This window comes from Pseudonaja textilis, chromosome 13 (genome assembly GCF_049901715.1).
Source record: "Pseudonaja textilis isolate UNSWEBS1 chromosome 13, rPseTex1.2, whole genome shotgun sequence".
Taxonomy (NCBI): domain Eukaryota; kingdom Metazoa; phylum Chordata; class Lepidosauria; order Squamata; family Elapidae; genus Pseudonaja; species Pseudonaja textilis.
In genome coordinates, this window is record NC_142002.1 from 3,665,775 (window position 1) to 3,809,953 (window position 144,179).

The following is a 144,179-nucleotide window of genomic DNA, read 5'->3' on the forward strand; positions in this document are numbered from 1 at the left end:
CACTTTGAAGACTGAAATATCCACTGAATGCCACTGTTTTAACTGTTCAAGAGTTAGGACAAGCAACTTTTTGAAAGCAATGTGGATGGAAAAGAATTCAAATAATTAAATAATTCAAAGAGTTATGGAAGTTTTCCACTGAATAAAAGATGCACGCTTATTTTCTCTTCAAGTGCCCGAGTTACAATGACTATATAATTAATATGTGTTGATGTGGGAGAAAAACGAGGGAGAGGTAATGGAGAAAATGAGAAATGGAATAAAATAGAGGATGATGGAAAACATGTAATTAAAGCATTGAAAAAAAAATAGTTCCACTTGAGGCTATCTAGTTGACATTAATTTTAGACATATCACTAGAAGCTAAAATCATAAGATTATATCTGATTTACTTTGGCCATTTATTGGAGAAGGCAGTGATGGTTAGTGTAACAAAGAAGACAAGTTAAGCAAAGAACATGATGGCTTGATAATATCCAATCTGATGCAAAGTTGATCAGCCAACAATTAAGAGAAAAGCTTCAACTTTGCATGCTTGACAGGGTAGCAAGAGTCGGTTGCTAGAGTTGCCGAGAGTCAGATGTGACCAAATGGTTTAAACAACGATGACTAAGTTGACATTATTAAATGATTATATGATTTGGCCTGACAGAAGGGAATAAGAAATTGTAGGCGGGATTTCAGTTTCAGGAAAGATGAAAAACCTGTTAATGAATGAACTCATTTTTGAAAAGGTGGTCAGAGAACTTTTGAATCAACCATAGTGTACTTTATTTTATTGTCATTGAACCTTGTACAACAAAATCAAACACCATCTCCAGTGCACATTGAAAATAAAACACAAACACACATCCTTCACCCTCCATGCATTGAACCAAAAACCCCTGACACCACACCAACACTGCACTATACAGCAGAATTCAAAAGAGCTACTGCCCTGCAATAGGAGCTGTTTTTCCTTGTTTGCTATTTGTCCTTGTTTTTATTATCCTGTACTGTCTGCCAGATGGTAATAGTTAAAAAAAAGGGTTCCTAGGATGAGACGGATCTTTGAGAATGTTTTGAACTTTCTTGAAGCAGCAGGAGCTATAAAGCTCTTTCAAAGAGGAGAGAGGGCAACCCATGATCCTCTGGGCAATGACATTAACTCTCTGGAGTGCTTTCCTATTTGCCCCTGTGCAATTGGCAAATCCTACACAGGTGCAGTAAGTTAAAAGTCTCTCTCTGGTGCAGCAGTAGAAGGTCACCAGCAGTTTTTCATTCAGTTGTTGTTTTCTGTGAAGTCTCAGGTAGTATAATCTCTGCTGGGCCCTTTTGACCAGGGCTGCAATATGAGCACCCCAGGTCAGGTCCTCTGTTATGGTAACATCCAGAAACTTAAAACTGGCCACTTGCTCCACTTCGCTTTCCTAGTCTATGGAAAAAAATAAGCAGATGATCAGAACTTTTAAACAAGCAATGTGTTTGTATTCTGAGAAGTTGAAATGTTTGTGATCATTCTACAACTTCAAATCAATTCAGCCAATATGAGTTAAGAGGTTCATTGCTACTGTCTGCATGGGTATACAGACTTTGCAGTTTGGGGTGAACAAATAAGTTGTTCTGCTACCCTAATCCCACTCCTTTATAGTACCGATGATGTTACCTAGTTTGGTAATGAAATGTCTGCAAAAAACCAACTAGACTCAGAGAGCACCGAGGACCCTACACTTTACATGATTCATCAATTAGGTTTTCCCCAACTTGGGTCTACATTAGTCTGCAGTAAAAACCCATTATGAAATTTTAATTTGCACGGTATTTAGATCGATGATTTATCCTATACACATATGAACTTCAAAGATATTAAAATAGGTTGGATGAATAAAAGATGACAAATGCAATACATATCAGGGCAGATAAAAATCATAGGGTTGTTGCTATGAGGATAATAAGAGGAGGAAGGTGTGTTGGATATGTTTGCTACTATTAAATACAGGATGCAAATAAAATAAATAAAAAGTAAAATTTTAAGCAGTCTTTTGCAATGTAGATGGTGAAGAAGAAAAGGAGGAGAAGGAGGGGGAGGAAAAGAAGAAGAAGAAGAAGAAGAAGAAGAAGAAGAAGAAGAAGAAGAAGAAGAAGAAGAAGAAGAAGAAGAAGAAGAGGAGGAGGAGGAGGAGGAAGAGGAAGAGGAAGAGGAAGAGGAAGAGGAAGAAGAAGAAGAAGAAGAAGAAGAAGAAGAAGAAGAAGAAGAAGAAGAAGAAGAAGAAGAAGAAGAAGAAGAAGAAGAAGAAGAAGAAGAAAATAATTTTGTCTATTTTGTGGAAGCAAACAATAAGATGTTATGTGGAAACCACCTAGTCCAACCCCCTGCGTAGGCGGGAAACTCTATACCACTTCAGACAAACGGTTATCCAACATCTTTTTAAAAACCTCCAGTGTTGGAGTATTCACAACTTCTGGAGGCAAGTTGTTCCACTGATTAATTGTTCTATCAGGAAATTTCTCCTTACTTCTAAATTGTTTTTCTCCTTGATTAGTTTCCACCCATTGCTTCTTGTCCAGCCCTCAGGTGCTTTGGAGAATAGCTTGACTCCCTCTTCTTTGTGGCAACCCTTTAGATATTGGAAGACTGCTATCATGTCACCCCTAGTCCTTTTTTTAAAACTAGACATACCCAATTCCAGCAATTGTTTTTTTTAAAAAAATATGTTTTAGCCTCCAGTTCCCTAATCATCTTTGTGGCTCTTCTCTGCACTCTTTCTAGAATCTCTAGAGCAGAGGATCAAACCCAAGGGATGCTTAGATCTGGCCCATGAGCCTGGCCTGGAAATAACAAAGGACCGGCCTGCGTTGATTCTGCCAGCCAAAATGGGGCACGGCGCATTTCATAATGGTTTTCCAGCATCTCAACATCTCTATTGAAACTGATGAGCCAAACATTCAGTTGCACAGGAGCTATAGTGCCTCAATGAATGGTGTAGCCTTTCTGCAGAGTGATCACAGGCTGGTCACTTTCTTCTGATCTGTAACGGAAGACAAGGTGTAAATGGATCCCTTACCAACAGCTTTTTAATGTTGAACAAGGATCACATGAAATTTATCCAAGGGCCACCTACAAACCCTACAGGGAAGTAACATTTAATCCTTTATATCTGATTAAAAGTTTTTCCTATTTTCACAACATCTTTCATCCAAGTATTACAAGGCGGCCTTGGAACATATTACAATTTTTAAATATCGCTAAGCATCTATTTAGTAGATGCATCCCGAGAAGCCGAAATCATAAGACTACAACTGATTTACTTTGGCTATGCCAGTTCATTGGAGAAGGCAATAACGCCAGGAATGGTTTAGTGGAACAAGAAGAAGAGTTAACAAAGAACATGCTGGCTTGATTATACATCAAACTTGATGCAAAGTTGAACATCCAACAACTGAAAGAAGCTGTGCTTGACAGCACTTGCCTATAAAGTCACCAAGAATCGGACGTACCTAAATGGTTAAAACACCAAAACGAAAAACACCAACTATTCAGGCATGTGCCATATTGTTCACTGATACACTAAAACCGCGTAACTTTCTGTGGTTTTGGCAGAGAGCTGCTAATGATTTACTATGAATGTTCATGCCATGATCAATTTACTCATCGGTAAGATATCTCAGGAACCTTTGTTATTCATGCTGGAAAAGTCTAAGAGGGCTGCCCATCTGGAAGCTATTTTCAACATGGCATCTTGAATTTGCATTTAGACTGCGAGAGGGCCTGGATCTTGCAAATCGAGCGCTGCGACTGCACGCTCTTGCCTGACCGTTTCTGCGTGTGTTTGACAATATGAAATTGCATCAACTGTCTGCTCTCAAAGGCAGTTGGAGCTTCAATCCTATTACGTGTCATGTTTCATATATTTATCAAATTCCAGAAGAATACACACCTTCATCGGTTGCAGTCAAAACCATGTCCCTTCGGATTCTATACCAAAGGATGCATCATCTGCCAACTAAGGATAACATTTCATTTATCAGCTGGACAGAGATCCACCCACCTAAATGTTTGCCCTAATAATTGTTTAGTCTGCAGTGTGGTACCAGACAGATTGCTATGAGCCATGCTGGTGCAACAGTTAGAATGCAGCATTGCAGGCTAATTCTGCTGACTGCCAGCAGTTTGATCCTGACTGGCTCAGAGTTGACTCAGTCTTCCATCCTTCCAAGGTCATTAAAATGAGGACCCAGAATGTTAAAGGAGGGGTCAATATGCTGACATATAAACCACTTAGAGAGGGCTGTAAAGCACTGTGAAGTGGTATATAAGTCTAAGTGCTATTGATAGTGCTGTTGCTATCCCACATTAAACAATTTTCCATGTATGCTATCAAATAGCTCCCTCTAATATCACTCAGAACCTGAAGTCTTTCCTGGACTTAAAGAAGTGGCTCTTGGAGGACAAGCCTGATTAAATGATTTTCCCTTGGGCCACGAAGAATCAATGGCATTGTAGCCTAGTTGGAACCATGATGGAATAAGTAAGAATGATTCCTAGGCTTGGAATGATCTCAAGGAGTTCAGAAGGACAGGTCAAATTTGTGAAGAGGTGAAATGTCTTCCAAAAGAGAAGAATTTCAGGCAGGGGTGGGATTGTACCAGCTCTCACCTATTTGCTAGAACTGGTTATTAACTTTCTAAGCAGTTCAGAGAACCGGTTGTTGGAAGAAATCTCCTTTTGTTTTTTTCCACTTTACAGGACTAATCCTTTAAGGAAGGCAGGAAGGAAACATTCTGGTGTTGTTTCTAGCCTAATCTTTATTGCTCTGCTTACAGAAACTGCCTCTCCATTTCTCTGTTAACCCTTATTACATTCTTGGCAGTACACCTAGACTTCCTGTTGCCTGAGCTTCTCCAGAATTTTTTTTCTTTGCTGGTACTTTGCTTGACTTTCTTAAAAGGGAAGGATTGTTTTAAGCCTTTTACACTGCTGTTGGGAGGAAATACTCCCCTGTTGGAGTTCTTCCAGTCAGGATGCAACTATCAGCATTTTGAAGAAATAATTGAATAACGAAGCAGAGCTGCTGGAAAGAAGCTTTTTAATGACAGGGAATCAAGATAAGTGACATTCAGCGAGCCTTCTTGGCTAGCTAGAAAGATTGACATTCAAACATGAGTTTACATGAGTTTTGGTCTAGAACTGTTTTTTGGTGAAGTTTAATTCTGTGCTTGGTGATGTTTAATCCTGTGTTTATTGATGGGATAATTTTCCCTATTCAGCTTTCTTTGAAGGAAAAAGGTTAATCTCTGTTCCTGAAAAGAAACTGGGTTGAGAAATCTGGCTAGTTCCTGTGTCTATTTGTTCTGGTAATTGGTTTAACAAGCAGCAGCCACTGTTGTGATTTAATTATTTGTATTGTGTTTGAATTTTTTTCTGCCTCATGGTTTCTTTTTCTATCTGGGGATGGGGTCTTCTTTCACTGCTTTAGTGGTTCCTGGTACTGTCCTTTTGGGGTGTACTTCTAAGAGTCAGGATGCAAGCTTTGCACTGATTTTTACTGCCTTTCTGTGTGTGTGTTGGGGGGGGGGAAACATGTGATCTTTCCTTAAATCTGGATGATTTCCTTAGGATATCTTGTAAGATGAGTGAGACCAGCTGGTATCTTTTAAGTGGTGCAAACGGATTTAAGGATTGCTTCTCCTGGGTGTGCTCTTTCTGGAGAGCTTAAATGACCTCTCTGCTAAAGGGTTTCACTTTATGAGCAAGAGTTGGCTGCTGATAGTTATCATTGCATTTTAATTATATTAGTTCCTCAAGGTGCTCTGGAACCCTGCCTGATTTGTAACTCCCACTTGCAGGTCCTTTTAATCTAATGATTGGTATTTAGGACAGCTTTTTGCAAACGAAGAAGCTTTTTGTATTTTTGTACAGGTAATCCTTGACTTACAACAGTTCATTTAGTGATCATTCAAAATTACAATGGCACTGAAAATAATGACTTATGACTGTTTTTCACACTTACGACCATTGCAGCATCCCTATGGTCACAAAAGGCCAGGCGAGGAGAAGCACCCCTTGACACGAGTGATGTTGAGTTGGCCATGCCCACCCAGTCACATGACCACCCAGCCATGCCTACCCAGCTGGTCATTAGGGCAGAGCACTGATTGTTAAATTATTTGAATCCCACCCCTGTATAAGCTCCATGTTCGCAGAATGTTCTTTGCTCCTGGGAAGGGAACAAGGATCATGGAAGCAGTAGCAATTTCTGTTTTGTAGAACAATCTGCCTTTGACATACAACTGGTCATAATCATGCAGCACTTTAGAAAGTCAGTGAAGATCTGGCTCATTTCCCAGGCCTTTTACTCTAGATGTGTGAAGTCTTGACTGTTGAATCGCAGGGTATTTTATGCTGGTTGCCCCCTTTGCAGGGTTTTGGGGAACGGGGAAGAGTTTATTTGTAGTTGACTTTTTGTATGTCACCCAGAGTAACTCTGAACTGGCTGCCACATAAATTCTATGTAAATAAATACAAACACACTGCCAGGCACAAAGAACCAGCACCACACATTAAGTTACTGTTAAAGCAGAAGTAATATCCAGCCCATTCTGACAGGTTCTGGAGAACCGGTAGCGGAAATTTTGAGTAGTTCGGAGAACCGGTAAATCCCACCTCTAACTGGCCCCGCCCCCATCTCTTCTCCACCTCCCATTGAGTCCCAGCTGATTGGCTGGGTCTTCTTTGGTTGCCCTGCACAGGAGAACAGAGCTGGAAAGCAGGTTAGTGGGGTGGGGAGGGAATGCAGACTTTGCAGTATAGCCTTCCCCTGCCACGCCCACCAAGCCACGCCCACCAAGCCACACCACACCCACCAAGCCATGCCCACAGAACCAGTAGTAAAAAAATATTGAATACCACCACTGAGTTAAACTGATTTTTTACTCATGCCTATATATAAGCACCTGCTCATCTAATGGTTAACACTAAACCGGTGCTAGATAAGAGTGGATAGAATTCAAGAGGGAAAGGATTTAGATACCTTTTGGGATGTAACAACTCCAGGTTCATTCCTCTCTTGTGGAATCAAAAGAAAGACAAAATATTTTGGGTAAGGAAATGATTTACATGGATGATTATTATTATTATTTTTTTGGCTGCAAACATTTGTTGCAATTTTATTTCATTCATACATCATTTAACATTCTGTCCCAGATAATGGGGGTAGTTCCTTCATGGGAGATTGTCTGAGAAGTAATGCATTTAGGAGACTGGGTGATACCAAAATTCTCTGTAATATGATAAGGCTATACATTTACTTTGCAAACTTCCAAAGGACCAGAGAAGGCAGCAAAAGATATGAGGGTTTTTTTTTCATTTTGTTGCCATCTTGCAATCCATCCAATTTGTAATCCACCCACATATGGGGAGCCTGAATTCAGGTGAACACCCTCAAGTGATGTTCGTACCCTTAATAACCACAAAGACAGTTATCAAGTTCAAAATTAAATTCCGGAACTTATTTGAAGAAAAGTCTCTAATTGAAGTAGACTCTTACTTACTCTCTGGAAAAAGAATAAAACAGCAATCGAAGACAATATATGCAGCTCAGGGTTCAACTGTGAAGTCCCCAATGCTTTCTGAATTTGGTGGTTTGCTGGCGGATATTTCATTACCCAACTAGATAACATCGTAAGTGCCCCATCAGTGCACCAAGAGGGTCCTGATGATATTAACCTAGTTGGGTTATGAAATATCTGCAAGTAAACAAACAAACTCAGAGAGCATCAAAGACTCTGTTACGGCCTAGGACAGGGGCAGGGCTGGGCTGCTGGGAGTTTGCAGCGGTTCAGGAGAGCCCCTAGCTAAGATTCTATGCAGTTTGGACATCCCCCAAATCCTATACCAGGCTGGCCCCGCTCACCCCACCCCGCCTGTGAATGTGTGCTCCCTTCAAAATCCAAGAAAGAAATACCCAGACTCCATGGATCAGAGCAAAGTTATTCTTTTACTGGAAATTAAAGAGGAAGCTACAGATGGAATTCCGAAACTGAGAATTTGGCGCGCAGATCACATATACAAAGGAATGGAATTGTTCCCACCCCGCAAAGTCCAGAAGTCTCTTCCAATTAAAAGTTCTGAATATGATCATGTGGGCATCTTCAGGTGGTGATGAGGCCTCTGTCCGTTGACCTTGACATATTTTGATAAGACTTCGCAGCTGCGCAAAAAGGGATAGAAGCTAGCAAGGAAATGGAAAGTTGAAAAGAAGAAATCATACACCCCCTCCTTTTGCTTACCCATAGTAAAGGAATGCAAAACACCTCCAGCTCTCTTCCCCCCACAATTACCCCTCCCCCCATTGCTAATGACAGCCGAAAGAATTAAGCCTAGTAGTAGAGAAGATAAAGGAGATAGGATATGGGAGAGATAAATGAGATAGATAGCAGTTAGGGTACCCGAAGAGATCTTGAGGCTGACACCGCCCCTCCCAGGAGTCTCCACGGGGCCCATTTTGGAGGCAGGTAAGTGCAGGGAGCCTGCGGAGGCTTGGGCGGGGGGGGCAAAAAACAGGACGTTCAAGAGAGAGTCTCCAGAGCCCGGGAAGGCCATTTTCACCCTCCTAGAGGCCCGAGGGGAGCCTCCAGAGCCCAGGGAGGATAAAAATGCCCTCAGCCGTGGTGCAGGAGGCCAACTAGGTCACACGCACTATGGCCACGCCCACCCAGCAACCAGGCAGAGAACCTTTGCTAGAATTTTTGAAGCCCACCCTTGGTCAGAGGTCGGCAACTTACAGCTCTGGAGCCGCATGTGGCTCTTTCTTCCCTCTGCTGTGGCTCCCCATCACTGGTCACGGCTACAATTTTGAGAGGAGCTTCTGATTGGTTGGGGGAAGCCAGGTTGGCATGCCAGGAGGAGACTCTATGGCAAGGGGCGGGTTTTCTGGTCGACTCCACAATTGATGGGTCTTTCGGTTAGGACAGGTAGAGGTTCCAGGTCCAGTCCACTTGGCTCAGCAAGTCCATGAGGCAAACTGAAGTCCACAAGGCAAAGGCGCAAGACAAAACGCATCCTCAAAGCCAGGGAAATAGTTTTTGTTTAAAAAAAAAGATTACCCTAACTAGTGCTTCTAAACCAGGAAAACAAGAAACACGAAACAGCAGATCGCATGATCGTGGATGTTGGTTCGACATGAAAAGTGACACGAAAGTCTTAGCTGGATTGATGGGAGATATGTCTGGGCTTTGAAAGTCACCCCAAATTTCCACCCCCTTTTAATCTCTGAAGGGATTATTTCCATCATGCTTTGGATGAAACAATGATCCAGTTTCAAGCCCAGCCAAGTTAGGTGTGGCAATTTCTCCTCTCTCTCTCTCTCTCTGGTACCTTTCAAGTATCTTGCTTATTCTTTCTTGGTGTCCGCAGATAACTAGGGAAAGAGCATTAGGGAAAAAATGTACATTTTTCTCTTTTAAAAAAAGAAGAAGGAAACAACCCACAAAACTGGATTTGAAGAGCGATGTCAGCTCCGTAATAACAAGCAATATATTTGTGTGTATCTCTCTCTTCATTTCCCTCCCTCTTTTTCTTTTTTTTTGAAATGCTACATTGGCCAGGAGTGAAGATGGGGATCCTTTCCCACGTAGTTTGGTTCTCCGCTAGAGAGCGGACTGGCATAATGGACTTCTTTCTTTCTTTCTTTCTTTTTCTTCCTTTTCCCTCCTTCTCCTCCTTCAACAACATGCTCTGAAGAGATTGGCAATTAAATGCTTTGAAGGGGTGTTTCTGGGCCATTTCAGGTGTGAAATGCTTGGTTTCAAGAGCACTAAGCAAAATGTATAGTCCCTTTCAGAGCCTCGCTTGTCCTTCTGAAGAAGAAAAAGGGGGGGGGGAAAGAGGGAGGGAGGACTCTCCAGAGCAATTTGCTGTTCAGCATCTTAATACTGTATGTCTTTTCCTATCTCTGCTTCTCTTTCTCTCTCTCTCTTTCTCTGTGTGTCTCCCTCTCTGTCTCTCTCCAGTTTCCACCACTGCCTTCCTCCCCATCCTACTCCTCCTGTGGGAGGACTGGTTTGGTGCAAACAGCTCTGGGCACAAAGGCAGATCAAGGGAGGTGCAGGGAAAATGAGGCCAGGAGAGAAGGAAAGCCTGAATGCTTGTAAGAGGGTCTCAATTGTTACTTGTGGGTAAATGTGTTGAGAGACTCCAAAGGGCACAGGGGATCCTTTAAAGCTACACCCAAGCAATGAAGCCAGAGAGAAGAGGTGGGGGTGAAACTCTGGGTCAGACCAAGAGCAAATGAGGAGGGCTGAAAGAGAAGGTGTTTGCAGCTCTTTTCAGGGGGCATAATAGCATTTATCTGTCCCACTTGAGAAGTAAATGGAGGACTTCTCATCAGAGCGGGTGGCCTCCAGTCATTCTACCAATGGATTTTTTTTTATTTTCAACTCAGAGATTCCCAACTCCTTTGGCAGTTAGGATAGGCAATCCAGATGCAAGAATGTCAATAGAGGAATCTTGAAAAAGAAGAGCCATTTGTTGTAGGGCCAGCCATGGAAAAGAAAGCGGCTGTCTGTTTGGAAGTTCAAACCAAGGATGAAGGATACATAAAACCAAGCAAACAATGTCCATCATGTTGGACTGTTTCACACCATTTTCCCAGCGTTGACTTTTTCTTCCAGCATATTGATTTTTTTTTCCCCCTCTAGCACACACGAATGCACAGCAATACACCTAGGGTTCCATGCTTGGAAAGGGTAAAAACATGTGTGCTCATGCATGTCCTTCTTTGATATGCCTTACCTTTCACTCATTCTCGAGATGTAGGACTTTCTTCCGGGAGCTGGAAAGCACACTGTGCTGCAGCTACCAAAAAAGCCAATAAGTCCTAGGCTGCATCAACGGAAGGGTAGTATTAAGATCACATGAAGTGCTTAGTATTGCTTTATAAGGCCACACTTGGAATACTGCATCCAGTTTTGGTAATTGCACTATTAAAAAGATGTTGAGACTCTGGAAAGAGTGCAGAGAAGATCAACAAAGTTGATTAGGGGCGTGGAGGCTAAAACATATGAAGAATGGTTGCAGGAATTGGGATTGTCTAATCTAGTGAAAAGAAGGACTAGGGGGTGACATGATAGCAATGTTCCAATATTTGGGGGGCTACAACCAAGAAGAGGGGGTCAACTTATTTTCCAAAACGCCAGAAGGCAAGTCAAGAAGCAATGGATGGAAACTAATCAAGAAGAGAAACAAGTAAGGAGTGGAATTAAGGAGAAACTCCCTAACAGTGAGAACAATTAATCAGTGGAACAGCTTGCCTTTAGAAGTTGTGGGTACTTCACCACTGGAGGTCTTCAAGAAGAGACTGAACTGAAGAGACTTGTCAGGAATAGTATAGAATCTCCCACTTGAGCAGGCAGTTGACCTCCAAGATCCATTCCAACTCCATTATTCTGTTATTAACATGCCTGCAAAATGCCGATTCCTTCCCTCAGAAGAAAAATAATGCTCTTTGATCATGGAAGTTCACAATATATATTGTGCTCTCCTGGAAAAAGGGATGGTGGTTTCTGAGGGACCTTCAATGTGCAGCCATACTGAAGATGATGAATTTCGTCATCGTGAAGTTGCACCGATATTCAAGGAGCCTTGGGTAACCTTTTGGAACGATTGTCTTGATATATATCTTCTGAAGTTGTGGGAAGGTTAGAAAATACTCTCTCATGACATTTGAATGCCAATGAATTTATGAAGTATGAGGGAAATTCCGCCCCCCTCTTCCAACAGATACATTAAACAAACAAAAAGGGTTCCAATTACCTCTGCTTTGCTTGCATAAATTTCAGATGTGGTTTCAAATGTCTTCTGGAGTGATAAAGGGTGACCAAGGGCCACCTATCAATTTGAGCACATTGAATAGGGGGAAAATATGGGTTCCGTCACAGAATCAGTGCAATATCTGTACAATATTGCTCTCTGGAGTCCGTTGAAGAGTCCGTTGGAACATGCCCAGCATAAAGTATACCAACAGGTGATCCCAAAGTTGCTTTTTCAAGAGGCCACTGGACTCCCTTTGTTTTTCCTTAAAGACATTTTGCTTCTCATCCAAGAAGTTTCTTCAATTCTTGGATGAGGAGTGAAATATCTTCAAGGAAGAACAAAGAAAGTCCAATGGCCTCTAGGAAAAGCATCTTTGGGACAACTATGACCTGGATGACTGAGGATCTCTAAAGACATTCTGCCAATAGGTGAGACTTCTGATCACCTGAGTAGCGATGAAGGAAGAAATCAAAAAGAAAAGTTTAAAAAAGATTGTGACTCCTTTGGGCCATAAGTAGCTTTTTAATTAAAAGGTTGGGACCTTTTTAAACGTGCCTACACAAACAACCCCACTTTCTCATCATATAATGCCATATTGGCCAAAAAGCTGAAATTGGTATGTTCCAAAACTATTTGGATAGCTGAAGGAACAATATTAACTTGCCAGAAGAGTTTACCCAGCAGGGAACTTCTATATTTTTTAACCTGAGCTGAACTTTTCATGGACATTTCAGGGAGGCTTTTAAGGACTATTACGAGGTGCTCTCCATGCCTGAAGTGCCATCATGCTGATAAGCCTCTTTCATCAGCAAAACAAAATGTCTATCTTACCCAATGACCCTTCAGAATCTGGATTATATTGAAACAGTTAACATGAGAAGGATGAGGATTGCAATGAGTGTCTCCCTCAGCAACTCAATGTGAGTAGACTGCCTGGCCTTCAAAAACCCTGGGGATTAAACAATTGATAGCTTTCTGAATGTCTGTAATGGCAGGCTGTCAGCTATCTCTCCACCTTTTTATTTCTGATTATTTATAAAGACAGTGTATTTATATAAAACAACTAGTTCGATACCTGTACTTCGCTACGGAACTCTGTGGTTGGGTTTAGTTTTGGGGGAGAAAAATAAGAGGGAAAAAAAATCTGCCTCTGCCTGCCAGCATTCATCAGTATTCATCTGGCTAGCATCCTGTCAGTGTGTGAGAGAGTTGAGGGCTGTTTGGAAACTGAAGCAGCGTTTGCTGTGTGAGCAAGAAGGAGAGAGCAAGGAGCCTGGGCGTGGTTTAGCTCAACGGTTCTGTATTAAAGCTGCTTGGTGATCTGAAACTGAAACTCCCCTCCTCTGCTTGTGTTTTGTATTTGGAACAGATTTCCTTTCAGGTGGGGAGGGGGAGCAGAACTCCTTAGCATCAGGGCGCGTTAATAATAATATAGGAAATATTAATGCTCTGATGGTCACTTCGAAAAATCCTTTCTTAGGGAACACCTAGAAGCCAAGAGGAACATATGTGCCAAATGTCAAGTTTGTCGGTTTTATGGTTCTGCAGATTTTGGGATGATGCATGAGTGGTATTTTGCATATAGTGGTATTTTGCATGAGTGGTATTTTGCATCTGTACAGGAGAATACAGGGATATATAGGGAATATAGGGATATATAGGGATATACAGAAGCCTGATGATGGCAGATGAGATTCTGCTGAAATGTTGCTACAACTTTAAAAGCACAACTACAATGACGTGGGAAAATACCCGAACAAAGCTGAATGCCATACATGTAAGTACCCACGAAAACTTAAGAAAACATATACACATTCCAATCAAGTCCCACCCCCACTAGCAGTTAAAAGGAAGAAGCAGCTGCAATCTCACATCACTCTGAGAAGCACAGAGCCGGAGACAGAAGCCTGAAGATGATGAATGAGACTTCATCGAAACGTTGCCTAGATACTTCGAATCTTACGCGGGAGAAAACCCGAACAACCAAAAATCCACATACAAATACCCGAGAACCTCAGAATATATATATATATATATATATATATATATATATATATATATATATATATATATATATATATATATATATATATATATATATATATATATATATAATTCAGCTTTGTTCAGGTATTTTCCCACGTCATTGTAGTTGTGCTTTTAAAGTTGTAGCAACGTTTCGGCAGAATCTCATCTGCCATCATCAGGCTTCTGTGATATATATATATACACAAATATATATATGCACAAATATATACATATAAATATAATATGTAATTATACAATTATAGATCAAGTGTGGTTAAGGCATCAAGGTAAATAACCAGGAGACTGTGAGTTCTAGTGCTGCCTTAGGCAAGAAAGCCAATGAGGTGAGTGTAGGCCAGTTACTCTCTCTCAACCCAATCCACCTCACAAGGTTGTTTTTGTGAGGAGAATAGAAGGAGGAAAGAGTCTGATGTATGTTTGTTGCCTTGAGTTGTTTATAAAAAGAATAAAGGCAGGATAAAAAAAATCTAATAAATAAATAAATACGATCAAAATTGTTAGTATGTTTTAGTATTTATTTGATTTTTCAGTCGCTTACAAGATACAGCTATAAGAATAAACATAGTTTTGAATACATGAGATAGATACTTAAAAGAAAAATAAAAAGAAACAATAGGACAGGGATGGTAGGCACATTGGTGCGCTTATGCACACCCCCTACAGACCTCTTAGGAAGGGGGTGAGGTCAATAGTAGAAGTCTACGGTTAAAGTTTTTGGGGTTTGGGGAAGAAACCACAGAGTCAGGTAGGGTATTCCAAACATTGACCACTCTGTTGCTGAAGTTGTATTTTCTACCATCAAGTTTGAGGTGGTTAACCTTGAGTTTGTATTGATTGTGTGCTCTTGTATTGTTATGATTGAAGCTGAAGTATTCATTTGCAGGTAGGACATTGCAATGTATGATTTTATATGCTATACTGAGATTGGACCGGAGGCAGAGTAGTTCTAGGTTTTCTAGGTCCAGAGATTCAAGTCTGGTGGCATAAGATAGTCTGCAATGAGTAGAGGAGCGGAGAACTTTTCTTGTGAAATATTTCTGGACTTTTTCAATTGTGTTAATATCAGATACATGATATGGATTATAGACTGATGAGCTGTATTCAAGTATAGGTCTAGCAAATGTTTTGTATGCTCTAGTTAGTAGTGTGATATTACCAGAGAAGAAGCTACGTAGGATTAGGTTAACAACTCTTAATTCCTTTTTGGCTATATAGTTACAGTGGGCTCTAGCACTTAGGTCATTTGAGATGAGTACTCTAAGGACCTTGACAAAGTTTGGATCCTCAACAAGGTCTTGATTATTTAGCTTATATTTTATTTTTTGATTTTTTTTTTTGCCAATATGTAAGATAAAGCATTTATTTGTTGAGATTTGAAGTTTCCATTTTATTGACCATTCTGATACATTCTGATAGTCAAGGTCTTTTTGGAGGGTAGTAGTATTTTCTGTGGTGTTGAATAACTTTATCTCATCAGTGAAAAGAATGCAGTTGCTCTTAATATGATCACAGAGGTCATTTATGTAGAGTATGAAGAGAGTTGGTCCTAGAACACTGCCTTGGGGGACACCACTGTTGACAGGTACAGAATTTGATAGGACGCTCCCAGTTTTGACCATTTGTTGTCTGTTTGACAGGAATGCTTCTATCCAGTACCATAAGATTTTAGTTTTAGGAGTAGTTTGTCGTGTACCACTGAATCAAAGGCTTTATAGAAGTCTATGTAGATTGAGTCTATTACTTTGCCTTGATCGAGTTGTGTAGTCCATATGTTTTTGCAGTGTAAGAGTTGCAAATTGCAGGATAGTTTTTTTCTGAAACCAAATTGTTTATTAGAGAGTAGGTTGTTTGTCTCTAAGTGGTGGTTAATAATTGATTCCATGACTTTACAAGTGACGCAGCATAAAGAGATTGGTCTGTAATTTTCAACTAGGCCGGGGTCTCCCTTTTTGAAGATGGGAAATGAAATTTGGAGTAGAGTAAGGTCAGTCAATTTGATCCCACTTTTTCTGGTTTTTGTCATGATATGAGACCAGGAGAGAGATGATAGCATATTTCAATATTTGAGGGGCTGCCACAGAGAGGGCGGGGTCAAGCTATTTTCAAAAGCACCCAAAGGCCAAACAAGGAATAATGGATGGAACCTGAATAAGGAGAGATTCAACCTGGAAATAAGGAGGAATTTTCTGACAGTGGGAACATTCAACCCATGGAACAGAAGTTGCCTTCAGAAGTTGTGAGAGCTTCATCCCTGGAAACTTTCAAGAAGAGACTGGACGACCATCTGTCAGAAATGGTGTAGGGTCTCCTGCTTGGGGGGCGGGTTGGACTAGAAGACCTACAAGGTCTTTTCTAACTCTGTTGATCTTTGCGATCTTTTATTATTTATTTTTGTTGCTTATTACATTTTAAGAATTGAGCTTAAATGGACTCCAGAAGATGACAGGACAGGAAGGCCTGGAGGGACATTGTCCATGGGGCTGCGATGGGTCGTACACGACTTCGCAGCTAACAACAACAATATTTTAAAACACTTTTGCTTATGAGTTATCCAGAGTCATTGGGAGTCCAGTGGCATATATATCAATCAATCAATCAGTCAGTCAAGAGGGGCAAAACATAGTGTTAGATGGCATGATTACTCAGTGTTTTTTTTTTCTTCCCAAGAGGTGACAGTGAGACAGCGAAATAGGAGCACTGCCTTCTAGAGTTGTACATGACTGCATTTGGAAAACCTTTTTTTACTTTTATCCTCCCTATATTAGTTTTTTATAAGTAATTCCTGGTGGTGAACACATGCAATGTTCCTTCCTCCTCTTCTTTTTATCTATAATAACAACATCAGATCCGAATTGATGCTATACTGAACTGTGTTTTATCCTAAGGCAATATATATATATATTTTAAAATATATATTTATTTATTACAGCCCTGCTTAGAGAGAGTTGTAAATGCACCGTGAAGCTGTATACAATTCTAAATGCTATTGCGATTATTTTGAAGGCTCAAATTTGTGGCTGGGGGGAATGAGTTAAATTAACACGCCATCTTTCAGTAAGGTGGGAGGATAACAATGCACACAGTCTAAATATCCAGGATAACAAATGGCCGGTTGCTTATATTCACATGGTGTGCTAAGCCCAAACAAACGAACATATTGATGGCCTGATGCACAGCACAGCCGGGTTAACCCAAGAAGCTGAACTACAGATTATCTAACTCCATTTTACTTCAGTTGGCAAAGTCAGTGGCGTTCTTGAACATCCAAATTTACAGAGAGAGAGATTTTACCTGAACAGTGAAGATCTATTCTCCTCTTTCCCTCCCCACTACCCATCGTTACTCAAAGGGAACTTCACTGACTGGGGATGAGATACAAACAGGACTTTTCTAAAAAGGAAAAAAAAAAGAAAAGATTAATCTTATTAGGATCATATATCATGAAGGTGTCAGGTGTGGAAGCAAACGAATGGCCTCTGTTTATCTAAACTAAACCGTGATGCTCACCCAAACGCTGCCTCCAAGGAAAGCTGTTTTTTTTTTTTTTTAACCCTTAATAAATTGGCCAAGTCGGTGTGGAGCCTTGATAATGAAATGTGGGAGAGTGAGGTCCAGGTTTTCTTCCTGGTGTGTATATGCTTTCTTCCTCTCTCTCTCTTTTATCACAGCTGAGTCTGAAGCCTCTTTAGAAAGATGAAGTAGGTAAAAATCAAAATAAATGGATTCTATTAAAACTAGCAATGCATCAACCGCTTGATAAAGTGATTAATAAGCAGCTTGGGATGGTGATTGATTAAGCTCTTTAATCAAAGTGCTAAACTGACTTAATATGGATAGTTTCAACATGCTCCAAGCGTACATTTCCACTGACTGAGGTTCTTGTTTGTGGAACTTCTCCAAAGAGAGGCTCCTGAGTATTTGATCTTCAGGTATTGTATGCTGCTGAAAGGAACTTATATATTATGATTTGATTATTTCATCCAATCCATGTCAAGAGTGGTAGAGTTGGAAAGTCTTGTCTAGATGTTGGTTCACAGTACACACTCCGTAGATCAAACAGCGGAACATGCAACAAATTAGCTTCCCAGGGCTTTTGTCGTTAAGCAAGCGGAGGGAGGAAAGAGAAGAGAAGAAGATGACAGTTGATATGGATGGGATGTCAGAGAGATACAGATGATCACTGCACTCAGATCAAGCTGGAGAACATTTGCTCCTGGATTCGCCAGAAACTGGGCCCAACTTAATGGTATTGTTGTGGTTTGCCATCAGCCTGTGCAGATGGCAGTGGAATTGGACAGTGGGAAAGAACGGGGATCAGTCTGGGAGTCTGGAGATGACTTGAATGAGGGTCCTGTGTCTGATGCAGAGATGGTGCCAGGACCATCTGGGAGTGGGGTGCTGACTCCAGAACCTTCGGAGTCTGGCAGCAGTGAGGCAGAGGACCCAGGGGAGCCTGTTCCCAGTGTGCATGTGTGCAGAGCTGCTAGAAGGCGAGAGCATCTGAAATAAAAGGGGTGACCCGGGAGTTGGGCTGGGAGTGATTGCCCCTCCCACAACGTATAAAGGACAGGCAAAGATGATGAAACCTTTGCAGGAAGCAAAGTCGTTTGTTCGGTTCAGATTCATTCTTGAAGCTCTTTGTACTTCGGTTGGTTTTTTTTTTTTCTAGTTCATTTGAAACTTCTGTTATTGGCAGCACTTCACAAGGAAGAAAGGTGGGTGCTTATCTTGAGGGACTGTTTGAGATTCATTACCAGCTGGGAATGAAAATAATTCCCAGCATTGCAATAAAACAAGTCTTGTTTTTAAAATAAGTGTATGCATAATTACGGTTTCAGAAGCCATAGTCAGAACAGGTATATTTTAATGGCAAAAAAGTACAATAGAACAGTAATGAAGAGAATTATCAGGAACTGAGGTTCAACGTTATTGAAACAAACACATGCCCATTATCTGACAAAAATTAAAATAATAAAATGAAATATAAAAATTTAAAGTTGAATGAATGATTGAATGAGATGAAATGAATGAACGAATGAATGTAACAACAACAACAAAAACTCTCAAAGGATACACTTGATGGATCACTAGGTCTTTTTCTGCTGTCAGTTTTCTATGTTTTTTTGTAGAAACAAAGATAAGAATAGAATAGAATAGGAATGAAGAATAGAATAGAATAGAATAGAATAGAATAGAATAGAATAGAATGACCATTGCCATTTTCCTAGGGCCAAGAGACAGGGACTGGGGCCCGGGGGCACTTTGAGACTAGAACTCACTATCTCCTGGTTTTTAGCTTGGTGTCTTAACCAATACAATAAACTGGCTCTCTTGCATACATATAGCCAGCTAATATTCTATGAATTTGGTTAATCGCAAAATACACGGTACACCAGTCAGAGCTCCATTGCCTAGATGGGCAGCTGTCTTGATTTTTGTTATATGTAAAATAAACTATAGGAAAATTCTTTGATATATTTACTTGCTCTCTCCTAGTTATGTTCCCCAGTGTTCTAATAGACCAGGGGTGTCAAACTCAATTTCATTGAGGGCTGCACCAAGGCAGTGGTGGACCTCAGGGGGCAAGGCATGTGTGGCTGATGAGGTGGCCAGCTTGATGCCACTCAATGGGTGTGGTCATTTGGGTGGGCATGGCCCCCCAAACTGCTGGCATGTTTCCTCTTCGCATTGGGTAGATCAGGCCGAAGCGACATGAGTAGACTGGGCAGAAGAACATTTCCAGGACAGTCCCACAGGCTGGATCCAACCACATCACAGGCCACAACTGGCCCACAGGCCTTGAGTTTGACACCCCTGTGATAGATGCTTGCATATTGTGGGGCAGTTTAATAGAGACAGAGAGTAGTCCTGGGGAACACAACCAAAACCTACAAGAGGACCTGATCTAAAGTCCCTTGAGTAGAGATAGTGTTCATTAGAGGGTAACAGAACTCTCTCAGTAGTGGTGTATTAATACTTCTTGCATCAAGGCAAAGAAGAGGTGTTTTTTTTTTTAAACTGATCCCATTCTGGTTCTTTGCCACCTTTGCAATCATATTTATAGCATTGCAAGATTAGATGGTTGCCATGAATGCCAAGCACGATTTTTTTAAAAAATCAGTGTAAAAATTGACCTATTTGATAGGCACAGTTGACCTCTCCTTCACTTTGAAACTTTGAAACAGGATGAGTGGGTTACTGCTTAAATAGGCAAATACAATCACATATCGGACTGGGTTAATGTTTTATCAAGTAGACGTGATGCTAAATAGAAGATGTAAGGTGCTTTTTACTTAATGGATGATGGTTGAGAAACACTAGCTGTGAAATAATAGAAAATACTTGTAGCTCAGGTTTTAGATTTTGGCAATGATTGGTTTTGTGGTTTGCCGGCAGCCTGTGCAGACAGCAGTGGAATCGGACAGTGGGGAAGAATGGCAACCAGTCTGGGAGTCTGGAGTGGGTCCTGCGTCCGATGCAGAGGTGGGGCCAGGACCATCTGGGAGTAGGAGGCTGAGTCCGGAGCCTTTGGAGTCTGGCAGCAGTGAGGCAGAGGAACAAGGGGAGCCTGTTCTCAGTGCGCGTGTGCACAGAGCTGCTAGAAGGCAAGAGCGACTGAGACAAAAGGGGCGACTCGGGAGTTGGGCTAGGAGTGATTGCCCCTCCCATAAGGTATAAAGGACAGGCAAAGGTAGAGCAACCTTTGCAGGAAGCAAAGTCGTTCGCTCTGTTTGGATTAAACTTTGAAGCTCTGTACGGACTTTGTACTTCAGTTGGTTTTTTTATAATTCATTTGGCACTTTAGCTGTTGTCAGCAATTCAAAGGAGAGAAAGGTGGGTGCTTATCTTGAGGGACTGCTTGGGACTCATGACGGGCTGTTTATACCTCTAAACGGAGGTAGCTCAGATTCAACCCATTCTTCTCTTCCCACCTTGGGAAAAAAAAAAGGGAAACGTGATTTGTTCTTTGTTGGATTTTTCAGTAATAAGCAGCTTGCTACAAGACGGCATTGTCTAGGAGAAAAGTAGATCTTTTCTTATCAGCGAATTTTCAGAAAGAAATTGGCTTGGTCTCTCCGGTGTAATTTAAATCTATCATTCAAGAGAGCCACATTATATAATTGTATATTTTAAAGTTGGATTTGATGATCCTTATTTTGATGATCAAATAATCTTTAAGTTGACTCCTCGGTGATGAGTCCTACTGAATGCAGGTAATCACAAAAATAACGTTTTACTGAGCTGGAGGACAAAGTAATCGCATTTAGCTTGGTGCCATTAAGGTGGGGGGGAAACACAGGCCCGCCACAAACCCCTGTGAGAAGGAGAGAGAGAGAGGCAAGAAGGGAACCATTTCTTTTCTGAAAACACTAAACCTCTCAGCTCCACCATTCAAAGAAAAATAAAGGCAAACTCAGTCCTCTTTGATTCTCTTTCAAGAGTGGCTAATTATTCCAGTCCAATCAAACCCTGAATTCTCTTCTATTAATAGATTAGAAGGAGCATATATGGATGTGTGTACATCCACGCCTCCATTAAGAGTCAAAACAATGCTTCCACGTGTATCTGTGTCCAGGGCTGGCAAGCAATGCCATCTGTAAGACCTCTATATATTTTCACACTTTTAACTCAGCCCTCTCCACTCTCCAATCCTTTGCTACTCTCCAGAACAATGGATCTGGTCCAGCGGATTTCACTCGGAGCTGAATGCAAATTGCTCTTACAGGACTTTGGATGTGTGTGAGAAGACACTTACCAGACAACTATCAGACAGGCATTGATACAAAATACACAATAGTTGACAGAATAACAGAGTTGGAAAGGATCCTGGAAGTCTTCTAACCCAAACCCCTGCTCAAGCAGGAGACCCTATAACATTCCAGACACATTACGAAAAAGATGTTGAGACTTTGGGAAAAGTGCAGAGAAGAGCAACTAAGATGATTAAAGCCTGGAGACTAAAGCATGCAAAGAACACAGTTGCGGGATTTGGGTATGACTATTCCAAAGAAAAGAAGGACGTGATCGCAGTATTCCAGTATTTGAGGGGCTGCAACCAAGAAGAGGGAGGTCAACTTATTTTCTAAAATACCAGAAGGCAAGAGAAGAAATAATGGATGGAAACTAATCAAGGAGAGAAACAACCTGGAATTAAGGAGAAACTTCCTAACAGTGAGAACAATTAACCAGCGGAACCGCTTGCCACCAGAAATCATGGGCTCTCCATCACTGGAGGTTTTTAAGAAGAGACTGGACAGCCATTTATCTGAAATAGTATAGGATCTCCTGCTTCAGCAGGGGATTAGAAGACCTCCAAAGTTCCTTCCAGCTTCATTCTGACATTGAAGAGGCTGTCCAGTCCCTTCTTAAAAGCCTCCAGTGATGGAGGCAATGAACTTCTGGAGGAAAACTGTTCCATTGATTAATTGTTCTCACTCTCTCCTTAATTCTGGGTTCGATCTTACTCCTTGGTAAGAACAGAACAGAATGACAGCACTGAAAGGGACCTTGGAGGTCTTCTAGACCAGCTGCTCAGGCAGGAAGCCCTGTACTAACTATGCCACACAAATGACTGTTCAGTCTCTTTGTGAAAACTTCCACTGGTGGAGCACCCATGACTTCTAAAAGCAAGTTGTTCCACTGCTTAATTATTCTATGTCTATTCTATTCTTATGTCAGGAAACTTCTCCTTAGTTCCAGGTTGCTTCTCTCCTTGATTAGTTTCAAACTGTTATTTCCTGTCCTACCTTCAGGTGCTTTGGAGAACAGATTGTTCTTCTCTTCTTTGTGGCATCCCTTCAAATATTGGAACACTGCTGTCATGTCACCCCAATATATCTTTTCAGTAGACTAGACCAGGGGTCTCCAACCTTGGCAACTTTAACCCTGGAGCAAAGCTGGCTGGGGAATTCTGGGAGTTGAAGTCCTCCAGGCTTAAAGTTGCCAAGGTTGGAGACCCCTGGACTAGACCACTCACTTTCTAAACACACAAAAGACAAAGCACCTCTTTGGGGGAAAGAGCCATTCTTTGTATGCTGGGAATGTGCCTGTGCCTCTGTGTGTGGATATATGTGAATGTGTATAATTTTGATCTGAGTGCCTCATGCTGGTAAGCTAATTTTTTTCCCCACCATTGGGCATTGATCTACCTTTTGCTTCCAATCTACAACGTAACCTCCTCTTCGTATTAAGCCAAGTTGTGGGTCTTAAATAAAAGATCTGAACACAGAATATAAACGAAGCTCATTGCTCTACATGTCAGGATGGTAAAATCCAACTACTCTGCGTGATTAAGATAGCATCGCACTGTGCGGACACATGGCAACTTCTTATTGCCGATATGATATAATGTTGTGGAAACTTTGTTCACTCCTCTTGCCGATGAAATGAAACAGCTTAACCTCCATATCTAATTCGTTGTTGGCAAATGACAGATGGAGGCTTCCTCCCCAGAGCCTGCTGATTTGAAAGCAAGAGGCTATTTGGATTATGTTGAGCTAAATAATTTTACCTTTAGCTTCCAGCTGAGACAGATGTGCAGCTAGCCAGGTGTGTATCATAAGGAACAATAACTACTTACAAACATCTCAGCCTTTCTAGGCCCTTGGAACTAAGAGGCAAGCTACTATCTTCAAAAGTAAGTCAGCTTTGCGTCAACCACCCACCCAACATTCAATGCATTGCAACTTGAAGGAGAAAAAAAAAATCCCAGCTGTGTTTAGATTTAGCAACTCCTGCCATTAAAAGCTTTAAAAAGATTTCATTTTATCCATTTGGCTACAACTGGAAATCAGTAGGTAAATATTCACGCGATGGGGCCAAATCTTACTTCCTGCGGTGCTTTTTTTTAAGGCATCATTTCAAACTGTCACAGGATGAATCATGAAGATCCTATTATGCAAATCTTACACTATGAATGCCATTTGTATGATGATGTGCTGACTTCATTGTGACTTGTATCAATTCCCCACTGTCTGTAGGAGAAGAGAAGATCTGGGGTGGTGGTGGAGTTAAGTGTGTCATCAATTTAGAGTTGTTGCGTTCTCTAAGTTCAACCCCTCCTGAATTCCATCTGGCCCCGATTTAGTGTTGAACTTTAGTTGCACAGATTCTTGTGTGCAGGCTTGAATAAACATTTTATGCTGCAACCATACAAATAGTCCTGATTTTTTATGTGTGACACTATCATTGTTAAAGCACCTCCAGGTATTAGCCTTGCACTCTTGAGGAGTAGAAATGTGAACTTCATCGAGATTAGTGACTGAGATGTGACTGATGTTACCTGACAAAGAGCATTGCACATCTGGAGATTTTATGTAGCAAGTCCATCCAGAATGATGCTAAGATGATACAGAGACTAGGAATCAGGGATGCCTCAATTTGATTTTACAACTACTTATCTATTAGATTGGCTCACTCAATTGATGTGGGAAGAGAGGATTTCTTAGTTCATATTAAAATAAAATCCAAGCTTATTTTAAAAAGTCCAACAGGAACTGAGCCATTAGTTGCCTAAAATTATTGCTTTATAAACATTATAAACCAGACTTCTTCTTATTTCCTAACATACTTACTGATGCCCACTGATATTGTAATGGTTTAGCCTTCCATCATTTAAAGATACTAAAATATGCATTGGAAAGAAGACAAACTTACACCATATATGTGTAACCATATTTGGAAGGTATTATTGCATGGATTAATTGTGATAATAAATTGTGTTATGAAAGAAGAGGAGGAAGAGGAGGAGGAGGTGGAGAGAAGAAGAAGAAGAAGAAGAAGAAGAAGAAGAAGAAGAAGAAGAAGAAGAAGAAGAAGAAGAAGAAGAAGAAGAAGAAGAAGAAGAAGAAGAAGAAGAAGAAGAAGAAGAAGAAGAAGAAGAAGAAATGGGAGACCGATTCAATTTCTTCAGTACAGTGTACTAGATGTGTATTGGCATTTCATTGTAGATCTTAAAATTCTCCAGACTAGAGGAGGTGAAGTATTAAAATATCGGGAAATGGGAAAGTTGGATTTATTGAGTCCTGTTTTTCACTCAGCAGCAATAAGATGGGAGGAAGCAAAAACACTATTAGCTATTGAAAGAAAGGTTTGGGGACTAGAAATGCCACAATATCTAGCTGGAAGCAATTTTTCCAGCCAAGTATAGATTCTTGCTATGGAGAAAGAAGGTGAGAATTTTTTATAGAAAGCAATATTTGGTCAGATTAGAGCCATTTTGTGCAGTGGGATGTTCCATATAACAACAACAAGATATTAATAATGTCTCCAGCCAAGCCCTCCCTTTTCTTTCTTGATCATTTTTATTCTCATCAACATCACATGTTTCTATCTCTCTTGTAGAATAGAATCATAGGGCAGGAGGGAAACCTGGGGGTCTTCTAGTCCAACCCCAACCCCACCCACCACCCAAGGCAGGAGGTTTTATACCATCCAGGACAAATGGTTGCCCATTCTTTTTTTGAAAATGGTGTGGGAATTGGAATGGATTTCCAGAGGAAAAAATTGCAAACTACAGGAACCAGGAGCGCTACTCAGGTGACCCTGAGGATACAGATAACCTCAAAGTTCTTCGACCACCCACAAAAAGGATGCAAATGACTAACTGTCTGCAAGGAATATAAATCCTTCCATTCCCCACTATCTTGTCAGAGGCTGAAGAAGCTTCTTGGATGAGAAGCGAAACATCTTCAAGAAAGATGCCTCCTGAAAAAGCACCTTTGGGACAACTATGACCTGGAGGGCCAAGAATCTCTATAGACCATCAGTGACAAAACACTCTTAACCCCAAGAGGCAAGCTGCTCCATTGATGAATTATCCTTGCCCTCAGGAAATTTCAGTTATATTTGTTGTTCTGTCACTATCTTAGTAACTTCGTAAATTTTAGTAACTTTGAAGTTGTCCCCCTTGCAGTCGTATGGCGATGCCTTCTTTTGGCATGACTACCCTGGAGTTCTCCTCTTTGTTTTGAAACAGAGTGAAAACTTAACTCCTTTCTTGGGGAAGAAAAATAATCAAAAGGGATCTTGAATGAAGACAGAGATCAGATGAGACAAACAAAAAAAGAAGAAGCAAGCTTTGGAAACAGGGCACCCCCAAACCCTCTTGACACAGTCAGAAGCATCAGCGCAATGACATGTCAATTTGATTCCCTTTAATGCATGAATCCAGGACTTGTCCTCAGGTCCAAATTTTTCTGTAGTTCAGTTTTTCTTTTGTTCTCTTGACACTTCTCTCAACATTACTTGACAATGAGTGATGCACCCAATCGTTGATCTTTCACACTCTCTGGGTGACCTATAACTTTCCATGAGTAACCTCTGATCTGGGCCCGACAGTTTGATTTATTGTCCAGGGTTATGATTTATGAGTATCTTCTCAGAATAATTAATGGACAACAGGTGTTGGCATAATAATTTTGATTACCCAATGGCTCATGAAACTCAACTACAAAAGTGATGAGAGAGAGAAAGAGAGAGAGAGAGAGAGAGAGAGAGAGAGAGAGAAGGAAAAGGGACAACATTAAAAAAATAAATCATACATACAAAGTGCTCCTTTTATGCCAGTGAAGGCCACAGCTTTTGCTGTTTGTTTGCCCCAGGAACAAAAACAAACCCCATTATTTATTTGTATGATTTCTTATGGAAAATCTGAAGAACGAAACCTTCTTCCAGTAAGGATTATAGCAATTCAATGCAATATTTTTTTAAAAAAAAAGAGAGTAAGCAAAAAATTGTTTAAATTTTTTTTTTAAAGGGACGTGGTAGCTCAGTGGCTAAGTCGCTGATCTTGTTGATCAGAATGATCACTGGTTCGGCAGTTCGAATCCCTAGTGTCATGTGGGCGTGAGTGAGCTCCCGTTGATTGTCCCAGCTTCTGCCAACCTAGCAGTTCGAAAGCATGTAAAAAATGCAAGTAGAAAAATGGGGAGCCCTTTGGTGGGAAGGCAACAGCATTCTATGTGCCTTTTGTGTTTAGTCATGCCGGCCACATGACCACGGAAATGTCTTTGGACAGTGATGGCTCTTTGGCTTTGAAATGGAGATGAGTCGGAAATGGCTAGCATGTATGTGTTATCTTGGTATTATCAAGAAGGAAATGACAGCCATGAATTTCAGCAACCTTGAAACACTCACTAGAAATACATAGTGAAGTCATTCCACCATTTTGCTCATATTTGTGCATACATAATGTATTTTGAATACGCTATGCTTGTCCAGAGAGAACTGATACTTTTCCCCCATGATTCTTGATAGCGTAATGCTACTCTTTAACAAATTACTTTTCTTGGATTTTCAAAAGGTGTTGATTTCAGCACAGGAATATCAGAATTCAGTTATGAGTGCATCAGTGGTGGGATTCAAAATTTGTTTACTACCGGTTCTGTGGGCGTGACTTGGTGGGCGTGGCAGGGGAAGGATGCTGTATAATCTCCAGTCAGAGGTGAGATTTGCCGGTTCTTCGAACTACTCAAAATTTCCACTACCGATTCTCTCGAACTGGTCAGAACTGGTTGAATACCACCTCTGGAGTGGATCCTCTCTTCGATTAGTCACCTCATTGATGATTAACAGAAAAACAGAGTTCAAAGGGACCTTGGAGGTCTTCTAGTCCAGCCCCATGTTGCAGCAGGAGACCCCATACCATTTCAGACAAGTGGTTGTACAATCTTTTCTTAAAAACCTCTAATGGTGGAGTACCCAAAACTTCTGAAGGCAACTCATTTTACCAGTTAATTGTTTTCACTTTTTTTCTTAGTTTTAGTTGAGTGGCATACACATTTAATGCCTAAAATATAACAAATTGACAATTACTTCTCTTGGATTTTCTAAACACGGGGACATCATAATTCAGTTCTGAGTGGATTATCTCTTCTATTCGTCCCCTCATTGGTGAAACGGATAGCATATAAATATTATACAACAAGCAGTTTAAGCTATTAAATAGGCATGAGTGTAAAGCTATTTGAGCAGGGATTTCTGTTTGACAGATGCACGATGCTATTAAATTCCCTATATCTTACACTCCGTCCGCAAGAAAAGAATGTGGCAGTCTTTTGTTGTTGTTGCTACTGGTGCTATTGTTGCTTTGCAGCTTGGGTTAAGGGGTCCCTAGTGCTCATAGACCCCTTGTTTTCTGACAGATGTTTCATTATCCAAACTAGGTAACATTACCAGCACTGATGATGTAACCAATTTGATAATGAAACGTCTGCAAGAAAACAAGCAAGCTCAGAGAGCACCAAGGACCCCTCATTTCAACCCTGAGCTACAAATATTCTCTTTTATTCTCCTTTATTGGAGCCTGGGTTAACACAGGTGTGTTATGTGACGGACGAAGGCCAACCCGTCTTAATTCTAAGGTTGACAAGACACCCAACTGACCTGTTGCACTGTATGGCACTGAATGCTGAGCAGCAACAACAGGGACCGAAAGCTATCTCCAAGCTCTGGAAATAGGAAGGCTCCGTTGGATATTGGGCATCTCCCTTCTTGATCACATCACAAATGACACTATTCGACAACTGTTTGGTGTGGCACAAATTATACAAAAGATGAGAGGAGGCCTGCTCCACTGGTATGGACACATCCTAAGCAGCACTTTCCACCATGGCCAAGACCGCTAGACGTCAATGGCTGGTGACCTAGCAGGCACCCAAAAGAGAGATGGCAAGGTACCATCAACAAGGATATGCAAGCCATGGGCCTGCGCCCAGCGGTGGGCTGGTGGGAGTTTGCAGGGGTTCGGGAGAGTCCCTAGCTAAGATTCTGTGCAATTCGGAGAACTCCCAAATTCCACTTCTGGCTGGCCTCGCCCACCCTGCCCCTCCCTTCCCAGGAGTCTCCATGTGGCCTCTTTTGGATGCAGGTAAGTGCAGGTTGCGCATGGATGCTCAGGGAGGGCAAAAAATGGGCCTCCTGGAAGTTAGGGAAGGCTGGAAATGGGTCCGCTTCTGGCTTCCAGAGAGCCTCTGGAGCCCGGGGAGACCATTTTTGCCCTCCCAGATGCTCAAGGAAAGCCTCCAGAGCCTGGGGAGGACAATCCTCCTGCCGTGGTGCAGGAGACAGACTAGGCCACACTCACCCAGCAACCAGGCAGAGAGCCCACTGCTAATTTTTTTGAAGCCCACCCCTGCCTGTGCTCTGGAGACACCACTAACCATGCAAAGTGGCACCCAATGATCCAAAAAGAAGAGCCTCACTTGTGGGAACCTGCTTGGAAGAAGAAGATTGGAGCCTGGGTTAAATGTCATGCCTAGATTTCTCTGAAGACTGATGGATTCTCTTGAGAATTCAAACCATTTGCATGGGCTTTGGGCATACCTTGATTGATCCAGCTGTGGATTTATAATTCGTTTATTATGTATTACTGAAGAGTATATTGAGAACTAGAGGAGGGCCAACCCAAGGTCTTGTTTGCCCCTAACATTGGATTATGGCTACAATCTTCAAGAAACAGGCTAAGGTGTGTGTGAAGTTCTGATCTTTCTCTCTCTCTCCTCCCACTCTCATAATTATGTGGATTTCAATTTTACCCTTAAAGAGCAGCTTGGCAGATACAACCAGAGGTGGGATTCAATTTTTTTAACAATTAATTCTGTGGGCGTGGCTTAGGTGGTGGGCGTGGCTTGGTAGTCATGTGACTGGGTGGACATGGCTTGGTGATCATGTTATTGGCTGATTATGGCCAGCTCAGTATCACTCACATCGAGGCATGCATCTCCTCGCCTGGCCTCTCATGACTGTGGGGATGCTGCAACAGTCGTAAGTGTGAACAATGGTCATAAGTCACTTTTTTCAGTGCCATTGTAACTTTGAATGGTCACTCCACACAAGCAAAGAACCAGCAAAGGAGGGGAACAAAAACTCCAGAGAAGTTCCTGAGACAGGAAGTCTAGTCCTGCCAAGAATGTAATAAGGGTTAACGGAGAGGCAGTTTCTGTAAGCAACACCAGAATGTTTCCTTCCTGCCTTCCTTACAGGATTAATGCGAGGTAAAAGGAATGAAATTTATGATTAGGTACTTTCTACTCCCCACCTCCGCCAGGAAGAATTCATAAATGTCTCCTGTCAATAAAACACCATGACAATGAAGTCAGTTTCACCCAGAGGTAACCTTATCAGCTCTCTTCTTTTTTTTAAAAAAAGAAATCCTTTCATGTTTGCTGTTTAATATGCAGTAACAAGGTTATACATTGGTGTTCACATACATTTCTTGATAAAGATGAAGCAAGTTTTATACGGTGTTGTTTATCAGATTTAACTTTGCCTCTTTCGGCTTTGCAGATAACTAGACCTAGAAAATCTGTGCTATTTCATCCATACTTTGAACAAGAGTTGAATCACAAATTGAGTTGACGGGAAGCAATTAGTCAATTCAAGCAAAACTGACAGGTCACATGATGCATTTCCTTAGTCGGATTGGCTTGTGCTGGTTAAAAATAAATTCAAACTTGCTGAAATTTGGATTCTGCACAAACCAACTCAGGCTGACATCCCAATGTAGAGACATAAATGGAGTAAAGTATTTTTTTTTAAAAAAAGTATATGGGATATTTATTTCCCCTGACAGATGATGTATTTGCACTCCTGCCTGGTTATAATATATTTTGGTATTTTGTTCTTCTCTTGCTAGATCTGCAGTTTTGAAGTGAAGCGGACATATCTAGCCAAAGTGATAAGCAGAGTTGCAAGATCCAAACTCAGATTTGGATCTTGACTTGATTTCCTTGACAGTGAGAACAATTAACCAGTGGAACTGCTTGCCTCCAGAAGTTGTGAATGCTCCAACACTGGAAGTTTTTAAAAAAGATGTTGGATAATCGTTTGTCTGAAGTGGTTGGTGTAGGGTTTCCTGCCTAGGAAGGGGGTTGGACTAGAAGATCTCCAAGGTCCCTTCCAACTCTTGCTATTCTATTCTATTCTATTCTATTCTATTCTATTCTAGATGTGTTTATGAGACTTGGTGTGGTTCGGATACTGGGCGAGATTGGCAAACTTTCTTTCCTCAACAGTAGGAGGTGGTTGGGTTTCTCTCCAGGTCTTCTACTGAACATGGGATGTAATCGAGCCAAAGAACTCATTAAATGGCATGTAGCAGACACAGAACACCAACTGGACCTAACCAACTCCCCAATCTTTATTGACGGGTATTTTATATCCAGCAGGTACTTGGCTTCTGCTATATGACATTCTTGACTTATCTCGAAGAAACTGAAAGATCAGATGATCTTTATTATAAAAAAAACAGAATAAGAGGATTGGAAGAGACCTTGGAGGTCTTCCAGTCTAACCTCCTGCTCAAGCAAGAAACCATTATACCATTCCAGACAAATGGCTGTCCATTTTGTTCCCAGCCATGACTTACTTATTTATTTACTTTCTTTCCTTCCTTCCTTCCTTCCTTCCTTCCTTCCTTCCTTCCTTCCTTCCTTCCTTCCCTTCCTTCCCTTCTTTTTCATTTTTCTTTCTTTCTTTTTTCCTTCCTTTTTTCCTTCCTTTTTTCCTTCCTTCCTTTTTCCTTTTCCTCAGATGATATATTCATTCCCTATTTACCAATTACCTGTGTTGTGTAAATTTTACATTTTGAGATCATTTACTTTTGCCAGCCTGCCTGCCTGCCTGCCTATCTCTCTCTCTCTCTCCCCCTCCCTCTCTCTTCTATCTATCTGTCTTCTACCTACCTACCTACCTACCTACCTACCTACCTACCTATCTACCTACCTATCATCTATCTATCTATCTATCTATCTATCTATCTATCTATCTATCTATCTATCATCTATCTATCTATCTATCTATCTATCTATCTATCTATCTATCTATCTATCATGTTATATAATGATCAAAAGTTACATCATTCATACATTGATTCAGTGGATGAAATCTTTGTTTAAATTTCTCACTAAAATCAAGGGGTTCACCTTTGATTGGACCTTTTGTTCCGCCACCTTCTTTCTTAAGTGAAAAATTATTCACATTTTGCATCCTGAGCATGAGCCAGTGAAGCCCCCTTTGTGGCAGCCCATGTGCGTGCCAGCCAAGAGAGTGGTCTCCAGTGTTTCGTTTCCCATCAATTTTTAAATGAATTATCTGGGAGCAAGCAATGGTTAATTTTGGGCCATGGGCTTTTTGATTAGAAGCCATGACCCCTTTTTGCCTGTTTGGCATGCTCTATACAACACCAGTGACACACAGTGTGACCCTTGACATTGGATTCAACACAAAGTAACTCCTCAGCAGATCTTGTAGACTCAGCAACCTCTTTGTTACAACACGGGATCCATTAACACAACGTTTCTGTCCTTTTAAATCTGCCAGCATTCCAATTCTCTCTCTCTCTCTCTCTCTCTCTCTCTCTTTTCTCTCTCTCTTTCTCCCTTCCTTCCTCTTTCTTTCTTTCTTTCTTTCTTTCTTTCTTTTCTTCCTTCCTTCTTTTCTCCCTCCATTCTCTCCCTTCTGCTCTCCCTCTCTCCCTGCCTTCTACTTCCTCCCTCCTTCCCTCCCTTATTTCTTCCTTCCTCTCTTCTTTCCTTCTTTCTTTCCTCCCCCTCCCTCACTTCTCTCCTCCCTCTCTTATTTCTTCCTCTTCTTTCCTTTTCTCCTTCCCGCTCTCTTATTCCTCCCTCCCTCCGTTTCTCCCTCCCTCATTTCTTCCTCCTCCCTCCTTCTTTCCTTTCTCTCTCCTCCCTATTCCTTCCTCCTTCCTTCCCTCTTCTTTCCTTCCTTCCTCTCTTCTTTCCTTCTTTCTTTCTTTCTCCCCCTCCCTCACTTCTCTCCCTCCCTCTCTTATTTCTTCCTCTTCTTTCCTTCTCTCCTTCCCCGCTCTCTTATTCCTCCCTCCCTCCGTTTCTCCCTCCCTCATTTCTTCCTTCCTCCCTCCCTTCTTTCCTTTCTCTCTCCCTCCCTATTCCTTCCTCCTTCCTTCCCCTCTTCTTTCCTTCCTTCCTCTCTTCTTTCCTTCTTTCTCTCTCTCTCTCCCCTCTTTATATTTTTCCTTTCCAGTCCCTGCTCATCTTTGAAATCCACCCATTTGTGCCTTCCCTTCTGTTTTGACAAAACTTTCCACCATACCAGGTTTCCCATATGCTGGTGCAGCGTGCAAGGAATGTTTCTTTAGAAAGCGCTGATGCTAATTATAAATTTAATTTGCATTTTAATTAGAATGGTAGCAAATTAAAAGCATGGCAGCTGGAGAATTTTGAACGCTTTGCAGAGATTTGGTGTCAGTATCTCCCTGTTTCTGACTTCTCTTCTTTTCATTTCTCCCCCCACCCCCCGCACTATCTTTCATTCACACAAGCATATTGGCAATTCCTCCTTCCCACTTTTCTTTCTTCCCTTCTTTCGTTTTGAGAGAAAGCTGTCTTTTCTATCCCTCCGTTCCTCCTTTTCTTTCCCCTCCTGGATCAAGTTATAAATTATTTCTTTTTGTACTGATAAACAAAGCAGAATACTCTCGTCTTATGCCAGAGACATCATGTACTATACTGATAGCGAATCTTTCAAGGTAAGCTTTTATCTGTTTCCCCTTCAGTTCTGCTTTGATTTGTTTTATCTGCTATAGGTATTACTCTCAGGAAGTGCATGTGTACACACACACACACACACACACACACACACACACACACTGTCATCCTCTCTCTCTCTTTCTCTCTCTCCCTCTCCCCCTCCCTCAAACAAACACACACAGATTCATTTGAGTTTTCCACCTTCGCTATAGAGGTAGCCTTTGGCTTACAACCCCAATTTCTGTTGGTAAGTGAGGCAGATGTTAAGTGAATTTTAGCTCATTTTATGACCTTTCTTGACACAGTTGTTAAGCGAATCACTCCAGTTGTTAAGTTAGTAACATGGTTGTTAACTTTGCTGTTTCAGAAGGTTTCAAAATCACGTGATCGTGTGACCCCAGGATGATGCCGCCAGAGGTGGTATTCCGCAGGTTCTGAATAACCTGCTTTAACATGCAAACATCTTAAATACATGCCAAGTTGCTTGTCGCCTGAATGTTAACATACAACCTCAACTTTTACATAATAATATTTACTAGGCACTGCTATAAGTACAAACCTATCTCATCAGCAAAACCCCAAATTAAAGAGTTTCATTTCAGGGGATAAAGTGGGATCGCTGACTCATTCAAAACTTACATGGAAGATAATAATATAAAATTCCACATTATTCCATACAGTTGATCCCTGAGTTGTGAGCAATCACTTAGCAAATGAACGAAGTCATAATACATCTTCCTGGAAATACTTATGGCCTGGATTTGAAGTTCTAACAGCTGCACCTCCCCTTGGTTACACAACAGCCAGGTGACTTAGAATCATAGAATGAAAGTGCTAGAAGGGACTTTGGTCTTCTAGTCTAACCTCTTGCTCAAGGCAGGAACCTTATGCCATCCCATTGGAAAACCTCCAGTGATGGAGCACCTATCCCAGGAGGAAAGCTATTCCATTGATAAATGGTTCTCACCATCAAAAAAAAATTCTCCTTATTTCTAGGTTGGCTCTGTCCTTGACAAGCATCCAGCCATTGCTTCTTGTCCTTCCCTCTGGTGGCCCTAGAGAATAAGTCAATGCCCTCTTCTTTGTGACAGATACTCAAGTACTGGAAAGCAACCATTGTATCCCCACTAATCCTTCTTTTGGGTCGGGTAGACATTTCTAGGTCTCTGACATTCCTAGCTCCCTTTGTTCTATGACTTAGCAAGGATGGAACGTGGTACTTTTATAGCAGTGTTTCGAAACATGAACGAGGGGTGCTTTTCAATCAGAATAGACCTCGAAGGGACCTTAAAGGTCTTATAGTCCAACTCCCTATTCAAAGCAGGAGATCCTACACCATTTTAGACAACTGGATGTTCAGTCTCTACTTAAAAACCTCCGGTGATGAAGCACTCGCATCTGGAGGCAAGCTATTCCACGTATTAATTGTTTGTTCATTGTCCTTTTGTAGTGGCTGGGCATGGATGGAAGAGAAATAGTCAATAGTCCTGTGTGAAAAATACAGGTCAAGCCTGAGTTCATGAAACTACTGTCAACCCTGAAGCTGACCTGACCGAAGCTATTTTGTCCGTTTCAGTGTTGCCACACCGGAGCTGAGGGTCAAGGAGGCAAATTTGAGATAGAGGGATTTTTTTTTTTGTAGCCAAAATAAAATATTTTGTCCTGGGAACCAAGGACATTCTCACACCTTGTCAGAAGAAGACAGAGTGATGCCACCCAGTTGTCGCACTACATGATGATTGGACCACGGGACCAGCTGTGGGATTCATTTTTTTTTTACTAGTTCTGTGCCCGTGGTTTGGTGGGCCTCGTGTGGCTTGGTGGGTGTGGCAAGAGAAGGATACTGAAAAATCCCCATTCCCACCCCACCCCACTAACCTGCTTTCCAGTTCCGTTCTCCTGATCAGGGCAACCAAAGAAGATCCAGCCAATCAGCAGAGACTCAGGAGGCAGAGAAGAGATGGGGACGGGGCCAGTCAGAGGCGGGATTTGCCGATTCTCCAAACTACTCAAAATTTCCGCTACCGGTTCTCCGGAACTGGTCAGAACCTGCTGAAGACCACCTCTGCATGGGACTGATTGTTTTGAGAAAGTAGAAAAAATTTCACTTTTAATGAGGTGAAAACCTCGGGGGTTTCATAGTCGGTTTTCGCCAGATATGGGCCAACAGGATATTCCCAATAAAAGTAATCTTTGAGGAACTCGGAGTCTTGCTTGTGATGGATTTATTCCTTGGAATCTGGACAACCATGTCACATCCCAACGGCCACTTTCCGTAGGGTGTCGTATCCTGGCCATTTCTGTCCCTTCTATCTCCTTTTGCCTCCCCTGCCACCTCTCTGTCCTTGTTCAATAATTTTCCTTAATTGATTGACAGATCTGATAGACCCCACCAACCTCTCTCTCTCTCGCTTGCGTGTAAGTTTTCAAATAAGGACTTGTAGGCCCGATGACCTTGTGGCCCCATCAGGTGTCATCCAAATGAGCATGCAGATCGAGGAAGGAACCGATTAGCCAAACGAAGAAGCTCTTGCATCCCGTGTAAGGTGTAACAAGCTCTGACAGCTACTTCGGCAACGGCAGTTCAGTTGGAAGCGATGGGGGTGGGAGAGATTCCCCCTAATGGCGAAAGCGCACGGCAAGCAGGATGGTTTTTGGCTGAAGATGTGGCTGGGATGAAGGTGATGCCACGAAGTGATACAGGCAAACTTGAACCTAGGACCACAACTGAGTCCAACATTTCAGTTGCTAAGCAAGATGGTTGTTAAGTGAACTTTGGCCCATTTTGTACTCTCTCTTTTCTTTTTTGGCCACAGTTGTTAAGTGAATCACTGCAGTTGTAAAGTTAGTAACACGATTGTAAAGTGACTTGGTTTGGCAGAAGACTTCAAAAGGGCAGGGAGGGGGAGGAAAAGGAAGGAAGGAAGGAAGGAAGGAAGGAAGGAAGGAAGGAAGGAAGGAAGGAAGGAAGAGAAAGAAAGAAAGAAAGAAAGAAAGAAAGAAAGAAAGAAAGAAAGAAAGAAAGAGGAGGGAGGGAGGAGAAAGAAAGAAAAGGAGGGAGGGAGGAAGGAGAAAGAAAGAAAGAAAGAAAGAAAGAAAGAAAGAAAGAAAAAAGAAAGAAAGAAAGAAAGAAAGAGGGAGGGAGGAGGAGGGAGGGAGGAGGAGACAGAAAGAAAAGAAAGAAAGAAAAAAGAAAGATAGAAAAAGAAAACTGAGAGAGGAAGGAAGGAAGGAAAAAGAAAGAAAGAAAGAAAAAAGAAAAAGAGAGGAAGAAAGAAAGAAAGAAAGAAAGAAAGAAAGAAAGAAAGAAAGAAAGAAAGAAAGAAAGAAAGAAAGAAAGAAAGAAAGAAGGTGGGAGGGAGGAAAGATGGAAGGAAGGAAGGGGGGAAGGAAGTAGGGAAGGAAGGAAGGAAAGAAGGGCATTTGTCTCAAAGTTATTAGGACAGAGATATCCCAAAAGTGCTTTTTCAAAAGGCAACTGGACTTTGTTTTTTCCTTGAAAACATTTCGCCTCTCATTCAAAAAGTTTCTTCAGCACTAAAGCTTCTTGGCGACGTTTCTATTCTACTCTAATCTACTCTATTCTATTCTATTCTATTCCCTTAAATGTATAGATTGCAAGATGAGCAGCCTTTATTTGCCTTATCCTCTATGAATAACCCAATTCCCCTTTGAAACCTTCTAAATTAGGGGGCATCTGATGGCACCAAATTCCAGATGCATTATGAATTTTGAAAAGAAATGCTTTTGTTTGTTCATCTTGGGTCTCCCTGTATTGAGTTTCAAAGGATGATTCCTTTCTTGTCTTTTTTAAAATGAAAATGAGAAAATGTTCTTTTGTCAGTCCACTTGTACCAAGAAATTCTATTACCTACATATGTTATTTGCCCCTAGGGAAGGAAAGTATTATATTGAGACATTCTTTAAAAAAAAAAAGGATGATTAAACACACACACACACACACACACACACTACCTCTATCTCTGCCTCTACCTCTATTATCTCTCTCTCTCACTATATATGTATATATATAGGTTTTTGTAGATTTTCATGGGTACAGGTATGTTTTTCCCGTGTAAGATTAAGAGTATCTTGGTGACGTTTTGGCGAGGTCCCACTTGCCATTCTCAGGCTGGTGTTTCAGCTTCGTGCCAGTTTGTGTGTGTGTGTGTGTGTGTGTGTGTGTGTGTATGTGTATGTGTATGTGTATATGTATATGTATATGTATATGTATATGTATATGTATATGTATATGTATATGTATATGTATGGCATTCAGCTTTGTTCGGGTATTTTCCCACGTCATTGTAGTTGTGCTTTTAAAGTTGTAGCAACGTTTCGGTAGAATCTCATCTGCCATCATCAAGCTTCTGTATTGTGTTCATCTGTATAGTGTTCATATAAATACCCACGAAAACTTAAGAAAATAAATATATACATATACATATACACATATATAATCTATCTATCTACACACACACACACACACACACACTGTACACCCACACCCTCACACATATATTGATGGCAGACTTTGTGCAGTATTGACCTAGTTTTCAGAGACAAGCTTTGGAGGAAATTGTAATAATCCTTCATAGTCAGGGTTTTGCTCCAGAGGTGGTATTCAGCCGGTTCCGACCAGTTCTGGAGAACTGATAGCAGAAATTTTGAGCAGTTCAGAGAACTGGCAAATCCCACCTCTGACTGGCCTCATCAACCCCTTCTATTCTCTGCCTCCCACTGAGTCCCAGCTGATCGGCTAGGTCTTCTTTTGTTGCCCTGCACAGGAGAACGGAGCTGGAAAGCAGGTTAGTGGGGTGGGGAAGGAATGGGGAATTTGCAGTCTCCTTCACCTGCCACACTTACCAAGCCATGCCCACCAAGTCACACCACTCTCACTAAGCCACACCCACAGAACCAGTAGTAAAAAAAATTGAATCCCACCACTGTATTGCTCATTCAACTACTAGGATAATACACTTCTGGTACTCACTCATCATGGTCACCTGTCCCAAACAACACTTACTAAAACAGGGGGTAAAGCAGGAGTACCCTTTAACCCCACTACATGCCAGTTCATTGTTCAAGAATCTCTTCGATAGAACTTATCATTCTCCTAAGTTTGCTGATACTCTCTTACTCATCTAATTCTATATGAATGGCACAAGTTCCTAAGCACAAAAAGTTCTTTTCGGGCAGTTGCCATCTCTTACAAAATTGAAATCTGCTGGTTTATTATATATATAGAAAAAACCCTAAGTGATGGGCTGCAAAAACAAATAAAGCAACTAATAAGGGTGGAAATTCGTTCTCTGAGCTTGTGTGTTGGTTTCCAAACATTTCATTACCAGGTTAGTTACTGTCTTCAGTAGAAACAGGGGGAAGATGTTACCTGGCCTGGTAACGAAATGTTTGGAAACCAACGCACAAGTTCAGTGAATGAACCTCCACCCTCATCCAAGCTACAGATATTTACCACTACTGCAAAATCATTATTGCTACCACACACACACAAACTCCACCCCCCACCCCCATCAGTTGTGCAGGACAATGTTGTGGAGGTACAGAAATAAGTGAGGAATTTGAAAATTTTTGAGGATGGAATTCCATTTTTAGCATTTAGGGAATTGCACCAGAGAGATACTTTGGTATGAGAGGCATAACTCAGGTGTCATGTACATCTCTACCAACACACCATTTTCAATATCCTAGAATTCCAAGTCTGAACTCATAGACACTTCCAAAGGATTCCGACAATGTGAAGGAAAATTTGTGACATTTGCATGGGGGCATTATTGTCAGGGACAAAGAATCAGGCCCATACATTAAATTGCAGTTTAGAAGACTTATTGCTGAAACCTATACACAAGAACCTACTCAACTAATGATCAGCGCTACAATTGGCTCTGGATTTTGTCAGGTGCCCCAGAAATCAGGAGATTCAGAGAGCTCAAATTAGCATGCAAGATTAAGCTCTCTACAAGAATCTGGCCAACTACCAATCAAGGGAAACGCGCGGGAGATAAGAGAGTCATTGAAGGTGGGCTGGGCTTAGATCTCTTGCAGGCATGCAGGGACTCATGACTTATGATGCATTTAACCCCTCCCTTGGGCTCAGCCTGATCATCTCCTATAGATAAGTGGCGACAAAATTCAAGGATGGAGTGAGGGCATTGGAGCATTTGTGGACACAAAACGATTCTAGGTTGAGTCCTCTCTTGACTCCACCTCCAGGCTCCACCTCTCCTTCTCCTACAATTATGACTTGCATGACTTCTATCGTTGTGGTGTACAATCAAGCCAGTCAAATTTAACAGAAAAATCCAGGTCACTTGGTCAAATCGTGAATTTGCATAGCTTATGGGCGTGTGTGTTCTGCTGTTCACCAAACCTTGATAGTCTATAAGTTTCCTCAGCTGTACTTTCATTAACCCCTGAATGGATTATTTGGAGAACTAATTAATTGATTCTTCAAATGCCAATTGATGGACGCCTGGGGAAATCCTGATCTAAGCAGCTGTGTTAATCAGGCCACCCCGTGCTTCTAGTTTTTGCCTGGGCATCTGAAATGGGGAGAATTTGGCTATTGCTTTTCCCAGATCTCTTGTGGGTAGCTAATTAATAGGAGTCGGATATGACAGTTGTGCTTGTGTAGTCACTGTGCTGCCTGACAATAACTCTATAAAATTACCTTTTGACTAAAGAATGGAAACAGTGTTAAATATCATTATTTGCCTTCCTTTGATGTCTAGGAGTCATTATAGAGGCAATTACAGTGGTTTCTCTGTCTGGGTGTCTACAGACTATTTATCAGAAATCGTCAGGGTCCTTTGCCAGCTGAAGAATATGTGGCATTTTAAGGAAAAGGGGAAATTTGTCTGAATTACTAGGCCAGTAGGAAAAGACATAGGCAAGCACGCACATTTAAAGTTACAACAACCCTGAAAAAAGTGACTAATGACCATTTTTCACACTTATGACCATTGCAACATCCCCATGGCCATATGATCAAAGTTCAAGTGCTTGGCCACTGACTCATATTTATGACGGTTGCAGTATCCCACGGACATGTAATCCCATGGGTCATGTTTTCAATTTTTGTGACAATAGGGAACCAAATTCCCTCAACAGCCTTCTAACTAACTCAACAACTGAGGGATTCACTTAACAGCTGTGGCAAGAAAGGTCATAAAATGGGGCTGTTATGTCTTTGGGACTGGTTGGAGTCCCCAACCAGGTCCGCTGTTTGAGCGGGAGCACCAGCTATAAAAGGCGGCTGTCAAGCAGTGTCAGCCCCGTTGCCGCCAGCTAACCTGCCTAGTTAGAAGGCAGACGCGGCAACCCTTTATTCTTGGAATAAAGCCTTTAACGTTCACACTGGCTCAGCCTCGTTCCTCCGCCGCTCTACAACAGGGGCATTCCAGCAACAGGAATGTTGGGCTCAGTTGTGGTCATAAACCGAAGACTACCTCTACTGCTGAATCTTCTGGATTTTGTAAGGCAGGTAACCTGGGAAAACCAGTCTCAGACACATACGGCAGTGCTAGGAAACATATCACATCCCACTCCTCCCTTGACCACCTGAGCTCCACCTTTCATCAATCCTGGCCAACATGAATGATGATGAGGGGTGAGAAGAGCTGTGGTCCAAGAACATCTGAAAGTCTACTCCTCTTAATTAGCTATTCCCATTGCATAGATTAAAGATTTTCTGTTAAGGCTGTGCAGAGTGGTTCAGTTCCATTCAAGTGCTCCAATATATCTGCTTCAGTTTCGACATCCAGATCAATTCAAGCTGAGTCTCCGACTTTATCTAGATAGATGTGGACCACTGAAGCATGCACACTTGTGCGGAAAGGGTTCATCCCGGTGAATTCAATGATCCATTTAATCCAATTTGACGTGTACAGGTCTGCTTTCTGTACTTTCAATGTCTGTGCATCTTAATACAACATCAGTTCTCCCAAATGTGGAGGATCTTATGTGAGGGCCGCAGGAGAAATGGCAACTAACAATTCAGAGCACCCAAGAGGACGAAAGTGAGATTTGGGCCTTTTGATTCTAAGGAGGATCAGCGGTAAAATGGGTGCCCTATGCCATTTTAGGACTGCTTAAAGCCTTCCAATGGGAAATATCGAATGATTGTAGAATGTGCTAGGCAGGGGTGAGATTCTACCAGTTTGCACCTATTCGCTAGAACTGGTTGTTAACATTCTAAGCAGTTCGGAGAACCAGTTGTTAGAAGAAATTACTGGCCTAATCCTGTAAGGAAGGCAGGAAGGAAACATTCTGGTGTTGCTTACAGAAACTGCCTCTCCGTTAACCCTTATTACGTTCTTGGCAGGACTAGACTTCCTGTCTCAGGAACTTCTCTGGAGTTTTTTTCCCCTCCTTTGCTGGTACTTTGCTTGTGTGGAGTCATCATTCAAAGTTACAATGACACTGAAAAAAGTGACTTATGACCATTTTTCATACTTACAACTGTTGCAGCATCCCCACAGTCATGAGAGGCCAGGCGAGGAGATGCGTGCCTCGATGTGAGTGATGTTAAGTTGGCCATGCCCAGCCAGTCATATGACCATCAAGCCATGTCCACCCAGTCACATGTCCACCAAGCCACACCCACCAACTAAGCCACGCCCACAGAACTGGTTATTAAAAAAATTTGAATCCCACCCCTGGTGTTAGGGGGTTGGGGAATCTCATGAAAGTTACAACATTTGTGTGTGTGTGTTTGTGTGTTCTTGTATTTATTTACTTAATAGATTTTTATCCTGCCTTTAGGGGCCATGAAGCCTCAGCAATTAAAACTGCTGAAAGTTGACAGCCCAAGTTCAAGACCCAAGTGCTATGCGACAGGGGTGAGCTCCCGTTCCTTACTCCAGCTCCTACCCAGTTAGCAATTTGAAAGCATGCAAATGAGAGCAGATAAAAAATAGGCATCACAGAGCCATGACAGTGGCGCAGTGGCTAGAACACAGTATTGCAGGCTAACTCTGCCCACTGCCAGGAGTTTGATCCTGACCAGCTCAAGGTCGATTCAGCCTTCCATCCTACTGAGGTCAGTAAAATGAGGACCCAGATTGTCGGGGGCAAGAGGCTGACTCTGTAAACTGCTTAGAGAGGGCTGAAAAGCACTGTGAAGCGGTATATAAGTTTAAATACTATTTCTACCACCTTGGTTGGAAGATAACAGCATTCTGTGTGCTTATAGAGTCAAACCAGCCACATGACCATGGAGATGTCTTTAGGCAATGCTGACTCCCTCCGCTAGGAAACAAAGATGGGCGCTGCCTTCTATAGTTGGACTTGGAAAACCTTCATCTTTACTTGTATCCTCCCTATATTAGTTTTTAGAGGGATGTGGTGGCTCAGTGGCTAAGACACCGAGCTTGTCAATCAGAAAGGTCGGCAGTTCGGCAGTTCGAATCCCTAGCGCCACGTAATGGAGTGAGCTCCCGTTACTTGTCCCAGCTTCTGCCAACCTAGCAGTTCGAAAGCATGTAAAAGTGCAAGTAGAAAAATAGGGACCCCTTTGGTGGGAAGGTAACAGCATTCCGTGTGATTGATTAGTCATGCCGGACACATGACCACGGAGATGTCTTCAGACAGCGCTGGCTCTTTGGCTTAGAAACAGAGATGAGCATTGCCCCCTAGAGCCGGAAACGACTAGCAGGTATGTGTGAGGGGAATCTTTACCTTATATTAGTTTTATAAGTAACTCCTGGTGGTGAACACACACAATGTTCCTTCCTCCTCCTCTTTGTAGGAACAACAACAAATCTGAATTGATGCTACACTGAACTGTTTTCTACTCTAAGGCAAAAATATTTTTAAAGGTATTTATTTCTAGTCATGCAAACTGATAATCTCTTCCTTCCTTAAATCCAATTTATTCCTTAATTTAGGGTAGAACAGTTGAGCCTGAACAATTAATACGGGTTAGAACAGCCTCTCTAGTTTTACAAAATTAATACCATGTTTAATTATGCAAGATTAAAATTTCATTGCCCATTGTACTTAATTGGTCTAGATGGAGGAACAAAGGTTAAGACCCCTGCAAGAGTTACTCTTTGTGCCATTCCAATATCTAATAACAGAGCAAGTTTAAATAATAACACCTGACAATATTGAACAAGTTTCTTACATGTTTCTTATTTAGTAATATTTCTTAATGTCAGAGCCCAGCAGAATCTCAGGGTCTTAATCTTAAAGAAATAAGATGGAACAGAAATTACGGGTGGTCCTTTATTTTCAACCATTTGTTTAGTGACCATCTGAAGTTTCAACAGTGCTGAAAAAAAGTGACATATGTCCAGTTTTCACACTTACAACCATTGCAGCATCTCCATGGTCACATGATCAAAATTTGGGCACTTGGCTACTGGTATAAAACATATGATGAATAGTTGCAGGAACTGGGCACGGCTTGTCTGGTGAAGAGAAGGACCGGGAGACATGATGGCTGACTTCTAATACTTGAGGGGCTGCCCCAGAGAGGAGGAAGGGGTCAAGCTATTTTCTAAGGCACCTGAAGGCCAGACAATGGATGGAAACTGATCCAGGAGAGATTCAACCTGGAAATAAGGAGAAATTTTCTGACCGTGAGAACAATCAACCAATGGAAAAGAAGTTGCCTTCAGAAGTTGTGGGAGCTTCATCACTGGAGGCTTTCAAGAAGAGACTGGACTGCCATCTGTCAGAAATGGTGTAGGGCCTCCTGCTTGGGTGGGAGGTTGAACTAGATGACCTACAAGGTCCCTTCCATCAATGTGTAAAGGCAGGTATTTATGACAGCTGCATTGTCCCGGAGTCACCATTTGTAGCCTTCCCTGTTGGACAGACCCAGTTCTAAATCCTCCTGTGAACTGGGTTCTGCTGGGGCCATGACACTGTCTGGCTTAGCAATGAAAATTTTGGGCTCCATTATGGTTATAAGTGAAGGACAACTTGTATTGTGGAAGTCTTACAAGTGTGTTCAGGTACCACTAGCAGGTTTAATTTACTTAGAAGAGTGTCTGGAATGATGGTATTGAATGCTGAACTGAAGTCTACAAAGAGGACCCTTGCGTAGGTGTTTGGAGATTCAAGGTGTTGTAGGATGTAATGCAGAGCCATGTTAACAGCATCATCTGTCGATCTGTTTGCTCGGTATGCAAACTGCATGGGATCTAACAGCGGATCCGTGATGGTTTTCAGGTGGGGCAGCCCAAGCCTTTCAAAGATTTTCATAACTACAGATGTTAGAGCAACTGGTCTGTAGTCGTTCAGTTCCTTGATGGATCAGGCTGTAGACAATAAAAGCAAACAAACAGTATTCTCATTTATTTAGTTACTATGCCTCATATGGGGGAGTGAGGTTATTTTGCAATGAGCAAATTCTATCCACAATCGGGTTTTTTTTTCTCCTCCTATAGTGACTCATTTTTAGACAAAAGCTCCAACTAGATTTCAGAATTGTTCTGCTCCTTTCATTGCAACATTTCCCCCCCTTCAGATTGTGGAGTTGAACACTTTCTTTAGGGGGAAGGAGATGATCTTAAGAAGCAAATTCCAGAGGAGCTGTGAATCAGAACAGGCAATTGACATATGGTAAAACCATTGCAAAAAAAAATAAAAAAATAAAAATTGGAACTTCCTTCAGGAAAAAGAAATGTGTTAACGGTTTTCACAAGAACTTACTTAAGTGCAAAATAGTATTTCTAAATTGAGCAAGTTGTCTTGGAAAGATTCAAGCCTGAGCCATGCTCAATACATTTTTATCTTTGGAAAGTCGTCCCTCTTTCTCTCCATGGCGAAGGATAGGATTTGGTGAGCACTAGGAAGTGCGAAAATAACTCAGGTTAGGGCCTTACTATGATGAGCTGATATTACAAACATTTTTTTATTATTATTTCTATAGGCTTGTATGTGTGCCTTGTGTCAGGGTTGACTACTGGACAAGTCACTGAATGCTTTTTTATTTTTATTTTGCAATATTTCAGAAAAGGTTGGCCACGGTTTCCTTTTGGGGGCTGAAAGAAAATGACTGCCCAACCATCTGATGGGACTAAAACTCCCAGTCTCCCAGTTTTTAGCTTGGAGGATTAACCACGACACCAAATTGGCTCCTGCAGATTTAGCTATGGATTAATATTCTAGCAAGCCACTTTAATGGTAGTGATTGTTTAGCAGGCAAACCTTTTTCATGCAGGGGCCACAATATTTGGGTGCTTTGCTTTGACTAAAACCTATGAAGAACGGTTACAGGAACTGGGCATGGCTGGTCTAGTGTAGAGAAGAACCAGGGGAGACAGGATAACAGTCTTCCAATACTTGAGGAGCTGCCACAGAGAGGAGGAAGGGGCCAAGCTATTTTCCAAAGCACCTGAAGGCCAGACAAGGAATAATGGATAGTCAACAATGGATGGACAACTGATCAAGGAGAGATTCAACCTGGAAATAAGGAGAAATTTACTGACACCGAGAGCAATCCACCCATGGAACAGAAGTTGCCTTCGGAAGTTGTGGGAGTTTCATCAGTGGAATCTTTCAAGAAGAGGCTGGGCTGACACCTGTCAGAAATTGTGTAGGGTCTCCTGCTTGAGCAGGGGGTTGGGCTAGATGACCTATGAGGTCCCTTCCAACTCTGTTAATCTGGAACTAAAAATTCAGTATATTTGGGCATCGAGAGGTCGATGGCATAGAGAAAGAGTGAGCTGAGCTATTTTCCTCTCCCTTCACTTGGTAACGTTGGCACGCCATGGCATGGATGGAAAATAGGAGCAACCAATATTCAATTAGATTTACACATGTGTAGTGGTAGGGAAGAAGAGATAATCTTCAGACATTGTGGGTGTTCTGACACTGGAGGTTTTTAAGAAGAGATTGGACAGTCATTTGTCCAGAATGGTATAGGGGCTTCTGCTTGAGCAGGGGGTTGGACTAGAAGACCTCCAAGGTCCCTTTCAGTTTTAGGATTCTATGAATCTATGATCCATAAGGAGGAATTTCCTGATAGAACAATTAACCTATGGAACGGTTTACCTCCAGAAGTTGTGGGTGCTTCATCGTTGGAGGTTTTTAAGAAGCAATTGGACAACCTTTTGTCCAGAATGGCATAGGTAATCCTTCTTGAGCAAGGGATTGGTCTAGAAGACCTCCATGGTCCTTTCCAACTCTGTTACACTCTTACTATTATTGGGTTGGTATCTGAAATGACAGCTGCAGGTTGAAAATGAGGCGTTTGTCTCTAGGACCTAATCCATCTTTCTGAACAGAAGGTGGATTAACTTGAATATAGGCAACCATGTCTAACCTCCAAGATGGGATTATTTAGGATGCATTATGAGAAAAAAAAAACTGACAATTTATGGCCTATTTTAACATATACATGAGTAAAAGAACACCTTTCCAAGTCTTAAAAAAAATATAATACTTGGTTTGTCTCAAATCACTACTGCTGGAGTCCTAAAAAAATAAGGTAGCGGTTTTTTTTACATTACCGTTTAATTAAAAACAGTATTTAATGTTCTAGTGCATTCAAAAGGTTCCTTTGTGGCATTTCTGCATTTAATTGTAGTTTGCAATCAGTTTAAATTCACAATGAACGTTGTCCTAGTAGGAGGTGGATGTAAAGTCCTTGGAAGGAAAGTGGCATTTACACTTTTTTGGAGGTGGTTTTTGGTTGTTGTTGTTGTCAAAGAGATATGGAAAAAGTAATTTTCATTCTGCCCATGTTGAGCCATCCTTTTTGCATATAAAATGCTTTTGAAAAATAAATTCCCATGGCTTCATGAGCTACATATTTTCTCTGAATGAGCATACATTATGTGTATATTTTTATCTCTCTGAAATTAGGATAAAGGTAAAGACAGAAAGGCAGTTTGGTAAGCTAAGGCATCAGGTTAGAAACTGGGAATCTGTGAATTCTAATCCGACCTAAACTGAATAAACTTAGGCCAGTCTCGCTCTCTTGCCCTGAGATGGAAGCAATGGCAAACCACTTCTGAGATCTTGCCATGAAAACTGCAGGTTCTTGTCTGTAAACACAACCACACAACCACACAACCACACACAGAAAAAATGAGAGAAAGAGAAGGAGGGGGAAGGGGGAGGAAGGGAGGGAGGGAGAGAGAGAGAGAAATGAAGACAATCGCAAGTTAAGTTTGCCTCTTGGTGATTTCACAGATAGATCAATAGAAATAAAACCTATTTCAATCTCATGCTTTTCAAACAGCATTTCCCCCCTTAATACTGTTTTATCGTTTTTGAGAAGTTAAGGACATTATAGGATTCTCTGGAATATTTGGCAATGAATGATTGGCTCTGGTCCTATACGAATTAAATGGGATCGTCAGTGAGATCCATTTATTCAAATCGGAATCCTTTTGGATTGGAATGGCACACAAACCCCAATAATTGTATAAACAAGTTGCCTTGGATTTGACTCAATGTTTGCTATGAAGTTTAGCTTGAGGTTGTTGGCTCAGTTACATTTTCTGAATTACTTCAGAGGCCTCTGCCTCAATTGAACAGTTTGATTTAACTTTTCAATTTGGAAAGATGATTTTTAGAAAAATAAAACCTTTAAGATGGATTTCATTGTTCTATTTTGTAACACTGATGGGTGTAATCTCCTCTGGCTATACAGATTTAATAAATAAACGTGAAAACAATTTGATCTGACTGTTGATTTAGTCTGGAAAGCTGATCTGACTCCAGCAGTCGATCAAATTGGCTTAGAATAACATTGACTTCGAATAGAGTCTCTGAATTGAAGCTTCACACAGTCCTAATTTTTCACTGATGGCTCATCAGCTAATGGAGATTAGCTTGGCCGCCTGGCTTGCCCTCCATTTTCAGAGGCAATCTACCTGATTATTAGAAACTCAAGATGAGTAATAGACTACATTTGCCATGCACTGCTTTGTAGGTAGGCTGAAATTGGAAATAGAGTAGTGGGCTATATGAGGTGGACCCTGCCCTAATGCAGCCCAGCTAGATATTATGCTCTTAAAATGAGATATTCAAGCACACATCTTGGCCACCTTCTCATTAAATAAGTGCAATGACACTGCATTCCACCTGTGAGAAATTCTCTTCTTTGAAAGGAACCGTGGAAGCAAATTCTCTCTGAGAGAGAAAAGAAAAGGAAGCCAAGAAAGACATATATGAAAACTGATAGGAAAGAAAACAGAATAAGTTTTCTATCCAGATTTATCCAACCCTACAAAAAGCCAAAAAAAAAATATGTCCCTTATCCGTATATGAGATATAGCCTTACCTTCTCTGTCACTTTTATTCCACTCAGGAATATCAACTTGATCTTAACCTGTTACTATTCTAGTGCATAGTTATCAACTCACCAAGGTAAACCCAGACAGGAAACAAGCTAATTCTACTTTATTGCAAAATGGCTTAAAGGATGCCAGAGAAGGATTTGGTGGTTTGAGTTCTACCACCATGTGACGGAGCGAGTTCCCATCACTTGCCTTAGCTCCTATCAACCTAGCAGGTTAAAAGCACAATACATGCAAATAGATAAACAGGTACTACTTCAGTGAGAAGGTAACAACATTCCATGTTTCACCGCATGCTCTGCTCTGTGGCATGATGGCCACATGGAAAAGATTCCAACTGGTTCGAAGACCTCGAAACGGAGTTGAGAATTGCCCCCTAATAGCAATAGCACTTAGACTTATATACTGCTTCACAATGCTTTATAGCCCTCTCTAAACAGCTTACGGACTCCGCATATTTCCCTCAACAATCTGGGTCCTTATTTTACTGACCTCAGAAGAATGGAAGGCTGAGTTAACCTTGAGCCAGCGAGAATTGAACTGCCGAACTGCTGGCAGACAGTAATCAACAGAACTAGCTTGTAGTATTGCATTCTAACCACTGTGCCAACACAGTTCTTATCTAATGTTGGTTACAACTAGCAGAGTAAAACCTATAGGGATTCCTTTACTTTTTTTAAAAAAAACAAACAACCCTTTATTGTAAGGCTATATTAACAAAATTTTGCAAGACACAAACTTCTCACCTCTACTTTTAACTCTTTGATCTAATAGAACCAGTTTTTCTCAAGTTTCTTTCTCTGTTGGTTAAACTATTGGGGGTTCCTGTCTCTTTTGTTTAATTGTTTCCAAAGCAGCATCTCTTACCCTCATTCCCCAAGGTCATCCATGCATTCTGAACTCAGAAGGAGGTCGCTGTCTTGAACCGGTACCCTAAATAGTGTCCTTGGATAGGAAGTAACAGATTCAAAGAAGATTGTGAGTGTTTCAACACTGGAGGTTTTCAGGAAGAGATGGGACAGCCTTTTGTCTGGAATGGTATTGTAGGAGATGACCAGGCTGAGGCCAAATGAGGGGTCAAACACACCATCAGTCATGAGTCCATTCGTGCCCACAGGAGAACTAAGTCCAGCCTACCATGAATTATTTATTTATCATGAAATTGCTTTTACCATTAGTAGTTCAGTTCTTGTAGAGAGCTCAAACTTTAAAATAAATCTCTATACCCATTTGAATTGCCTAGAACTCCTGATTTCCCTGGCGTTTGAGATGTATAGGGTCTCCTGCTCAAGCAGGGGGTTGGACCAGAAGACCTCAAGGATCCCTTCCAAATTTATTATTGTATATTCTGCAAGATTAAATGGTTTTCCTAGTTGCAATGTGTGGCTGTGAAAGTTGGACCGTAAGGAAGGCTGAGCACCAAAGAATGGAGGCCTTTGAACTATGATGCTGGAGAAGACTCCTGCGAGTCCCTTGGACTACAAAGCCATCCAACTGGTCAATCCTAGAGGAGATCAATCCCGACTGCTCTTTAGAAGGCCAGATCCTGAAGATGGAGCTCAAATGAGAAGGAAGGACTCGCTGGAGAAGAGCCTAATGCTGGGAAAGATTGAGGGAAGGAGGAGAAGAAGAAAGAAGGAGGAGGAGGAGAAGGAGAAGGAAAAAAGAAGGAGGAGGAGGAGGAGGAGGAGGAGGAGGAGGAGGAGGAGGAGAAGAAGAAGAAGAAGAAGAAGAAGAAGAAGAAGAAGAAGAAGAAGAAGAAGAAGAAGAAGAAGAAGAAGAAGAAGAAGAAGAAGAAGAAGAAGAAGAAGAAGAAGAAGAAGAAGAAGAAGAAGAAGAAGAAGAAGACAGAAAAAAAAGATGGCTGCATGGAGTCACTGAAGCAGTTGGCATGAGCTTAAATGGACTCTGGAGGATGATAGACGACAGGAAGGCCTGGAGGAATGTTGTCCATGGGATTGCAATGGGTTGGACATAACTTTGTGACTAACAACAAGATTAAATAGAGATGGAAAGAGTATAGTGAAATTCTGTTCTGTAGGGATGAAAATGTCCAAGAGATGTCAGAAAAAATTCCCCCTTTACAAGAATCTGTACTACTAGAATATGAAGTTAGATCAACCCTTTGGTCATTACTAAAGATCATTACCAAGTCAGAAGAGGCTACAGGAACTGATGGAATATCTACTACAATGTAGCAAGCAACATAAGACTAATCAACAAAGTTTATACCCAAACTTTGTCAGCAAATCTGGAAACTGACAATCTGAAGAACAGATTGGAAGAGGTCAGTTCTACAAACCAGTACCCCAAAAGGAGACTTAACACAGTGTGCAAACTATCACAAAATATTATTAATTTCACATACATAAAAATAACTATTCGGTGCAGATTTGAGCCTTCAAGAGAATGGAAATGCCAGATGTTCAATCCAGTTTTTTAAGAAGGTCAAGGAACACGAGGCCCTGTTGCTGATGCATGCTAGATATATAAAAAAGCCAAGAATACCAAAATAAAGACAGCATGTGCTTCACTGACTATAGAAAGAGCCCTGAATTTGCCAGACATGCCAAATAGTGGCATATCTTAAGAAAATGGGAATCTCTGAACATTTAGTTGTTCCCATGAGCAATGTATATATATACGTGTCAAGAAGCCACAGTATTTCACATGTTTCACGTGGTGAAATAGACTGGCTCTAGGCTTGCAAAGCAGTAAAATGAATTTATTTAGTCTTTTCTTATTCACCGAAACAGTATGATGAATTTATATTGAGAGGCTCCATCGGAAGAAGGTGAACAAGGTTTAAAATTGGAGTCAAAATTATTCATGACCTGTGTTATGTTGATAGCAATAGCAATAGCACTTAGACTTACATACCGCTTCATAGCACTTTACAGCCCTCTCCAAGCAGTTTACAGAGACAGCCTATTGCCCCTAAAAATCTGGGTCCTCATTTTATCAACATTGGAAGGATGGAAGGCTGAGTCAACTTTGAGCTGGTCAGGATTGAACTCCTGGCAGTGGGCGGAGTTAGCCAGCAATGCTGCATTCTTACCCCTGTGCCACCATGGCTTCTGTAACATTAGTATGATTGCTGAAAATGCAAATTATCTGGAAACTCAAAGAATGAAAGTCAAGGAATGCCATGAGAAAAAAAAGGTAATGATTGACTGTAAAGAAGGCCAACCTCTTAAGAACAGGTAAGCAACTAGCTTTAGAACTGACAGTGAAAGACATTGATGGGGTAGAGAGCTTGTGCCTTGTAGGATTGAGTAAGTGAAGTAAAGGAATCAACACTCAAGAAATATGTAGGAAACCAGCACACGATAATATAGCAATAAAGCCCTTATTTCATTACCTTACATTATTTTACAGTAGTTCTTTCAGATGATCACGGTTTGGATCCTCGGAAAGAACTTGTTTTTGTTGTGGTAGTTGTTCCACTGGTTGTTTGCACAGTCAACTAGATGTTTAGACCGGATTTGCCATTTTTATCCAATCTATTGAGTCTTTTCTAAGGATCTGGCAGAGGCAGATGTTGTTCTTCAATGGTGTTGAAGGTATTGTAAGCTGTTCCAAGTAAATTACCTTTTGCAATTGACTGACGGTGATATTGTCAATGCCAACGGTGTTAAAATGGTTTCCATGTTTTGGGGATTGTGCCCAAAGTGCCTATCACTGCTGGCCACTATCTTTGCTTTCTATTGCCACCGTCATTTTACTTCTCTTTGCAGGTCTTTGAATTTTGTGATTATTATTATTATTTTTTTGCATTTCTTTCCTTTTCTCTTCTTATTTTTGTTCTTATTATTCCAAGTTCAAGGTTTGGAAAATTCTTGTTATTATTATCGTTCTTGTTATTATTCCTAGTTAAGCTATATTAACTTATGCCATCCACTTTCAGGACATAGGTCAATAGTATACAAATATCTTACCATCCTAAAGAAACAAGGCTGCACAATATGCACAATAACTATCAGTTGAAACTTTCTGGAGAAAAACTATTTCATAGACCCCCCCAAATTAGGACAATTCTGTCAGGAGTGATGACTGTTTATACTCTTTCTGTTATCCTTATTCTGCAATGCTCTGTATGCTGGGCTCTTGCAGTAGACAAAACTCTGTCTACCTCTTTCAAGGTTAATTGAGTATTGTTCTTTGAAATATACATGGGAAAACTTTATCGACTAGTCTGCTGTTTGACCTCACCTGTCAAATAAGAGGAGGAAGATAATAACAGTGAGAAGGACTCCCACAAAAAAACAACTTGACAAGAAGCGAAATATATTGTATTCTGCAGAATACAATATATATATATATATATATATATATATATATATATATATATATATATATATATATATATATATATATTTGCCAGTATCATTTACCTGCTCATTCACTGATGTACCATATATCTTATTTCAAAGTGCTTTTTCAAAGGACAACCAGACTGTTTTGTTTTTTTTTTTCCTTCAAGAAGATATTTTGCTTCTCATCCAAGAAGCTTCATTGGTTCTGGCAGGATGGGGGAAGGGCCCTCGATGGAGGGATAAGTTATCACAGGATGGGGGAGGAGTTGGAAGGGTCACTTGAAGCCACTTGGGGGTTTATCTGTGCCCTCATGGCCCCCTGAATCAGAGTGCCTCACTCCAGATCAGGTTATATTGGGCCCAATGAAGAGCAGGTTCCAGATTATCTGGATTTGCATCTGATGGCACTGGAGTTTCACCTAAGCATTTGAGAAGTAGGGATGTTGATTGTTAGTGACCACATCGATTTTCTTCATGATCTTCCTGTAACCTCTCTGTGGAGATTCTCAGTCGTCCACATTATAGTTATCTCAAAGGTGCTTTTTCAAAAGGCAACAGGACTGATTTTTTTTTCCCTTGAGGAAGAAGTAGAAGACATTTTGCTTCTTATCCAAGAAGCTTCATGGGTTCTGGCAGGATAGTTAGGGTTGGAAGGATCACCAATACCTGAATACAGCTTGGCTACCTGGAATACGCACTGTATATCAGACATTAATACAATTGAGCATGTCCAGAAATATTTCACAGGTGCAGATGTCTGAGGAGAGTGAGGATTCAGATGAAGGGTCAGGACCATTAGGGAGCGGACTGCTGCCTTCAGAGATTGTGGGGGCTGGCAACAGTGATGAGGAGGTTCCCGGGGAGCCTGTGCCAAGTGCATGTGCGCACAGGATTGCTCATAGGAAAGAGCAGCTGCAACAGCACGGGCAGCTTGGGAGCAAGGCTGCAAGGTAATGGCCCCTCCTTTAAGAAGATAAAAGCCAGCTGTGAATCGGACGTTCTTTGCAGGAAGCAAAGACATTTTGAAACTCAGTCTCGTGGACATTACAGTTAGTATTTGAAGACTCTTGTGTTGTAAACTATTTCTTATCTGTTGTTCTTGGCAGCCTTGTAAAAACTTGGCAAAGCTCTTTCTTATCAGAGCTAATTAGTTGGAAGCAGCCTTTTATCTGTAAAGAAGCAGAATTCATAGATGAAACATTAAAAGGTTGTGCTGCTGCCTTTGTCTTGTGTTTGCTCTCTTGGAAACAGGTTGGGTCAGAACAACTACACCCCTCTGTTCACAACAGAATACCCTACATCACCAGGATTTTGAATTTGGACAACCTTGAACTACGCTGCCTATGGTTTGACTTAAGCAAAGTTTATAAAATAATCTGCTTTAATGTACTACCAATCAATGAATTTTTCACCTTCTGCAACAATACAAGACCACACAACGGATACAAACTCAATGTAAACCACTCCAAACTTGATGGCAGAAAGTACGACTTCTGCAACAGAGTGGTCAATGCCTGGAATGTACTACCTGACTCTGTTATTACATCCCCAAACCCATACTCCTTTACCCACAAAATATCCACTATTGACCTCACTCCATTCCTAAGAGGTCTGTAAGGGGCATATATAAGCGCACAATTGTGCCTATCGTCCCTGTCCTATTGTCCCCAATTATTTGTGCCCATTTCCTGTACTTATACATGTTTATTATCTTGTAAGCTATTGACAAATAAATAAATAAAAATAAATATTCTTTGGCAGTCATCTACCAAGGGATTAGTTCTGACAGGATGAGGGGAGGGGTTGGAAGGATTGTATTTTGTCATCTGGTCATTAGCACTCTCCCTGAGAGCTCTTGAGGCCACTTGGGGGTTTATCTGTATCCTCATGTCCCCCTGAATCTGGGTGCAAATGAGGACAGAATTTTCTAGAACGACTGAAATGATTGTGCTGTAGACAGGAGAGACAGTGTCTCATCCCTCCCACTCTGTGGAAAGAGGACTGCTCAGTGTTAACATAACATTTTACCCTTCTTTCAAACCTATGATCCTTCCAACCGCCTCCCCTCTATCCTATCAGAACTAATCCCTCTATAGCCCCCACCATCCTGTTAGAACTGATGAAGCTTCTTGGATGAGAAGCATTTTGAAAAAGCACCTTTGAGAAACCCGGTATGTTCTTTCACATGTGGTGGATTTGCCCCAAAGCGAAATAATTCTGGAATAAGATACAGATCTGACTACAGGAAATAACAAGTCTAAAATAGTACCCAAACCTGAAATGTTTTTATTAGGGATAACCAAAGGAGAATATACACAAGAGAATAAATGTCTAATGATACATATCTTAGCAGCGTCTAGGATACTGTATGCTCAAACTTGGAAATTAGATAGTACACCCACATATGGCATGATTATAAAAAAAAAGTAATGGATTGTGCAGAAATGAACAGATTCACAATGGAACTGCAGGAAAGAGAAGATAAAGAATTCTATATGGCCTGGGAAAAGTGTACAATCTCATTTCCAAGTCTGAGCATATAGTATCCTAGACACTGTTAAGGTATGTATCATTAGACATTTATTCTCTTGCGTATATTCTCCTTTGGTTATCCCTAATAAAAAACATTTCAGGTTTGGGTACTATTTTAGATATGGTATGCCTGGTTAGAAAATAGAAAGAAAATATAATGCAAAAGTAGAAGTTTTAAAGTGTTATTGTAAATATGTGTGTGTTTATGAGTGGGTGGGTGTGGCTGTAGCTGTGGGTGTATGTATGTATGTATGTATGTATGTATGCATGCATGCATGCATGCATGTATGTATGTATAGGAGAATGGTATAACTGATGTCACAAATAACTGCAAAAATGTATACAGAATTTGATTTTTTTAAGGTGAAAATTTAATGAACTTTATTTAAAAAAAAGAAAAGAAAAAGCACCTTTGAGATAACTATGACCAGGATGACTGAGAATCTTCATAGATATTTACCATATATCTACCCATTTTTTTTCTAGGACAAAGGCCTGGGCCTAGAATATACAAACTATTTTAGGGTACAAGAAAGCCCTTGACATCCCTTGATGTATAGTGTCACAGTGGTCCATATAATGCTAACATCCATATTGCAGATTTGCTACCAAGTCAACCAAAATATACGTCGGTCTGCCAGGAAATCCATAAACCCCCAGTTTCTATGCTGTAAGGATGGGACCGAGCGTGGAAGTATTGCCAAATGCCAGAATATTAAAGTTAAATAGACATTGATGAAAGACTTCATTACAACAAGAAGAAAAAACAACGCTGAACATAAGGTAGAGGGTGGGGGAAAAATAAAGAAAATACTGACATGGTAAATATATCAGAATCATGTGTAACAGACTAATTTTATGAGTGTATTACAAACTGCCTGCTGGTTTCTCACATTAGGCTTAGTGTGCAGCTGCAGAGAATGTGGCTACATTGTGCATAAGGCTTAATTGGAGGGCACAGTTCTTTTTTCCCCCTCATTTGTATGTAACTATGGCACAAGCATACCTCCGCAAACCCTTTTTCCCATCTGCATCCTGACAGTCCGTTCATCTGATCCCCATAATGCTACTTGAGGCGACCTTAAACAACGGTTGGAAACTAATCAAAGAGAGAAGCAACCTGGAATTAAGGAGAACTTCCTAATAGGTAGGACAATTAACCAGTGGAACAGCTTTGCCTCCAGAAATTGTGGGTACTTCATCACTGGAGCTTTTTGAGAAGAGACTAGGCAGTCATACATTTATATCGCTGCCCAAGACCCGTACAGTGACTCAAGACAGAATTCAACGTTAAAAATCCACAGTTTAAAAGTCACAACTTAAAGCCCACTCCGTCTCATGGTGGTGACCAAGAATCAAGCAAGCCACCTGATCAGCTCCGAAATAGATCCCTGAGCCCTGTGACAAAACCATCTCTTCAAAGCCTTGCAGAAAAGCAAGATAAGGGCCAGTCTTATCTCTGGGGACATGATATTCCAAGAGGAGGGAGCCACCATAGAGAAGGACTTTTTCCTAGGTACCACCAGGTGTACTTCCTGGATAATTGGGACCTGCAACATGTCTTGCCTTCCTGCTCTGGTGGGTTGGATAGAGGGATTGAGGCAGTCTGTCAACTTGATCCCAAGACATATAGAGCTTTAAACAGTGGTGGGATTCAAATTTTTTTACTACCGGTTCTTTGGGCGTGGTATGGTGGGTGTGGCAGTTTATGTAATTTATGTAAAACAAATTAAAACAAATAACAGCTAAAAAAACTGTACAACCAGGATATATATATGTTAAGACCACCAGACTCATAACTCTGCATTTAACCTGATCACAGCACTTGGGTAAAAGCTACGTTTAAATCTACTTGTCCTGGCTTTCAGCACTCTACATCGTCTTCCTGATGGTAGGATCTCAAACAACGAGTGGCCTGGATGGATACTATCACATACTCCAGTCAGAGGAGGTATTTGCCAGTTCTCTGAACTACTCGAAATTTCTGCTACCGGTTCTCCAGAACTGGTCAGAACCTGCTGAATACCACCTCTGGCTTTAAAAGTGATATCCAGCACCTTGAATTGCCCCCAGAAGCAAATTAGTGACCATTGCAGCTCCAATGAAAGAGATGGCACTTGTGTAAATTTAAACTTGCACAAATCCACATGAACAGCTATGTTTTGAGCCAACCAAAGCTTCTGGATGATCTTCAAGGATATCCCCACTTAGGTGTGAGCCAGCAGTCTGCTGCAGCTGCCAAAAAAGCCAGGGCAGTCCTAGACTCCATCAACAGAGAGATAGCAAGAAGAAGCATCAAGTGATAGCACTGCTTGGAATACTGAATCCAGTTCTGGTTACCATGATGGAAAAAAGATGTCGAGACAGTAGAAAGTGTGCAGAGAAGAGCAACAGAAATGATGAAGAGTGTGGAGACAAAAACTATATGATGAATTGCTAAGGGAACTAGATATCTCAAGCCTTAGAAAGAGAAGGAGTGGGATGACAGGATTGCTGTCTTCCAGTACTTGAGGGGCTGTCCCAGAGAAGATGGGATTTACTTATTTTCCAAAGCACTGTATCCTCCTGTACTTATCTGCACTCCAGAGGTGGTATTCAGCCAGTTCTGACAGGTTCTGGAGAACCAGTAGCAGAAATTTTGAGTAGTTCAGTCAACTGGTAAATGTCACCTCTGACTGGCCCCATCCCCATCTATTTGCTGCCTCCCCCATCTATCTGTTGCTATCCCAGCTGATCGGCTGGGTCTTCTTTGGTTGCCCTGCACAGGAGAACAGAGCTGGAAAGCAGGTTAGTGGGGTGGGGAGGGAATGGGGATTTTGCAGTAACCTTCCCCTGCCACGCCCATCAAGCCATGCCCACCAAGCCACGCCCACAGAACCAGTAATAACAAAAATTGAATACCCCCACTGCTGCGCTCATGACCAAACCTAGTGGGACAGAAAAGTTGGCAGCAAATGGAACAGGAAGTTTAGGAAAGGACCAGAGAGAAAGATCACCGGACTGAGAAGGAACATGAAGGGCCTAATCTGGATCAGTTGCCAGGACCAGAGGTTTTGCCTCCCGAGTTTTCGGATTTCTGCTGGAGCCCATCTTCAGGGAGCTTCTCCCTCGCATTGTGTGTGCTATTCTCTGTGTGTGGCATTTATACAGTGTCTGTTGTACATGGCTTTTTCGCCTTCATTTGTAAGGACCACGATCCAAGAGAATTGTTAAGCTGCAGGGACACATTTTGCTTTCAAACGTCTGACAGTTCTCTCCTTCCGATGAATTTTACGCATTGCTCCAGCACACCTGCAATCTCAACACTCTTATTTTTCCTTTCTCTTATTTTTTTTTCTTTTCTTTTTTTTTTTTTAAAAAAAGGCAAATACGAGTTCCCATCAAACTCAGCCTGGAAGTTCTACAGCGATTGGAATGCCAATAATTTCCCTGCTTGGTTTTGATCTTCAGTTATTTCACTCCGTAATTTTGACAAGCATCATCCTTGACTGAGCAAGCCTCAGCTTTGCTTGACCCCGAACACTGGGACAGACTTCGATGTGGGTTTTATTTCCCTTCCTTGTTCAAAGTGTGCTGCGGGGTTTTTTTTTTTTCTTTCCTTTTCTTCCCTCCCCCTTCTTTCCTGCAGCTTTTAAAGTAGATAATAAGTTTCCCAAATTCACCAGCCTTGCTCTGAAAGAAGCTTGTCACGGTGGTTGGTAGCTAATGAAGATCCCTTTAGTTTATCTTCATCAATTGTCAAATATTTGAGTCCATGAAGTGGTGTGATGAGGTACAAAGACAGATATTTGAAGGGATTTTAACTCATTTGAGCAATTACATGCTTAACTGCCCTGTGATAATCTGTCAGCCTGAGCTATTTTCTTCTTCTTCCACAACTGCAGAAGTGGGGCGTATTAGAATGGCTGGATTTGGAGCATAAAAGCCAAGTCTGAATGGAAGAAAGACTCCAGAGAAATTAATTGCCAGTAACAAACAGCAGGACTGCTTACAAGTTACATATCACAGTTACCTACCGTCAGCAGAGAGAAAGACGCTGCTAAATAGAGAGCCCCATTGCTGGACAAGAGGCACAGCTAGGAACACCGTGAAAAATGCAACTGGTGTCAGCTAATTAAATGTAGGAGAAGCCCACCGAACTATATGTATTTGAGGTTGCAGCATCGTTTGCTAACTTGGTTTAGTTTTTGTCATTTGTGAAACACGTATGAATGGATATTGGATTTGTCCTCTCTGGTATAAGATTGTCGTGTCCACTGCTGATCAATCCCTTGATAGCAATTAATTGGGACAATAAATTTAAATAGAGTCATTTCTTTCCGAAACTTTAATCTGCGAGCCTTTTAAAGACGTTGTGGAAGGTAAATCAGCAACGTTAATCAATGGAAGTATATTTATGTAAGGATTGGTGGCCATTAAAAAAACAATTTTGCACTAGGAGCATACAACCCATTTCCTGGTCCAATAGCTGAAAATCAAAATCTATTGTCACTAGATCAAGTTATCCCAACCTGTTGCCTTTAGATTATACAACTCAACTAGCCAACCTGGAAAGATTCAATCTAGAACTAAGGAGAAATTTCCTGACAGTGAGAACAACTAGCCAATGGAATAACTTAGGCTCATAGAATAACAGAGTTGGAAGGGACTTCCAACCACCTGCTTAAGCAGGAGAGACTATACCATTTCAGACAAATGGTTGTCCAGTCTCTTCTTGAAAGCCTCCAGTGATGGAGCACCCACACTTTCTGAAGGCAAGCTGTTCCACTGGTTAATTGTTCTCACCATTAGGAAATTTCTCTTTAGTTCTTCTAAGTTGCTTCTCTCCTTGTGGGTGCTCTACCAATGGATATTTTCAAAAAAAGATTTGACACCCATTTGATGGGTGATCATAGGACTGCTGCCGTGGGCAAGAATTTGGACTAGAAGACCTCCAATCCATAAACCCTTTTATGGTTTATGTTGGAAAGGCTACTGAATGCTAAACTCCATGTTTTAGAAGGATTCAAACTATTGTCAAGCAAAATGTTGATAAAGGAGAATATTGTAGCTTGGGTTGAAATGAGTGGTGCGTGATACGCTCTGAACTTGGCTGTTTTCTTGCAGACATTTCATTACCCAAACTAGCTAATAACACTGATGATGTTACCTAGTTTGGCAAATTAAACATTTGCAAGAAAACAACCAAGCTCAGAGAGCACCAAAGGCCCCTCAAGCAAAATGTCTTCTCCAGCATTTTTTTCCTTGCCTGTTCCCATGCAATCTCTCTTTTGAAAAAGAAGATAGTTTTATGAAATTCTCTTGGTGTGGGGTGATCTTGGTGTATCAACAAAATAGCCAAAAGTGTATGGGGACATCCAGTTTTTTCCCCACTCTCTGCTGTGATCTACAGCTTCCATGTTCTATTTAATCGAAGAAAAAAAAATCTAGATTGACCCATTTGGGGCTTCAGAAACGCCCAAGACCACAGTATGCAGAAATATATATATATTGAAATGTATATTGAATATAAATGCAGAAATTTATATTGAAAGTATCTGTGGGCCAGATCTGCTGGTAGAAGCAAAATAGGTCTCTTTAAAGTTGTTCATTGATGTAGAAATTTGAACTACCTCATTCATAAGGTGGGACTTAGAAGTAGGGGACACCCATAACAACTGAAGGTTTGTTTAATTAAACCCTGTAAAGGTTTAATTCAAGGTTGTTGGGGGTTTTTTTTAGCTACCTTAAACGTTAATTAAAAGTCAGCTGAAATAGGGGGGAAAAGTTTTTACCTGGCATTTAAATGAGAGTAATGAAGTTTGACATTTGCAAAAGAGGCACTTCACAAAACAGAATCTTTGAGTGATTTTTTTTAAAAAAAAAACAGAAATTTGCTCCAGGACCTCCCTTCAATTAAATCTGAAACTGAAACCATTCCTAGTGTAGTAGAAAATCGGCACAGGGATTACAGCTCTGAATGGTGAAGAATGGAGGACTGATCCCTTAATCTTAGCCTCCACTCTGAGTGGGTTTGCTCCCGTCCTTCATGTGCTTCTGATGGCGCAGGCCTCTCTCCTTTCTGAAGTAGACCAAGAGAAAGAGAAGGAAACATCATCTATGAAGGTTGTCTTCCCTAAGCCTCCGGTGTGTGTGTGTGTGTGATGTGTAGAGGTAGGTGGGTATACAAAGTCAGACGTTGACTTGGGTGAAGCTGAGAGTTGGTTAGGATTTCAGTTCAGACAACAGAACCACCCAAGTGTCTGTGGAGATTTTCAGTCATCCAGGTCATGGTTGTCCCAAAGGTGTTTTTTCAAGAGGCAACTGAACTTTATTATGATTATTACTTTCTTATTATTCTTTGAAGAGGTTTCACTTTTCATCAAGAAGCTTCTTCAGCTCTCAACTCTCTTCTTCTCATTGAAGAAGCTTCTTGGATGAGAAGTGAAACGTTTTTAAAGAGTAACAAAGAAGTCCAGTTGCCTCTTGAAAAAGCACCTTTGGAAAGAAAAGCTATATTTAATTATTCACGTATTGACTGCAGAATTGTATATTTGCACAAAACTGGAAAAGTGAAAAGATTCTGAGAGATGAGAGAATGTGATCAGGAAAATATTAGAATGTGCAGAAACGAACAGGTTAACACTTGCAATTAAAGAAAAGGAACAAACTGAATATTATAAGGTATCACTGGCTGAAGAATAAAAATGGAAATTAGAAAACCTAAGAAGATCAGTGAAAAACAGTAAACATGTGAATAAGAATTAAATATGTTAAGAATTGTTATTATAATTAGATACATTATGTGTAGCAGTATGAAGTAAGAATAGAGTAATGATATAATAGCAATGAATATGTACTAATTGTAATGGTTCTTGCACAAGATATTTGTATCCAGATGATACAGTTTAAACAAAAGATGGAATGTTTGTATAAAATAAAGTAAAATTGAAATTAAAAAAAAAAAAAGAAAAAGCACCTTTGGGACAATCACCTGAGTGCCTCACCTTTGCTCCAAAGTTGGTTTTTCCAAAAGGGAACTGGACCTTCTTGGGGTTTTTTTCCCTTGAAAATGTTTCACTTCTCATCCAAAATGCCTTTTCGGTTCACGTGAACCGAAGAAACTTTCTGGATGACAAGCAAAACATTTTCAAGGGAGAAAAACCGAATCCTATATAGCAGGTGTTAAAATTAGAACTGCTGACGAAAAGCTGGACCCCTTCAGAAAATTAGGTCTTCAAACATGACACTACAATCTCAAAATCATTTTACCATGCCTCCAGGGTTAGCATGCGCTGTTGTTTTGAGGTCACTTCTGTGATGTTATTTTTCTTCTTCTTTTCTTCTCCCTCTGCAAGCCCATAATATGACTAGGGGACATTTTTGCTAGCAGAGCTGGTGTCAAATACACAAAGACTAGGCAATGAAGCAGAACAACACAATAACAGAATTGGAAGGGACCTTGGAGATCTTCTAGTCCAACTCCCTTGCTCTAGCAGGAGACCCTATGCCATTCTGGACTGTCCAACCTCTTCTTAAAAGCCTCCAGTGAGAATGCACCCACAACTTCTAGAGGCAAGCTCTTCCACTGATTCATTGTTTTAAATTGTCGGGCAATGTTGTGGTTATCCAGCAGCAGGTGCAGATGGCTGAGGAGAGTGAGGACTCAGGTGAGGGGCCAGGACCATTAGGGAGAGGAGTGCTGCCTTCAGAGATTGTGTGGGCTGGCAGCAGTAATGAGGAGGTTCCCGAGGAGCCCGTGCCAAGTGCACGAGCACACAGGGCTGCTTGCAGGAAAGAGCAGCTGCAACAGCATGGGCGACTCAGGAGTAAAGCTGCAAGGTAATGGCCCCTCCTTCAAGAAGATGTGAAACAAACCTTCTTTGCAGAAGGCAAAGACATTTTGAAACTCAGCCTTGTGGACATTACAGTTGGTATTTGAAGACTCTTGTGTTGTAAACTATTTCTTATCTGTGGTTTTTGGCAGCCTTGTAAAAACTTGGCAAGGCTCTTTCTTGTCAGAGCTAATTAGTTGGAAGCAGCCCTTTATCTGTGAAGAAACAGAATTCATAGTTGAAGCATTAAAAGGTTGTGCTGCTGCCTTTGTCTTGTGTTTGCTCTCTTGGAAACAGGTTTGGGTCAGAACAGGCAATTGCTCCTAAGTTCCAGTTTGGATCTCTCTTTGATTCCATCCATTTTTTTTTCCTTGCCTTCAAGTGCTTTGGAGAATAGGCTGACCCCCCTCTTCATTGTGGCAGCCCCTCAAATATGGGAACATTTGCTCTGATGTCATGCCTAGTCCTTCTTTTCACTAGACCATGGGTCTCCAACCGTGGCAACTTTAAACTTGTGGATTTCAACTCCCAGAATTCCTCAGCCAGCGCATGCTGGGAACTGAAGCCAACAAGTCATAAAGTTGCCAAGGTTGGAGTCCTTGCACTAGACCAACCATACCTAATCAGTTGTTCTTCTGTGCACTCTTTCTATAGTCTTAACATCTTTTTTATACTGTGGCAACCACAAGATAGTCAATGGGTGGAGTTCAGAGTGGTTCATCTAAAGCTGCAGCTGACTTTCCTTTTCTTATGAATAAGAAAAGACATTGAACGCCAACTTCATAAATCATATTAACAAGACAGGGAAAATCTGTACTCTGGTGTTTGAGCCATCTGATACTCTGTCTTGTGTGGCACTTCTCTACCTTCAGACAACACAACGGGTTTTTTTTCACAGGCTTCGTATTGACAAAGGAGATGAAATTTAAACAAAAATAAGAAAGGGAAGCAGGCAAATCTGTTATGGTCTGTAGAGAAGAGGGAATTCAACTCTCGTCAGTACAGGGGTAGGAAAGCAGTTAAAACTATTCTTAATCTGGGTCTCTGCATAAATGATCGTTTTATTGTTTTTTTGTTCCATAACTTTTGTTGGAAGTTTTAAAAGGTATATCACAGCTATTTCGTCCACGGTTATAAGATCTATTTATATGATGGCATAGGAATTCAATAAATAAATCTTAGACTTTGGCCACCCATCCTATCAATGCCCTTATCTGCTAGCTCTTTGGCCTTTTTCAATAGCTTCTTCTCAAGGGATGTCCTGACCTTTAGACATGGTTGGATATGTTGTCTTTCATACTGTCCCGTCAATTTCTCAGTTGCAACTTGAGTGGAGGATTTGGAAGGCCTGTATGTGGTATTAGAAGGGCCGTTGAAAGCTTCAAAGCTGGCCTTCACTTGGAACAAAAGTGCCTTTCAGAGATGCTTTGCAAAGCCACATGCTCGTCCTTGCATGCATGACCGAACGGTGTTATGTGGTTGTGCATTCCTCTCCCTGGTTCTTCTAGCAAATCCAAATGGCTTGAGAAACCACTTTCAAGCTTCTAAACAATGCCAAAAGGAACAGGGAGCAAAGCACCTTGACAAGACAACTAAGTGATGTGTAAAACACCCCAGTCAGATAAATTAGGGCTAAAGGTGTATATGTGTGTCACCACAAACATGTATCCCCAACCAATGCACCTATATAGGGACATATGAAGTATTTTATAATAACAGTTTTCTTTCTTGTTGTCTTGCATAGTTTTGCTCTCCAATATTTACAGACCGCTCACATCCTGGACATAAACTGTTTCAACTCCTACCTTCAAAATGATGCTATAGAGCAATGCACACCAGAAAAACTAGAACAACTAAACACAAGAGCAGTTTCTTTCCTGAACGCCATCACTCTGCTAAACAAATAATTCCCTCAACACTGTCCAACTATTTACTAAGTTGGCATTACTATCACTATTACTATTAATTTTCCCATCCTTCCTTTCACCCATCTCCTCCCACTTATGACTGCATGACTGTAACCTTGTTGCTTGTATCCTTACTATTTTTATTGACTGTTTCCTAGTATGATTTGATTGCTTATTGTACCCTATGACTATATTCTATATACTATATACCCTATAACTATATAACCCTATGATTATTATTAAGTGTTGTACCTTATGATTCTTAATGAATGTTTTTCTTTTATGTACACTGAGAGAATTTGCACCAAGACAAATTCCTTGTGTATCCAATCACACTTAGCCAATAAAGAATTCTATTCTATTCTATTCTATTCTATTCTATTCTATTCTATTCTATTCTATTCCATTCCATTCCATTCCATTCTATTCCATTCCATTCCATTCTATTCCATTCCATTCCTCATTCCAATATTCTATTCCATTCCATTCCATTCTTCTATTCCATTCCTCATTCTAATATTCTATTCTATTCTATTCTATTCTATTCTATTCTATTCTATTCTATTCTATTCTATTCTATTCTATTCTATTCCATTCTATTCTATTCCATTCCTCATTCCAATATTCCATTCCATTCCATTCCAATATTCCATTCCATTCCATTCCATTCCATTCCATTCCATTCCATTCTTCTATTCCATTCCTCATTCCAATATTCTATTCTATTCTATTCTATTCTATTCTATTCTATTCTATTCTATTCTATTCTATTCTATTCTATTCTATTCTATTCCATCCCTCATCCCTCATTCCAATATGCCAATATGCCAATATTCCTATTCTATTCCATTCCATTCCATTCTATTTGATATTTGAACGTGTTGGCTTCAAATATGGCCTATCTCTGCCTCTCACCTTGGTGGAGAAGACTTTTCTTCAAAACAGCTTTGCCCACCAGATAAATCACTGAGTGCTGCTTGAAGACCCCCAAAATAGACTGCAGGGACAGCTCAAATGGGTCAAGGTACCAACGCAGCATTTTTGCTTTCAAGTAGACTCCAGATGAACTTGCTTTGGTCAGCCCAAACAAAGAACTGAGTTTTGTTTTGGTGTGGGATTTTTTCGGGGGGCCTGGAGCCTGAGAAAGTGTCGGCGTCACCCTTAATTTAGTTCTTCTCCACTCAAACCCTGTCGACATGCTCCCACGAATCTCTTCAGGGAAGTTGTTTTTGAATGAAGCACAAAGACGCAACCCCATTCACCCCTGGGACCCACCATCGCTCTGACCTAGAGGTCGTGGAGGAATCTCAGTCCCATCCTTTACCAAGCTGGATTTGCCACTCCAGTGCTCCACATGGGGCTGTTAGGCTTTGCTTCGGGGAGACCCGACAACGTACCACCAGCAAGGAGAAGTAATTATCTTCACTCCTAGCACTGCAGCAGCCCAGCCACTGAGCCCTGGCAGCTTATTTTAAGCAGGCTAATAAAGAAAAGAATTGTTTCAGGGCCTTCTGAGCCACACAGCGGGCCTGGATTTTATTAATGAGGGTTTTATTTTAGGTTCACTGTACCGCGTTCACATAAAAGGCAGAAAGCGGATGGGGCAGGGGAGAGAAAGTTGCCTTTGACAAGGCTATTAGCTGCTGAGGTTTTACCCATGCGCTTCGGGAAGGAAGGAATGCCAAGGCATTGCGCTCACTTGTAAGCAGAGAGGACTAGCTGTGCAAAACCCATTTCTTTGTATTTACTCAGTGGTTATCTCCTCTTTCTATTCTAGTAGCTACTTTGGTTCCACTGCTGTCTTGTTAATTTACCCACATCTAATTGGCTACCAGACAGATCTCCCAAATCAGATTAAACATCTGCTGGGGACAGTTGGTTATAGATCAGATACAGATAATTAGAGTTGGAAGGGACCTTGTAGGTCATCTAGTCCAACCCCCCCACCCAAACGGGAGACCCTACACCATTTCTGACAAATGGCAGTCCAATTTCTTCTTGAAAGTCTCAACTGATGGAGCTCCCACAACTTCCGAGAGCAAAGCTGTTCCATGGGTTGATTGTTCTCACTGTCAGAAAGTTTCTCCTTCTTTCCAGGTTAAATCTCTCCTTGTTCATTTTCCATCCATTATTCCTTGTCTGGCCTACAGGAGCTTTAGAAAATAGCTTGGAAGACCTCTATCATGTCTCCCCCGGTCCTTCTCTTTACTAGACTAGCCAAGCCCAGTTCCTGCAACCGTTCTTCATATGTTTGAGTCTCCAGTCCCCTAATCATCCTGGTTGCTCTTCTCTGTACTTTTTCTAGAGCCTTAACATCTTTTTTATAATGTGGTGACCAAAACTGGATGCAGTACTCTAGGTATGGTCTTACTAAGGCTTAATAGACTGGTATTAGTACCTCCCTTGATCTTGATTGTATCCTTTCATTAATACAATTTAGGATTACATTAGCATTTTTGGTGGCGGCTGCACACTGCTGACTCATATTTAGCTGGTTGTCCACTAAGACTCCAAGATCCATCTCACAGTTACTGCCATTGAGCCTGGTTTCACCCAGTCTATATGTGTACTTTTGGTTTTGCTTGCCTAAGTGTAGGACTTTACTTTTCTCTATACTGAATTTCATTTTGTTAGTTATGGCCCAGTGTTCTAGTCTGTCAAGATCCATCTGGATCTTGAGCCTATCTTCTTGGGTGTTAGCTATTCCTGCCAGCTTAGTATCATCTGCAAATTTGGTAAGTTTCCCTTCTATTCTCTCATCTAAGTCGTTAATGAAGATATTGAAGAGTACTGGGCCTAAGACGGAACCTTGCGGCACCCCACTGCTTACTTCCCTCCAGGTAGACTTAGACCCATTAAGGACTACTCATTTAGTACAGTGTGTCAGCCAGTTGCAAGTCCATCTAGTGGTGGTGCTATCTATTCCACTTTTTTCTAGCTTACTAAGAAGTAGGTTGTGGTCTACTGTATCGAATGCCTTGATGAAATCTAAATATATTATGTCCTCAGTATTTTGCTGGTCTACTAATTTAGTCACTGTGTTGAAGAATGAAATAAGATTGGATTGGCATGATTCTTAACAAACCTGTGCTGACTGCTAGTTATTACTTTACTTGTTTCTAGATGTTGGCAGATTTGCTTTTTTATTATCTTTTCCAGTATCTTCCCGGGTATTGATGTTAGGCTGATTGGTCTATAGTTTCCTGGGTCTGGTTTTCTTTTTTTCCTTTTTTGAAGATGGGAACCACATCAGCTCTTTTCCAGTCCTCTGGTAGTTTCCCCGGTGCTCCAGGATTTTTGAAAGATATGGTGCAGTGGTTCTGAGATCACCTCTGCCAGCTCCTTTAAAACTCTGGGATGTAATCCATCAGGCCCCGGTGATTTGTTTTCATCAAGATCAGACAGGTGTTTTCTTACTTTTTTTTTTTTTGCTTATTTTAACTTTTATTTCTGGTCTGTCTTTTACAGACCAACAAGGCTGGAGAGCAACAGCTTTCTCCAGCTGGGCTGGGGATCACCCTTAATATCTAATATTAAGGGACAGATTATCTGCTCCCGTAACACATTCATAGGTTTCAAGTGAAGTTGTCACTCAACATGGTGTCATTTATGTCAATGATTCCACATTATCTCAGCCCAATGAAACCTTTTTTCTCTAGTTTTCCCTTTTGCCACAAGCTAGGAATTCCACATTTTGTGCAAGAAATCCATTATTATTATAAGAGTCCATTCGAGAATATCTCCCTCTTTCTCTTCCTCTGTCTCTCGTTAACCATATCCTTTGTGAATAAAGCATCAGTGGCCTTTGGTGTTTGCACTGATATATTTTTGCTACTGTTTTAGTAAGTGTGTGTGTGTGTGTGTGTGTGTGTGTATACACACACACACACATATTCATATTAATCTCAGCTAGCTGTCCTAAGTCCCTTTTGTAATTAAAAATGGTATGTCAAAACCACCATGTTTAACTCATAGTGATCTAGAGCAGGGATGTTAAACTCACATCACAGCAGCACCACATGACATATCAGGACTTTTTCCCCCTTTGCTAAACTGGGCTTGGACATGGCCAGCGCATGATGCGTTCGGCTGGGAGTTTGACAGCCCTGGTCTAGAGTCACTCCTTCAAGAGCAGAATGGTTATGTGTTTGGCCAAACCTCTCTTTTAATGACAGAGAGGAATTCTAGAGCTTGGTAGCTGAGTTCCATTCATACCTTGACATCCATCCAATTAATAGGAAGGCTCAGGGACCTATTTTGGCTCACATTTAAGAGTGGGTTTATGCACGAGTGGGACATCCATGCACAGATGAAGCAAAGGCTCAAATGGGTCCAGTTTAGACCCTTAGGTTTTGGTATAGCACAACAGTGCCACCTAAAGCATCTGATAAATTAACCCATGATAAGAAGTTTGAATACATTTTTCTAATAAATCTAATCTATAATTCAATTTATACACTGGCATTATTGATATAAGTGAGAACCTGATTGGTGTAGGAGTTAAAGCATCAGGCAAGAAATTGTGAGACTGTGACCTTTAGGCATAAAGCAGGGTGACTTTGGGCCAGTCAGTTTCTCCCAGGTCTAGGAAGAAGGTAGGGGCAAATCATTTTTAAGCAATTATGCCAAGAAAATATCAGGAACACGACCAGCCATTTGCCAGAAGTTAAAAACTGATTCAAAATCACACATCCACACAAAAAAGGGTGAATCCTTATAATTCCATCAAGGATTGTTAGCAAACTGGGTTAATGTCAACCATCCCACTCAGTCATCTAGCAAAAAAATCCTCCATAGTCATGAGATAATTTTTGATGTGCTGGCCAGAGCTACAGAGTAGATGGAATTCTTTAATTGAGCTGAACAACAGAAAGACTCTCAAGAGAAAAAGGGGAAGAAGGAGGAAGAAGAATAAAGATGGCCTGCCTACCAACACCCAAACAGAAGACCCAGAAAATTATTTACAAACTCTGCCTGACCATTCTCTCATAATATCTTGAACATGTGCTACAATTCAGGAGCCTATGTGAAGGGATATAAGAGAAAGTAGGCTAGCTAGAATGATGGTAAAAATATTATTTCCTATTGTTGTTGTCTTTGCTTGGTTGTTCTTGCTTGGTTTCCTATATAGAACATAGAATAATAGAGTTGGAAGGGACCTTGGAGGTCTTCTAGTCCAACCTCCTGCTCAATAAGAAGACCCTATACAATTCTGGACAAATGACTGTCCAGTCTCTTCTTAAAAGCCTCCTGTGTTGGAGTACCCACAACTTCTGAAGGCAAGCCTTTTCTCTAATTGTTCTAACTATCAAGAAATTTCTCCTTAGTTCTAGGTTGCTTCTGACCTTGATTAGTTTCCAACCATTGTTTGTTGTCCTGTTTTTTGGTGCTTTGGAAAATACCCTATTTCCCCCCAAATATGACCTACCTTGAAAGTAAGTCCTAGCTTGATTTTTACACATGCACCCCAATATAAGCCCTACCCCCCAAAATAAGCCCTAATTAAGATCCCACCCACTCCAGAGTGCACGGGCAAAAATTAAGCTAGGGTGGGGATGGGGGAGTGGAGCTGCCCTGCTGCTTACCTTTGGACAGGTGTAGCCAGGCCTCTCAAACCCCGACACCTGCCTTGCTGGCCCATCTCTTCTGTAGCAAGGCTGGCAAGGCTTTTCTGAAGGTCTCTGTAGCCGATAACAAAGCTCCAGACCGATCTGGAACTCTGTTAACCACCTGCAGGCTCCTTTAGGAAAGCCTTGCCAACTGCAGAAGAAGTTCCTGAAGGCCTCTGACAGTGAAAAGGAGACCAAAGCTGACATATGCAAGTGAGGTTTAGTCAGTGGATGACATACCGCCAAAATAAGACCTGGTGCCTTTTTGGGTGGCAAAAAATATATATAAAGAAGGGGTCTTATTTTCGGGGAAACACAGGTAGCTTCAAGTAAATTCCTTTCTATATCTAGAGAATTCATTCTTTTCATTAAAAGGGGATTCTGAATTTGAAACAAAAGTTCTTAAAAGTCTACAACCCTGGATGTTAGGCAGAAAAATTCAGAGGATTGCCATTTTTATTTTTCGTGGCTAGATGGAAGACTGAAGGCCTTTTAGAAGGCCTAACCGCCCCTACCCCTCAAAATATCTGATCCGATTAGAGGGGTTATTAGAAGGGTCAGCCTAATTAATGACTACTTTTCAGTACTGATTATTAGAGAATCATTGGGAAGTTTTTAAATAATTCTTTTTCTTGCTGGTTTGTACCAAAACACCACAGCCTTTCCATACATTTATTTTATTATATTTGTAGCCCAAGCACAAGGAGCTGTCTACAGATTCAGGGAGTGTACACGCCATAAATAGTTAGACAATTTTTTATATTACATTGGAACTAGGTGACTTCTAAGAGCTTTGGATTAGACCAAAGTGATCAGTCCAAAACCACTGAATAGAATAGAATAGAATAGAATAGAATAGAATAGAATAGAATAGAATAGAATAGAATAGAATTCTTTATTGGTCAAGTGTGATTGGATACACATAAGCTCTCAGTGTACATAAAGGAAAAGATACATTTGTCAAGAATCATAAAGTACAACACTTAATAATAATCATAGGGTACAAATAGCCAATCAAATGAAATCATACTAGGAAACAGTCAATATAAATCATAAGGATACAAGCGACAAAATTACAGTCATACAGTCACAAGAGGGAGAGGATGAGTGATAAGGAGTGATGATACTAAGTGGAATTTCTCCCTTAATCCCAGTTCAACCTTTTCAGTTGCTTTCTTCTGTGATGTTCCCACCCCTCTTTTCCCCCTTTTATTGTAATGTTATAAATTTGGTCGCACTGTATTATTTTAATGTGAATTTCACCGCAGTAATATTTATGTCAGCTGATTAAAAATCGGGAACATTCTATTATTTAGAAAGCTTGAAGTATTGAAGATAAAAAGGGAAAAGTAAAGCTTCAATCAGTATTAATTGCAGTTTAAGATATCAATATTACAAGCGGAAGATTATTTGATTTTTCATCCAAAATTAATCATAACGTAAAAAAAAAACCTCTGCTGCAATTCACATCAAAGTATTTGTTACATGATAATAGTTTCAATCTTATTAAATTTTAATATTAAACTAATTGTTTAATATTAAGATCTCCATTATGTTTACTTAGTATATGTATTTTTAATTTTAATTATTCTACCTCATTTTACAATGATGTAATATTTTTATACAGCTTTTATTTATTTTTTAATTTTTTTAACTGGCCATTGCCCAAAGTTGCTCTGTGAATGAGATGGGCACTCTTGATATTTGATAAAAATAAATCAACAAATAGAAAATACATATATGTGTATTTACCAGTCCAACATTCTAATTAATAAGCTGGTTAGGAATATCACGTGCCTAGATTTAGTAATGTGTAGATCATTATAGATCAGGTATTTTGATTGACTTAGTAGTAAACAATACAATAGTAAGAAAATATGAATGTAGTATCAATATCTTCTCTGCTAGTTTAACATATAAGGAAACCAAAAAAAAAGCTGTATTCGTATCAATTCACAACTTTTGTTTAACCTATAAACCTGCTTGCATCTCCTCCTAAATATGTATCTGTTAACATAAATTTCCTAAGCATCTATTTCTAGTGCAAATTTCTTTGATGCCATTCTTTATCCTGTCAGTTTCCCTGACGCAGGCTTTCTTTATCAATGTAAAGTTTCAATATAAACTATTTCTTCAATGTAACTAATCCTTTTTGTATACATGTCTCAGAAGAAAAAATGCATTCTTTTCAGGCAGTTCTTTCAAACTAATAGCACTTATGCAACACTGCAGAGTATTTTTTATTAGCAGAATGGATAGAATTTGCAATCCAAAATATACAAAAAGTAGTAGATTTGCTAAAAAAAATATAATAGATAATCAGAGTTGGAAGGGACTTTATAGGTCATCTAGTCCAACCTCCCACCCAAGCAGGAACCCTTACACCATTTCTGACAAGTGACAGTCAAATCTCTTCTTGAAAGTCTCAAGTGATGAAGCTCCCACAACTTCTGAAGGAAACTTCTGTTCCATTCTCACTGTCAGAAAGTTTCTCCTTATTTCCAGGTTGAATCTTTCCTTGTTCAGTTTCCATCCATTATTCCTTGTCTGGCCTTCGGGTGCTTTGGAAAATAGCTTGACCCCTTCCTCCACTCTGTGGCAGCCCCTCAAGTATTGGAAGACTGCTATCATGTCTCCCCTGGTCCTTCTCTTTACTAGACTAGCCAAGCCCAGTTCCTGTAACCTTTCTTCATATGCTTTAGTCTCCAGTCCCCTAATCATCCTGGTTGCTCTTGTATGTAGATAAGGATCCAGTGCGGCTAAACCACACTTAGAATACTGCATCCAGTTTTGGTCACCATATTATTAAAAATATTTTAAGGGTCTGAAAAGAGTGCAGAGAAGAGCAAGAAAGATGATTAAGGGGCTGGAGGCTAAAACATATGAAGAATAATTGCAGGAATTGGAGATATCTAGTTTAATGAAAAGAAGGACTAGGAGTGACTTGATAGCAGTGTTCCAATATTTGATGAGCTCTTATAAAAAAGAGTGGCTCAACCTATTTTCCAAAGCACCAGAAGCCAAGACGAGAAACTACGGATGAAAACTAATTTTTCTGGAATGTTCTAAGGGGGTTGGACTAGAAGACCTCCAAACTCCCTTCCAGCTCTGTCATTCTGTTACATCTAGGGCATGGCATATAAACTTTGCTTTGAATTCTGCAGGGAAGCTTTCTATAAATATTTTTTTTTATGTTGAAAAATATCAATTCAGTGACAGTTTAAAAGTATTCTAAAAATCAAAAGGTTGCAAATTAATATTGTATATGGTAACTAAGGAAAGATGACTGTGCAAAAAAGCTGGAAAAGCAATGAAATGCTTACAATGGAAACCAGATCATAAAATTATCCGAAGTGGCAGAAATAACAAAACTGACCAGTTTGGTCAAAGAAAAAGCTACACGCACACATATTTTTGAAAGACTAGAAACCTTATATGGACATTTTGCCAAAAGAACGGGGAGAGAAATGAATTGATGATTTAGGGACTGGGGAACAGAAATGAGAAAAGGAGATTGGGGAGAAATTAAGATGATAATTACTTGATCGAAAGAAGGGGAAAAGGCACGACTGTATTTTCTTCTTTTACTTTTTTTCCCCTCCTTTTTTAATATATTATTTCCTATCTTTGTTCTTGCTTGCTTTGCATACTTTATTACATGGAAAACATCTAGTATATAACTCTATCTGAAAGCATTCTTTTTAAAAAAAAAATAAAGGAAAAAAGAATGACCTCGGGGAGCTCTTGCCTTCAAAAGTTACTTCTAATCAGTTTGCAGAAACGTACGGAGGGTTCTTTAAAAGCCACCCGTGCTAACGAACAAACCCCCCGACGTGGTATCTATCAAAGTCTCCTGGCACCTTCAGTTCTGACAAAAGGCACTCTGAAGATCTGGCACATTTCACCTCATTTGCATTTGTGCATCTCATTATGCACATAATTGCATGCCAATGGAGACGTCCTTTTCTCGCTATCTCCCAAAGCCTTATCAGGACACGTCAGAACTAAATGCTGAAATGTCAACATTTGATGAACAAGGTAGCTTGAACTTTGCCGGTCTCATCCTTTTGAACGTTGCCCCAAGATGTCTCACTCCTTAACTTACTGTTACTGCTTGATAATGCCCGAGAAAGCCTGGTTATTTTGAAAATTGGTGAGGGGTCCTTTATTGGAAACAAAAGAAAAGTCAGACAGGCACCCCATTTTTGTGCTGGCATTCAGTTGGGATTGAGGGGGAGAGAGGAAAAAAAAGTAACAGCATTTCTTAATGTCACCAGAACATTAAAATCAGTGGACATTAATGCTAAGCCTCAACGGGATTTCCATGGAATTATATATATATATTACATTCATATTGGAAAGCCAATGAGTTTATCCATGATTAATGTTATGACACCGAACAAAACAACCTTTCCTCCATAGATGGGGCAACCATTTTACACATTGTAACGAGCATATTCTCAGCATTTGACAAGTACAAATAGCTAATCTTTTTTTTAAAAGGAAAACGAATGAAAGAAAACCATTTACACCCATCATGTGTGTAGGCTGGGATATTGACTGTTTGGTTGCAGGACTAATCTCGTATTTTGTTGTGTTCCTCCTCCCCCACCCACTGCCCATCACAATGTTATATATTCTTGTTTTACCTGGGCACAGGAAGAAAGAAGGAAGGAGAGAAAAGAAGGAGAGGGGAGAGGAAGAAAGGGGAGGGGAGGAGAGGAAGGTAATTGAAGGGAAGGAGAAGAGGAGACATGAAAGGAAAGAAAGAAAGAGAAGGAGGAAAGGACATGAAAGGAAAAAGGAAAGGAAAGGAAAGGAAAGGAAGCAAAGGGAAGGGAAGGGAAAGGAAAAGAGGGAAGAGAAAAGAGGAAGGAGAAAAGGAGGGAGGAGGAGAGAGAGAGAAGAAGAAGAGGAGGAAGAAGGAGAAGAAGAGGAGGAGGAGGAGAAGAGGAGGAGGAGGAGAAGAAGGAACAACCTGTTAGCAAATCACAATTAAACTGATGGACCACTTTATGTTCACTTTCCATGTACACCCATAAGGCCCTACTCTTTCCTGAACTGTATTTGCCATTCAATCACCCAGAGTGGCTGAGCAGAGAATGCTACATTTAAGATCATCAACAGAGGACAATACGCCTTGTGCTAGAAGAAGGGTCCATTAAGGGACATCCATAAGGGAGAATCCAAAAAATCAGATGGCAACTACAACGACATGATTGAAACCCAACCCCTTTTAATGGGTCTCCTATTGTAAAAAAAAAAAAGAGAGAGAGAGAGAGAGAGAGACTTCAATGTCATGGGTACGGTGGTCTTCTTGATTTTTTGACCCCTCCTCAAACATCCTTATGCTCAATTTCCACTCATGCCCTATGAGAAAGAAGAAATTGCATTCTTATTCTAATCAAAGTTCACAGAAATACAATCAAGAAGTAACACGTTGGGAGGGATCACAAAGAAGAGAAGGTCAACTTATTCTCCAATGTCCAGCCCTCCTTGAATCCTATTGACTCTTATCTGCTTACCAATTTGCCTTGAACATTAGTAGTTCACATTCTTGTTAGAGAGCTAACATGGAATAAATTTGTACTCATTTGAACAACCCCAGTTCCTGATTTCTTGTGCCTAACATTAGGGGAAGTATCTTCTGAGACTCTTGCCTCACCCGTTATCCAGCTGAGGGCTATGCTGTCTCTTATCTGACCATTCCCATAGGAGATGACCAGGATGAGCCTGAAGGATTAATTATGCCACCAGACTTGAAATTCTAGACCTAGAAAACCTAGAACTACACCGCCTTCGGTCCGATCTAAGTATAGTATATAAAATCATACATTGCAATGTCCTACCTGTCAATGAGTACTTCAGCTTGAACCATAACAACACAAGAGCAAGCAATAGGTACAAACTCAAGGTAAACCACACCAAACTTGATTGCAGGAAATACGACTTCAGCAACTGAGTGGTCAATGTCTGGAATACTCCACCTGACTCTGTGATTTCTTCCCCAAACCCCAAAAACTTTAACCTTAGACTGTCTACTATTGACCTCACCCCTTTCCTAAGAGCTCTGTAAGGGGCATGCATAAGTGCACCCGATGTGCCTACCGTCCCTGTCCTATTATTTCTTTTATTTTTCTTATATGTATTCATTTCCTGTATTTATAACTATGTTTATCCTTATATCTATTTTCTTGTGAGCGATTGACAAATCAAATTAAATAAGTAAATAAAAAGGGTCAAACGTGTCATCGGTCATGAATCTCTTTGTGCCCACAACAGTGGTGGGATTCAAATTTTTTACCACTGGTTCTATGAGTGTGGCTTGGTGGGTGCGCTTTGCGCGCGCACAGAGGGTTTGCTCCAGGGGTGGGATGCTACCGGTTCCACCCAGGCTCTTACCTGTCCTTTATTTCCTGCTTTTTCACCCCTGGTTTGCTCCTGCAATCCTGCACTCTCCCTGTGTGTTCAACAGCTGACGTGCAACAATCCGCTGTGCCACACAAAGCAGCTGGGCTTCAGAACTAGGAAATAAAGATCAGAATAGAGATGGGACAGGCGGGTGGGCCCAGCAGCTGATTGTCAGTGCAAACCGGTTTGCTCACAGATGTCCCTCGGAGATACTGGTTCAGCCGAACCGGACTGATCCAGTAGAATACCACCACTGACCCACAAGAGATCTCAATTCAATCCTCCTTGAATTCCACCGACTCTAATCTACCACCAATTAGTAGTTCACATTCTTGTAGAGAGGTAACATGTAGAGAGCTAACCTGTTGTATGGTGCTTGGATCTCAAACCCGGGCTGCCAGCTGCCTTGTACACTTACACTTACACGCACATACAGGTGTGTGTGTGCGTGTGTGTACGCGCATTTGTGTCCAAATGGATATACATATTGAGGAGTTGCCTGTCTTTTGTAGATTTGTTTAGTTTCTGTGCATACAGCAATGGAAAATAACTTTGCTCCTACTCCTAGGTATATGCTTAAAGCACATTTGTCACAACCGTTTGCCAAAAGATAAATCTATCATTGGAAGCCGTAGAGTGCTTTTATTGGTCAATTAAGCCCCCGGAGGTCCAGCTTGGTGGTCCTCCTACCTACAGAAAAGGACATGAGCAGATACCAAAGTCCTTGAAAGTACCAAATGATATTTCCTTGCTCCCGGGAGAGATATGATGCGTTGCACATCCAAGCTGAAAGAAGGCATCTCTTTCGGTGTCTTAATCTTCCCTGAAGATGACGTTAACAATTTGGGCTGCCCATTTCTACCCTGGCTGGGGATTTAAAGGAAAAACAACTTATGGGTCTTAACAGTGATAGATGGACTCTCCTTTTGTTGATATAGAATATGGGGGTTTGTTGTTGGTCTCTTTTTTTTTTTCCTTTTTGGCTTTTAGATTAAAGGCTTATGTATTTATCTGCATAAACTAACCCCTGGAGTCGAGTCGAGCTGACATTTTCTCAAGAAAAATGAATATCCTAACTTATTCCAAAGAGGGGACTTGGTGTTTGTATGCCCAGTGTGACCTTTGCCTGCGCCCTTTCAGATTAGATGCACTACATGGAAAATTGTGCTCTTACAGTAGTCCATAAATCATACCTACCAATTTTCTTTAAAGGGGTATGTAAATATCAGCGGACCAGGTGGGTAAACAACACTAACCTCGTACAAATGGCTGGAAAATTGAAGAAAAACACCTTATTTTGCTGCCGAAATTGCTTTTGAAGCCCAGGCATTGGGGCTCAGGTTAGGGAATGCATGAAATGTTTCATAGAAAGGGGAATAGGAGGGAAAAAAAAATAGGTTGACGATAAGTGCACTCGACACAGTTCCTGGGCTTCTCCGTCCTTGCAGTGATCAAAGATATCATTCCTGTATATTCCATTTTCTTGGCACGGCCAAAATGCCTGTGAATTTCAAGTGACAGGTGCATTATCTGTTGGCTTCCCAAAGAGACAGCCAGATGTTTTTTTTTTTTCCCTTCCCTCTTTGAGTTGCTTAGCATTTCAGAATCAGAATCAGAATAGAGCTGGAAGGGACCCTAGAGGCCTTCTAGTCCAGCCCCCTGCTCAAGCAGGAGATCCTATACCTTTTCAGACAAGTGACTGCCCAGTCTCTTCTTAAAAACCTCCAGGGATGAAGCATCTACGGCAACTTCTTGTGGCAAGTTGTTCCACTGGTTATTTGTCCTCACAGTAAGGAAGTTTCCCCTCAATTCCAGGTTGCTTCTCTCCTTGCTTAGTTTCCATCCATAGTTCCTTCTCCTGCTTTCAGGTGCTTTGGAGAATAAATTGACCCCCCACCTCTTTGTGGCAGCTTCATTCCCCACCCCCACCCCCATCCCGAGCAAATTTCTGCTTGTTCTCTGCATTTCCTGCCTTCCCTAAACAGCCCCCCCTTACCAGGAGATAGCAATAGCAATAGTACTTAGACTTATATACAGTTTTACAGTGCTTTACAGCCCTCTTTAAGCAGTTTGCAGAGTCAACCTCTTGCCCCCAACAATCGGCGTCCTCATTTTACTGACCTCGGAAGGATGAGTCCACCTTGAGTCTGGCAAGATTCGAAACTGCCAAATTGCAGGCAGATGACAGGCAGCAGAAGAAACCTGCAATATTACACTCTAACCACTGCGCCACTGAGGCTCATGGCAACTTAATTGAAATTGCTCCCACCCATCTTTTTGCAGTGGCTTCTATTTTCCATCTATAATCACCTAGAACATTGCTAAGGTAAAGGTGAAGGTTCCCCTGACACACACGTGCTAGTCATTTCCGGCTCTAGGGGGCAGTACTCATCTCCGTTTCTAAGCCAAAGAGCCAGCGCTGTCCGAAGACGTCTCCGTGGTCATGTGGCCGGCATGACTAAACACCCAAAGGCACATGGAACACTGTGACCTTCCCACCAAAGGGGTCCCTGTTTTTCTACTTCCATTTTTACATGCTTTCAAACTGCTAGGTTGGCAGAAGCTGGGATGAGTAATCGGAGCGCACTCCGTTATGCGGTGCTAGGGATTCAAACCACCGAACTGCCGACCTTTCTGATCGACATGGTGGCTCAGTGGCTAAGACACTGAGCTTGTCGATCAGAACATTGCTCCATCCGTGATAATTCTGCAACGTTTGAAACATAAGCTTAGGGATGTGGAACAAAGCAGAAATGTTTGTTTATGGGGGTGGGGGGTGTATTAAAAACATAAAACACACAAAATAAATTCTTTCCTCTGTGTGATGACATAATGACACCATTAATCAGATGACGCATAATCACTGGCTTCACAAGGGCGAGCCAAACCCGTCCACCCCTTTCTTAACGTACATGCTGTGCCTTGCCTAGATGTTGCCTAGAAGCTTGGCAGAGCCTTGGTCTCACCGTCCTGGAGCCATTCTGACACACAGAAGGCCCCTGTGTGTACGGTGTCACCCAGGATCCCCTACAGTGACCCATGAATGAAGGCTAGATTGTGAAGGCAGCCCTGGCAATTCCTGCCAACTGAAATGATGGCAAAATCAACGTTCACAAGAAACATGGAGGCTGGGCTGGAGTGGATAGGAATTTTGCTCTGCTGTCCTCACCGATAATTATCCTTTCCTTGGTGAAATTGGGTGCTGAGGACCCCCCACTTTTCTCAGCCCATGAATGGAAGGGAGAAATTTGAACAGCTATTTCTATCCTGCTGATGATGATCTGATTAAGCCTATTCTCTTTTTCTCGTTCCCAAGAGAGTTTCTCTGTCTCTCTCTCTCTCTCTTTTTTCTTTTAAACATGAGCATGACATCGGTGTGGTGACAATGATGCTATTAGCCCATCGAGGGAATCCTCCTGCAGATGGAGACGTTAATTGAGAAGCCAAGTTTGAGAGGCAAAGTTCATGACTGTGCAGATGGTGGGAAAAAGCTGGGTGGCAAAGTAAGGTCAGTGTCAGGCTCAGGCTGGACCTTAATGGCTCACTTTCCTACTCATTCAACATCAAGCGGTCCCTCTGGGCAGGAGACGAAGGATAACAAAGTCTGCCTGCTGTTATTTTGTATTTTGCTTCTTCTTCTTCTTCTTCTTCTTCTTCTTCTTCTTCTTCTTCTTCTTCTTCTTCTTCTTCTTCTTCTTCTTCTTCTTCTTCTTCTTCTTCCTCTTCCTCTTCCTCTTCCTCTTCCTCTTCCTCTTCCTCTTCCTCTTCTTCTTCTATGGTACAATTCTTCTTGACTGGAATCACCCCGTCATCTTTTTCACATCCATCACATCCATTGCACAGATGTAAAGAGAAGACGGTATTTTTATTGTATGTATGAGTACTTTTATTCTACACATTTAAATAGAGTTTCTATATATTTTTTAAAAAGTAAGTTCACTGAGTTGAACTGGGTGGTAAATAAATTCCAGAAAAAAAGGGAAGGGAAGGGAAAGGAAGGGAAAGAGGGAGGGAGGGAGAGAGAGAGAAAGGGTGGGAGAAAAAGTGAGGAAGTGAAATGAAGGGAAGGGAAGGAGACGGGATAGAAGAAGGAAGGAATATTTTTAAATATTTATTTATTTATTTGTATCCATGCCTTTATTATTTTTACAAATAACTCAAGGCTGCAAACATATCCCACACACCTTCTTCCTCCTATTTCCCCCACAACAACAATTTTGTGAGGTGAGTTGGGCTGATAGAGAAGATTGGCCCAAAGTTACCATTGTTACATTTTCCTGATCATTTTTCATGCAATTTTACTCTATTCATACCCTGTTAAAGCAACACAGCTGACCCTTAAGATATTTAATTATTTTAGTTGGTAACATTTGCTAAGAAATTGTGTCACTATTATTTGGCAGTTTATCCATCACTCCTCACCACTCAATGGGCATTTTGGAAGAATTGAGAGAGGTTTGGCCACCCCAGAGGAAAAATGTAATTCAAACATAACAAATAAACAAAATAACATAAAATCACCATCATGTTGATAGAATCTGTTTACATATCTACATGTTTCTGAAATAAATTGCCGACAATCCAATCCAATCAAATATCTCTATTGGGTCTTTGACCAGCCTTTTCAATTTAACGGCAATAAAAATATGATATGACACCTCTCTCTCCCCACACAAAAAACATAATAGCCTTAGTTTCATAAGTCATATATAATTATTTAGAAGCTCTAATTAAAATGCAAGATTTGGCTTTTCTGTACATGCATCAGTGAGAAGCTGTTTTAATGAAAAGAGCAAGCAGGAGCTCTACATTTCCTTATGGCAGAGATAACTTATGTAATCACTCATAACCTTTTTCAAGAATATTATCTCTCTGTTTATAAAACAATGCCTCTTTCTCGTTCAAACCGCCTATTTGCATATGAAAAAAGAGCTTTATTTATTGATGCTTTTGATGAATTTGTCTTTCCTCCATATCCAGAAAATGGGAAAACCTGCCCTTTTCCAAGTCTTTCAGGTACAGGGGGGAAAAAAAATCATTGAAAATTAGTATAAAGGAAAGCTTTTGCCCCGTTCCACTTTGAGAAATTCTACATGTGGAAAATGATTTTCACCTCTCATTTTACATTTAGATTTTGTAATTTTCTTCCAAATTCCTTCCAGATGACCTTTTAGAAGTGAAGGAAGAAATTTATATGGATGGATTAAAAGGTGCTCTCCTGGATCAACAAGGGGGTACATTCCTGCTTTGGATGATCCTAGAAAGAAATAAAAGTAGTGAAATGAAGGTGTCTTGTCTCAACTGTGTGACACGAGTTTTATTCTCTTCTTTATAAAACCTGCGTAAATGTCATGCCTGCCCCTCCAATAACAGAGAAGAAATGATGGATGGAGACTTATGAAGGAGAGAAGCAAGCTGAAATTAAGGAGAAGCTTCCTAAACGGTTTGCCTTCAGAAGTTGTGCATGTTCCAACATTGGAGGCTTTCAAGAAGAGACTGGACAGCCATTTGTCTGAAATGGTATAGTTTGAACAAGGGGTTAGACTACATGACCTCCAGGTTCCTTCCAAATCTGTTATTCTATGTTCTGTGAATAGGAATGTCATCTCAAAAATTACTCTTTAGTTAGGTTAGTTCCAAAGTAAGCCGGAGGATTAGGTTATTTGATCAACATTGCACTGCATTTTTTTTAAAAGGAAAGAGCAAGAAAACATGGAGGTTTTTTTTTTAATTCTTATTATTATTTCATTTGAGGTAATGCACCAAATTGTGTCTTTCTTTGTCTGCATTTGACTCTGTTAGATCTATAAAAACACAATTAGGTTTGGCTAGAAAGCCCGAATTATATTATAGGCCAGAAAACTGGAAAATATTGACCAAACAGACATTTAATAATTAAATCTAATGGCTGCTGAAAAGGAGCCAACTTCCCTGTGTACTAAAAGCGTAGAGATTTCATTCTCACGTGGCTGTAGCTTGAGTAATAAAGAGACAAATTAGTTGACTCCTGTTTTGATGGGGCAATCTTCAGTTCTTTATTGACCTGACCTACATGAGTAATAGAATGGGGTGACTGAGTTTTGCAATTTCAGAATGGATTGTACCACTTCAGGTTTGGAGGGGCTTGATCATTTTTCAAAGGGCTCCAACACATATAACATCTGATCTTGAAAACGCAGTGGAACTTTTCTGCTTGCAAGAAATTTGTGAAACTAAAGTGTGCCATAAATGAATTGGATATATAGAAGGAGTAGGGGTGACATGATAGCAATGTTCCAATATTTGAGAGGCTGCCCCGAAGAAGAGGGAGTCAAGCTATTCTCAAAGCACCTGAAGGCAGGGCAAGAAACAATGGATGGAAACTAATCAAGGAGAGAAGTCAGGAGAAATTTCCTGACAGTGAGATCAATTACAGCTTGCCTCCAGAAATTGTGGAACATGAGTATCTAAGTTGGAGTTTAAGGTGGATTTCAACAGCTTTATCTAGGACAAGCTTTGCTAGATTGTTACTCATTAGATGCTTCAGAGTATAGTTTCCAGATTATGTGGAAGTTGCCAATGGAAGATAATATTTTTGGTCAGGGTTGAATTGTAGGGTCCTTGATGCTGCTCGGTGGTTTCCTTGTAGACATTTCATTACCAATGTTCATTACCAACCTAGGTAACATTATCAGTGGGGTTTGCTCTCTGTTTATACATAAGTGGCTTGCCCTCTCAATGTTGGTGAAAATGTTCTTGGTAATTCCTAGATGTCCTATTGTTTACTGTCTGATTGTTTGAGTTGGTAGTTCCTTGTTTGGGGTATTGTTACTACTTGATTGTTGGTATTAATCCTGCTCTCTGCTTATCTGGGTATTGATTACTGGTAAGGAAATGTTTTTTTTTCTCTTTTCTTTATAGCCTTATGGTTGTTTCTTTTGAATGGTATGTAGATGTTGTTTATCTCTATGAGCCTGTTGATGGCTGATGTCTCTGAGAGCCAGGCTTCCCGAAATTCTCTAGCGTTTTTGAAATTTGGCTCGGTCTAAGATGCTCACAGTTTCCCAGTTGAAACTATGGCTAAATCGGTCTATGTATTATGCAATTAAGGAGTTTCTATCATGTCTTCTGCTAGTTGGTCTTCATGAACTTCCTCTGCAAGTTGCTCGATCTTGGCAGAGACAAAATAATCATAGATGTTATCTTAATCATTCTTGGATTGTGGGTTAGGACTTGAATTATTAAGTTTCCACCAGTCTTAGCAAATCTAACTACACATTAGCCACACAGAATATATTCAACCATTTCTCTCTCCCTCTCCCCCTCCCCGCTCTCATCTTTATCATACATTTCTTTGTGCTTGGGAACAGCTAAGCTCATGGCATTTGACCTGAGCAAGTATACGAGACCCATGCTGCATTGTTTATAAACAGAATAGAAATAACGTTCGTTTTAATTTTATTATGAAATGCATGTGCAGGAAAGCAGCTCTGGCAGCTTCCTCCCCGTCCCTATTTTCTGTTATACTTTATTCCCACCAGCACAATTTTGCTAAAGGTCAAAAGAAAGAAAGCTTCTGAAATGCCCGTGGTACATAGGATTTTGTAGCCAGCCTGCTTATTTATTGTAAACTTACCCTCTTATATTCTCCCTTCAAAGACAGCCCCCTTACCATGATTACAGCTAATTCACATAAAATTATGGTAGCTCCTCATGTCTAGCATCCCTTGGTCAGAGCCCTAAGCAGGTGTTTGCTTAATAATTTGGTCAAAGATCAGTGAGTTAAAGGTTAGGCCATGGAGAAGGAGAATGGAAGGGTCACCAACACACAGCACTTTCAGGAGGGGTTTGAGACTTGATCTTTCTGAGGCTGGAATGGTCGAGCCTCAAGGTCAGCCATTAGTGATCCTGCTCTAACAGCCTGAGATATGTCGGTCATAAATTCACCGTGGCAGCACCTTTAACCCTATTAATACTTGGAACATTGGAGGTAAAAGCAGGGACCTAGAAAGATCCCTTTGGCCCAGAGAGAATTACTCACACATTGTATTAAATACATAGCAAGATGCTTGCAGCTGGGTTGTGTGTGTTGGCTGCGTAAGGGGGAGGGTTGCGCTGTAATGTCTTGCAAAGAAGGTCCTTTCCTTCATCCATTTGCTTGTCATTGGATAAGATGCTCTTGCATGTCTGGACCAAGAATGTTTCTGACAATTGTAGAGTCTTGAGTATAAAACAAAGGCGAGATTAGTCGCATAATTCCTAGGGTTCAGTTGTTGTTCATTTATTAATATATATCTCAACGCAGGCAAGGATTTTTTTCCATAAGATCAATACCTGGAAGATTTTCTTCAAATGTCTCACCTTTCAGGGGGAAAATTAGAGCTCTTTTCTTTTTTTGTTACATGAAATACACAGATGATGATCTTTTATATAATTCTTCTTTTCACCCATAGTCTGCTGCACTGGAGGGCTTCTTGTGGACAGAATGGGACAATTCACTCTGGCCAACTTGCTGTGGCCATCGCACCACAGCCATCTTGTCAAAACCAACTTGCCACAGCCATCTCATTGCAGCCAACTTGCCATAGGACAATTCCCCTCATGGCCAACTCACCACAGGGCAACTCGCCATAGAAAATTTCACGTAGGATAATAGCACAATGAGTGTTATCCACCATTGTTTCTTAAACATTATTTCCATTTTTTGTTGATGGAAATAATATCAAAGAAACAGTAGTGGATAACATGCATTGCATTGAGTTATCCCACATGGAATTAACTGTGGCAAATTGTCCTAGACTCTTCTGGATGATTTTCTTTGTGAGGTCATCATGGGATTAAGAGAAGCCAAGGAGGCTGCAGAGAATATTGAACAATAAAACACAAATTATTTACATGCCCTCTAATATACTGGAGGTATATTGAGCTAGGGTGACACAGTTGAAAAAAAAGGAATATTTATTTGTTAAACTTATATGCTGCTCATCTCACTTGGGGGTGATTTCCAGGCTAGATGGGCATCATAAAACACAAATATATAAAACATTAAACATTAAAACAAGAGTCACACTGAAGTTGACAAGGATGAGGAGGAAGAGAGAAAAAGGCATATAAATATCATTTGTATGCCTTAGACTCAGGCTATATGTTGGTATTGACATAGTCTGACTCAACGAAGAACATAGAAGATCATCCTTGAAGTTTTTCTCATCCAACTGCCTATCCAAGGCAGAAGACCTCGTATCATCTCAGAAAAATGGTTGTTGAATCTCTTCTTGAAAACCTCCAGTGTTGGAGCACCCACAACTTCTGAAAGCAAGCCATTTCACTGAGTAATTGTTTTCACTGTCGGGAAATTTATCCTTAGTTCTAGGCTGTTCCTCTCCTCAATTAGTTTCCATCCATTGCTTCTTGTCCTGCCTTCAGGTGCTTTGGAGAATAGATTGATACCCTCTTCTCTGTAACAGCCCCTCAAGTACCGAAAGACAGTTATTATGTCACCTAGTCCTTCATTATAGCATTCCAGACAAATGATTCCAACATCTTTTTAAAAATTTCCAGTGTTGGAGCATTCACAACTTCTGGAGGCAAGTTATTCCACTGATTAATTGTTCTAATTGTCAAGAAATTTCTCCTTAGTTCTAAGTTGCTTCTCTCCTTGATTAGTTTCCACCCATTGCTTCTTGTCCTGCCCTCAGGTGCTTTGAGAACAGCCTGACTCCCTCTTCTTTGTGGTGGGCAGTTGGCAGCCGCAAAGCCAGTTGGGTGACCTTGGGCCACTCACTTTATCTCTGCCCTAGAAAGAAAGCAATGACAAACCCTTTGGAAAAACCTTGCCATGAAAACTGCAGGGATTTGTTCAGGTTGTTTCCAAGAGATGGACATGACTGGGCAGAAGAAACACACACATACACAACAGCTATTCATCCAACCTTAGGAACATCCCCACCCAAGGTTCTTCTTCTACTTTCTTTCTTGAACTATTAATTAAATTGTGTGCTCCTTCCAATTTCTCCAGGATATATTAATCAAATGCAACAGCAAATAATCCCCATTTACATAGGGCAACCCTCTGCCTGAAGGGTGGTCTTGATTGCTACGTTTTTATTTAATTTGTTTGTTTGTCTAACATGTACAAAATAACAAGTATAATTATGAACATAAACAAGAACAAAGGAAGTAAATACAGATAAATGGGGACCGTGAGACAGAGATGATAGACATGCTGTTGCGCTATGCACACCCCCTTTAAGGTCCTCTTAGGAATGGGGTGAGGTCCACGGTAGACAGTTTGAGATGGAAGCTGTGAGGGTTGAGGCTGTAACAATGGAGTTGTGTAGGGCGTTCCAGGTGTTGACGACTCTGTTGCTGAAGTTGTACTTTCTGCAATCAAATTTGGAGCAGTTTACCTTGAGTTTGTATCAGTTGTTTGCTCGTGTATTATGCTGCAGAGCTAAGACCCATAAGTCTCCCGTTCTATGTGAGATTTGGAGCAAGAATACTAACATTCTGCAAGATTTCCCGGGAGATTTCTTTTTTTAAAGATCTGAAGTATAGTTCCTTGCACACAAAAAACAGAAGGACTCTTTGATTCCCACAATGGATGAATGACTATAAAAGTTGGTGGAGATTGCAGAGATAGCCAATAGCAAAGATTAAAGAAAAGGACCCCATTTATTTTCTTTCAACTTAGAAACCACTTTTAGATTTTGTGCTTTAGGTGGGCAGGAAAAACTTTGATTTTGGTTTTGCAGATTAGATAAGTTTGTTGTTACAGAAATGGCTAGTTTATATTATTATATAAACATAAAGGTTTGATCTTATTCTACTGCGCCAAAAGGAGGCAGAATTCAGTGCTTTTTCTTTGGTTTTTCCCTTTTGCCCTTCACTTTCTCTTCCCCCTTTCCTCCCTCATTTTTCCATTATTTTCTTTTGCATTTTGATAATTTATATTGTATTTGGATAAACTAATACTTTTTTTAATTGAAGTATCGTGGCTTGCCCCCTGTAGCCCCAGACTACAAATTGGAAAATGATTCTTTAAAAATCTGTTGTTTAGGTTCAAACAAGACAACGGAAAGCTGATTATTTTAAGCAAAGTCCCATTCTTTTTTTTAAAATTCCTGTGCATCATTAAAAGTGTCTTTAAACAAGTGGGTTTTTTCCCCCCAGCATCCATTACTCCCCATTTAAAATAATAGATTAATCAACTAATGCTTTGGTTGATTTATCTACAGCTTAGACTCTTCACTGAACTGATCAACTGTGATTGCAAAAAGCAGGCACTTACCCTCCCCTCCACAAACACACACAGCCCCTCCTCTTCCCTGCTCCCCGCTGCAACAATGAGAGGCACTGTGTCAAAGGAATTAAGATGAAAAGATGCTGACAGGTGCAAGATTACTCCACTTTGCACGCCTGTAGACAACAGAAGTGACATCGCATCTCTTTGAGTTGACACATTAATGAATTTAGCAACACCTGAACTTTTCTGGAGGAGGAAACCTTTGACACCGGCAAGTTAGTTGGTGTCAGTAATAATAGGATTATGTATCAGGCTCCTTTACTCCATATTGGATGATAGAATTACCTTTGGGGGAAGGGGTGGCACCCTTAACAAGTTGACAGGGGTTCATTTAGCTTCCTCTTTTAATGACATCTTTGCAGGTGAACTGTAGATGGAATAATTGCCTCTGTGTGTGTGTGTGTGTGTGTGTGTGTGTGTGTCACCCTTTCATCTTCCTTTTCCTCTTTCCCTTCCCCCTTCCTTTCCTATCCCTATTTCCTTCCCTTCCCTCTTTCCCCTTTTCTTTCCCTTCCCTCTTTCCCCCTTCCCTTCCCTTCCTTTCCTTCCTTCTTTCCCTTTTCCCCTTTCCTTTTCCCCTTCCATTCCCTATTTCCTTCCCTTCCTTATTTCCTTCCCTATCCCTTCCCGTTCCCAGGAATCCTCCTGAAATGTCATTGCAGCCTTTAGATGTCTCAATTGTGCTTCATGCAAAGGAGAAGCATAGAGGGGAGGCGGGGAAGGAAGGCTGGAACAGGCACAGTTTAAAGGTGAAATGGATCTTGATAATGAAGAAATAGTAATTCTTTCTCTGGACAAGTCTTGTTTGGTGGAGACAGGTGAATGTCAGAGGTGAAGGATCAAGCATAACACAGCAATATGACAAAAGCTTCTCTTTTTTTTTAACCACTTATTGATATAAATATTCCAGTCCAAATAAAGGAATGTTGAGTCTTCCAAATGGATGACTTTTAGAAAACCCCAGGTGTAAAAACATAGTTTTGAAGGTTCAAACAATGAGGGGTGTTGTAGAATCATGCATTAAAATGAAAAACAAACCATTCTGAAAAATTCACACACACACACACTCTATGCCTAACAACAGTGAATCTTACTTTGCCTTACAAATTTCAGATTAGTAATAAACATGCATTACTCAGAACATAACATTCATTTCTAGCAGCCTATTCAGGTTTTCTTTGATCAACTTTAATAAGTTTCAAAAAGAGGTAGAATACAAAATAACAGAAAAAATAAAAATAGGGTTTGGGGGGAGATAAAAAAGGGAGAAAGTTGAAAAGTGGCAAGAAAAACATAAAATAGAACTAAAGAAAAGTCTAATACCAATTTTCTTCACTAGAGATACAAATATATAATAAAGTAACCTCTTACTCCAAGTTAAAATAAGAACACAGAGAAATAAGATATAATATACAAACTGAAGAATCAAAATAACATTAGAATTCTATTTAAAAATAGCCTCTTATTCTAAGTGGAAACATAAACACAAAAGAATATAAAGCATGCATGTCTACTAATAATAACAGTAAAAATACACAATATTGATATATAATCAAAATTGTCAGCTGCAAGAAGTCAGGAATAGCAGTAGAGTTCAAAGCATTCAAAGTTTATTTCATGCTATTTATACACAAGCATCATTTTTAATCAAGCCAAATTGGTGTCAGATAAGAGTCAATGGAATACATGGGGTGGGGTGGACTAGACATGGGTCTCTTGTGGGAATGTAACGATTCCAAACTAATAACATCTTTGACTCCACCTTCAGGCTCCACCTGGTCATTTCCTACAAAAATAGATCTAATCACTGAATTGTTAAATCAAAAGTTAATTTTTACCTTTCTCAGAAAAGTCCAAAGGTGGCCTCCATGTAGAAACAAAGCTAGATAGGATTTTGTCTTTTCATCAAAGCAGTCATTTTGCCATCTCTGAGACTTCTATTAATTTCACAATCTACTCTTCAGTGGTGGGAATTTCCACCTTTCCACCTCTGTGCATATAAAATTTATTATATTCAGATTTTCATTGAATTAAAATAGTTAATCAAATAGCTCCAGAGTAAAATACTTAGGGAAAAATAATCCCCAGAAATTATAGTCCATTCATACACAATTAATTCAGGAGTCCTGAAAAAACATGCTAAAATAAATTTGGGAGAAATTACTGTGTGTTAGAGAAACAATTTTATTTACTTATTAAACTTGTTTGCTATGCACAAGGCAACTCTGAAACAAATGTATTGGCAGAAAAATTATGGAGTTTATGTATTTGCAGATGAATTTGAGCCACAATTAGTCCAATTACTTGGACTTCTAATATGCAAATTGTCACATTTCCTCTATCTGTCTGTCTGTCTGTCTGTCTGTCTATCTATCTATCTATCTATCTATCTATCTATCTATCTATCTATCTATCTATCTTATGATTAAGATGTTGGGTATATATATATGTTTGTGTGTGTGTGTGTGTGTGTGTGTGTGTGTGTTCTCTTAGGTTTTTGTGGATATTTATATGTATGGTATTCAGCTTTGTTCGGGTATTTTCCCACGTCATAGTAGTTGTGCTTTTAAAGTTGTAGCGATGTTTCGGCAGAATCTCATCTGCCATCATCAGGCTTCTGTATAGTGTTCGTCTGTGAGTCAGACTTTCACAGCCATTTCTGTTTTAAATTTGGTGCTAGCCTACTGCTGTGCCAGAATGGTTTTTTCTTCATCCTGATTGGTTGGGAGTCTTGGTCTGTGTTTATTGGTCTTGGAGTTTGCTCTGTTCTGATTGATTGGTGTTTCTAATATCTTCTGTCTTTTTTTTAGCTTTTTTTGTCTTGATTGGCTGCCAACATTGTGTTTCGTGTATTGGGGGCTTTTAGCGCAGCTTGAATGGCCAGCTATCGTTGGCCATTTGGGTGAATGGCCAGCTATCATTTATTAGGAAGCATATATAGATGGGGGTGGGGGGGGGGCAACACCTTAATGTTGGCTCAACATTAAGATATTATATATCAATATTAAAAAGACCATTTGGAAGTAGAAAGTCCACATAGATTTCCACATTTGGGATATTTGTTTATTTTATATAGCATTTTTGATAATTATCAATTAATAATATTATATCAATTATTTTGATAATGATTTTTGATAATTATGGACGGGAAAACTTATAACTATTTGTAGACCCGTCATGTAAGGTGGGGGCAAATCTATCAGGTTGTTTTTTTTACTTATTTTTCAGCATACAACCAGGGTGGATTTTTTATATTTAATGTTAGATTTATTCAACATTTGGTTTCTTGTTTTTTTTCTTTTGCACAAGTTTTCTTTCTTTTTGTTGTTCATGTTGTTGTCTTTTTCTCTTGTTTTGTATTTCATTTTTGTTGATAAAAGAAAATAAGTTTGTTTTTTAAAATAATAACATGGAATTTATACAGCCTTTAAATTTCAAAGTGACAATTTGGGAGGTGGGATAAACAATCTTTGTCTTGTGTTAGAAAAAATAATATTCCTAACTATGCCAATTGAGATAGTTTATGTAGTAGTCAAGGCACTGGGTTGAAGACCAGGAGATCCAATCCGTCCAGATAACCGTCCTGGCATCATTTTTGCCTTACATGCTAAAATATATGATAGATATCATATATACATTGTTACCTTTGTACAATTGGTCTATCTAGTATATACATTTATAAAGACATCATAATCTCATCTATATTGATTTTTAACTTTTGTCTTATCCGATTATATTCTGTTATGATTACATTCATAACTTCAATTCTCCATTCTATAAATCCTGGTTATTTTTTATTCTGGGTCTCTCCTCTCTGCTCCAACTATTGATAAAGTTTATTCCATATCTCATAGTATTCTGTCTCACCTTTATTTTTCAATTCCAATATCAATCTATCCATTTCAGCACAGTTCAGTATTTTCTTAATTACTTCACATTCTAAGGGAATTTCCTTATTTTTCCAGTTTTGGGCAAAAACCATTCTTGCTGCCGTTATAATATAAATTATTAAATAAGTCACCCCCAAAGATGATCAATAGTCTTGATCATCATCATAACCCTTTCCGGTCTCTCAAAGAGAAGAATATGACTTTTGGAATGCGGTTCTGATCCGTTGCATTGAGTCTTAGAAAGTATTTTCAGAAATGCAGACTGAAATAAAGCAAGGTGGAACAAGGCCCCTTTGCAGATGTTTCCTACACGCTGAAATCATTCAGAAACATTATTTTGTTTGTTTATTGATAGCCTCGTTCCTGGCAGGACTCTTTCATTTAGAATAGCTCATTATTTCTCAAAAGCGCTGAATGTTCTGCGTAAACAAAAGCATGAATGGGTCCAGCTTTAAGTAGACTTTCTTAAACACACGCACACACAGAGACAAGTTTGGGAGTGACTCATCCAAAAAGAAAGCGTAAATGTAAATCTTTAACTAAATTAGGGACTACATTTAAAAGAAGCCAACAAAAAGGAATACAGCTATCACTGGCACTCTTTTTCAGGAGTGCTAACCAGAGGTGGTATTCAACCAGTTCGCACCTATTTGGGAGAACCGGTAGTGGTGATTTGGCGTGGGTCAAAGAACTGGTAGTGACCCCTAGCTGGCCATGCCCCTGAACCGGGTCACCTGGTCGCCTGGTCACCCGCTTGTCCCAGTCGCTCTCCTAGTTTTCCCTACCATGTGGTGCCCATGGCACAGCTCAGACGGATGTCCCAGGGCTGTTGCACATGCGCACTGCGTGTGCAGCTGCTACACATGCAGTATGCTTGTGCAACAGTCCCGGGACATCTGCCTGCCTGCCTGCCTGCCCTCCCGGAGCACATTTTCTGCCTTCTCCCAGCTGACGTGCCTCTTCCAGCCCAGCCCGGCCTGGCCAGCCAGCAGGTAGGTGGGTGGATGTCCCGGGGCTTTTTGCCACCTTTGTCCCAATATGCCTGCAACAGCCCCTCGGGCTGGGTGAACTGGGAGACGCCGTTCCCAGGCTTCTACTACTCTCCCGTGCTTGGTCAACGCCTCTTCACCTTGCCTGAAGCGGCTGGTCCTCCTGCCCCTCACCTTCCCCTCCCTCACCTGGCCTGAGAAGGTAAGGGTAGCGGCAGGACATAGCGAAGCAGACGGGTCCCAATCTTCCCCCCTCTCTCTCCCCCACTCTCTCTCTCTCTGTGAGTATCTCTCCCTCAAAGCCACAGGTGGGCTTTCCTTGGTGCTCTTTGCTATTTTCATTTCTTCTTTTTGGAATCAAGACTGGCTGAACAAGGATCGCCAGCTGTGCTGCAAGCCCCCCCCCCCCCCCCCCCCCCCCCCCTTCTCCTTCCTCTCAGGCACCCTCTCTTCCCTCTCTCAAGCGCCCCCCTCCCCTCTCCTCTCTCCCAACTGGCAGCCCCCCATGTGTTGTGCCTCAAGCCACGGGGCCTGGAGATGGCTGCTGACACAAGGAGGGGAAGCAGCAGGGTCACATCCCCTCCACCAAGCCAGCCCAGCCAGAGATGCACCCAGAGGTCACATGACCACCAAGCCACACCCACCAAATAAGCCAAGCCCACAGGACCGATAGTAAAAAAAAAAATTGAATTCCACCGCTGGTGCTAACTATCCTGAAATTTCAGGGGATTGAAAATTGCAGGTGACCGATAGAAAAACATGAACTTTGAACTCCTGTACCTGTTGGCATAATAAGTCTCATGCAATTTTAAACAGCACGATAAGTAAAAAAATAAAAAAATTACCCCAAGTTGAAATGAAGAGAAGGCCTAAGGGTGACATGATAGCAGTCTTTTGATCTTGGAGGTGCTGTCATAGAGAAGAGGGGATCAACTATTCCGCAAAGCACCTGAGGGCAGGACAAGATGTAACCAATGGAAGCTCATCCAAGACAGATCCATTTATCCAGGATAAATTTTCTGACAGTGAGCACAGCTGGAACAACTGGAACAGCTTCCTTCCAGAAGTTGTGGGTGCTAAATTGCTGGAGGTTTTTAAGAAGAGACTAGACAGCCATTTGTCCAGAATGTATAGGGTTTCCTGCCTAGGCAGGGGGGTTGGACTAGAAGACCTCCAAAGTCCCTTCCTACTCTGTTCTTCTGTTCTTCTAATTGGCCATATGCTGAAAATCTAAACAATACCACTCCAGTCGAGTGCAAGATGACTAAAGGAACATCACAGAAACTAGTTCATGATATTGTGGAGAGGTCAGGGATGTTTAGCCATCTTGTGCTTTTCATCTCTCAGTCTCTGATAAATGAAACATTCATTCCGTTATTGTGCTTTGAAATTTGTTGCAAACTATGTTGTATCTTCCAAATGTTCAGCAGTTTTTTCTTCCCCTGTGAAATAAGCATCTGTTTTTCTTCCTTATTCACAGAGCCATCAACATGCATTTTGAAGATCTCTTGGTGGTCCTTTTGAATTGACTGTCCTGCTGGGACAATCATAGTTGCTGCTTTCTTGAAAATCACTTTCCCCATCTTCCTGAAGGTTCCCATGTAGGTCATATTTGCTCCTTGGGAAAAGATCCATGTGAAGAATTTTGTCTTTCCCTTGGGACTGAATGGAAATGTGGATAATCAGAGGGGAAGTAAGGCAATGGATTGAAGGTTGTGAATATTCCTTCAAACAGTCCTTGGCAGCCTGTAGCTTAAAACAAAAATGCATTCCACTCAAGAGATGGTCATTGAAATTCTTCTTTGAATGGAATGAAACAACCCTAGATGATACATTCAGGTGACTCAAGGAATCTCTAAAAGGATGCAAATGACCATCGGTCTGCAAGGAGTATAAATTATTCCATAGTCCACCATCTAATCAGAACTGAAGAAGCTTCTTGGATGAGAAGCTAATTGAAAAACCAGAAAGTCCAATTGTCTCTTGAAAAAGCACCTTTGGGTATGGCAACTAAGGTTGTAAAATGGGGCAAATTCACTTAACAAATGTCATTGTTATTGCTATGAATTGCCAGAAACACACAGCACAATAGCAATTGCAATAGCACTCAGATTTAGATGCTGCTTCATAGTGCTTTACAGTCCTCTCTGAATGGTTTTGTCAGCACATTGCCCCCAACAATCTGGGTTCTCATTTTACTGACCTCAGGAGGATGGAAGGCTGAGTCAACCTTGAACCAGTCAGGATTGAACTCCTGGTGGTGAGCAGAGTTTGCTTGCCATACTGCATTCTAACCAGGGCTCCTATGAAAAAGGAAAAGCAAAATAAAGTAAATAAATAAGTAAAATCTCTAGGATCACTTCTGTGACTCGACATAGTTTTCTTGGCAATAATGATTTTCTCAGTCCATTCGTTTCAGATGTTTTTCATTCACTCAAACTAGTCTACAATCCCAGAATTCCTCATGGTCCTCTATCCAAGGCCAGAGGATGCTTAGGTTTTTAAATCAGCTGATAGGCACTGCCACCTGGTTGGACATCATTATAGAGAAAAGAGACCCCTTAATGCATTTATCCATGACAGGAGAATCTTGAGCATTAAAAATATTTACTTTCAAATACAACTTTGATGAACAGTAATGGAAACTATCTAGTTTCAGCTTACTAAAAAGGACTAGGGGTGATATATGTGTAGTTAAGGTGCTTTTACAGGGAAGAAGGGATTAATTTAGTCTCCAAAGCACCTGAGGGCAGGACAAGATCTTGGGTGGAAGTTCATTAAAGAAAAATACAACTTAGAACTAAGGAAGAATTTCCTGACAGAGAGAACTATCTATCGGTGGAAGAGCTTCCTTCCTTGTGGGTGCTCCATTACTGGAGGTTTTCAACAATAGACTGGACAACCATTTCATCAGGATAGTATGAAGTCACCTGTCTTGAGTAGAGTATTGGACTGTAAGGCCTCTATAAGACCTGTGTAGCCTTATAATTCAATGTAAATTTTCAAATTGCTTGACCTGGGAAGGAAAGGTAAGTGTTTGTAACCAGATAAAATCATATCACTTTATCTAACTGTTCTCCTTGGGAAATCCAGATTGGTTGAATACAACTTTTTCTAAGCCACCAACAACTGCTTGGTTAGGACTTTTTCAAGTGGAGATGCTCTAAGGAAGAGAGAAACATTACATATTAATACAAAACTGCCTGATCTGCTCAGACATAAACACAAGAACACTCTAGTCATCTGAATGTTCCAGGTCACTGCTCCAATTTAAGAATGCATGAAAAATGCACATATTAAGGAAAAGTGTGCCCAAGAATGCATACATGAATGATGGGGAGGAACACAGTGCTATAATAGCAGAGGTGGTATTCAACGGGTTCTGAAGAACTGGTATAGGAAATTTTGAATAGTTCAGAGAACTGGCAGATATCGCCTCTGGCTGGAGATTTTATCCTTCCCCTGCCACACCCACCAAGCCACACCCACAGAACTAGTAGTAAAAAAAAAATTGAATCCCACCACTGTATAATAGGATGATGACATTTTAGGAAAATGCATGCACAAAAATACATTGGAAAGGTTCTGTTTTGGATAGCGGTATGGAGAAATAGATGTAGAGCTGAGACAGAGATGAGAGGGAGAAACAGAAAGAGAGAATATATATATATATATATATATATATATATATATATATATATATATATATATATATTCTGAGAGTCTCTGCGGTATTTGTATGTGGATCTTTGGTTGTTCGGGTTTTCTCCCACGTTCGGGTTTTTCTCTGGCGAGGAGAATATATATATTCTCTCTTTCTGTTTATGGGTCTTTGGTTGTTCAGGTTTTCTCCCTGCGTAAGAAAACCCGAACAACCAAAGATCCACATACAAATACCCTTGAGAACCTCAGAAATATATATATATATATATATATATATATATATATATATATATATATATATATATATATATATATATATATATATATATTTGTGTGTGGATCTCTGGGTGTCTGTGCACATGTATTGTTGGAAGACTCAGAGTGTTGGAGAAATGAGAGGAAATGAATAAGAAGTAAGAAAGAGAATGTTAAATTGAGCAAAACTAAAACGGGTAAATTTGTTCACTGGCCAATCTCAATCTTTATTGCATTGCTTTGTTCACTGATAAATATCTGACAAATCCATTTTTTTCTCTTTTTCTTTTGTTGTTGTTGTTTTCAAGACTTGGGAGGGTGGGTTGGTTAGTGGTAGGGGGAAAAGGTTAGCTCAGAAACAAGGCAAGCCCTTTTTACTGACTCATATTTGAGATCCGTCTGCAATTAAAACCCTCTTTAAGCCACTGTCTCCATGTCGCTTCAGCCAAGCAAACAATTGCACTTGAGCCTAGCAGGTAAAATAATGACTTCTTCCACAGTCAGCTGCGATCTTAAAAATTCCCACACTTGTGCGCCGTCCCCATTTTTCTCGTTTCCCTTTGAATTTCAGCTGCATTTGGTTTTCAATGTGGACGCTTGGCTGGTGCCGCCTTTGTGTTGAAAACCCCCACACTGAGTCCTGTGGCTTTGGTGGCGAAGTCTCTTTTCACTCTGCCATTTCAACATAAACAGTCAATATTCATAGCCTCAAAGGAGGCCTCCTTCGTATTGCTGACCAATTAAATACCAGCTGAGTCAGACAGACAATGGAAGAAAGAAAGAGAGAAAGAAAGAAAGAAAGAAAGAGAGAGAGAGAGAGAGAGAGAGAGAGAGAGAGAAAAGAAAGAAAGAAAGAAAGAAAGAAAGAAAGAAAAAAGAAAGAAAGAAAGAAAGAAAGAAAGAAAGAAAGAAAGAAAGAAAGAAAGCTGTAACACTGCTGTTGGGGAAAAGAAGTTATAGGGAGGGTGGTTTTGTTTGGGGTGGAGTCTTTTTCGGCCACCAAGAAACACTTTAATGGAGGAAAAATTAATTCAGAATGATATTGCCACGTTCCCTCAAGAGGAAAATCCTCTTCTGGAGACTCTCCTGATTTTTTTTTTCCACACCTTTTCTTTTATTTATTGGTTTAGGATAAATAAATTGTTGGTGTGCTGAAAAGAATGCCTTCCTTTGGCAGAGATTTGTTCCAAAGTTGGACTGGAAGTTTTCAATGTTCATTCAGTTTTTTTTTTTTTAAGGCAGAAGAACCAATCAGGGATTCTTTTGTGATTCAGGAATGGAATTAGTTAACCTTCTGACATCTCTCTTTCCCAGGTATTCCAGGCTGCTGTGAGATGGCTTAGAATTCAAACATCACTTTATGGCTTAATTAATGAAATCACCTTTATAATTTCTCTTTTTCATATGTCTTAAATATTAATTCCAGCTGTAGCATGGAAGTAATGTATATTATTATTATTTTCTTCTTCTTCTTCTTCTTCTTCTTCTTCTTCTTCTTCTTCTTCTTCTTCTTCTTCTTCTTCTTCTTCTTCTTCTTCTTCTTCTTCTTCTTCTTCTTCTTCTTCTTCTCCTCCTCCTCCTCCTCCTCCTCCTCCTCCTCCTCCTCCTCCTCCTCCTCCTCCTCCTCCTCCCTGAAGTTGTCAAAGTTAAAAGAACACTATACTCACAGAGAGAGGAAAAAAAAAAACCTCATCCCTTCCAAATTGGCCAAATTATGGTGCCAAAAGAAATGAAGACAAAATTCATAGAATTTGCATTATTTCATGTGCAGCGCTGAGTTGTAGTCCTGTATCACTCAATGTGAGATCTGGCCCGCAGATTCTGAGTGGACCCGTTGCATTGTAAAACTATGTTTATCCTCTTTAATAGAATTTAGGGTTCAGAGATCAAATTAGCCAAACTGCCATCTTCCTTGTGCCTTCCTTGTTATTTTACAGATTGTATTCTGCTATGGGATATGATGTGAGGTCCAAGAGGTCTGCATTTAAAAAAAGTTGCTCTACAAATCTCTCCTGGGGATTTGTATGAATGTCAAGTTTGTTTTATTTAAAAAAATCACATTCCACTTTGTATGATTTCCCAGACTGATGATTTTCTCTGCTGTGAAAGATGCTTCTTTCCAAACAGATTTTTTTTCAGATGTTCTCCATCAGCTTTCACGACTGGAGACCATCATGCTTTTCCCAACTAAAATGGCAGCTCCAAAGTCTACCTTTGCTTGAACCCGCAACCTGCCTATTAAGAATAGAGACCTACAACCAAGCTCCTTTCTCTATAGATGTGTGGGTGTGTGTCTCTCTCTGTGTGTGATCCTTCCCCACCCCCTGTGCTTTCGACTCCACCCCAACCTTTGTTCCAAATCATGCAACCATAAGCTTTTTGGCGTGTTCTGTATTTAAGTCCAGCCAGGTTGATACCATTATTTTCATATTCTTGTGAGGCTCTCTGGGTGTTTGCCCAGATTCACAGAGGATGTCTTGTGGGCTCTTTGTAGGTTAACCTTTCAAAACAAGGACCACCTGCAAATTTAGCCGAAGGCGGGCAGTGTTCGGCTAGGGTACTACGTAGGCTTCAAAACACAGATTAGCACCACTTGGGCGACTTCATCTCTTTTGCAAGCATCATCTTCTGTCTCTCTTTTATACTCTCCTTTGGCGGCAAAATTCTGCTGCAAACTCAGAGCAAATGCTCAATAGAGCAAATTAAAAAGAAAAAGAAAAGAAAGGCTAAGAAAAGCACAGGATGATGAACTCAAATAGTATTTTGTCCAAATTAAGCATAACCACTTTCCATTTGTCAGACTAACTTCTCTGCCTCCCTTCACCCTGGTCCTGCTCTGTAGTTACCCCACTATAAACTAAATCGCAGCCCTGAATTGCAAATATAATTTAGCAACTCATGCAATAGAACAGGATAGGACTTTCTATGAAGTGGGCTGCTTGCTACCTGTTGGAGCTGGGAAGCGAACACCCTTTTCAGTTGCTTTTAAGTTTTTGGCGTAAGCACTCTGGAATGGTTTTCTTTACATGATAGAAAGAGAAGATGTCTACAAAAGTTTGTTATGCAAAATTTGTTATAGTCTGCTTGTGTCTCAGTTCTCAATCCCTCAAAACTGTCTCTCAATTTATTGCTTCTTATGCTCCTGTTTACTATTGCTGATAATAAACACATTAAAAAAAACCTTGAGTAGTATTTGAATTTATCACTTTTATTAATTAATCATTTTCATTAATTAAGGCAGTCATTTTTTAAAAAAAATATTTTTTTTATTTTTTAATAACAAGCATAAGCATACATAACAAAATAAACATAAACATAACACAAAAAACATAAAAATATCCTTCTTCATAAATTTACATACAGTGCATCGATTGGTTTACCACTTTTTTTTGTGCATCCATTTCCTAGTCACTAGTATAATTATATTACATAATAGCTCATATTATCAATCAATAGTTATATAACCTAATATCATCACTAAAAAAAATCATTTGTAATTTTGTTAATTCATATTTTAACGAGATAACTATAATTTGCTTAATTTATTTTGCAATACCGTATTTTCCCATGTATAAGCACCCCCTTTGTATAAGCCACCCCCCCCAATTTTTGGACTGTGAAGTTTTGAAAAAAATATTTTATTAGAGAAACAAGTTATGAAGAAAGAAAATTTACAAAGAAACAAAATTCGACGTCTAGATCTACAACTTCAGTCATGGCGCTTAAAGCGGTGCGGGCGATGCTAGCAATCACGCATCGGACGAGAGTAGGAATGAAGCATTCAGGCCGATGCCTAGCGTATGCATTTCTATCGCGTACTCACACTCGTCATCGTATCATCACGTACAATTTTTACAAAAAAGTATAGCATACTGCTGGAAAACCAGTTTATTCCTACTTTATTATTTTATGCATTTTTCACGTATAAAAAGTGTACCTGCTTTGTATATGCCACCCTCCTACTTTTTGGGCTTGAAAATTTTGGAAAAAAGGGGTGGCTTATACATGGGGAAATACGGTAAATCATAAGATCATACCAAATCTACCTTGATAATGTTTTATCAAGATAATATCAAGAAGAAGAAAAAAATTTTTTTTAATGCTAAATCGAATATTCTATCATTATGTTTTATTATCTAACCATTGATAAAAAAGATCCCAAACTTCATAAAATTGTTTATCTTCTTGTTCTCTGATTTCAAATGTCAATTTACTCATTTCAGCACAATCCAATATTTTCTTAAAAATTTCTTCTTCTGATGGAGTTTTCTCAAGGCAGTCACTTTTATTCATGGCAAGTGGGATTGCACAGATCCAAGTAATCCAGAAAGCTTATTTTTCAATTCCCCAAAATTTTCACTAAACAAGTTGCTGGATTTTGATAGCATGATGGCTAATCATTGTAAACATATTTCCCTGTATTTCAGGAAGACAAGTTGCCTCATGTTGTTTGAATATCGGTTCTTGTACAGGAGAACTTATTTTTGCAATTTTGTTCAAAAGAGAACAATTTGGGGTGAAATTTCATGCTTGGCAGGTGGTGTTCTTATTTAACAGATTAAAAGAGTTGGAAGGGACCTTGTAGGTCATTTAGTCCAACCCCGCCCCTCCCAAGCAGGAGACCCTACACTATTTCTGACAAATGGCAATCCAGTTTTTTTGAAAGCCTCCAGTGACGAAGCTCCCACAACTTCCAAAGGCAACTTCTGTTCCATGGGTTGATTGTTCTCACTGTCAGAAAATTTCTCCTTATTTCCAGATTGAATCTCTTCTTGTTCAGTTTCTATCCATTATTCCTTGTCTGGCCTTTGGGTGCTTTGGAAAATAGCTTCACCATGGCAGCCCATCAAATATTGGGACACTGCTATCATGTCTTCCCTGGTCCTTCTCCTCACTAGACTAGCCATGCCAGTTACTTGCAACCAATATGACTATTTGTGCTACCATTGCATACTTTTGCCACAGTCATTCTATTTCTATTTGCAGATTCTTATATTTTATTATCTTCTCCAGATCTTTCTCTTCTATTCTGCTGTCTCCAGGCACTGCCACATCTCTTATCCAGGCCTTTTTTGTCTTTCTTATCCATTTTTAAGTCCTGAGTGTTATGTGACAGGTACCTGTCTGTTTGAATATTTTGTTATTACGATCGGCAATATTTTTCAAGAAAATAGGGGCGACCATTTGTCCAGGGTAGTATACAGTCTCTTACCTTGGGCAGGGGGTTTGAATTAGAAGACAACCAAATTCCTTTCCGATTCTGTTATTCTATATTCCTCTATTCTACTAAGGACAAGGATGATGAGGATCTTGGTATCTGACTCAACTGAAAGTAATTCTTCCCAGCAAGGATCTAACGCATTCCTCTTTAACAGGAGTTATTGAGATGGAAGAATCCATGTCACAAGAATTTCAGCAACAGAATAATTTCCAATTTAGGAACATCGATTCCCCCATAGGGCAGAGATTATTTCAGGTTCTTTCTAATGGTTTTCTTGTGCATGAGCCAGGAGGCAATGCTTTCAGAGATCACAGAGAAGCTCACAGGTGACTGTTAACAAAGCCATCTCTTGAATCCTTAATAGGTCTGTCAACCAGCCATTACAGTAAGCTCAGGAATATTCTCCATTCCAAAATTAGCTTCGCTTTTTGAGTGGCACTTAGGCACTGAGTTTCAAAAACTAGTGGGTGGAATCAGGAAAAAAAGTAAACTTAATTTACTTCTTCTCAGATCAGATAATCAAATAATCAGAATTGGAAGGGATCTTATAGGTCATCTAGTCCAACCCCCTGCCCAAGCAGGAGACCCTACACCATTTTTGACAAATGGCAGTCCTGTCTCTTATTGAAAGTCTCAAGTGATGGCGCTCCCACAAATTCCGAGGACAAGCTGTTCCATTGGTTGATTTTTCTCACTGTCAGAAAGTTTCTCCTTATGTCCAGGTTGAATCTCTCCTTGTTCAGTTTCCATCCATTATTCCTTGTCTGGCCTTTGGGTGCTTTGGAAAACAGCTTGACCCCCTCTTCGCTGTGGCAGCCCCTCAAATATTGGAAGACCTCTATCATGTCTCCCCTGGTCCTTCTGTTCACTAGACTAGACAGGCCCAGTTCCTGTAACCGTTCTTCATATGTTTTAGTTTCCAGTCCCCTAATCATCCTGGTTGTTCTTCTCTGAACTTTTTCTAGAGTCTCAACATCTTTTTTTATAATGTGGTGACCAAAACTGGATGCAGTATTCTAGGTGTGGTCTTACCAAGGCTTTATAGAGTGGTATTAACACCTCCCTTGATCTTGATTGTATCCTTCTTTTAATTCAATTTAGGATTGCATTGGCTTTTTTTGGCTGCCAGTGCACATTGCTGGCTCCTATTTAGCTGGTTGTCCACTAAGACTCCAAGATCCCTCTCACAGTTATTGCTATTGAGGCTGGATCATCCTCAAATGATTGAATTACATTTAACAGAATAACAGAGTTGAAAGGGACCTTGGAGGTCTTCTAGTCCAACCCACTGCTTCAGTGGTGGGATTCTACCAGTTTCCCTACTGGTTCAATGTACGCAGCTTTCCAAACACCAGCTGAGGCTCTGCCACACCAATCAGCTAAGAGGATAAAGAAAAGTGCAGGGGTGGGTGGAAGGGCCAATCCTGCACTTTTCTCTTCTTTCTCCTCTCAGCTTATTGTTGGAGGATTTTTTTTTTACTACCTGTTCGGCCGACTGGTAGCAATTTTTGCTACCAGTTTGGGTGAACTGGGTAGAAGGGTTAGCATTTCACCACTGCCCTGTTTAAGCAGGAGACCCCATACCATTTAGGACAAAGGCTGTCCAGTATCTTCTTAAAAGCTTCCAGTAATTGACCACTCACAACTTCTGAAAGCAAGTTTTATTGTTCTCACTGTTAGGAAATTTCTCCTTAAGTTCTAGGTTGCTTCTCTCCTTGATTAGTTTCCACTTATTTACGTTCAATGCAATTGAAATTAATTATAGTTAATGAGGTGACCTGGCAATCATGTATTTAATTATTTTCTCTTTCTGTCATATTATAAATGTCAACATGACAACAGCTACTGGAGCTGCACTCAACATTTTTCAGAAGTTTCATGGGGTCCTGGAGAGCACCAGCAGATCTGAGGTCAACACCATGTGCTTTGAGAATGTTCTTTCTATTGTCTTGAAAATATTTTCCCTCCCAGTCCTCATTTGCTAGTTCTTTGATCACTAAGTGATTTTTTTTTCCAATTAGGTATATATGTATCCATTTTTTTGTAGAAGACTATGGGGACAGCCTTGAAGAATGAACACAAAGGCAGCTAAATAATCACCAGCTGAGTCTTGAAAGACAGGAGAAGGGCAAGAAAAATAATTCAGAATTGCTCTATATTAACTCAGAGAACATAGATTAAAAATATTATTATAAAGTTCACTGAATACAAGAAAAAGAAATAAAACTCTTACAGACATTTGAAATTCTGTTGTGATACTAGACAATATAATCTGTTTTCTAACTAGGTCTACCTTGACATTCTGTCCATTGTAATGATGATTTATGCCTGGGACCTTATTCATTTATCAAGTTTATATATGATTATTTATTAAATCATGGAGGAGACCTATGGATAAAGGGCTGTTGATTTAAGGCATATGGAAACTTATATTCCTGAAACTCCAAATGCACAAGTATAGAATAGCTGGTACTTGGCTCAAGTACCTACAAGATGGATCATGGAGTCTTAGTGGACAATCACTTAAATATGAGCCAGCAGTATGCTACAATTGCCAAAAAAGCCAATGCAATCCTAGGCTGCATTAACAGAGGGATAGAATCAAAATCACCTGAGCTATTAGGGCTGCTTTATAAGGCCTTGGTAAGACCACACTTGGAATATTGCATCCAATTTTGGTCACCACATTATAAAAAAGATGTTGAGACTCTGGAAAGAGTGCAAAGAAGAGCAACAAAGATGATTATGGGTCTGGCGGCTATGATGATGAACGATTGCAGGATTCAAGTATGGCTAGTCTAGAGAAACGGAGGACTAGGGGAGACACGATAGCAGTGTTCCAATATCTCAGGAGCTGCCATGAAGAAGAGAGGATCAACCTATTTCCCAAAGCACCTGAAGGCAGGAAAAGAAGCAATCAGATGGAAACTAGTCAAGGAGAGAAGCAACTTAGAACTAAGGAGAAATTTCCTGACAGTTAGAACAGTTAACCAGTGGAACAGCTTGCTTCCAGAAGTTGTGAATTCTCCAACAATGGAATTTTTTAAGAAGAGATTGGACAACCATTTGTCTGAAATGATATAGGCTTTCCTGTTTGTGCAGGGGTTGGACCAGAAGACCTCCAAGGTCCCTTCCAATTCTGTTGTTCTGTTACATCTCCTTTGAGTTGAACCCGATTCCTAGTATTTCATGGAGCCATCTACTTTTTTTTTTTGACAACAATATCGTTTGCCATTGTTCTTTCCTAAGGTATTTTTAACTTTTAATCTATAGATCTGAGTTGTCAAGGTACTCACTCACACAAGTAATAACCGGGCCCAACCCTGATTAGAACTTGAAATCAGTCAAGGTCTGTTGGTATTGCCATCTGTTAGATAACTTTAGGGCTATGGGCAGAAACTATTTTGAAGCACACTTCTCTCTGGAGTTCTTGGTATCTTCTGAGCTTCATTATTTCCTTGCAGTACTTTCCTGACCCAATTAGGTAACATCACTGCTAGTGTGTGTGTTTACATACAGTAGCTTGACCTGGGTTAGCTGGGATGTAGCTTTCTCCTCCTCTTTTCAGTATTGTGGCAACCAGAAGTGGATGCAGTATTCCAAGTGTGGCCTCATTAGTGCAGTATAGAGCATGATCTTGATACTCACTCCTCTGTTGAGCCAGGGGGTTAGACTAGAAGATCTCCAAGGTCCCTTCCAATTCAGTTATTCTCATGATGCTGCCTAGGACAGCATGCCAGGCTATTTTGGCATCTGCAACATACTTCTGGTTCATACTTAAGCGATCATCCACTAGCGATGGTCCAAACATTTGAAGGTTTCTCATCCTTGTTACAGGAGAGGGGTTATCATTCACAAGACCCTCTCCTGCAGCCTTCCAAATGCCCACAGACTTCGTTTGATCTCAGAGTTGCACATGCTTATTTCTGTCTTATAAAATTATGCCTTACTCTTGAACAATGCCATCCCCCTGGCATGTAACTACATCTTCCCTTTTTGCCTGGAACAGGGTGTTTTCTTCTTCTTCTTTGTGGCTTCCCTGTTTCTAGACTGAATAGGATTTGCCATTTATTCTCACGATAACATCACAGCCTGGATTATCTTGGCCTTGGCTTCATTTGCACATAGTTTCCGATGGCATGAAGGAACTGAAGCCTGTGATAAATTACTTGCACTTTATCTCTACCTAGTTAGGATTCCACTCTAAACACACACACACACACACACACACACACACACACACACACACACACACACACAATGCTATTAAAATCCCTCAGTTAAAAAAAAAATGTATTTCCCACTGAAGTGGGAAGATTCTACATTTGTCCCCCTGCACTCCAGTAACATTCTCCTGCTGCAGTTCTTGACTTATTATTAATGAGGCAAAGTTATGATAAATATGTCTAGATTAGAACTTAGACTATCTGGAGTGGAACAGCTTTAAGTTGATCTTCCCCCAAAAAGATGATTTCAAAGGATGTGAGTGGCACAAATTTGAGCATAGAGACATGTTTAGAAATATGGGTTGCGCCTTAAATAGTAGTGCAGTGAATCAGAAATAGTGTCATGTTTGAATCTGAAGTAGGGAGACTTGTTCAAATCCCCATTTAACTAAAGTCCCTCTCAACCCAAACTAAGCAAATTCACAGGGTTGTTTATTGGGAGATATAATGCGGAAAGAAGACCCCGTTTAAATTACCTTGAATTTGCTGGGAAAAGGTCACATGTAAATGCTAAACCTATTTTTTTTTTAATAAGAAGGTTAAGAATTGAAAAAAATCCCAGACTACAAACACCAGCAAATAGAAATAAGAGCAACTATGGCAAGAGAAAGCAAATATTGTATCAATAGTAATAGGCACCTTGGGTGCAGTCCCAAACATCTGGAATGCCACTTCAAACCCATTAACAAAATTACCACCAATCAATTGCAAAATATTTAACTTGGAACATTTTACATCCTGTGATGATACCTTTAACATAATCAAACATGAACAAAATTTGCCTTACCGAAGTCTTTGAGAAGAACAGAATAGTGGAAAAAATGCCGAATCCAGAAAAATGGTTTCCAAGGCTGACACAAGTCAAATTGGACCTTTGCATGTGGATCTGGCCTTTTGGGCCTGACTTAGTTTATGATTCCATGCTATGTCAAGGCCCTTGGCCTTCCCTCAGCCTTCAAAATGTGAGATACTACAAGTTATGTGCAGGTCCTTACCTTACCATGGCTGCGATATTAAATTAGAATCATAGAATCTTAGGGCTGGAAGCGACTCAGAGGTTTACTTGTTTAATCTCCTGCTCAAGGCATATTATCCTATTAGATTTCATCTCTCATCTGGACCACTGAATGACTATCCATTCTGCTTTCCTTTTTTTGCCATAAAGTTTTTATTTTTATTTTTAAGTATAATTACATGGACAGTGCGGTACATCTGAGTATCGTTCATTTTGATACAAAAATAATATTGGTCCAAATGAAAATTACTACATTGATCAAACATACGTAGTTCTGATGTTATTATACATATTTATGTCAGCACATAATCCTTCATTCTTCAGTCATTTACACCCTTCTAATATTAATAATAGTAATCGTATTATTACTAACAGCAATAACAATATTCTTGAGAATACCTAATAAGACCCTTTTTCAAGTCTAATCTTAATCTCTATCTTTCACTTTAAATGTGTTATGCAAAAATATGTATAACAATATTCCCCCTATTCCTAATCTCTTCTAATCTCTTCTAATTCTTAATACAGCTAATCTTGTTTTTTTTAAAAAAAAAACACCCGATCCTTTCTATCTGTCATCTTTCCTCCTCTTAGAAGTTTCACTTCTTCTCTTTTTAACTTGCCTCCTGTACTCTTCCCATGGGTCCATATCTACATCTTTCATATTCAACCCTTTCCTTGATGTCTTTCCTTGAAGACACCAAAATCACCATCTTTTTCTTTACCCTCTAGATCAGGGGTCACCCAACCCTTGGTCCATGGACCGGCACTGGTCCACAGCATGCCAGAAACTGGGCTGTGCCAATAAGCCAAGCCCCATCTGCTGGACGCATGTAAAACCACAGCTCCTCTGATCCGTGAAAGAGCCTCTCTCTGTCCTGACCTAGGTTTCCCCAACAGCACGAAGCCGATTCCTCATCCCGATAAACCTCTTTTATTTAGTTTACAGTGAATTCTTCTCCAGCAAAGTCCGGGCCAACAGTCTTTTAAGATATTTCACAATTACAGGCCTTTATCAGGCTTGGAGAGTTGCCAGGCCAATATCTTTCAGATGACACACTGAAGCAGACAATACTTGGCAAGAATGCAGAAACAGATCTTCACCCAAATGAATTAATTATCTCCTGCAAAACCCCACTCTCCTTTCCCTCCTCTTTTATTCCCTATGGGAGGGGCCATTCAATGTCCACCTGTGGTTTTACTCCCAAGTCAACCCTTGTTCCTTAGCTGTTCCCTTCTTCTGGCAGCTCTGTGCATACGCACACTGGGACAGGCTCCAGCTGTTCTTCTGCTTCACTGATGTCTGATTCCAAAGATAGAGCTTTCACCAGAGCCTTCCCCAGACTCCAGTTCTAGCCCATATTCCCCACCAACCTCCTCACTGTCCAAATCTGCTGCCAGCTCTGCTGGCCGATGGTAGGACATAACACTCTCTATGGAACCAATCTCTGGTGCCCCAAAGTTTGCCGTCCGTTGCTCTAGATGCTATAATCAGGGACTCAGAACGACCAATGTATTCCTTTCTTCTAAAATGATATCTCTTGGTTCAGTTGTGTCTGTGTACATAGGTGTGCAAGAGAAAGAGAACATGTATACAATATTATTGTTATTATTTAGGTTTGGGTGGCATGCACATTTTATTTCCTCCTCCGAACTTTTTTTTTGGGGGGGGGTTCATAATAATATTGTACGGAGTAGCAGAATGGTTCTCCAATCTCCTTTCTTTCCCCCGCCACAACCTTTTGCTTCGTTCTAAACCACAGTCATTTTGTTCGACATTGGAAATGTCTTGATTTAGTTGTCTTGCCTTTTGGAGGCTTGTCCTGCCTCCTGCAGTGGTAATAAGGATGGGGTTTCCTGCTGGGCACCGAAGAATACCATTTCACAGCCGCTACATCGCTGGCGGCTTTTATTTATGGAGCCAAGAAAATGAATGGGTATTAGTGTCCAAACATTTCAACATGCTCCTGCAGCCATGCACAAAAGGGGATGAATCACAGCAAATTTCCACCTATTTTCCAAGAGTCATTTACCTTGCGAGAAGCTTACTTGAACGTTATGATGATGGCAGAGCAGAGGGGAGAAAACGATCACTTCAGAATGCTGGTTTTTTTTTTTTTTTTAAAAAAGGTAATACTTCTTTCGAATCAAAGTAACCCTGGAGTTGCGAGAGGAAAAGGGGCAACTTTTCATTCTTTTTTAATTCCTCCTTTGATTTCTTTTTCCTCAGAAACACAGAGGGCCACGGACATTTCTGCACTGCTAAAGCTTTATTCTGCTTCTCTGTGTGAAGGAGATTTGCACAAGAGGCGTCAGGCTTCAGGACAAAGGCGCTGGAATCCAACAAAGAAGAGCAATACCCACTAACAAGAACATGATGGAAAGCCGTTTCTGTTTCCTTTGCCATTGTCGACCTGTAGGGGGCAGTGCGGTGCTTAGTTGTGGGAAGCCCTAGAGAGGTGTCCTCTTAGGAAATTCACTTCCTTTTTGTCATGAATCCTGAGTGTGCAAAACTAATGTCATCTCCTGAATGAATCATCCTCTTATGTCTTCAAATGCAAGTTGGCAACCGTTAAAGGCATCATGTTCTGGGGCTCAGTATGCCTTTTCTTTTGAATGCAATAGAAAAAAAAGTACAGCTAGGGTGGGGTCTCCCATTGCAGACCCCAGAAATGGTGTGATGACCTAATTTTTAAATTTTTCCCAGTCTCCGTGCACGGGTATGTATGGGAACTTCCTGTAGGTATGTTTGTTTACGAGAGAAAATAAATCTAGTCCAATCTATTCTCCCCTTCACTAACTTCCTGCTTTCTCCTTGCAGAGAATGACATGGATGCCCTACAGGTTAAGGATTGTTCATCAAAATATCTGAGGGTATGCCTCCTCGTGAGGAGGAGCAATTCACTTGCAACCAGTAGAACTTGTTTAGTCCAAATACTTAAGGTCGGTCCTTTGAACTCCAAAATGTGTCTCTGATGCCACCTTGAGTCTAGACCATGGGTCTTCAAACTTGGCAAGTTTAAGACTTGTGGACTTCAGCTCCCAGAATTCCTGAGCTAACATGACTGGAGGAGGAATTCTGGGAATTGAAGTCCACAAGTCTTAAAGCTGTCAAGTTTGAAGACCCCTGGTCTAGAGACAGGTGTCATGAAAGTAGAGACTTGAGTGTAGATGACCATATTCAAGGTACTAGTGTAGACTATCCTTTTTTCTCTCTTGGCCTTGTCCCACTAACTATGAAGGATGACTTTCAGTTCACATGGAAAAAAGACAGTGACAACTAAAATCTTATTCTTGGGATTCTCTCCAGGTTTTCTATTCAGCCTAGGATTGATCAAACTGTATGTAGTGTAGTGGACATGGTGATACAGTGTATAGTATACACACCATGTAGTGGCACCAATTTGTAGGAGAAGGAATAGTAGAATTTGGTGGCAGAGTTAAAAGAGGAATCAGCCAAGAATCTCTTATGTAGTCACAAGCTATCTAAGTCCAACTTCACTTGAATTCCGTTGAACCTTCTCTAATATCATCAGTAGGTGCTAATTGTTGAGATGGTTCTTGTGCATAGGTATAATTAGCAATAAGCCAGTTTAATTACATTTTCACTAGTGGGTCTGATCTTTTGTACCTGACACAATTGAACCTAACCAGCTCTTCAACTTTTATCACCAGTGAACCCAGCAGTTACTCTGCTTCCCCTATGGCAGAGTTAATAAATTCAATGAAGTACCTAGTCATAAAAGAGTCTTTCTTTTGGCATGATGTCAAGCCCTCACATCAGTTGTCCTTAATGGCCAATATAAGAAGATCCCCTATCCAGAGAGACAATGAAATAAAGAAACAACAAAAATTCTCCAGTATCTATACTACAGAGAGTTTCATACTAGCCTTGTTTCACCATTACTGGATAAATACACAGGATGTATAGGACAATTTTATACCTCCTTGCTACTCTCAGATATCAACACTGCTATAACATAAATATTGCTAGGTTTTATGTAGCAACAGTTAAAATACACCAGAAGATGAGCCGTGTCACGAATCCGTTTTAACAATGTTGTCCATGGGGTTATAAAGTGTTTTGTATTATGATAGATTTAGATAGTTATGTTTTTTTATGTCCATCTGTTGTTTTTCTTTTTCTTTTAGACACTTGTTTAGCTTTTGGTTTTTATATTTCCTAGATTTTTGTGTAATTTTTGTGTAAAGTCATGGGTATGGTTTTCCCAGTTGCAATGTATGGCTGTGAAAGCTGGACCATAAGGAAGGCTGAGCACCAAAGAATGGAGGCCTTTGAACTCTGGTGCTGGAGAAGCTCCCTTGGATTGCAAGGTAATCCAACCGGTCAGTCCCAGAAAAGATGAACCCTGACTGCTCTTCAGAAGGCCAGGTCCTGAAGATGAAACTCAGAGACTTTGGCCACCTCATGAGAAGGAAGAGAAGAGTCTAATGCTCGGAAAACTGAGGATGAAAGAAGAAGAAGGGGATGGCAGAGAAGGAGGTGGCTGGAGGGAGTCACTGAAGCAGTCGACATGAGCTTAAATGGACTCCAGAAGATGGTAGAGGACAGGAAGGCCTGGAGGAATGTTGTCCATGGGGTCGTGATGGGTCGGATATGACTTTGCAACTAACAACAACAACATTTTTATTTTTTTATACCCCGCCCTCTTGATCCTGGTCTTTGACCATCATAAAGGTTGATTGAGGGAGTAGTTACTCATTTCATTCAACTAGTCCATCAACCCTGAAGCTGACCCGACTGAAGCCATTTTGAAGTTTCAGTGTTTGTTCACTCTGGGTGTATTACTTGGAATGCTGACATGGTCATTCCAGGGAAAGCGATGGGGAAGAGGAGGCATCTATTTTCGTAGCATCACTGAATCATAGAGTTTCAGGGTTTTATTTATTTATTTAATCTATATAATCTCTTGATCAGTATCTCTGTCTGTCTGTCTCTCTCTCTGTCTCTCTCTCTGTCTCTCTCTCTCTCTCTCACACACACACACACATATCACCAACTGATGGACATCTACCTTCTGCTTGTAGATATGCTGGTGTAATGTTAATTGTTGTTAACTGAGCTTTTCAAATTCAACATTCTCCATCATCATGGAGCATCCATTGCAGACCCTTCATGTCTGAAAGCTAAGGAGACAAGGGTAACCATCTTCTGAAATTCTAAGGTCTCATGTTTGGAAGTAGAAACCTGAAGTGCTACCAAGATTCAAAAAATGCAATCCCTAACTAATGGGTTGTTGTATGCCCCCCCCCCTTCATTTTTGGGATTCGCCTTCTCTTAAAAAAGTCAGTAAGATGAAAGAAAGCGATGAGATTATTTTTCTGTAATTCTAAACAGCTGGTGTTCAGGTAGAGTTCTGCACAAATCCATTTAGCTGCTATCATTCAACAAAACCTCTTTGATATTTTTTTTTTTTTTTAAATATGCTTCCATTGTAGATTCGGGCTCAAGGTCAGTAAAAGGAGATGCTTTTGACATTTGGCTTTTCACCGATCTATTTCTGAAAGTTCCTTGCTGGATTATACTGGCAATTAAACACCCGTTTCGATTGATAATTATGGTTCCTTCATAAGTAGAGTGGATACAGGTAAGCCAATGATGGACAGTCCATAAAAAGTTTAATAGATGGGATTAGAATTGGTGTCAGTTGTATGATTCCCATTGCTCCTCAAATGCCTGTCATGCCTTCCATGTGTCTACGAGACACAAATCAAATGTTAACCAAATAACCAAACCAATAAGGAAATAAATACATAAACATACACAAACACTTTTAAAAACCTACTAAAAGTTCTCATGAGATGTTGCATATGACATGAGATTTATGGGAAGGTATGACTCAACTGAAACCTTACCAGGTACATCAAATCTTTTGAGACATGAATATCTAAACAAGTATATCTTCAGAAGGCCTTCATAGGAGAATAATTAGAGGTTTGTGACGCTTGAAGAGAAGTCATAGTAGGAAGTCTTTGAATTGCAACTCCTTTTCTTCTCTTCCCATCTTCCCTTCCCGTCCTTTCTGTTCCTTGCATCACCCCACTTTCCCTTCATTCTTGATTTATCCCTTTCATTCCTCTGAATGTTGCATTTTTTTCCAAGTTTCCATCCACACAACATTTGGCCTACCAATAGTGATTCTGTTAGGTTAGGTGAGCTGTTTTCATCTCAGCTGATCATGTGACAAACAATAGCTTTTTAAAACTTCCTGGATCTGCAGATTGTTCTCTCTGAAGGCAACTATTCCCTTAAGTCAAACTTCTCTTTGTGACTTCATGGAAATGTCCATACAATTTTCTTGGTCATATACAAAAATGTATGTGTGAGAGAGAGAGAAAGAGAGAGAGAGACACACACAAAGAGACCGAGAATCTAGCTATGTGGTTTTTCCTCCTCTTCCCTACATATTATTCCTGGTCTAATATCAGTAGTTGTATTCTACTGGTTCGCCCCAGTTCGCCCGAACCAGTAGCTCCGACAATCAACTGCCGGGCCCTCCCAACCACCGTAGCTCTATAATGATCCTTATTTCCTGCTTTTCAACCTCAGCTGCTTGCTGTTTTACACACAGAGCTTGCAGTGGAAGGTAAGTTGCAAATGCTAGGCACGCACAAAGCACATGTTTGGCATGTGCGTGCACAAAGCACGTGCTCCCACCAAATTGGTAAGAAAAAGTTTTGAAACCCACCACTGTCTATTATGTCTTGTAGAGTGTCACCTCAGTGGCAAGGATTATCCAATTACTCATGTAACATAAAACAGTTGCAGGAACCTACTTAAAGGGGCAGGTTATTATGATCAATATTATTACAACCAAATGATTTCAGTTACGGTGTTTCCTCTAACTCAGCCAGTCAACCAACCCACCACGATCAACCCACCTCCTCTTCTATGCTTCAAGATTGCAAATATGAAAGTTTAGGTCCCATCATCGAAGAGACATATCAAACATAAATCCAAGTTGGTCTGATCACTTTTTTCACCTATGCTGTAAATAGCACAGCCAAACTCAATTTTTTTTTTAAGTTGGTGCAGTTCACAGCCCCTTATTTTTTTTCTAATTGTAGAGCTTCTTAGCATTTTGGGAAGTTAGGAGGGGGAGGAGGAGGAGGAGGAAGAGGAGGAAGAGGAGGAGGAGGAACAGATACCTTAAAGTTGAAAGACTCCCAACTTTTTTCCAAATGTAGATGAGCCCAGATTAAGAAAGCAGTAATTAATTTCCTTTGACCTCAGACTGAAATTCTTTTCTAAAGCTGTCATAAAGAGAAAGAGGCCAGAGAGAAGAAGTGAAACAGTGAAACAATGCAATTAAACCCTTGTAATGAGGTCAGCTATTGGACTGGTTGCAACTGATATCATTACAGCAATGAAGAGACATTACGAATGGCCTGATTCCTTACTCTTCCCCCATTCTACCTTAATTCATTCTCTCCCCCCCTCCATACCTACTGAAACTCTTTAACAGTCAGATGGATTATTTTTTTTAAATGTAGCAGCTTGACATGAAAGCAAATGGGTTGGTCAATCCTCTGTTCGGTCATCTCTGAACATCATAAATAAATAAAGATGAAAGCAAGGGAAAGACATGACTCAACAGATGGGATTGACCCAATGTACCACCTTAACATCAGAAGGAAATCTTGTCATCCTGATAGTGACATTTCCTCCAGAATCACCTGCTAGAGAGTCAACAGGCAGAAATAAAGAGGGACAGGGTCCAAGGCCCAAAGTAGACAGAGATACCCCACATTTTCTATGATGCCCTATACTTTTTGACAGGTTTTCTCTCTACCAACAAACTTTTGTCTTTCTGCGATACTTTTCTCCACCTCAGTGGCCATTTGCTGTCTTGTTGTGTTGGAATGTAGTCTGGATTTCCAGGAGGGAGGGGCTGCATTCCAGAGGAGCAAGCAACAGCAACGTTTAGATTCTTGTGTGGAAGGAAGAGAGCCAAGGCAGCTCTGCCATAGGAATTGGGGTTTGGGTTAAGTAGACTACAGTAGAACCTCTGGTCATGACCTTAATTCGTTCCACAACTTTGATTGCAACCCAATTTGTTTGTGACCCAAACCTTTAAACAAACACAGAGCAGTTAACTCCGAAGGACCAAAAGTTTAAAGAAGCTGAATTATGGAGTTTTCGGGTCATGACCAAATTGGGTTGCGACCAAAGTTATGGAACGAATGATGCTCGTGACCAGAGGTTCTACTGTGTATCTATATTTAATAATGCAAGTCGTCTGCTTTAGTTTGGCAAGATTTCTGTCTGTAGGTAAGCCGCAATAATGAAACTGCTTAGAAGAACCTCAGCATGTCGTTCTTGGCTTTTTTGTAGACTGACATTCATGCCCTTGTTCTTTCCCTCTGGTGCTGACTTTTTCTTGTTAAAGCACAAGTTGCGGAGAAGCAATAAGCAGAACAACCGTGAGCTTCAAAACATTGGTCCATGCATGTTATGTCCTGAGGACTCAAGGAGTTCTCACTCAGGTCCACTCACTTGTGGGCGTTATTTCCCCATTCCCATTGGTCAGTTCTCCCCAGCAGCCAGCTATAAAAGCAGGCTGCGGGTCCAACTGGCTGCTGATTGCTGCGAGCCAGTTCCAGGCTTGGCAAGCACGGTCAGCCCTTTATTTGTAAATAAAGTACTGTTGCACTCATGCTCTGGTTCAGCCTCTCATTGCTCAAAGTTAACACTGGCGACGAGGGTGGGATGGCTACCAGAAGCACCTTGCAACCGCTGAGTCACTAGCCACCGATCTACAGCCCAGAGAGAGCGATCGGCTGGCAACAAGGGAAACGCTGATCCGCAGCCTAGAGAGAGCGGTCAGCTAGCGAAACGAGCGATCAAAAAGAGCAAACGCAGATCCGCAGCCAGAGAAAGCGGTCTGAGTCAAATAGTTAGAAGCGTCTGTAGCCGCTTGTTAGCCTCGCTACGGGGAAAGTGAAGCGCTGCGAGCCGCAGCCGCTCTGCATTTGGCGCGAAATTCAAACGGGTGTCATTTGAATTTCGGGCCAGTAGGAATCACAGCACAGCGCTGTAGAGAGTCACTAACGCCCACTTTTTTTTGGCGCGAATCAAGACACCTCCAACGGCTAGCAGCCAACGTGGTAACCCAGAGAGAGAGAAAGAGAGGGTAGCAAAAAAACCTCTCCAGAGCTGATATCACTTGTAACTCACGAGCGTTCGTAGTCCCAGAGAGATTTCTCCGCAGGTAGCCCAGCCGTTCCAGCACCATGAGTTCCAATCCAGTATTCCGGCGTTTAAACCAGACGAGGAGAAGTGGGAATCGTATAAGAACCGTTTCAATCATTACATCGATGCGGTCGGCCTGTCGGATGCGGGAGAGCATCGGAAAAAATCCTATTTCCTAATCTACTGCATGGAGCCACTGTTTACGATACCGCTGCAGCACTCGTGGCGCCGAGAGAATTAAAAACGTTCCGTGGTCCGAGCTGCTTGAGATCCTCACAAACCACTACGCTCCCAGACCTTCACAAATCGCCAGGAGGTTCACGTTCCGAATGAGGAAGCAATCAAGTAAGGAGACCATCAACCAATATATGGCCGCCCTCAGAACAGCAGCCCTGCACTGCGGGTTTGGAACATACCTGGAGGACATGCTCCTCGATCAATTGGTTTGTGGGGTCAAGGATCTCAACCTACAGAGGCGACTGCTAGCTAAAAAGACCTCAACCTTGCGCAGCGGTAGAGGAGGCCCTAGCAGCCGAGCTAGCTACGAACTCAGCCACCGAAATTCAGGGCCCAAGCGCCAAGCTAGCAGCGTTCCCAGTCCATTCCGAAGAGGTGGAAACGGAGGAAGGCCACAGCGAGGAGAGCGATGTCCATCGCCTCACCAATGACAGACGGTCGCAGGTAGGGGCCAAACAAGAATACACCGGTCCACCCAAGCACATCACCCTGTGCCTAGCCTGTGGGGATCACATCAAAGGCCACCTGCAAGTTTAAAGGAGCCGTTTGCAACAACTGCCATAAGAGGGGGCACATTGCGAGAGTCTGCCAAGCCCCCAAAGCTGCACAAAGACCCCGTCCTCGCACTCCGGGACCACAGAGGCAAGTATTAAACTGTCGCACGCACCGCCTTGCCAGGCGTACTTGCCACTCTGTTAGTAAAATTTCTCTCTCCGTTTCCCTAGAAGGTAAACCATGCCACATGGAGGTTGACACAGGGTCAGCGCTCTCAATAATCTCGTGGAACACCCTCAAGAGACTCCACCCCAGCCTATCTACTACCCGGCTTCAGAGATGCCAGTTCGGTCTGAAGGACTACCAGGGAAGGCCATTCCCGTGATCGGCAGAGGCAAGTTCTTTGTCAGTTTTAGAGCTTTTAAAGGCCACCTACCTCTAGTGGTAGTTAACGGCAATCTACCCACCTTATTGGGGCTCGATTGGTTTCCCCACCTCGGCCTAGGGTTAACAGGAGTCCATGCTGTCTCAACCTCAGACACTGACTCCTTATTCGCTGACTACGCAGATGTATTCAGCGAGGAGCTGGGTGTTATAATGGAACCCCCATCTCGTTCACCGTTGACCCCAGGCGGCCCCAATCAGATTAAAACCACGTAGAGTTCCATTTGCTATTCGACCAAAACTAGGCGCTGAATTAGATAAACTACTAAAACAAGGGGTCATTGAGCCAACAGATTTCGCCAAGTGGGAGACGCCCATTGTCACACCCTCAAAAAAGATGGTAGCCTGAGAATTTGCTCGGACTTCAAGACAACAATCAATAAATATTTACAAGTTAGCGCCTATCCCGTGCCCGTCATTCAGCATTTATTGCATACATTCGAACCGGGCAGTATTTTTGCTAAATTGGACATGTCTCAAGCATATCAACAGTTCCCTGTTGATAACCAAACAGCGGAACTTCAGACCATTGTCACTCACAGGGGTGCCTTCCGATGCAAGCGTCTCCAATTTGGCGTAAGTGTGGCCCCGGGCATTTTTCAATCCCTTATGGAGCGGATTTTACAGGGCCTCCCTGGTGTAGTACCCTACTTGACGACATTTTGGTCTCGGCCAGGGACAGACCCCAACTCTTCCAGAGAGTGCGAGCAGTGTTAGAGAGGTTCAGACAGCATGGCCTCAAGTTAAAAAAAAGAAAAATGCGCCATTGCCACTAGACAGGTGGACTTTCTGGGTTATAAAATTGACGCTCTGGCATTCACCCCTGGAGTCCAAGGTCAGGGCGATCCACGAAGCCCCCACACCGACCTCCAAAACGGAGCTACAAGCTTTCTTGGGACTCCTAAACTTTTATGCCTCCTTTTTGCCCCATAAAGCCTCAATAGCCGAACCCCTACACCGATTACTAGACAAAAAGTCACCGTGGCACTGGGGGCACAAAGAAGACCAGGCGTTTAACGCCGTCAAATCACTACTTACGTCAGAGGCAGTGCTCATCCAATTCGACCCCAACCTTCCTTTAGTACTGGCAGCAGACGCATCCCCTTTTGGAATTGGGGCGGTCCTTAGTCACCGACTCGCCAATGGCGCCGAGGCCCCCATCGCCTTTTTCTCCAGGACGCTCTCGGCCACGGAGCGAAATTACAGCCAAATAGACAAGGAAGCCCTAGCAGCTGTTGCAGCCGTGAAAAGTTTCACGAATTCCTTTTTGGCCACTTCTTGAACTGGTCACCGACCATAAACCCCTCCTGGGCTTACTGGCCGGCGACAAACAGACACCTCAAGTCCTCTCCCCTCGGATGACACGGTGGACGCTTTTTCTGCGGCCTACTCATACAAACTTATCCACCGCCCGGGCAAAACTCTATCACGCTGGCGCACTCAGTCGCTGCCCCTTACCGCTCCGGCTGAAGACCCAGCTCCTGTCAATGCCATTTTGAAATCACCCAGTTGGACCTGCCCATCACCGCCCTTGACATCGCCGCCAAAACCAAGGCAGACCAAACGCTCGCCCAGGTGCTCGACTGGGTGAGGAGGGTGGCCGGGAGGCAATGTTGATAACAAATTCGCACCCTTTAAGACTCGCATGCAGGAGCTGTCCAGTTTGCAGGGTTGTCTACTGTGGGGCACTCGGTGATCATTCCGACCTCGCTGCGTGCCCGAGTCCTGGAGGCGTTGCACGAGGGACACCCGGCATTGTGAGAATGAAGGCGTTGGCACGCAGCTACGTGTGGTGGCCGGGTCTAGACGAGGACATTGTCAATTGGGTAAGTTCCTGCAGCATTTGCCAGGAATCCGTCCTGCTCCCCCATCGCCACCCCTACCAGATGGGAGAGCGCCAGCGCCCTTGGTCTAGAATCCATATCGATCTGGCCGGCCCGTGCATGGAAAGATGTTCCTAGTGGTCGTGGGACGCTTATTCCAAGTGGATAGGCGTGGCGCAGCTATCCACGACAACCACACTAGCAATCACCAACGTGTTAACGCGCCTGTTCGTTACCCATGGACTACCCGACTCCTTGGTCTCCGATAATGGCCCACAGTTCGCATCAGTAGAATTCAGCCGTTTTGCAGCCAACCTAGGCATCCGCCACATTTTAACAGCCCCATTTCACCCTGCGAGTAATGGGTTGGCTGAAAGGGCCGTCAGGACCACCAAAGAGGCCCTCGCTAGGTTTGGCAGAGATGACTGGCACCACAAACTCTCACGGTTCCTGATGAGCCAGCACTCAACCCCTGTGCAGTCACCAATAAGTCCCCAGCGGAACTTCTGATGGGCCGCGCCTGAGGACTGTATTGGATAGACTGCACCCACAATACTGCCCTGACTCTCCCCTCGCTTCCACTTCGGGGTTAGACATTTTATGTTACAGGAGCCGATATTCGCAAGGAATTTCGCTGGGGACCCACTTTGGATTCCGGGCGAAGTCATCGCCGTCACCGGGCCGAGATCATATAGAGTCAGGCTGGAGGATGGTCGCGTCTGGAGGAGACACATAGACCAACTCAGAAGGCGCCTCAGCAACCTCGCAAACAAGGATCCAGAGTCTCCAGTCGAAGGGGAATCGTCCCATCCGCCACCCAGCCACATCGCACCCAGTGACCAGTCGCCAGCAGTCGTTCCGGTCAGCCCAAACCCGGACAACAGCGCCCAGAGAGTTGATCAACCGGATCCAACCCACGAGAGTTTGACTCCAGAAACCAACCCGGTGGTTCCCGAGGATGCCCAGTCCAGAGAGGGTGTTGGCGACACTATGCCAGCTCAACCGTCACAGACTGATACCGAACAGTCAGACAATGTTCCCGAGTTGCGCCGCTCCGGCGCCAACACAAACCCCCATCTACCTCAAGGACTATGCGTGTTCGCATCTGGGGGAAGGGTGTTATGTCCTGAGGACTCAAGGAGTTCTCACTCAGGTCCACTCACTTGTGTGGGCGTTATTTCCCCCATTCCCATTGGTCAGTTCTCCCCAGCAGCCAGCTATAAAAGCAGGCTGCGGGGTCCAACTGGCTGCTGATTGCTGCGAGCCAGTTCCAGGCTTGGCAAGCACGGTCAGCCCTTTATTTGTAAATAAAGTACTGTTGCACTCATGCTCTGGTTCAGCCTCTCATTGCTCAAACTTAACACTGCACTTCATGGAATCAAAGCAATGAATTGAAAGGAGATTATCACACAAGGCCCTCTATGTTGGGGTGAAGTAATCAGCTGTATGAGGTCTGTCCACTTGAGGTCTCAAGGCAGAGAGAGACTCAATGTTCAGTGCTGAGACATGGCCTTGAATCAAAGTGTTGTGACAATACAGGTTAAGACAACTGGCGATGTCAGAGCAGACCTGCTTTGAGCAAGGGTTGATATCTAGAAGCCTATGTTGATCTCTTGCAAGAAGGTTTGGCATTACATTTGGTCATGTATAGACTGAAAATCACCAGCCCTGTCTGAATTTAGGTCTTGGTGACTCAATGGGCATATCCATGTAGCTTTCTTATCAACAATATGAAAGTACTTTAAAATAACAGACTAAGAGAGTTGGAAGGGACCTTGTAAGTTATCTAGTCCAGCCTCTCCACCCAAGAAGTCTCTTCTTGAAAGCCTCCAGTGATGAAGCTCAACTTCTGAAGGCAACTTCTTTTCCATTGGTTGATTGTTCTCATTGTTAGAAAATGTCTCCATATTTCCAGGTTGAATCTCTCCTGGATCAGTTTCCATCCATTATTCATTGTCTGGCCTTCAGGTGCTTTGGAAAATAGGTTGATCCCTTCCTCTCTATGGCAGCCCCTCAAATATTGGAAGACTGCTCTCCTGTCTCCCCTGTCCTTCTCTTCAGTAGACTAGCCATGCCCAGTTCCTGCAACCTTTCTTCATATGTTTCAGTCTCCAGTCCCCTAATATCCTGGTTGCTCTTCTCTGTACTCTTTCTAGAGCCTCAACATCTTTTCTATAGTGTGGTGACCAAAACTGGATGCAGTACTTTAGGCGTGGTCTTACTAAGACTTTATAGAGTGGTATTAGTACCTCCCTTGATCTTTTCCTAGTCTAGTCTACAGCCCTAGAATTTTTGTTTTTCCCCCATGTAAGTGCTAAGCGGTTCTAACCCAGCTTAGTATCCAACCCCAGGAAAGCAGATGCTTATGTTCTGAGCTACAAAACATTAATGAACAACTAATAATTTCAGGCAGGAACTTTTTGTGTTATCTGATCCCTAATACTTTTATTGGAGATTTGGAAATAAAAGCTGAATCCTTCTCTATGAAAGCTTGAGGAGATGCTTTCTCATTGAGTATGGACACCTCTCTTGTGATGGATATTGATATGGACTGAGCACAATTCTGAGACTGCTTTGAAAAACAAGAAATGGAAACTGGCAGGGATATGTGTTCATTTCTTTGCGCCAAACAAAAATTCACAATTCTTTTTTCTCCTTCACAATCCCCCCTTTGAAAATAGGCTATAGGGGAAAGGTCTTTCTCATATATATAGTTTATATATAGTTTCTTTCTCATATATATAGTTTAGTTATAGCTAATAGGACTAGGGTGGATTACTCCCTTCTCCAAGCTAAATGTTTGAAGTCCACTTCACAATGTCCAGGAAGAGCCAATAATCTCAGTTTGCTGCCCCCTTTACTTTGTTAACTGCAGTTTTTGGAAATTTGAACCAACAACTTTTGAGGTCTTAAAACTTCTACTTTTTACAATGCATTGTGATTTTGCCCTGGTTCCTAATAGGTTAGATTTTTTGTTCTGTCCAGAGCTTTGTAACTTTATAAGCAAGTACTCTCACGCTATTCTGTCAAGCACTTCTTTAGTTGTTGAACAGGTGATATAACTAAGATTATATCTCTGCTACCAAAGAGCAGAAGAAGAAGGAGGAGGAGGAGGAGAAGAAGGAGAAGGAGGAGAAGAAGAAGGAGAAGGAGGAGAAGGAGGAGAAGAAGAAGGAGAAATGCATGAGGGGAAGAGGAAGAATAGATGTATGAATCCACAGCACTGGGCAAGGCAGTCTTCTATGGCTAGCTACCAACACCATATAAAAATGACCCCTGCTTTATAGGAAATTAACTACATTTGAGTCAAGAGGAGGAGGAGGAGGAGGAGGAGGAGGAGGAGGAGGAGGAGGAGGAGGAGGAGGAGGAGGAGGAGGAGGAGGAGGAGGAGGAGGAGGAGGAGGAGGAATTAATAATTAAGACATATGAAAAAGAGAAATTACAAAGGTGATTTCCTTGATTAAAGCGTAAGAAGAGGAGGAGGAGGTTGTTTGTTGAATATGTTTTGTTTATACTTATTATTGATTGGCAGCCTTCCCCCACCCATCAGAGAGCCAGTGACAAGAACGTCTCTGAAGCAAAACAAGCTTAAGCGTTCTGAGCTTGATTCCCATTAAACATCATAAGACCATTACAATTTGACATTTATCTGGCAGCCTGCAACTTAAAAGACCAGCAGAGTCTGAATAAAGATGCCTGCCTGCTTTCCCACTGGGGCTGCTTTTATAGGTTTGGGTCAGGTGCTGTGACAGCCAAGTGGAAGGAGAAAGTCTCACTTCACTGCTGCCTTGAACTACATTTGACCCTCCTCCCCCCAGACTTTTTAATGACTTCCTTCGAAATTGCGAGAAAGTGGCTTTGCCCTTTATGGAATCAGGACACCTTGCCATTCATGTCTAAAGTTTGATAAAGAAAAGTTTAATTAAAATATCCAAGGCTACCGTGGAACACGGAAGATAATTTTCCAGAAATAAAGAGTCAAGATGCACAGAGCTGTTGTTTTCCTCTAATTTTGTAGGAGGATAGACAGGGAAGTGTTGTTTTGCTTCTCATCCGTAAACTATTTCTACAAGAGCTAACTTCCATCATCCCAGAGTCACAAATAAATGAAACCACAATTAATTAAAAAAAAAGATTTGCACTAACAAATGCGTATTTGTTTTTTTTGCAATAAAACCTTCAGGAGTTAATTTGGTTCCTGCCACTTAATAGGGAATGCAGGAGGCAGGAGACATGGAGACATTGGTTGCTTTCCTGTAATGTTCTAGATGAGGTTTAAGTGGAGTAAATTAGTTTGGGGTGCCAAATATTAGGATTTTCTTAACTTAGATTTAGGATTTGGCACATTGTGTGAATCCAGGCAATGTTTTAAAAAAGGCTAAGTTCATCTGGACACACTAGCATTTGTCTCAAATGTTTTCTTGTACCCCCAGGGCATGAAAGCAAATTGCTATTATTCAGTGTGAAAAAAAATGTTAAGAAACACTCATTGTTTCTTCCTTTGTTTAAATCATGTTAATCCCGAACTGTTTCAGGATTAGAACCCATTTGGTTTCTAGCACCTGGCTAGAAACTGGGAGATTGGGAATTCCAGTCCTGCCTTAGATATGAAACCAGCTAGGTGACTTTGGGCCGGTTCCTCTTTCTTTCTCTACCCCTAAGAAAGAAGATAAGGGAAGCCACTTCTGAATTTTCTTAAATCTTTGTTACCTTTCCAAGAATAATGTGGTGATCTAGTGGGAAAGACACTCAAATGGTTGAGAGTTCAATCCTAGATAGAGGTAGATGTTTCTCTCCTCAGGCACAAAGAAAAAAACCATCTGCTGTGAACTCTGCATAGGCGTCAGGAAGAGCATGTGGCTAGTAAATGCTCAGCTCCATCTAGTGGCACCAACTCTTCCTCAAACTAAGGGACTATGGGATCATAAAAAGGGAGTTTTTCTGCCTTTCCAACTTAGGATGCTTGGGAAGTTATTATTATTTTCCTTAGGGATGTTTCAGAGTTGACTTCTGCTTTCTGCTTTCTGTTAGATGATGCAGACTACCCCTAATTAATTGAACTGAATGAATGGTGTCCCTCTTTTCAGTTATAATGTCAGTGTTCCAACTAACCAACTCCAAACCAATAGACTCTGAGACAAGAATTTCTTCAAAAAGTTCCAATTTATTAGAGTTGTCACATTGGCACATCTGGGAAAACCCGAATCAGAGAGTTCCGGGTTTTCCCTTCCCAAAAGAAATTCCAAGATCCATCCCCTGCGTCCATCAGTCCACCACATGGCCCAATCAAAATGTCGTCCCAACTGGAGACATTTCTCCAAACACTCCTCTCCAGGTGCAGAGCAACCTGTCCTTGACTCTCAGAGAAAGAATGTTGTTGAGTCTAATCTTCTAACTCACTATGAAATGCCCCCTCCCAAATTCCTAGGCATTAAATGTGGCAGCCTCACAAGACTAGCAGTGGTTTCCAAGGCTGACATCTGCCCCTTTCCAACTGACATTTGAAGCAAGACTAAATTGTTGGGCAAAAGATTTCAGAAAGTTTTAGTTTTGATAGGAGTTGTTCAGTTTCCTCCAAACAAGAACCTTACAGCTCTAAATCATCTATGATGCCTTTGGTCTATATTAATTAAATATTTATCATGAAATAAGATCACATCCATCACCTTCCTGGAATTTGCTGGATTCCTTAACTGTTCTTCTAGTTTTCCACGTAGGTTCCCAATGGACACCATGTCCCTCTCACACTTCAATTCCTGTTGAATCACATTACTAAAATGCAATCAGAATTATTATCCTTTTATGCCTGAGCTTCTTTTACTGGCCATGTTACAGCTAGAACCATCTTTTATCACCCTTTTCCCACTGATAGGGCTACTGTTCTGGCATTCTGTACTAAAAAGCACTCTCCTCTTTAAAGTTTTTATCAATTAGCTTGGGACAATCATTCAGTTGGACAGGCCACTGGATTTTAAAAACTCAATTGTGTCAGAAAGGCAACCTTTTCTTCTTCTTCCTCTTTTAAACAGTGCTAAACTCAGAGCCATTTCTGCTTCTCAAAGAAAGACTTCTTGGAAAGAAATGCCAGTTTGATAATTGGTTATTGATCATGGTCAATGCAGAGATGGATGCCATAGGAATAAACAGACGCCAGCACGTCGCAACACTGAGTTTTTCTTATCGCAATAATCTGCAGAAAAAGGAAAGTATAAGAAAGGTCACAGGGTTCAATTTTAGTGGAATGGGGCTTTCAGGCTCTAAATTCCCGATTGTTATTATTGTTAACAAAATGAAAGTGCTAACGCAAACAATGGGGGTAAAGATATTAAGCCACTCGGCAAGTCATGCATATTTGGGGAAAATGATTCTTCCGCTGTAATATGCAAAATTGTTGGGAAAAAGAAAACGTTATTTTAGCCAAGATTTTTACCTTTGTTGCACCATTAACCTCTCTGCCCTTCTAATGTCCATTAGGGGGAAAAAAAGATACAGAATCCGAGCACACAAAAATCAGTAACAATAATACAGTTTAAAAGTATAATTGCCTTTTTTTCCATTGAAGGGGCAATTTCAGGGCAGCATAAAAACCAGCATATCCAATATGCACATTTTTTTTTGAAACAAAAACAAAAAATTGGATGGAAAACCACAAGAGTAATAATTAATTACGAACCGAACATGATTCAGCAGTATGTTGCAACTTGAAAAATACACGATTGTAAGCTGAATACTGACAAAAGTATATCTTTCAACTCCTAGGATGTTATAGAAGATATTTTCTTAACAGAATAATAGAGTTGGAAGGGAACTTAGAGGTCTTCTAGTCCAACTACTTGCTGAGGCAGGAAACCATATACCATTTCACACAAATGGTTGTCCAATGTCTTCTTAAAAATTTTCAGTGTTGAATCACCCACAACTTCTGGAGGCAAGTTGCTACTTACTTTACCTTATGCTACGGCATTAAAAAGAGTTGGAAGTCACTGCTTTTCTTTTCTTTTTACTTTTCCTTTTCCCCCTGCACTTTTTCCTCTTCCCTTTTACCTCCTTTGATTTCCATTTACTTTCATTTTTCTTTGTATTTTACATTTTGATCAACTAATAAAAAAAATTAAATACTTTGTCATGGTAGTGTACCTAGTTCTAGACAACATGATTTGAGAAAATTTTTAGTGAAAGGCAATGAAAGATGGTCAAGGATATAGAAATTAATCTTGAGGGGGTGGGCAGATGGAATAAATTGAGATTGTTGAACCCCGGGAAGAAAAGATTGAGAAAGGTTTTGTTCATCAAGCATGTATATTGCCCAGCTTCCAATGATTTTAGGCAGCTGACTCTAGGATAGGATAGTAGTCTTAAAATCTCTGAAAGAAGCTCAAGAAACTCAAGATCTGTTTTTTTCCTCCCAGAGCAGGATGAAAAATCATAAATTAGTGCACCAAACTGACCAAGGAACTGCTGATCCAGTTCTACAGAGGAATTATTGAGTCTGTCATCTGCACCTCTATCACTGTCTGGTTTGGTTCTGCAACCCAACAGGACAGACATGGACTCCAGAGGATAATTAGGACTGCAGAAAAAACAATTACTACCCACCTGCCTTCAGTTGAAGACCTGTATGCTGCACGAGTCAAAAAGAGGGCTGTGAAAATATCTACAGATCCCTCACATCCCAGACATAAACTGTTTCAACTCCTTCCCTCAAAACAACACTATAGAGCCCTGCACACCAGAACAACTAGACACAAGAACAGTTTTTTTTACCGAAAGCCATCACTCTGCTAAACAAATAATTTCCTCAACACTGTTCAACTATTTACAAAGTGTACACTACTATTACTGTTAATCTTCTCACCACTCCTTCTCACCCATCCCCTCCCACTTGACTGTTTCCTAGCATGATTTGATTGCTTACTCTATCCTATGACTATTATTAAGTGTTGTACCTAATGATTCTTGACTCTTGATGAATGTACCTTTTCTTTTATGTACACTGAGAGCATTTGCAACAAGACAAATTCCTTGTGTGTCCAACCACACATGGCCAATAAAGAATTCAATTCAATTCAGTTCAGTTCTATTCTATTCTATTCTATTCTATTCTATTCTATTCTATTCTATTCTATTCTATTCTATTCTATTCTATTCTACTCTATTCTACTCTACTCTACTCTACTCTACTCTACTCTACTCTACTCTACTCTACTCTACTCTACTCTACTCTACTCTATTCTATTCTATTCTATTCTATTCTATTCTATTCTATTCTACTGCAAGATAGATTTTAGAACATAGAAAAATAATTCAACCCCCTGATTAAGCAGTAGACTATACCATTCTGGACAAATGGCTGTACAGGCTCTTCTTGAAAATCTCCAGTGGTGGAGCACCCACAACTTCTGAAGGCAACCTGTTCCACTGGTTAATTGATCTCACTGTTGGGAAATTTCTCCTTGGATCTCTAATGATCTTTCACCCATTACTTCTTGTCATCAGGTGCTTTGGAGAATAGATCAAGCTCATTTTCTCTGTGACAACCCCTCAAATACTGAAAGGCTGCGATCATATCAGTCCCTAATTCTTCTCTTCATTAGACTAGATATACTTAGTTCCCTCAACCATTTATCAAATGTTGGGAAACATTTCTTAACACTGAGTAATTTGGTATGGAGTCAATTCTCAAAGACACCAGTGGTTTCCTTCCTCTTCACTAGATGGATTAAGGCAGATAAAGCCATGGCAATCAATCAATATAAGAGGTTTAAAATTTTCAGTAACCTTTGGTTTCTACTTAAGATGCTTAGATGAGGTAATATATCCCTTGGTTAGATTCTAGCATGTCCTGTGATTTTGCCCATCATGCAGGAACATCTTGGGATCTTCATCAGGTCTTGCCTCCATGTCAGGTAAAAGGAGAATGTACTAAAAGGTCTCACACTGTAGAATATGATAGACAACCTTCCGTTTCTTGTTATTCATTTTGTCTGACATTGTGCATGATACTGGATTCCATGGGTGTCAGTGGCCCTTTTTATGAGTATTATTAGATTCAGATGAGAATAAATTTGTGTTTATTTTCTGTGTTTCATCCCTTCCTTTCAATCTGATGCATGAGAAGAGACATTTCAGGAAATTAACAGTTGGAAGGTCATCTTATAGGTCATCTAGTCCAACTCCCACCCACGCAGGAGACCCTATACCATTTCTGACAGGTGGCAGTCCAGTCTCTTCTTGAAAGTCTCAAGTGATGAAACTCCCACAACTTCTGAAGGCAACTTCTGTTCCATGGGTTGATTGTTCTCATAGGTTCCATTGGTTCCATTGGTTGATTGTTCTCATAGGTTCCATTGGTTCCATTGGTTGATTGTTCTCATAGGTGAGTCACATAATGCTTCGTGCTCTTCAATTGCACAAATGAGGAGGTTTGTAGGGTTGCCTTGTTTGATTGTACCATTCTTTGGTCATATCTCTGGGGTTCTGATGACAACACCGAAGGTTGTGAAAGGGATGTATATGGTTATGAGGGCTTAGGATTGGCATCCTTTCTTCATGAACCTAGAGGTCTCAACAGTTGGCGCAAGCCATACATGCAGATTGTAATGAGCTTTGTATTCATATCACAATGCTATCTTGTGGACATTGGTTCCAAACACCATAAGTGTCACCTCTATCTGCTGATCCTCTCTGTCTCCCAGTTGTGTTTCTCCTAATTTTGGCAGGTGGTAATGTTTCCCTTTCCCTGCAGAGATCAGCACAAAGCAAGTGGAACCCACGAGCTCTAGTGCTACACGATCCCTGCACCACCAATTCCCTTGTCCCTTACCCTCCTCATGCTTCCCCTTCCATATTTGCATAAGTCAGGAGGATATTTTGACTCCACCCAGCTGAGAAACCTCTCTCCCATTAAACAGTGAGGTAGAGACACTGAGCAAACAATGGGAAACTGTCAGGACTGACAGCAGGCCATGGATCTCTGAGCAGGGAGCTGACAGCCAAGGCCTCAGAGGGTAAACCCTTTTGCTGGAACTAATTAAACAGATGAAATTATTACACGGATATGCAGATGTTGTTTACATTTTACCATATGGTATTATTTCAGGTAATGACTCGCAGGAGGATCTCCTTCCTGCCATCAAGAAGAGAAGGGATGAAAAGGCAGCCTGACACAAACACACAACCCTCATTTCCTAGGCACGAAGCCTTTTCGGTGGCTTTTGGGGGAAAGGCTGAAGAGTCCATGTTTAGATCTAGAGCCGACGGGGAGTCGATAACCCTCTGGCTGCAGGAGGCCCCCTGCACTTTGGCTGCCTGGCCACCCCAAGATGCCCTTTGGAATTCTGCTGCTGACCTGAATGTCAAGGGCAGAATTGCCAGCCCTTTCTGATTGGCGCACCTAGGAAATAAAATGTGTGAGGTTGTCAGAGCAATGCACCATGTGTAGAAGACAAGAAAAGGGGGGAAATAATTTGGCAATGGAGTCGATTACCAAAGACAGTAGTGCTTTCCAGGAAGGAAGGAAAGGAAGGAAGGAAGGAAGAAGGAAGAAGGAGGGGAGGAAGGAAGGAAGGAAGGAAGGAAGGAAGGAAGGAAGGAAGGAAGGAAGGAAGGGGAAGGAAGGGAAGGAAGGAAGGAGGAAGGGAAGGAAGGAGGAAGGAAAGAAGGAAAGATAATAATTAACAACCAACATTTGGGGAGGAGAAAAAAATCCTTTTCCTTCAGATCATGCTCAACTGTCCTGAATTAATATATTGTCTTGGTTAATATGAAGTTTTTATTACGTCTTGGTTAATAGAAACTTCAAAACTATCTAGATTACTCCATAAGGTGTATATGTATATGTATATATGTGTATGTTTGGGTGCAAAAGATCCTACGCTGTAGAGCATGCTTACTTCAAATGAATTCTCTACATTGAAAGAACGATGTAGACTGTTAGAACAATTAATGGAATAGCTTGCCTTCAGAAGTTGTGGGTGCTCCGGGTTTTTAAGAAGAGATTGGACAGCTGTTTGTCTGGAAAGGTATGGTGAGGAGGGGGTTGGACTCCAAGGTTCCTTTCCAACTTTATTATTTGGATGTTCCAATGCTTTCTAGATAAGCTTAGCCCCTTACTGCATGATAGACAGATGATGTATCTGCATATCAAGCCAGGGTAAAATAGGATTAGAGATAGGATTGTGATTCAGCATTTAATGGGAATCCAGGCACGGTTTAAGCATATTGTCTGAATCAGGCCACCATATTAGGGGACTGCTTTATTTGAGAGAGTGGGGAAGAACTCTTGTAATGTGAACAGAGTCACTGAGTTTTGTTCACACAGGCTTGAGGTTAAACACATTGTAAGAACCTGGAGTTGTTATCTATCTCCATGGTGCACTTGCAGTAACAAGCTAAGCCCCTGCTGAATGTGAATATCAACAGCCACGAAGCTAAACTAAAACAATAAATAAATCACTGTGTATAAGCCACAAGCCATGTGAAGATCTATCTTCTTCTGCCTGCGTCCCTGAAAGCGACCATTGGCATATGCTACATAATTGAGACCTTGCCAAATTGGTACAGGTTGGTGAAAATTGACAGTCCTGTCCAAACACCCCAAGAGCTGCACATTTGACATTTCTGCCGAGAGCTTGACATGCCGTTCGTGCCAGTTAGCATTTTCAGTTTTGGGCTGACATGGAATGTTGATAACGGGAGAACTCTGCTTTTCAATAAATTTCCATTCATCAAGTTGAAAAGGTTGTACTCTAGAAATAGAGAGGCATAGGATTATCACAAACCCAGATGGGGAGGGAAGTGGGAGGGAAAAAATCACTAATAGCAGGCATTTAAGGATGGTCAGCGAGTCAGGCGTTGACACTGCACAATTACCACCAAGGCAATGAGGCAAATATTAATGGGTGTTCGCTTGCTGAAAGAAAGATGAAAAAAATAACAGACTTGCGGCAACCTGAAGATAGTGATGAACCTTTCTTAGACCTCCATGACTGCAAGTGGGGCCTTTTTGGGGAGGGAATGCTTTGATGCAAGTAATATTATTCTGAAATTTGCCTCGAAAGTTCTCAAGAAATTTTCTTTCCATGAGAAAGGCGCTTCTCTTTTCTTACCAGGAGCTCAGATCACTTGAGTATTTCTTGGTCCTATCTCCTGGGAGTTTGTTTTTGAAGTGGCGGGTGTGTTCCTCTTGGGACTTATTGTTTATGTGTTCTATTTGCATGGCTGCCCACCTTGTGTTGACATCATAATGTTTGAAATAGCAAAATACAAAAGAAGCAACAATATAACAAAGTCTAATAATAATAACATTGCCTGAGCACCATCGGCATTGATGAAATCATTATCAGTCAATTGTAAAAGGCAGCTTTACTTGGAAGAGGTCTATGACAATTCCTTGTGGCCAACTTGCCATGGCTAACTCACCACAGCTGACTTGCTGTGGTCAACTTGCTGCAGCCAACTCTCCAGAGGACAACTCTCCATGACCAACTTACCACGGGACAACTTACTGCAGGAGAAGAGTTACACTAATATCAAAGAAATGGAGGAATATAATCATTAAAGAAAGGATGCAAAACAAGGGACAGAACAACATGTGAATGACAAATATTAAATAATTAAATTGCATTGTTAAATTGTCCTGCAGTGAGTTGTCCCAAGGCGAATTGGTCATGAGTTGGCTGTGACAAGTTGGCTGTGGTAAATTGTCCCATTTGACTTGGAAGAACTTGCAGCCTGCAATGATACCTTTAACAGCATCAAAGAACAACATCCGCCTGCCCCAAATCCCCGGGAAGGATTCCACGAGTGGACAAAAATGCCAAATTTAATCTAAACATCTGGCTGACTATGCAACCAGCCCTAATTATAAAACAATGGGACTTATAGATCAAAGTTCAATACTTATGGAAAAAGAAATCTGCTGTATACCTGGATCCCTCATGGCTGGATCCCTTAGAGCAGGGGTCGCCAACCTTTTGGACCTCAGGGACCACCAAACTCATAATTTTAAATCTCGTGGACCACTAATATGAATTTTGAGTGAGGGTGGCTTGCTGACATTGGTGGGGGACAGAGAGAGAGAGACACACACACACACACACCCTCACACACACACCAAGGCAGACACATTCCTAACCTGCTTTTCAGCTCCGTTCTCAGAGGCAGAGAGAGAGAGAAAGAGAGAGAGAGAAAGTATCCTGCAATCCCAAATAAAGAACAATTGATCAGTAGGAAAATGGGGTGTGGGATTTTCCTGAGGACTTTTTGGGGGATTTTTCCAAAAAATTCTGCTGCAAAATTTTCCTACCGATCGATCATTCTTTATTTGGGATCGCAAGATACCATCTCCAGCTCCGTTCTCGGGGGTGGGGGGAGGGGAGACTTTTGGCTTCATGCAAGGAAAGCAGCAGAAGTAGCAGAATCTTTCTTTTTCCCCAAACTCCACTAGAATGGCACAGGTCTTGGAGCAGGATGTCTTGCAGGGTCCCAAAGACTCATTTGTGGCAGAATTTGGAGGAAAGAAAGAAAGACTTTTGCTGCTTTCCTTGCGTGCAGCCAAAGCAGAAGAAAGAAAAGGAAAGAAGCAGCCCGGTGGCCAGGCCAGGCCTTGGGGCGAATGGGGCAAGTCCCCCCACCTTTTCCCCCTCCCCTCACTATCTTGTGTTGTTCACAATGCAAGTGACGCAAGCCTTTTGTTCCCACGGGCCATGGGGGCGTCACAGCCTTGTGTTCCCACGCAGCCTGGATTAATTGCTTTGGGAGTGCTTTGGGGATGACATTTCTCTGCGGACCACCAAAATTTTCTCGTGGACCACCAGTGGTCCCTGGCCCACCGGTTGGCAACCACTGCCTTAGAGGACTTCCTTGATATTTGAAAACCTTGAATTTATCAGACCAGGATACCTTAATTTTACAAAAAAATACCCGGCTTGGAATTACCTGTATCTTCAGATGCTACCTTAATCATTCTTAATATTGGTTAGGAATTAAATTGTTAAGTTTCTATGTATCTTTGTGGATCTAATTCTGGTGCTTTGATCTAATGTTGAGATTCTAGAAAAAGTACAGAGAAGAACAAGAAAATTTATTAGGTTTTGGATGTTAAAGCATATAATGAATGATCAAGGAAACTACTTACTGTAATTGAGACTATGAAATGGATGCACAAAAAATTTGTAAATCAACCGACACACTGCTTGTACATCTATGAAAGAAAGCTGGATGTCTTTATGTTTTGTTTGTTTTTGTTTGTCTTTAAAAACCAATAAAACTTGTTTGTTTGTTTGTTTTAAAAAGGAAACTAGGTATGTTTAATCTAAGGAAGAGAAGGACTTTGGTGGTATAATAACAATCTTCCAATATTTTAGGGCCTGTCTCAGAGAAGAGGGACTCCACTGATTTTCCAAAACATTTCCAAAACATGATTTCAGAATCAGGACGAGAAATAATGGGTAGAAGATCATTCAAGAGAAATCCAACCTAGAACTAAGGAGAAATTTCCTGACAGAGATAACAATCAATCAGTGGAAAAGCTTGCCTTCAGAAGTTATGGGAGCTCCATCACTGGAGGTTTTCAAAAATAGATAGCTATTTACCAGAATGGTATAAGATCTCCTTCTCAAGCAGGGGAGTTGGAATAGAAGATTACCAAGGTCTTTCACTTGTCCTCTTTGCGAGCAAGGAAAGCTCATTCCAAGCTCTCCTCCTGTGAAAGGATTTTGAGAATCAGATGCTTTTTCATCCGACTGAGGTAAATTGAGATACCAATGAAAGAGAACTTTTCTGGGTTGCCTTTTTGAAAGCAAAGGCTCACGTTAGTCCAAGTTTTCTCTTCTGGGAAATTAGAGGGCCAGTTTGCTTGGCTGTGCCCTCCAGTTTCTGGAATGGCTTGGAATGGATGGCTTCTTCTCCAGAGGGTTTTGGGATGGTGGAGAATTTGCCTCCTTCTTGTCAGGCATAAAGAATCAAGATCACACATTAAATTCCAGATAAGAAGATTTATTGGCCAAGCCTATATGCAAGAATCTAATCAATTAACAGTCAGCACTAAATTGGTGCTAGATAAGAGTCAACAGAATTTAAAGGAGAGCTGGACTTGGAACATTCATGGACATGTAATGAGTCTATTGTGAGTCCTCATTTATTTATTTACTTATTTACTTACTTATTTACTTACATATTTACTTACTTATTTACTTACTTATTTACTTACTTAATTAATTAATTAAATTTATATAGCCTCCTACTCACTCCCTGCGATTCTATGTGCTTACAACCCATGAAATCACAGCATAGAATTTGTCCCCCATTCTTTCTTTTCTTCTACACTCCTACATCCGTATGCCTCTAAATTGTTTTAACCTTTTTTCTCTGCAGTATTTTCTATTTGTTTGTGTGTTATTTTCTTATTTAAAAATCCGCTTCTTGCTTTGGAAAGCAAGCAGAGGGGAAGGGCAAGGCGGCTACATCATTAATTAGCAAGTTCCGTACTAGTGACACATGATACTTTAAAAGATGTTGAGTCACTTTGCCTGGATCGCTTAGTTAATATATTCCATTTTATTGAGAGGTACGGAACCTTGCATGGCTTCCCAAAATGATGTACAGAAGATATTTACAATTTCACAGCCAAATGAAAGAGGCTTAAGATGGCCAACGGTGTGTATAAACATGAATAGGCTAGAGCAGTGTATCGTTACATTTGTCCAAATTATATAATGACATATGCTAAAGAGGTATAGACTGTGCCAGTTCTGAAAGTCTGCCAGTTCTGAAAGTCTACGGTGAATTTTGCTTTGAAAAGCAAGGGACTGTATGATTTGTTGGATTTAATTTCGATCTGCGGTGGTGCAGTGGTTTAGAATGCAACTATTCCAGGCTACTATTGGCCACTGCCAGGAGTTTGATCCTCACGGCTCAAGGTTTGACTCAGCCTTTCATCTTTCCGAGGTCAGTAAAATGAGGACCTAGATTGTTGGAGGCAATATGGTAACTCTGTAAACTGCTTAGAGAGGGCTGTAAGCAGTTTATAAGTCTAAGTGCTATTGCTGTTTTCTGAACATCTGCAGGGAGCCACCAAGGCCCATTACAAGAAGTGTGATAGAACTGTTGCGCTTAATGTGGATACTTAAACTTGAAGCCTTTTGAATAGAATAATTTGGAAATAGTTTATATTCTAGATTTAAACTGATCCCAGAGAAAAGGGGAAGAATAGATCATCACAGAGAGTATCTATGTGGTCACTAACAGTCAACAGTTATATTACATCATATAATGAATCCATCAATCGCCTAAATATAAATATATTTGAACATTCTATTATGTTATAGCTATTTGTGAGGAAGAGGACACCACGTAATAAATCTCCTCCATTTTTGCTTTGCTGAAATATGATAGGTGGGATGTCCAATATTGCAAATAAGCAGAAAGTAAATCTTGTCGATGCAATTATATTCACAACTTAAATTGTGGGCTTTCACATTTGACCTCTGATTTACTGCTGACAGAAGAGAATGCTGGCTTAAATGGGCATTGGGCTGGATCTAGTCAGATCTAGTCTTTGGTTCTGATAGATTACTGGGTCATTTTTCAGCTCAAGCCAGGAGTTCAACCTTGATAATAATAGCTAGAAAAATGCCCCTCTCCCAGTTACACTATATAATTTTTAAAAAAAATGTTTGGAGTATCTAGTATCTAGTGATGGTTGTCTACAGTCAGTTCATGTTGTGATTTGTGTTGCAGGGGTGGGTGGTGGGTGCAGAAATTGCTTGCATTGCTGATCTAATACAACTTAAAATTAAACAGATGTAACATACAGTTGGATTATCCTGCATCAATGGATGTTGATGATTTGCAGTTATACAGTCTTGATGTTTACAGATAAGATTTTGTAGAAAATGTTGCTTGCTAACCCTCATTTACATATCACTATTTTTAGTCATCATTGCCTCTGATGCTAGTCTTATGCAGCCAATTCTGCATATAACAGACAGGTTTTTTTGGGGGGGGGATGAAAATAAGTGTTTGTTTGTTTGTTTGTTTGTTTTATGGATTGGCCTGAAAAAAAAGTTTACAGGTTGATATTGAATGTGTCATAGTCTTGAGCAATATTTATACACCATCTATGTCCTGCCTTACTAACAAAATACATTTGTTTTACATTACTCTAATTTGCAGGGTTTCGGCTTGTCTCTGGAAGTTTCACCTCAGGTTCTTCACTCCAAGGTCATTTCCAGACAAGAATAAGTGAATATTTTTCCCCTTTTGGTATTCTTTCCAAGAAAGCTTTGCTTCAGATGGAAGATATCAAAGAGAGATCCAGTCTAGAATTAAGGAGAAATTTCCTGACAGTGAGAACAATTATCAGTGGATTAGCTTCCCTCTAGAAGTTGTGGGTGCTCCATCACTGGAGGTTTTCAAAAATAGACTGGACAACCATTTGAACCACATTGGTATAAGGTCTCCTGCCTTGAGCAAGGGTTGGACTAGAAGACCTCCAAGGTCTCTTCCAACACCATTGTTCTATGCTCTGTGTCTACCCCAAGAGACTTCAAGGGGGGTGGATGGAAAGTCAATGTAATATAAGTTAGTCCTTTCCACTCTGTTATACACGAGCAGTGAAAATACCATCCTTCTTCTTGTTGTTGTTGTTTTGGTTTTGGGCTTTCACTTCCAGATATAATCCTAAAAGGTCACAAACCCAAACAAATTTATATATGCAAGTAGTTGAGCCAATTAAGCATTTACAACCCTGTCGATTTACGTTTTTAAACTATGGAAAACATTGGTGTCAGGGGATATTGCTAACGATAGGAATACCATCAGCCAAGATTAGGGAAAGAGACAGGAAGGAAGCAATCTATTTCTGGGTAAAACCGCTTTATTACTGCCCATTCCTCTTCTTCTGAGGCATCTATTTATTTGATAGACACCAGGCCAAATTGGTAGTCAATTTCAAAGCTTTTGGGAACCCCCCCCCCCCCCATGATCCCTGGGAATTTTTGAGCTGACATCTCTGCTGAAGTACTGCATGCAAAAGTCATTGGGAGATCTGACTCCTAGGCTTAGTTTACTTGGCCTATGTCACGAGTCAAGACCAAAATAAATTAAAATCCAAAAGGCATACTGTGAAAGCCTTCTTTGTTCCCTGGAGGTAGTATTCCTCTCTCTCTCTCTCTCTCTCTCTCTCTCTCTCTCTCTCTCTCTCTCTCTTTCTCTCTCTCTCTCAATTTTCCTTTCGTCAGCTTTCATAATATTCTATTCTTAACTTTCATAAATAGTAGTGCATTTATGGTAAGCTTTAAAAAATGAGAATGAGTCAAAATACAAGACTTTCCTTTCCTTTCCTTTCCTTTCCTTTCCTTTCCTTTCCTTTCCTTTCCTTTCCTTTCCTTTCCTTTCCTTTCCTTTCCTTTCCTTTCCATTCCTTTCCTTCTCCTCTTTTCCCTTCCTTTCCCTTCTTCCTCTCCTTTCCTTCCCTCTCCTTTCCCTTCCTCCCTCCCTCCCTTCCTTTCTTTCCTTTCTTCTTCCCCTTCCCTCTTCTCCCCTCTGCTCTCTTCCATTCCCTTCCCTTCTCCAATATATTTTAATATTTTTGGAAGGCAAAAATTTTTTGATAGTTGAAGGAGCTCTGTTGAAATGCTAATAATGCTAGAAGCTGGTTATGATCTGCAAACATGACAGTCTTTGTAGTGAGTTGAAAAAATGGGACCCCAAATGGATAGTGACAGTCATCGAAGGAGCAAGCCTGAAATTGGATCCTAACTTATAAAACACAGGCTAACCCAACAGGCCCATCCACTTTTATGATATTAGTATTGTTCAAAAATATTGAAAAGAGTTTTTAAAAATAGAATTGCATTGTGAGCAGAAAAGTATATAGGTTATTTTTTTTTTGATAGAGAACAGTGGGAGAAATTCATTTCTTGTTGGGTTTAGATATATCATAGCAATATATTGCTCTGAGCGAAGGAATAGACATTAAAAAGAAAAACAGATTCCATGTTCTATTATGCAATTCTTTCCTGAGCTAGTTTGTATTACAGCCCTTTATTTCTCTGCTAATTTAAGACTGAGTGGAAAACAGGTTAACAGGGATTAGATTTCAACTTTACTATTGCAGTGCTAATACAAATATCGAGATAGAAGGAGATGCATTCAAAACATTTTTTTTTTAAAAAGTCATCTGGTAGAATTTTTATTATTTCAGCTGCTGCTCCCCAAAGGTATCTCTTTTACATGGACAAATTAGTCACTTATGGTTTTTCTGAGGTTTTCATTTTCCAGAATTGGCCAGATTCTGTTCATCTTAACTTGAGAATTCTATATAGAGCACAACGTGTTTTTCTGAAATAAGATGTTTTTGTCATATGTTTACATGACTTTTGCAGATAGACTGTATTTTTGTGTAATTAGCTTATGAATGGATGCAATAATAACAATAACAGCCATAATAATGCCAGAGCATGGATTTTAAATAATATATTTTGGTTCAAAAGAAGAAGTTGTGATTTTTAGGTATGTTTGCATTTATATGTGAGTGAAATTGATTTATTCTTCTCTTGCTATTGCAACAGTAATAGCAGACAGGGTATCATAAATATGAGCTGTTTATAGATATTTATTTAAATAATACATTTTGGTTAAAAAAGAAGTTGTGAAATTAGATATATTTGCATTCATATGTTAAAAAAATGGTTTGTTGAAAGTATCATTAATATAAGCTCCTTACAGATATTTATTATGGAATTATTTATTAACATTTATTGCTTATGAAATTTATATGCTGCAGAATGTCTAGGACAAGAGTCCTTAAGACGACTTAACAACAATAACCAAATATTAGCTATAAAATGTATAAACGATTCACCTTATTTATATCCTATAATTATTCAGAAGTAAAAATTTATAAATTTATAATTTTTTAATGCCTAAAAGTCTGTAAAATGTGTGCAGGCACATTTGACTTTGATTTAATTTAATATAGACAACCCTCAAATAACAGTGTTTCATCATAAAACATTTTTTGGGACAATATTGTGGAAATATTTCCAAAAAGGTCTTTGAAAATCAAACAAGATGTTTAGAACTTAAACTGCCAAGCTTCTGGTCAACAAGCCCAACCCACTCAGCCACCATGCTCCCTTATAGCTACTATAGTTTCCCACGATATACAAAGAATAATGTAGAGCAGAGGTTGGACTACAAGACCTCAAAGATCCTTCCAACTCTGTTATTCTATATGTGAAAAGTAATTTGGTGTAGTGGTTAAGGAGAAATTGTGATTCTGCCTTAAAATTCTGCCTTAAGCATGAAGCCAATTGGTTGACTTTTGGTCAATTACTCTGTCTCTGCCCGAGCAAGAAAGCAAGGACAAAACACTTCTGAAAATGTGCCAAAGTAATGGCATGGGCTTACTCATAGTAGTACCAGGAGTGATAATTGACTTGAAAGTGAATACACGCACAAACATACACAAACCCCTATTGTATACTGCATTTATAATACATATGGATATAAGGAGGAGTCACACTTGTCATTCAAACTACTTAAAGGAATATACATTATAAAAGAATTGTGACCAATTAATTACATTCTCATGGGAAGATAAAATAAGATACGAAATGAGAACAGAAACCTAAAATTAGAATGCAGTACGTTATTTTCTCTGAAAAAAAGCCACCTTGCAACTAAGTGAGATGTATAATACTTGAAATCAATCAAGCCTGTGATAGAGTGTTGCCTTTTTCAAAATTGTAAAGCCTTCCTGGAACAAGGTGGCTGTGGGGGAAAGTAGGAAGGAAGAGCAAGTCCCAATTTGTGCATGAGTTATGAACCTGAATCAGGTCATGACCCAATTACATGATCACTTCTTTTGATTTTTATTTTAACATTCATCCTGATCTGTTAGAGAAGCCACTACTTCCTGCATAGAGATTCCACAAAAGGGACAGTCCCCTTACCTTATTTTGTCTCTGCCATAAGCAAATGAGAGAACTCAGATAGGTGTAGGATCAAATTTGGAGATCATGGATAGATACAAAGTATGAGGAAAAATATGTCCCTGTCCAAGGTACAAGGTAATGCACCCTTGAAAGCTAAGGAGCATCTTTCTTGTTCTACATATGACATTATCTTCTCTTCTCTTCTCTTCTCTTCTCTTCTCTTCTCTTCTCTTCTCTTCTCTTCTCTTCTCTTCTCTTCTCTTCTCTTCTCTTCTCTTCTCTCCTCTCCTCTCCTCTCCTCTCCTCTCCTCTCTCCTCCCCTCTCCTCTCCTATCCTCTCCTCTCTGGCCTATGTTAGTTTACTTAGTTCATTTATTTTCATCAAAGACTCCAGACTGATATACCATGTAAATAAACATACTTAAAATATGTTATAATAATAATAAAAGAATTGGTGAATACAATATAAAATCTCCTACCTATTATAATGAATGTGAGATAACAATATTGGCGTTTGACCTAAATCTCATAAGATTGTCACTCAGCAAAACTTAGCAACCGTCTGCGATCTTTCAGAGAAGAAGTTCTTCTGGCAAGAAATATACCTTTTCTGCAACTGGCTGGTCCAGCTGTCCTGAGAAAAGGTGAGCACAAGTATAGAAACCGATTGGTATGGAGAATCATGAAACAAGACCAGTGGAACTGACACTTTTGACCATTCCCAATTGGACAGAGACACTCTTGCCAAGGTACATTACGATAATGGTCTCTCAAAGGTCCAGGTTTCCTTTAATTGGTTGAAAGCGACCTAGCCTTGCTTTGAAATGCTAGAATAATATCCAGTTCAACAACATTATCTAGAAATCAATTCATATCCTATTTACGTCCACATCCTTTGTTCTGTTTGCTTAAGAGAAAATACACACCGTAGCCAAAGATGAAAGAAATATCAGGCAGATATCACTCGGGATAATCTGGCCCTGTCATCTCAATCGAACATGGAACACAAAGCATGGAATCATTGGGCTGGAGGGGACCTCAGAGGTCTTCTAGACCCTGCCCAAGCAGTAGACTCTCTACCACTCTCTACCACTCTGGACAAACAGCTGTCCAGTCTGTTCTTGAAAACCTCCCGCCATGGAGCATCCCACAACGCTGAGAGTCAAGGTGTTCCATTGGGTAATCTTTTTAATTGTCAGGAAATTTCTTACTTCTAGGCTGAATCCCTTTTCAACATGCTTCCACCTCAACAATCCTTCATTCCTCATCAGTCCTGCTCTTCAGTTCCTCAACAAACCAGCTAACTTGTCCAACTTTCCTCCCTGAGGGACCACACCTTACAAATGAACTCTTGTTAACAGTGGCACTCTGTGTTCTGCTCCTTGCTGACACAAATTAAAATTATCTTTCTGCCCATCCCACCCCCTTCCACACTCTTGGTGCTCAAGGGTATGTTGGATGTGCTTTCCATCCTCAAATCACTCCTCCTCCCCCACAATTCTCCTCTCTTTTTTTTTTCTGTATGAGGATAAAAATAACCAACAGCCAAGATTAGAAGTGGTTCATGCTTATCGCTGTCTGGTTTTTCCTCACTGCCATCTTCAAGACAAGCTTTCGTTTTCGGGGAAGCCTTGAAGATTGACTTGAGGGAAAGCATGTGGCAAAATAGCCAGCTCTTTATATGCAAGGCACCCCCCTGAGGAACACGTAAAGGCCTCCTTCTCGACTTCTGATAAAGTAATTTAAAGCCAAGTCTACCCTGCCAACTGAAACCTAAAGGGATTTGATGCAGTGTCAAAACCTTTGCCTTAGAAGGTCACTCTTTCTTCTAGGCTTTCATATAACAAAAGCAGAATAGTCCTTTTTTTTTTTTTTTTCTTTTTGGAGGGGAGGCAATTCTCCTCCTCCTCTTCATCTTCTTCCTCCCATGCCCCCTCCCTTTGTCAGTTTTGTTTCGGTTTTGCGAGATCTCTGACAATCATCGCTATTGTTGTTGTTATTAGTTGAGATTTGGGGCTTTTGTTTTCAGCCTTCCTGAAAATATTTTCATTAGATGAGACAGAGAGAGAGAGAGAGAGAGAGAGAGAGAGAGAGAGAGAGAGAGAGGAAGGCTCTGAAGTAGCCTCCAAACTGTAAAAGGGTGGCCTGTTTGTCTCTCTTTGTGTATGTGTGTGTGTGTAATTGTCAAGGCTCTCCAGAAACTTGCCTGATTGAAATCAACCCTGTGTCAGAGGCTGTCATATCTCAGAAAAGACATAAAACACGCAGAAACATCAATAAGCAACACGATTCTGACAGCTCGGAGACATTCCAGCTGACTAGAAGAGAAAAGGGGTAAGGTTAGGGCTCTGAGGGAATATTTAAAATGCCTAACAGCCCGTTGAAGTGTTGGCAGGCATCAGGGAAGACCAGAAAAGACAAGATAAAGTCTATCAGGTTATCACCTGGTTCAAGACAGATCCCTCACAGCACGACCATGAGAACGAGACAATGGCACCCGTTGCCCTCCCTCTCCTTCGGCTGCCCTTCCCCTCCCCTCCCTGTTTAGGCCGCCACGAGGAACGAAAATATGATTTTATTCTTTTATTTCCAAATGTAGCTAAGAAACTGCCTGCGATACACCAAGGTTACCCAGACAACATTGCATGGAAGAAGAAAGATTTTTTTTTTCCCCTCTTTCTCTCTCAATCTCTCTCTCTCTCTCTCTCTCTCTCTCTCTCTCTCTTTTTGCTTTGCTTTGTTTTCGTTTTAAAAAATGGGGCCGAGAGGAGGAAAGACGTGACAGAGGACAGAACCAAATGGAAGACAGAAAGAGCCAGAGAGAAGACCCTCCCCCCCAAATCCGTGTGAATTCTGCTTCCAGCTAACATGTACAGAAATCAAAAGGAGGTGTGTTTTTTTTAATTTAATTTCCTGTACACCAGCAGCTTTTGTTAAAAGATCAGAGATATTGCTATTTATTGAATTTTTAATATGATCTTTATTAAAAGGCAGCATGCATCTTTGAGTTCCCCCTCTTTTTAAATATACAGAGATATAACAATCAAAGCAAAGGAATGAACTGTATTTATTTGCTATCATTATCTTAGATTGTTATGATGATTCAGATACTCATTTCATTTTTTTTTAAAAAAAGATAACAATAAAAGCAGCCTGCAGATAAATGATCGTTCGATCAATGCGAGTCTATTTTGTTGGATAAACAATGGAGCTTAAGCTTTGCGGTAGGCAGGTAGGACCCGTGGTTTTACAGGCTGAAT